The sequence below is a fragment of the Ascidia mentula genome, chromosome 2 (assembly GCF_947561715.1).
Source record: "Ascidia mentula chromosome 2, kaAscMent1.1, whole genome shotgun sequence".
NCBI lineage: Eukaryota > Metazoa > Chordata > Ascidiacea > Phlebobranchia > Ascidiidae > Ascidia > Ascidia mentula.
In genome coordinates, this window is record NC_138567.1 from 17,297,439 (window position 1) to 17,437,677 (window position 140,239).

The window sequence follows — 140,239 nt, forward strand, 5'->3', positions numbered from 1 at the left end:
GCTAAAAGCGAAAATCCGAATTTATAAAAAGAATCAAATCAACATAGTTTACTCAGGCCAAGAGGTTAAAGGCATGCATGGATGTTGCGCAGTACTTTAAGTAACAATTTAACAATGCAGAGAATAAAAGCAAATCAAATGCAAAGACTGTTACAAGAAGAAAAAGCAGTTCTTCAAGATCAAGCATTGACACTTCACAGTCAGGTAACAGTTTTTTTTTCAATTAATGTTAAAAAAATTTTCTCCTTGTTTTTTTTTTATTCAGTTACAATAGTAAACGCCATGGATATAATATTGTTCATAATGTAACTTACATTGTTAGATGGAATTTTATAAACACACTGTTGCGCAGGTTGAAGCTCAAAACCAGGTTGTGAGAAGATTGGAAGAAAAAGAAAGAGCTCTACAAACAAGTTTAGCAACAATTGAAAAAGAAATGATTCTCAGAACGCAGGCCATGGATCTTCACAAGAGAAAGGTTTGTTTTTGTGCTTGGTGGTTAAACATAAAACATCTCCTATCATTTTACTAATTGTTTCATGTTTCCAATAAATGTTGATGACAATTAATAAAAAATAAAATGTTGGTTTGTTCATGTATTTCAATGCAGTAATAAGCCAATGTTAGTTGATTTACCTAAAAGAAAAATCAATTTCTCTCTAAACATAAATGTAGTAAAAACCGAAACAAACAATGTTTCCATTTAATTTTTTATCTTCACTTTATTTAACAACTTCAGGCTGTTGAGATGACACAAATAACAGAAGATGTGAGGAAGGAGATGGAGAAACAGAAGGAACGCATGAATATTCTCGAGGAATCAGTGGACCGGAAAGTGGAAAGTTTGGAGGAGGAACATTTTAAACTGAGTCGATTGCAGGTAAAAATCATTGAACAAATTCCCTACCTTAGGACAGAAAGGGTAAAAGTTATGTGCTTCAATATTAAACTTAAATAGGGATGTTTGTCTTTTAAAATGTACACAGATATCCCACTGACTTATTATATGTGGTCTTAACTACTTTCCTTTTGTTTTATCATTTTAATATGATTTTGTTTAAATATTTACTACAACATGTGTCTCAGATCATAACTTCAATCTGCATTAATTTGGATTATATTCATAAGTTTTAATAACTGCTTGAGTTTTTACCACAAGTTGACAAATCGAAGTGTTTTGTTGATGTTTAAGTTTGTTGTTTATGTAGGAGGATGGAGCTCGTTTAAGAAGAAAACTCGCAAAACATAAGAAAACTGAGGGGTTGTACAGTGCTGACGAAGTGCTGATGGAGGAAATAAAAGAATACAAGGTAAGATTTTTATGGCATTCGCAATTGTTGCATAAACGTAGCCATTGTTATGGACATTGAGTTACTGGGATGATGCAGTAATTCATGTTAGACTCTGGCATAAATTTTGTTTTCTAAAATGATGAGTTTTCGTCAAATCAACAATGTACCATCTAAATAATATGGGGTATTTACACGTTGTCATTCGTAAGCACACCTTCACCTTTTTTATCGCATAAATCGCCAACAGCATTAACACGTTTTTCTGTCTAGACCAAACTGCGCTGTCCGTGTTGCAACGTCAACAATAAAGACGCAGTTTTGACGAAATGCTTCCACGTTTTCTGCATCAAATGCATTAAAACTCGCTACGAGACAAGACAACGAAAATGTCCCAAGTGCAATGCTGGGTTTGGTGGAAACGACTTTCATCGAATTTACATCGAATGATTCACCTCAAAATCATTTGATTTGTTCTGAGTGTTACAAATGCGCCATGGCTTGTGGCAAAAACATGTTGCCTGTGCTTATTTATCAAAAGTACCCAAGAAACGGTAGCAACACACTAAAATATTTCTCCAATGTTGCAGTTTGTGAAATGCGCCCACAAAAATGTCACTTCTGTTTGTACTTCTTGTGCTCAAATTGCCAATTCCGTTATTTTGTGACCATAAAAATGTCATTTTCCGTGTCTTCTTTTTCCCTAAATCGCTGCTGTTTCATGCACTGATTATAAACCAGCATTATAACGTTACAATTTGTTTATTTTCGAGGAACATTCTTATTCTAAAGATGAAACACGGCTATTCGTATTGAATAGAAGCTAGAAATGTGTGAATTTTTACAGTAATGATTTATTTTAGGTATTTTACTCCACTTCCATGCAGGAAACAGTTTTCCAGTTAATTCCACTCTGTCTGTAGAACGGCGAAGTCCATATACATTAGGCGTCGTGCTCTTATTTATTGTACGAATATCAGTTTGTGCGAGGCAAAAAGTAGATTGTGATGTCATGCAACTCGGCAGGAGTCATCGAATGTTGACAGTCATGACGTTTTTCTTGCGTCCATATTTACAAACCTCTCATCACAGCGAGTTTGTAACCAAACTGAAGGATTTTTTGATGTACGTTTAGAGGAGTGGAGGCAGACACGTACCAAGTCAAACACATAGCGTTAATCATTACTGCCAAGGGTCTGTTTGTGTTCAGCTTACAACTCCACTTACACTGAACAGTTATTGGACGTCGATCCGTTCACCAACTTGATAATGCGTGCCAACCAGTTAATTTTTGTTTAAATGCGCACTCACAACTTATGCTCGTTAGTTTGAACAACCTCCACATTGAATCGGATTTTTGTCACGGGCTTCTATTTCAAAATGAAACAAGCAGTGCAATGTGGATGTGTAGTTTACCTACTGCAGAATTTGCTTGCGCCGTTAATAACGTTTTGTTTCTGTGATTGCTTTTACGCGAGGGTACGTTTTTCGAACCAGTTATTCGCAATAAAGAAGATAGTGTGTTGTTTGTGGCAAACACCAAAACAGTTGGAGCTGTTATTAACATTGTCATGTTTAAAAGAAAATGTTTCGGCAAAAACTTATGCCAGTTGTTATTAACTAATTAAAAACAAAGCTGGAACTTAACATTTGACTTGCTTTAAACGTTTATAATTGAAGTGATTTGTTGTGATTCATATGGTCACTATAGCAAATGTATTTAGACAGTGTAGAAGAAGGTGATATATTCTTGGCCTAACCCGTGTGAGCACAAAAAAGATTGACCAGGTAGGCAATAACAAAACTTTGCTGTCATTTGTGACGTATGGGCTATAGTCTGTCAGGATTGTAGTTAAATCTGTTTTTGATGTCCCTGTAGAATGTGTGGATCGACACTTCTATACCTCAATACTGCAAGGGCTTTTTCAAAACGTGCATTAACAAAGGTGTACATTTCCACTTTGTAAAACACGAATTCAATATTATGTGTATAACTATTAATGATCGACTGGCCTGAGAAAACGATTGGTGAACTTATGTGTCTTTGTTGATAAGGTGTTGGCACCAATTGGAAGATACTTTTATACCGGGTCACAAAGTTTTTTTCCAAACTTGATCCACATATAAGTCTACGTGACATGCGAATATTAACGCTACGATTTCGTGTAGAATTCGAAATCAAATATATAATCAAAAATTACAGATAGGGCCCTGTTCACACCTTTTCATTAAAATTCGCACAGATTTCTCTTTTACACAGATTTTTATGTTTGGAAAATACTTGTGACTGTAAGGTTCGAACCTCACCAGCAAACTGTTGAATCCGAATAAACAGTTTATTATCAGGCTGTGGGAATAAATCCCAAGCCGGCGAATAGCTTGTAGAGTCTCAGTAATAATAGCAGTGTAACAGTAATACGACAGAACAAGTAGAATCGAATGGAATCAAATAGAATGAATTTACAGGTACACACTGGGCTTTAAAGCTCTCCATACTGAGAGCTGATTGGTCAATAATGTCACGTGATATCTTGAGGCGCTTGAAGTAATATAATACAAGAACATAGGTGTGATGTGACATAAGCATAGGAGAACATTTTATGTGGTAAACAGGATGTTAAATGAATCACTTTACTCGAAAACATTCGATGGTTAAATCATTTGAGTCACATTATGGGATTATACAATACTTGTGCAAAGCTGGACGCAAAACATTACGCAATACAAGCACTGGTTTCTGTGACGTATGTTACATGACCCAGGGTAGTAGTATTTTCCGTACCAATTGGCATGAAACAGAAAATAGGCTTGAGCTGAGAGGTAACACCCTCCAAATATGTTGAAAGCACACCTAACATGAAAAATTTTATCGTCTGTTAGCTAGTTATCAAACAATCCTTTGAATAGGCGTTAAATTTCCGGTGTCCAGCTAATGCCCTTATCTACGACACAAGTGGGCTGTATGTTTGCTCACAATGGGAAGATGATTTTTCGAACGTGCGCGGTCAGACGTTTTGTCTCATACATTCGCACGTGCCCGATAATCATGTTCGGCTGCCTCTGAACACAAAGTCAATCTATTATTCTGTTTGTATTAGGAGAGATAATATTTCTTGCGGGCATATTTTGTTACAGTCCCTTCCTTTATAGTTAGCTACGCCCAACATCACAAAGGCTATTATTTTGTAGCCTTTTCCTGGCTTATTCAGGTTAATAGAAATTGTAAATTTTATCACAAAATACAAAATGAAATTTTATTTTTAGGTTACGGTTAAATTCCTTTAGTGTAAAATTCTGATTTGACAACTTTTCGAAATGAAATATTTTTGATTTGGTTTTGATATTACTGGCGCAAAATTTTGAACTCTTTGAAGCAATGTAATAAAATTTTAAAACTCGCATTTTAGTTCAATATTAAACAAATTTAAAGGGTAACCATTTCTTTACATTAGGTTCAGTGTATTTAAAGCCACCAAGGTGACCACCTGAATCGAAGAGTCGCCGTTTTAAAACTGCTCATAAGCACTGAAGCGCGAAAGCACTCCGTCAGTTGGTCGCAAGACCATTGTTTCAAAACAAAGGAAAAACCGGGAGTTCGAATACCGCTTAACGTGTTACTTTGTTTAGTGTGGGAATCAAATTTCCCAGTCGGTGGCTAATGATCCTCTTAGGGCAGGCGATCAGTAACATTATAGTTTATAGGCTCCAACCCTCATTCATCCTTTTAAATGTGGGCCAGCGCTGGGAGGTTTCTCTGCCATTATGCGACGCCGCCTTTTGGCCTTACATTAAACCTTACTTGTCAGATTGACATCAGGTTTTTAGGACATTCTTATTTTGTCATATCCAACAAAGGCACTTGTTGCGAGAAAGTCAGACAATCAAAACGGACATTCTGCTGATGTCTGAGTTATGATGCTAGAAAGTAATATTGTCTAGTTTCCTGTACGACAATAAAATAATAATTATTGAAGCGTAAGATTTGTTTGCAAATTTGTAGTTTGTGGAATCATAGAATAGTGGAATTGTTTGATTGTTAATTGGACCTTGTCTAAAATGAGAACAAGACACTTTTGAAAATGAGAAACAGTTCATAAATTTTTTACTTTTGTTTTGACTTTTAACCCAAACAATCTGCGCTTCAGCAATGTTACACCTATCCATGATAATGCGCCCATTGTGAGCAAACAGTATTATTTGTAGTTGTAAGGTTTATTTGAAAAGATGCAGGATTTCACTCTAAAGGTTTTTAATCGTTTGTTTAATTTTGGTAATACGTTGATGATTCAAAGAAGTTTTACGCCGTAATGATGAGTGGTTTGTTACCGAAAGTGAAAATGCTGTGACAGGTATAGAAGCACTGATTTGTGTAGAAGTATTCGGTAAATGACCCGTTTTGTGAGCAGGCGGTTTTCTTTTGGTGCACATTGATCGCGCAGACCATCAAACGTTTTTCGAATATTAATGTATTGTTTATTTTTACTGTGCGGATTGCCGATAAAATTTAAAAATGTGCGGGAGGAAACATACTCTGTGTACCACATTTTTTCCAATCTGGGGTGCGAGCAGGTGCTTATTGATTAAATGTCGGCAGGATTTAGGAACAAAACATAAACCTATTTGCTCATGCTTTTTGCTGTTTGTAAACTTGTTAGATCAAGGTTCAAGGTTGTTGAAATGTTATTTTAAATAAGAATCGTATAAAATTGTATTTCGCATTTTGGTTTCAGAAATTAGCATTGTCGAAATGTTTGAATGAAATTTTATGCAACCTTTGAAACGACGACAGAAACGGAACCATGAATTCCCTGTCGTACAAGAACATGGAGAAAAGGTTTGTAAATGACATGTCGGTGTAGGTGTTGGACCCGGAACCATAACCTAACCATAAAAACCGACACATTTTTATGCGAATTTATATTGTTTTCTCATTTGTATGCCAAAAGTGAATGCCACTTCACCAGTCTTAATTGTCTATCTAGCTTATACCACAACATACATACCGCGGACTGTCATTAAGAGTAGCATGTGTTGCAGGTTGCTATAAACCTAAAAGTTTTATTTTTTCGAGAATATTAGCCGACATTAACTCTACAGGCAAAATTAATCTTAAGCAGTTGTTCTTTAGTTCACTAACTTGTGTTAGTTCGTTTGAGCATGTTTAAAACTCTTGACACATATAGGTAATCATTCATGAGCAAAATTATTTTTATTTTTTTACTTGAATATTAATTCGGCAGCAATCACTCAAACTACAAAAAGTCAGAGCGACACAGACGCGAAAAGAAGAACAACGTATTGCCTGCCCTGATGCCTCTCAAAGACATTGAAAAACATCAGGTTTGTGATCTTCTTTTCGGCGCTATTTCAGTTTTATGATCGCAATCCTTTCTCAAGAAATTTTTATTTTCAATTTATTGGCAGTAGCTATAGAAATTCAAGAGCTGAGCGGACCCTCGAGTTTCATTAACCGTATTGACCTTCTCATTAAACGGCATTTGTCCAACAAAACGGTGTGGTATTCAGGGCAAGACATGACATGTAAAAGCTGTTGTGCAAGCCGCTGCGCAAACAGGTTTAGAAGAGGGTGCAATGTTTGTGCTTCAATAATTCAGCCGCCGACTTGTGTGTACTGACACCCACTTTGTCAAGACTTGATGGAAAAGAGATGTTCTCTCGGTACACTTGAAAAAACATCAATGGTGCATCGCAGAACGGAGAAAATGTATTGTTTGAGTTTTATAAGGGATGAACCATAAGCTTTGCTTCACAATGGCCTTGCTATTGACTTGTACAAGAATGGAGCAATGGCCTTGTTAACGTCGAACCACCAACGGTTCAACAATGCTCTATAAAATGTCTGATTTAGGTCCTTTGTACTGAGCTGGCATTCACACGACTACTCCAATGCAGTATACAACCTTTATTCGCTATTTATTCTCGTAAATGTTTGAGGCAAATTTCTCGGTATCTTCTGTTGTCCACGTGTGAACCAACTTTATTCGCACCTCGTCCCAATCCCCCACCAACCGCGACAAGGTACACATACGCTTTGTGACGCATACAATGACGTCAACAACTCCGCGGTGCGTCGCCGCAAATCGAAGGCAAATGTTAAAAAAGGTTCAAGACTTACTAATATAAGATAATTGATTGTCTTGCAAAACACGACTTCCATTTAGTCTCACAGTTTCATTTAATCTCACTTTTGTTGCTGACGCTGCCAGGTGTGCTTGTGAGTTTACTTAATCTCATCTTTGGCGTTTTCTATTGCTTCAAAAACATACACTAACTCGCCCAGGAATGTTACTCACATAACGACGGTATGTACAAATCCACTATTCATGGCTTGAATTCACCGACAAAGTTGCTAGAATCGCTATTTACATCAACAGGCCGCAGTTATAGAAAGGGTTTCGTGTAAATTAGTCCAAAGCAAATAAACGAGCCGGTTTAAAGACCTCCCCCCTGTTGCGACCGCGCTGTGTTTGCCTCCCCCCGTTTCTCCGAAGGGAGCGCCTGAAAAGCGAAGTGCTTGTCGGGATTCCTTCTGTGCGACGGGCGGAATTCGATGCCGGCAAAGTTCTAGATGGAATTTTTCCAAGCTAAACGACGTGTTTTTGTGGTCGGGAAGTTTTGAAAACGCGATTTTATGACCGTGTAGCGATTATGTTCGACATTCTATTGTTTCGTGTCGAGAGAAAAGTGCTTTCGCAGGAAATTAGGCAACACCTAATTCAGCTTGCAGATAATCCAGACTGAAATAGGAAGTTAGTAATTATGTCTTGCTCGTGTCAAGCGAATGCAATCTAGCTACGGTTTCATGTCGTTTTTGACCCTTAGGTTTAAAGGGTTTATTGCGATGGTATTAAAGTTTTTTTGTGCAGTAAAATGTTTTAATTTCCTATCCGTCGTGTATGTGTGTGTGGACTATTCGTCCAAGGAAAACGACGCGATGCAATTGTTTATTTACTTCTCCTTAGACAAAACAAATAAACTGTTTTCTAGCAATGGTTTTTTAGGCCCTAACAGTGGGTGTAGATATGTGTTTTAATAGGGCAATTTATGCAATCTGTATGGTGAGTTGAAGGTGAAGTCTTTTGCGTTTCATGAAGTTGCCAAATAATTTAGATTTGTAATTTTGGTTGTGAGAAATCGTCTTGTTTTTACCTTATCGCGAAATTAATTTCAGCATTATGACACCACAAGGTAGCGGAAATTTACCTGACATTAATAAAAAAGTCGAATTTCGTTTTCACCCGAAGATGGTTTGTAACGTCAACAGCCGCGCCTGTCACCCAAATGTGGTGAAACCCCCGTTGATCATCGAACCGTGGGTCACCATCTCACCCCCAATCTCACCCATTCGCTCATGGGAAGACGTAAGCCATGGGGGCTCACGATCGAGCCCCACTGTCCCGGCCGGCCCCACTTCACCGAGCCCCGCAGATATACGACGCCCTGATGGCCCGTTATTGTTACGTCACAGTCTCCGTTTGGGAGCGACAAAGAGTTCTAAGAGGGTGTCAAAGCGTAAAAAGGCTGTACTGGCAAGTGTGGCAATGGCTAATGTGTCCCACGCTTTAAAAGAGGGACACAGTAGCGAGGATAGGCAGCTGCCTGCTCTAAGCACGTCTGATAAGATTACATTCCAGGAAATCTTCGGCTTGCGTCCCAACGCCTTCGAGGTAAATGCACTGATAACAAGTTTGTTTCAATTTCATATAACGGACCTTAACCAGGGGTACATGGTACAGTTAGGTCATACGCACCAAAGCAACAATTTAAAGTTATATAAACCTAGAAAACCACTGTGGCCAATCAACTTTTATGTGTGTATAAAAGTCGGCATAATGGATATTTTTTCATCGATCAAATCTGCAAAAAATATGTTTGAGGAATGAAGTTTTTAGATCTCTCTGATATTTAAGCTCGAGTACAACGCAATACTTTACCTCCATTCCCCAATTAATAAGTTTTATTTGACCAGTGATACCTTCATGACTCTTATACAACCTCTTGTATTGTCAGCTGATCGATTGGGCAAACATTTTATTAAACTTCCTTTGTTGGCTTAAACCTAATAAAGCGCCAAGCGTACACCGCAGTTGTGTCTGTGAGTTTCGTTGAATTTATGTCTTCAGGTTGCCGGATGTATTCATAAAGTTGTTTGCGATGACACTGTATAGAATATGTACATTTTCACGTGGATTGTAATTGGTTAATTACTGCTTGCAAAACAACGTTCGTTAAAAAGGTCATCAATATTTCCTCTCGACCTCCTGGACTTGCTTAAAATATAGTTTATTGTCTCGAGCGACCCGTCTAGACTTGTCCTAATAAAAGGTTGTTACCATGGATATGCTCATGGGTCTATAGTAGCCTTATGGGAAGTTTAAACCAAAACCACCTTTCAACAATGCAGCAATGTCACAGACGTGCACGCTCGAATCGGCTTTTCAGAAGGTTAATAAAAATTTACCAAAGGGTTTTGTGCAATGTAGACTCGATCCGCCTGATGATCACTCTCTATTTATCTGTGACCAATCTTTTCCCTATAACTTTTTTATAATAAAATTCTGTATATATTCGTTTAAGATATACCTCATGAGCATTCTTACCTTCCAAATTTTTGCACATTTCTGCTTGAACAGCAAGTGATTTATTATTTTCTTACTGTGTTTTTCAGAGTTCAAACAGCTTCGGAAAACCTCATTATGGTTCGGGAGAAAGCGGACTTCAATCGAACAAAGCTTTCCAGCAGGTGAGCAGAAATCTCTATCTTAAAACAATTCTAACTTTGCGAGCAATGATCGCGAACTTGGGTCACCAAAGGGTCAGGGCCGCAGTAAACAAATCGTTCATCTCATCCACAAACTTACTTGCAAGTCGTAATGTTGTTTACTCGTGGAATCTTAGCACACAATGCGTGTGGCGAGAGATCATAAACCAGTTTTCGATCGCTGCTGTTTTCTTGAAAACGCCCGTTTCGTATTTAATCGCAGATTTATCACCACAAGCACACGTTGATATCACTTTTATGCCGAAATTCGTCCTCCGAAACTCGATCCGAACTCGAGCAACCAGAAAAATGACTTTCTCAAATGCGTAACTGGTGTATGTTTAATGTTAATCCATTCGAAATTCTCGGTACGCCATAAAATTTCTTCCTTCCCCAACTAAACATTGGCATATTTGTCAGTTCGGATTATCTTCGAAGAGGAATATGGGCAAGTCTGGAGCTGTTCATCACCCCCACGAGGTTCGTACGACTTCCTACAGGAAGTTGGTTCACTTTTATCGAATTGGTACATCACGGGTAATGGTATTATCAACTATTATAAAGAATAAAGTAAAAACCAACCAGTCGTTTCAGCGCAAGTTGAACCATATTTTACATGTTATCCTAACGTGGTTTTATTGAAGAAATATGAGCAAGTGGTTCCATTGTCTCCATACTTTTTCTGAAAAATAATTGAATGTCTATCATGATGATAAACCAACAATTGCTCAAAAAAAATTGTCATAAATGGAACTTGGGAATGGAGATTGTTTCGTTTCCAGGGTTTTACATCCGGGGTCGGTCATCTTCCTCACATCATGGATTCCCACCACCATCCAACCTCCCACGGACATACAGGAGGAGGAGGAGGTGGTGGCGGACTTGGGGGAAACCCCGTACAGCTACCTCCAACCAAACTCCCCTCTGCCAAAGCTCTCGGATACAAAACAATCAGTGGAAATGGACAACTTAACTACCATCATTCTTCCAAGCAACAAGGTACAACATACAAGTAGATTCTGTGTTTCTTCAAATCAACCGAAAAGTCACTTCTTAGGCGATAAGATATGTCGTAGTAAATCGTAAAAAGTTGTTGTTGGATTTTTGTCGATTATCTGACTTTAATTTACACAATTTGCTCTCTTGTCACATGTTATCACTTCAACTTTTGTGTCTGAAGATAATTAACAGTTTTACCGTAACAAAATACTTTGTTGTTATTTTGCCAAGGAACATTGTCCAAATTGACCTTTGTGTTTTTCTCACAAAGGTCATCAGAGTTTGTTCAGCAAACCACGTCACAATCGTCATCAGATTGCCCCCCAATCACAAAGTCGCGACACATTGGAATTTTCTGGGGGAGTCGACGGCGTGAATACGCGTGAAAATGCGGTCGGACGAGTGTATGAGGGACACAAACTGCCAATGAGCCCTGAAGGTTGTTGACTAAATCGACGATTAAAAATCATGACATTTTATACTTCACGATCTACTTTATCAGTTTTTACGCAATAACAAAAAAGTTTAAACTTTTCACATTTATATTTTTTTCATCTGCTTGGTACGATAATGTAGACTCTGAATTAAAATTCAAGCCCTATGCAGTTCAACAAGCGCAAATTTTTAACGTCAATTTAACTGAAGTGTCAGAAGATACTCAACGATCTGTCACGAAAAACATTTTAACCAATGATCAAATGTATCTTTTTGGACAGAATGTGTTCGTGCGTTTGGTTCGCGCATGACAACTTTCGAACAAGGCGAAATTCTCGATTATCCTGACGTCTGGTTTCTCGGTTTGGACGGAAAGAAGATACAGGGAGTGCAGGGAGCGTCACAGAACTGCGGATACGATGACGACAACGGCTCTTACATCAAGGTGACTTTGCTCATACACGATGATAAACTACTTCAAACATCCTTTACTGACTTGGAAACCTTGTTTTTTTCCGTGATACTATTACTGTGATTTTTACAGGTGCTTCATGATCACATGATGTACAGATATGAAGTACTTGAAGTTATTGGAAAGGGTTCGTTTGGACAGGTTGTGAAGGCTCTCGATCATAAAACCAACACTCTCGTCGCAGTGAAAATAATTCGCAACAAGAAGCGGTTAGTTAAAAGATAATCACAAGCAAGCTTAATGATTTTGTTTAACAATATTTTTGTCAAGATATTGTAAAATAACCTTCAAATAAAATCACATTTTTGTTTTGTGACCTGTGGTATAATATTTCACTACAACAAATATATATATGTGCAAAAAAAGCCATATTATTGCAAAGCTGCAGACAGGGTGTGTACACGCACTGTTTCGACCTGCAAGGTCTCATCAGTGCAGCTGTTGAGTGGCACTGTGCTAGCTTTTACACTAGCAGGCACACTAGTCTCCACTTTGTGGTACCTTTCGGTCAACGTCGATCTGCAGGGTACCCTATACTAGGTACCGAACAACAGAGACGACGAACAACAGAGACCTGCAAGGTCTGACACACCTCTGTCAACAGCTGCACTGATGAGACCTTACAGGTCGAAACAGTGCGTGTACACACCCTGTCTGCAGCTTTGCAACAAATATATAATTTTTCAAATAATTTGGTTCCAAACTAAATGGTGTCAAACCGGGTGTGCAACATTTTTAAGCAAACTTCGTTCCATTTGACTGTCTTGTGTATAAATTAACCAAAATTTATTTTCGAAAAATATCCTGTGCTACGTAAAATCCACACGAATCTTTACAATGTATAGTTATATATTTCAAACTTCAAATTAGGTTCCCAAAACCTAAGTTTTGAAATAGTTTAAACAAGAGAACGGCTTGAGGCAAATTTCTGATCAGCTGCTATTTGCAAGAACACCATGTCGGTTGTTTCAGCATTTTGTCCCAATCGAATTTACCCATGACGTCGGAGATTATTTGCATTGGAAGAATGAAACCAACTCCAATCCAACAAAAATAATTCTTCTTTGTTGTAAAGTTTGATTAGGTGTTCCGTACATTGGAATGTTCAAACACGACCATTGTTACTTTGCATCATGTCCGAATATTTGAAATTCCAATGCAGAAAAAAAGTTAAAAATTAGATAAAATACCATGCCTTTATCTAAAGCACAGACACTAAATTATTTGCTTTGTAAATAGTAAAGCAAACGCTTTTTTTGTGGTGGGGGTTTCAAATCCGGGGTTATTTTGCGTTGTGATCCCGGATATATGTTGCATGTTGGTCTTGAGCGCCCTACAGCGACGAAAGACACATGTTTAAAAGCTTTTGTGCCTGAGATAGAAGTGATTTGCACAACTGAAGGTCATTAACGGACACAAACAAATGGAAAAGAGTGATCACAATTTTGACATGTCTTTGTTTCCTGTATTGCAGTAAAGTCGAAACCTCTTTTAATGACGTCACATATCTCTGACCAGCAACACTTTATGTTCTTGTAAAACTTACAGTTTCCACCACCAAGCATTGGTTGAAGTTAAAATCCTGGACGCGCTGAGGCGAAAAGACAAGGATGGAAGTTACAACGTCATCCACATGTTGGAATATTTCTACTTCAGAAATCATCTCTGCATTACCTTTGAACTGCTTGGGTGAGATTTAACTTTGAATCAATAAATACTTTTGTCTCAATTTTGCTTTTATATTTTATCACAATTTTCTGTACAGTATGAACCTGTATGAGTTGATCAAGAAACACAACTTCCAAGGTTTCAACCTTTCCTTCATTCGTCGAATTGCTTACCAACTCCTCAAGTGTCTTTGTCTCACTCATAAAGAGAGAATAATTCACTGCGATATGAAACCGGTAAAAAAATAACTGCAAAATTTTGGCAATTTGTTTAATTCCGACTGAGTTTCTAACAAACCAATCAATTGAGGTTTAACTGAAAAAAAGCATGTGATAATAAACGCTCCTTCTTGTGTAAATAATACCACTTCGACATTATCTAAAAAGTCTAATAATTAGTACTTTTCTATACATTTCACTAAACGACCGCTTGTCTATAAATTTCTCGCTAATCATTTTTATTCATTCCAGGAAAACATACTGATACGTCAGAAAGGTCAAAGTGCGATCAAGGTCATTGATTTTGGTTCGAGTTGCTACGAACATCAGAGAGGTAATTATTTTATGTTTGTAAGGCAGCAATTCCACATATAACTTTGCGGCATGCGTAAAGAAACCTTTTTGTTACGTCATAAAATCACGTATAGTATCTCAGCCAAAGGCGTTTTTACCTGATGCAGTCAAGAACGTAGACTTTTAACTTGATACCTGGATACAATAAAACTGACGTTTTTTAACAATATGAATTCCTGTTTAGTTTACACCTACATACAAAGTCGCTTCTACCGATCGCCGGAGGTTATTCTGGGTCACCAGTACAGCATGGCGATCGATATGTGGAGTTTCGGATGCATTCTCGCCGAACTTTACACGGGTTATCCACTTTTCCCTGGAGAAAACGAAGTTGAACAACTTGCTTGTATCATGGAGGTGGGAATCAATAAACTTTGCACTGTGTAACTTGTTGCAGTTTAATCTTATAAGCTTGTAGTGCAATCTTAAAGTTCTATCATTGTTGCTGACAGTTCATGCTATATGTGTCTAATCGAAGAAAGGCTTTTAAAAACGTTTATTGACCGTATTGTGTTTAGGTACTTGGTCTTCCACCCTCTGACTTCATTGAAACCGCTCAAAGGAGAAGACTTTTCTTCGGTAAATCTATTACATTAAAATCCCATCTTTACTTGGTTCAGTAATTCCAAATTGTACAGTCAACAGTTTGAAAAATGTCAACAGTTCAGAACACGAGCAAATTCTCAAAATTTATCTCATAATTTTGCAACCTCCACAACAATGATCTTTTAGCGAGTAATTGAAACCACTGCAAGATATTAAGTTGCCTCCATTACTGACCCTAATAACATTACGAGTTTCAGTTTACTTGTTGGGGTTAGAAGGTCAAAGCACGCGTGTCAACCTCAACAAACCATCGTAATGTTAAAACCATTGTTGCTGAGGTTGTTTAGGTCACTGTGTACGATTTGCTGTAGATAGCTTGGATTGTTCATTTGTCAAAATGTATAATTTTCGCCGTTTTAAAAATTGCTTGTTAATTTTTACAAACAGAGAACTTTATTTCAAGATGTCCAAATACATCTAAGAACATGTTGTTGTTTTTCATCCACTGCAAAGCCCAGTAACATTTGTTTGTTTAGATTCGAAAGGAAGTCCGAGGTGTATCACCAACAGCAAAGGTAGAAAACGTCGACCAAACTCGAAGGATTTGAGCACTGCTGTTCGAACAAGCGATCCTGTCTTCCTAGATTTCCTTCGAAGATGTTTGGAGTAAGACTATATTTATCACGTTACTAACTAACTTCGATCGAATTTTATACATGTTGCACTGGTGGAAAAACTCAAGTTAACTTTAAACGTTGTTTATAACTCTCTGGCGCCATACGGCGGACAAATGGGTTGACAGTTAATAAATATAAGGTGTTGAAATTGCACAAAAATTGTTTACAGCTGGAACCCGAGCGCGAGAATGACTCCTGACGAAGCGATGCATCATGAATGGGTGATGGAAGGAAGATTCGAAAAAACCAGGGGACAGTCACGTCACATGGCTAGAAGGGCGGCACTGTCGCTGGGCAACGCAAACAACAATAGTAGCAACAATAACGCAGGGGTCGTTCAACCTTCGAATGTTGCGAATAATGAAACAGAAGAGGGGTCAACCAAAGCTCACATCACTGCCAAAACCGGTGAGTGCGTGAAGTTGGGAACGATTTGATTCATGGTGCGTTGTCTTGACAATCAAGTGTGGCCGAATTGTTGTACGTTGATGTCACTGGGATTCTCAGGTTTTTCTGCTGACGAATTAGGCTGCTTAAATTTAGCCTTTTGTCTGTGGAATGGCAACCCTGGCTGTACACCTTCACTCCAAAAACTATAAACTTTCATTTTGTCCACAGACAAACAAGCGCCTCCAGGGGGCGAAGCAACCTCCAACAAACGCAAGTCGGGAAAGAACGTGAAGACGGTCGTCAAGGAAATGTCTATAAAAGAAGAATCTTCTGACGTCACAACAGGAAACAAAGCAGAAAAACCTCATCAAGCTGATGAAAACACCAACAGCTCCACAGCGACATTTAGCGGCGACGCTGCGCATGAAAGACTTCAACCAATTGGAGCTTCGAACACGAGCATGTTGGCTGATGAAAGTGATACGAGTACGTTAATGGAAAGTTACTGGGAAATTTAGTTACTTTTAATAAAAAAAATTATTTGTATTTAATTATTATTCGACATATGTTTCCAGTTGTATACGATAAAGTTTCCTTAAGTTTTGAATCATTGTCAAAAATCAGTTTGTACATTAATTGTAAATTATTTCCGTTTTCATGGTAGCTGAAGATAAATCACCAACGAAGGAAGTTTCAAAGTTGGTTGGGAAACAAGACAACGTGGCTGATGGAAAAGAAGACGATCCGACGATCTCAGAAACCAACAAACTTCCTCCGATAGCTTGACGATGTTTGTTAATTCATATGAACTCACTTAACTCACAATAAGTCTTGTGGGTCCAGTTAAAAGATCGCTTCGATGTTCTGCAAACCGCGTCATTTTTGGGTGTTTAACAATCACAAAAAAGTATTACTTTTGTCGAAAGATTGAGAAAGCTTGCATTCCTCCAATTATGGATGGGGTTGATTAAATTTAATCATGCTCAAGTTGTAAAACAAAATTTCATTTTTGTTTCCACATTAAATTTTATTTCTCGCGAGGATTTTCTCGTTATTTGATGATAAATTAATTAAACAAGTTATTTTGACTCAATCACTCATATACTTAAGAAAGAATTTGATTAGCGGTTTTTACTTTATTTATGTCATGATCGGGTACGACAATAACTTTATGTTTTTGTGTTTTATGCGGTTTCAAACCTATGTTTTATAAATTGTTCCAAAAATATATGAAATATTTGTAAAATCATTTATTTTACTGCCTGTAAAGAAAAAAGGATTAATTTCATTTTCTGTTCCCTCACAAATAACTTTTCTGGGTCTGATAAATAGGATGATTTATTTACGTTACTGCAAAATAAGCAACAACATTTTGTACAAAAGTATGTGTGTCTTTGTATCGTTGTTAGTATTATTGTGACGTGACCATGATTAGTATTTTTAAATTACCTTCAAACAAGTTTTTCAAGAGGCCATGTTTAGCATTCTAACGAGCTTTTGTGTGCAATACCAATTATGAGATTAACCGAAAATTGTTTAAAATAATCTCGCCATTTGTTTGAATATGACGAAATTTATGTTCATGTAGCTTAATTATGTTTGCCATGCGTGGTGTGTGTTTGTGTTATACGAAAACTTAATAGACGTTTCCAGATGTACATTTGTACACCTTGCATCGCTTTTTGTCCATTGCTCGATATTTCCAATAAATTTGGTTTCTTATAATGAGCTCGTTGATTTTAACGTTGTTGAAAATAATCCTACGATGAAGATACGCGTGCTGGTGTATAACAAAGGTCTCGTTTGTTCTGGCATTTTTATATCAGATTAGAAATGAAATTAGAGCCACCTGGTTTTCGAATGCTTTCTCGCCGAACTTGACACGGGTTATCCCCTTTTCCCTGGAGAAAACGAAGTTGAACTTGCTTGTATCATGGAGGTGGGAATCAATTCAGCTAAATATAAAAACTCTTGCTAAAGCTGAATTTAATTCTGTGTAACTGCATTTGTGCAGTGTAAACTCAGTGTCGTCCTAAAGTTCTACCACAGTATACGGGGGTTCTACCATTGCTGTCAATGATTTCCCTTGCTTTACGGGCCACGCCCACGATTCAGAGTGGTATTGTGACGTCTTAGCTGATATTACTATACAGATGGCGCTGTAACACCTCAAGTATTTGCGCTTTTATAAGACACCGACTTCATTGTACTTTGTTCTGCCTGCAAATCTAACCCTAACCAGTGCTGGATTAAGGCTCTGCAGTATATGTGTGATGAATCGGTTAAACACTTTCCTTGATGCCCGAAGCACGATTTATTCCAGTCTTGGATTTAAAAAGCAATTAGCCAAGTGTTCTGGAGGCCTTTGGCCATTTCGAGCATATTTGACAGTAGTTTATTTCACACAGAATTAAAATCGAGTCGAATTGCAAAACAACGTTAACAAAACAGACGGAACGGAAATAATGCGACGCAGTATAAGGCGGTCTAGGAACAACATATACTGCGGGGAACATGATAGGCTATATGTCTCGCCCAGACCAAACAAGATTAAAATCAATGCGTTTGAATATTACACAGGTGATTGTGACGTAAAACGCAACCTTTTTGCAATAAATTATAATTACAATTACCGTTGCGGGACATACCAACAAAATAATAATAAAATGCAAATCTAATGCACGTACAGCAAAGAATGCCTTGGAGACTCTACTGTTACGCTTGAATGCGTATGCGACATGGAAACACGACCCGTTTTTGGACCAAAACGTAAAACAAACATTTTGGGCTTCGCCAAATCGCGACATAAGTGAATAGGCCAACGCTTACGTCATTTTGGTAATTATATATATGTAAGTATATATGTAAGCATTTTTTAACATTTTTCTATCAGTTTTTATATGTCAAGGCGACAGCGCAGACGATGACCCACAAAACATTCAACGAATTCTACACAACTCACATCGCAGGACAAGACGATATTTAACATGGGGGAGAAACAAAGGAAGGGGCATGTGAAGCACCACGCATGTTTTTCTGGTCTATTTCTGACCACCACGCATGCTTCCTGATCACAAACACTGCAATACCAGACAGAAAGGATGCAGGCGGTGTTGGGCTTCCTGCATAGCCTAACTACCAGACATTTTTTCTGATATTCCTTGTAAAAAAAACGCCTTCTTTTTACCCAGTCCAATATTTCTTGTCATCGCGCCATTATGCACGCACTTTTGATAACTAGCTCACTACAATCCAGTCACGTGATGCGCTTAAACCATCCTCAGTTTTATCGTCCTGTTCCCGCGACCACTTGTGACAGTCACACATTTCTAAAGTGGTTGTCAATTGAATTCAAGGGACCACTTTTAAATATCCCAAGCCTTATCGTTTTGTAATCAGTGACGATCAAAGAGCTCCGAAACGGTAATAGATTGTTTGTCGACAATCTTTAGCTTACTTTGTATGGGCGAATCAAACGCCCCATGGAAGACTGTTTGCATTCTTGCGACAACGTCCATGCCTTCATGACTCTTAAATTATGGACTGTGTTGCTGCATCGTTTTGTTTGCTATGATGGTGATCCCGTTTGCGATCCGATGAATCTCCCATATGCGGTGTCAACCTTTAATATTATCCTGCCCCGGTGACACCGATACAAGAAATCATCCGCCTTGACCATGTTGCTGAATCCCACGAAGAGATCGTGACCATGAGGCATGGAGAGAGCAGCGAACATTGGATTCAAAGTTTTACGAATAATCTGCGCCGACAACGCCAGGCCCCATCAGTGGTTCCACTCGTGAACGCAAACCTCTTCAATTATTTTTTCATTTATCTTCCTGTGTTGTATGTAAAAATATTGCGGGGGAGATTATGGTGCTGGCGATAAAAGTGCCTAAAATATAAATTAGAGCTCCAAGACAAATCCACGGACGCAAATGGTAGTATGGTGAATAACTGCATGAAGAGATACCAAAAGGCTTTGGTAGTTTTTTTTTACTTGCCTAACATTGAACTAGAGCAATCGGTTGATTAAAGCAAGTCAGTAAAATGTTTTCAACTGATACTTCCAGAAATGTTTTATCAGCTGCAATTTTTTTTTCACAAGTGAAATGTACTTGTCTGAATAGTGGTAAGTACCGGAAACTAGTTTTTTTTTACAAATGTCATTTGTTTTTGTCCGTTTGGTTTGTTGAAGTCATCCTAAATTGTCGAACCATAAAAATCATTGGATAAACAGCTGATTTATTACGTCAAACGTGAAGCGTGTTTTCCAAGTTGATGTTCATTTCTGGTGCTGTGGAAAAGGTGAGTGGGATTTTTAAAGCCGCGTATATCAAACTTAATCTTCCACAATGTACCTTGAAAATATTTCATCAAATTAAATCTTAATTAACCAATCTGTGATAAACGTTTTAAACTTGCCGCCTTTGAGAGAAACAAGTGTCCTCTGTTCCCAATTTAGTTTCGAACTGTACATAGTTGCAAACGCTATAATTGTCTGGTGAGCTTCAACAGTAATTTCGATAAACTTCTGTAATTGAACTTGGATTGTAAATATTATGTTCTTCATATCTGTAACCATATTACTTTGTCAAACTATTAAAAAACCTTGATAAATCCTGCTTAGTTTGTTTCAAAAGAAGTCATGTTGTAACACAAACATCGCTAGGAAAAGCTTATAGCTTTCATTTAGAATTTTTCATTCTTTTTTAATTTTTAGAATAATGTAATTTTATAATGTATATAACTGGAATTAATCGTTAAATTGCTTTGTTTCACCGTTGACTGGTGAGAAGATGTCAAAACTCAACATGTACTTAATATAACTATCCAGTCCCTGTCAATCCTTGGTTCAGTGTCTGTTTGTATTCAATCTACTAATACTCTGTTAACATTACATATATAAACAAGTTTAAATGACAATTATTTTCCCTTTCGTGCATTCCTTTTGACACAACTTTTCTAATAATTTGGACAAATAAATTGATAAGATGTTGCTTTATTAGCTTAAGCTTACCGACACAATCAATATTGTTATAATTTTAACAACAGGTGAAAAAGTAAATTATTTGTAATGGAGCCAGAACAAAGAGCAAGAGGAAGAGCGAGAGGAAGAGCTCGTGGAGTTCCACCAGATGGTAAGATCCAATAGATATAGATCACTGTTAATCACCCAGCAAACTCTTAACACCCTAAATGGATGCCAGTGCTAGTGTTGTTACAGGTTCGACAAAAAGTATTTTCATTCATAATTCTACCTGTTTATCCTAGCTTGGCAACAAATTGCTGTCGAATAAAATATTATGTGTGTAAAAGCAAGTCCTGATGAACCACCGGGAAAATTGTTGAACAAAATATAAGATATACTGTTAGTGTATGACTAATAGCACCACTTACAGTTACCATTGTTAGTTGCATCATGTTGATATTTTTTACTGCTTTAAGAGTGTTTTATTAGGTGACTCGAGAGGTCCTCCACTTCGACCTGGAGGAGCAGCAGATGTGAAGCAACTTGCTCCTCAACCAGGAGCAGGAGGAGAACATGCTCTTTCATCAAGAGGTGTTAAGAGAGGAGCAATGCAAGGAAGGGAAGGAGGTAAGATGTTTCTGTGGCCAGAATGTTCACATGTAAATATTTTCTTTCTTTTGTTAATTGTTGATATATCTGTATGTATTAATTACCCCATCTGCAGTACAAGGCAAAATTTTGGTGGCATGATGGGCAGATGTTTAAAAAATGATGACATAATTTTTTGTCCCATCAGTCACTAGGTTAGCATTTTTGTATACAAATGTAAAGTAGTGAGGATTTAGTTCTGGTGGAGGGATGATATTTTGCAAGTAAAATTTTTAAAGATCTGTTGAATTTTTTAAATTTTTATTCGTGTATAATCTTACACCACTTTCGGTAGCGTCCAAACCAAGGTTTGAATGCATCATGCCAGTTTAAAAATTCAAAAAAAATGAATAAGATTACATACCAACATTTTCATGGTTACAATGTACCACAAATTTCAACAAAACAGACAACACATTGTCGTTAGGATTTATACACAAAAATGGGTATGTAGGAAGCTAACACTGGCAGAAATTTAATGCATAAATAACAAACCTAGAAACAAATTATGTTGCTATACCTCAAATATTGGCTTATGATTTTTACGACCAGGATGTAAATTTATGATAAACATCCGGATTGGGAAAAAAATTTGGGTGCAGGTATTCCCAATTCCTAACCATCGGACGTTCCTATTATTAACTGTTAATTCTTTTTTATGCGCCTCCCTTTTTTGACAGCTCAAAATTGGCCTAGAATCTTAAAATTCTTTTTTCTCATGCATGTTTTTGAACTATGGTAATAGCAGCACACTCGTGTTCATTTTTCATACTAGCGGTAGACCCGCAATAAATAGCAAACCGTGTCTTCTCCCAATCAGGTTTCGTTGCAGCTGGGTTGGCTAACTATAACTTTTCCTTATACGAGCGATCAACTATTTATGCATGTTCGTTAATCACGTGTGGTTTCTTTGTTGCGTCATCCTTAATCGCGATTACGAGACAAACGACGTCTTGCGTATTAAAAAACTATCATGAGCGCACTTTTATCAGAAAAAAAGTCCCAAGAAAGACTACTATGTTGTAGCAGACATGTGAAGGCTGGTTGGTGAGGCGTTACTATTCCTGGTTTTGGAGACTGGGGCTAATGGTATACAACTCATTTTCGATCCAATACTTAAAATGTTGGATTTTGTGCTACTATTCATCCACAAGGTGGCGACAAACGTAAAACTTCATATCAGTAACGTGTTCTTTCAAGCTGTTACGCGACTCCGTCCATCCTCCACATTCGCATATGAACTAGCAAAAGTGCCGATTTTTTGTGTACCGCCTACCAACAGCAAAACCCACGAACAGTTCATTATATGCCACTCGCCTACCAAGTTTCGATGCTGTATTTGTTACATATTATGCCCATATAACTAACAATGCTAATTTGATATAAGCATAAAATACCCAAGCACGGTTCTTTGGAAATAAGCACATATGTGTTTCATAGTGAAATATGCTTCTTTTTATTTGGGCAATGTCGCTAAAAACGTTCACAATCCTATGTGGTTGTTTGTGCCTTTAACTTAACCCAACGTAAATTATTATTTCAACATACACGGTTTTTGTAACTTTATTTTTGTAACTATATTTTGGTAATTTGCCATCCAAACAGCCAGTAGAAGATTTCCTTATAATGTCTACAAGCATAGGCGCCTAGTCCGGGGGGGGGCGGCGCCCCCCCAGGTTTTTCAAAAACAAAACGAGTGGCTATTACGCGCGTCTGTCCATGCCATGTAACTCGTCGCATTCGTAACGTTCGAAGAAAAAGAAAACCTAAAAACAATGTGTTTCTTACACGACGCACACAAAATATGTTGACCTAGTTTCGCTTGCGTAACTGACATCGGTTGTTGCAAAGTCAGTCTCGCAGTATGATACGCCAAAAGGTACATATTGGTTGTGTCGTAGACCGATCTTCTGTGTGTTCATCGATAACGCCGCCCTTTTGTCTAATACGTCACGTGCATGAAATTCAAACACAGTTTTTCGATACTTGATGACGTCATAGTAACAAATTATGACGTCATAATATATCCGCTTCATTGGAAAATTGAAAACTAGGCGCCTATGCCTACAAGAATATATCCGTTGTTGTTTGTAGTGTACATACGTCTAACGCTAATTCTCGGCGTTGTTGCATTTGTGACCGCGCATCCATTATAGTCGCCACATTACGACACTATTTTCTAAAGTGACGTTAAGTCAGACTAAGAATAAGAATGTAAGAGAGAGATATTTTTGCCTCATTTGAACAAACTAAGAATGTTAATTATATCGCATTTTAGTGTTTTATTTTTCAACCACTTATGTAGATTGGCCGTGAGTAATTAGAATCGGGGATTAAGAACGATCAGGTTCAAATGAGGCAAAAAATCCGATCAAAGTTGACCTCAAATTTTCGTGCGACCGAAAACATCGCATTCTAGCAAATTTTTAATAAATTTCTCTCATCACTCTTAATTCAAACTACTATCATTTCCTGTAATCCCATCAAATATGACCATTTTAACCAGAATTGGCAAAAGTTAAAAACATTGAAGTTTTACTGAAGTTGTACGTCACACCAGGTGACGGTAAACCGAAAGCGTTTAAATTGTTTCGCGACAAACACCTTCAGACGGGGGTTATCGCCATCAACTTTGCTGTTTGTTCGAACGAGACAATAGATATCTCCCCTATAGATAAATTGTGAAGATCCAACTGCGCCATCACAACACCGTTTAGTATGTTTGCAAACTTGGCATGTCACCGGTGATCACCTCATTCATATAGAAGTCACGTTGTGCATCCCTCGACAGATGAGTTTCCAATTTCCTCAAGGAACACATTAAATTAGAGACGGATAATCACCGTGGCTTAATCACATCTCGTGACAGTGGTCGCCAATATTTCCGGCTTATTCACTGGGCGGTTATCACGTGACAATGGGCATTATGACGTAGTTCGCATTATTGCGCCTTGCTGCCTTTTTTGACGCTTCGAGTTGGGAGTATATAAATAGCAGTAAGTTGCTTGTAGATATCGATCAGTAACTCACTTGTGAATTAATCAAGAAAGATGGAAACAACTTTGGTATGTTTTGTTTTACTCTGAAATGCTTTTTTGGACTTTCAAAGTCATACTTCTGTAGATGTTATTTTTTGTTTGAAAAATTTAGTAAGATGCGTTGCTTGCCACGTATTGAGCGATTTATTAACGTTATTTCGCTGATTTGTCCGCTAACCCCCCAACAGTTCTGTGAATTTACTAAATTTTCTAAACTTATTGTATTTGTTAAACCACAGGAATGGCAGATGCGGCTCGAGCTGTGGAGAAAATGGGATTGGGAAAAAATCAACCAGTGTTGCTTGCACGTAGAAGTATGTTCGATCCATCTATGTTCGAACCGAAGACGAAACCGTCTCATATTACGAGCAAGAAAGGTTGGTTGCTACCTGTGTGTTGTCGAATCAAACTTGACACATATGCTTACTTACAGGTGCTGGGGGACGACCGATTCATTTGATTTCGAACTTTTTTCCAATGGGATGCTCGCGTAACTGGGCTTTGTACCAATACAGGTACGTATTTAATGTTGAACAAACATAACTATGCTGTAGATGCGATGGATGGTACTTGCGTTTTGCCACAAAATCTTTTTGGATTACTGTATTTTCCATGCAATTTTCTGAATTATAAACTTTACGTTGTTTTTTTTTTAGAGTCGACTTCAATCCCGAGGTCGACCACAAAGGTGCGAGAAAGGGAATGTTAAAAGACCACAAGGAGTTGTTGGGTGACATTTTCATGTTCGATGGAACTATGCTGTTTATGCCCAAACGTCTTCCGAACAAGGTAATTTGTTTCATTCCAAAACTTAAGCCAGTGTTTTAACGACGTTCCTACTGATGTCATTTGTTCTTTGGATTGAGCTCTGAGCTTGTGTCACGTTCTACAAAAACTTCGTTAATGCTGAAGTTGGTTAGTATGTTAGATTAACTGACAAACATTAATTCAATCCTTTTACAAAACTGCAAAAGTCTTTCGGCGTGTGATGAAGTTTGAACATGAAATAATTTTCGTGCAGGAAACCGAGGTTTTCTCGAAACGTCGCAGTGATGACAGCAACGTCCGTCTCACAATCACTCTGACTAACGAACTGCCTCCAAAATCGCCAATATCTGTTCAAATTTACAACCTGGTATTTAGAAGGTAAAACATCCGACACAAATAATGTTTGGCGTTTCGTGACCACTTTTGTTTGCAGGGTTTTGGATAAAATGGGGATGAAGCAAGTTGGACGAAACTTCTACAACCCCAGCATGGCTTTCAACGTTGAATGTGGGAGAGTAACTTTCGAAATTTGGCCGGGATTCGTCACCAGTATTCTCGAATACGAAACACAAGTGTTGCTTTGTGCTGAAGTTTCACACAAGGTAAAATATGTGTAAAATTACGTTTGTAAAGCTGTATATAAATCAAACAACCCAGCCATGGCAATTTTGTTTTCTCTCCTGATACATGGTGTGTTTTTGTGACAAAATTACCCCTAGTGATAATTGATGTTTGTTACATTTTAGTTGATGCGCAAAGACACTGTGTTAGATGTGATGAACCAGATGTACAGAGACTGTCGACAACGTGGTCGCAACTTTCACGAAGAGGTGCAAAAATTCTTGGTCGGACAAATCGTTTTGACGAGGTGGGTACAATAAACGTCCTTCAAACAAATATCTGTTGTCGTAAATCGTTTTAAGTAAATTCAGAGCGTTCTTGGTATGTAAACTTGCACAAACGTTATGATCGGTGATCGCTTTTGCACGGACGGTAACAATATATTATATGAAAAAAACTTTTGGAAACGTTGAAATAAATTACATAAAATTATTTTGGTTAAATATGAAGTTATGTTACAAAAAAAAGCCATTACCTTAACTCGGTCAATCGGTCAAATTTATCTATCACAGATTTTACTAATACGCGAAATCATGCGAACGTTGGATTGTTGCATCCGATAAAACAACCATTTTGTTTTTTAATTCCATCTTGACATAATTTTTCCAATCGCTTGTAACCCCCGATCGGGGATTATGGTTTAAGCTGGGCGAACAAAATGGATTGAACTCCACATGTCGAACAACGGATTAGGAACGAACAGTGAAATGAAACGACGCAAAAATCTAATCGCGTTTTAACGCATGGTTTATCTTTAATGTAAAGTGATCAATAATTTTGAGGGGTTGAACTGATTTCATTGGAATAGAAAGTTTGTCTCAAAAATGCAAAAAAGGAAAAAAATTGAGATTTATTCATCTATAGATACAACAACAACACGTATCGTATTGACGGCATAGAGTGGGATTTGAACGTGAGTATGACGTTTGAACGAAGGGGAGAAGCGATCTCGTATGCAAAGTACTACAAGGAGGTGAGCATTTATATCCCTGGGTTGTTGTTAAATTGTTTGGATGGAAATTGGTCACCTTCCAAGTTAACTTTGAAAGCTTTTTAGACCTTTTATATAGTCGAAATATAACCTACCAATGCATGGAGGGAGATCGCGAGGAATGAAAATTTCCGAAACCATTTCTTTCAAAAGAACTTGCTTGACACTTATGTTAAAATGTGACGAGTTATCGATTAGTTTGCAAGTAATTCTCTTCACTAAAGCAATTACCAAACACATGTGGCCCTTGGTAGATTATCGATTCGAGTTATTACACATACACCTTGTTTCTTACGTAACAAAACAGGCTGTAACTGGTTTGATCTGGTTTTTGTTTCGAACAGCAATACAACATCGACGTGCGTGATTTAAAGCAACCTCTACTTATGTCTCGACCCAAGAAACGCGAAATACGTCGTGGAGGTTTGGAGGTCGTTCATCTGGTGCCTGAACTATGTACAGTAACTGGACTTACTGATGAGGTTAGTAGACAATTCACTTGTTTATTATTCAGGTTTTAGAACTTTATAACAAGGCCTTTATTGCATGTTTGCATGTGCGTTTTGTGCAAAGATGGCGGTTTTAGTTTGATCATGGAGTTTTCGTGAGATATTTGTTAAGCTAAAAATATCTTATTTGAACTTTTAAGTGTCAAAGCCTGGCTTGCCCACTATCATGAAGCAAGTATGTTTCATTCTTTTGTGGATTTATAAATTCTGTTTTTTTTTTTCTGTAGTTGAGATCTGACTTTCAAACGATGAAGAGACTCGCTACTTTCACCAAACAAAATCCACAAAAACGGGCTCAAGTTTTGGAATCTTTCATCAAGAGAATGACTGGGTGGGTTTGGGTTACCCTCTCATAACAATTATAGCTCTGTCTTACTGCTAAACTTGCTAGTTTTGAAAACGGTATCCAAATACAGATATCTGTTTAACGTTTCTTGCAAGGCATGCAGTTATGTGTAGCTACCAGTTTATCTCCGTATACACTTCTGTCAGAACTTAGCCAACCAAGTGTTAAATAATTTTAATTGTTGTATTTTTAGCAACAAAGAAATCCAGAAGAAGTTTTCTGAGTGGGGATTAATGTTTGAAGATCGTTTGTTGGATATTGACGGGAGGCAACTTGATCCAGAAAGTATTATGTTTGCTCAGGTTGGTGTGCTAGTTTTACCAAATATGAAAGTTATCACATTTATTTTGAATTCTGATGCCTGCCTGACTTAGTCAAAAGCATCCATTTTTACAAGTTGTAATATTTTATTATAATTTTTTGCAATTGGAACGTATCAAAGAAAGCAAAACTACAGGCAATCAATACTGACTAGTTAATAGTTTGACTGTTTTAAACAACATTGTTTTCGCACATAGTAAAAATGAACTCTTTATCCAACCGCCTTTTGTGTCCACAAACGATATAAGTAGAACACAGAGTTGTTAAATTTGGTAACGTTGTGTTCAGAACAAAGTGGTGTCAGCTGGACATCAGGCATCGTGGGATCGTGAGTTTCGTAATTGTCAGTTGTTCCGTTGTGTGGAGTTACGTGATTGGTTCCTGGTGCACTGTAGTCGTGACAAACCTTGCGCCAACGATCTCATTCAGAAGATGTGTCAGGTGATTGTAATTGATAAAAAAACGTTTTAAATTAAAAAAGTAAAACGGTCGAAAAATTATTGCTCGTTATTGGTTCTGTAAATAATTCTTTATTTGTTTTCTGAGATAATATAATTGGTTTTTAATATATCTTATTGTACTGAAAATATTCAATTTCTTTCAATTAGGTTTCGAGAGCTATGGGCTTCAACATGGCTCGTCCAACAGTGGTCGAATCCCCCACTGACCGAACTGATCAAATACAGAAGATTATCAAAGACATGATGGCCCAAAACCAAAGAGTTCAACTGGTTAGTGACGGACATTTCACCGTTTTCTTGTCTTTGAAAATGTAAAAATTAATTTATAAAATGCATGATACTGTTTGTAGGTATGCTGCTTGTTGCCAAGCAACCGCAAGGATCGTTATGACGCAATAAAGAAGCTCTGTTGCGTGGATTATCCGATTCCAAGTCAGGTGCGATAACTACCTTTTAATTTCACAAAAGTGTTTGATGTGATTGTAAAATATTAGAATATAATGACGTCATTGGTTTATGAATTTCCTTCGTCGACTTTCAGGTGGTTTTGTCGAGAACTTTATCCAAACCACAGAGAGTGATGAGTATTGCAACCAAGATTGCAATCCAGATAAATTGTAAACTGGGAGGTGAAGCTTGGGCTGTCAGAATACCGGTTAGTTCGTGTCTACGAAAAGTGTTTTTGTTGAACTTGCAGAAGTAATTAATGCAAACAATATCGTATTGCAAAATACGGTGCGCTGCAGTTCGGTAGTCGGCAAAATTTTTTTTTTATTTAGAACGATTAACCAATAGTTAAACGAGTTTGTATCGTGTAGTTCAACTTTCCTTTATCGTGTAGTTGAAGGACTGCATGTTGATCGGTATCGACACTTACCACGATTCTTCACAAAAAGGTCGATCGGTTGGTGGATTTGTTGCAAGCATCAACGCAACTTTTACCAGGTCAAATAGTTTGTAATGCTTTATCGCAACACCGTAGGTTCGTATTGCCCGAGTTAAAAATTCACAATTCAGAGTTAAATTGTTTTTTTGTAACACTTAAAAATAAGATGTAGGGTGCAGTGATAATAATGGCATTATTTATTTTTTAGATGGTATTCGAATGTTACTTTCCAACACACTGGGGTTGAGCTGATAGATGGACTGAAGCGTTGTCTCCACGGTACGTTACCTCCAACATAAGAACCGCAAGTTTACTTTATTATCTAATCAATCTTATGCAGAGATTGTAACTGAATAGGCCTCTGTGCTCTTCTTCAAAATGGATTCCCGCTGTTTTCCTGCATTTTAATACTGACTTATTCCATCAACCGTGCCTTATATACATAACATTAATCGCAACTGCTCTTTTTTTAGGAGCTTTGCAGAAATACAAGCAATGGAATAAAAAACTTCCAGCTCGTGTTATTTTGTACCGTGATGGGGTTGGTGACGGCCAGTTAGAGATGGTGAAGGAATACGAACTTCCTCAACTCATGGAATGCTTCAAGATACCAGATATGCCAGAATACAAGTAATTTGCCGTTTCTGTTTTTGAATTTCAGAAAGGTGCAAACCTGACGTACTTAAACTTTTGACGATGTATGAGAATCTCATATATACAATACACGAGTGTAGATATTGGCTAAAATTGTTAATACGACAGCACAATACGCTTGTACTTAAATAACCTTATCGGTATTTTGTATTTCAGACCCAATCTTTCATTCTTGGTTGTGAAGAAACGAGTAAACGCTCGATTTTTCGCCAGCGGTCGAGGAGATTTGCAAAACCCTCCCCCTGGTACAGTGATCGACGACAAAGTGACGAGACCAGATTGGTAATTCCACTTCTTATCTTTCAAACAAGACAGGAATATTATACGCATAATGTGTTAGTGCAATTTGTTGTAGCTTGGCTTCGTTTGTTTCCAAGCACAACAGATTCACACTTCCACAATGTGGCGTAATTTCTTCAATAACGCGATCGCGAAGTATCATAAAAATATTTCCATTGGTTAGTTGTTAACTTCACAACTATACGCACACTTATTCCACAGTGATCACCCATCTAGAAAACATGTAATTAAAAGTAGTGGTGAACCAAGGTGTTGTTGATGCTGCATATTACTCACGTAAATGATGTTAAATTCCGAAAAAAAATGTTTTGATTTTGCGCTTTCGTGTTTGACAAGTGATAGTTGCACTTGCGTAGAACCCTGAGGAAAACCTTCTGGGTAGCAATCTAAACGGAGATGGTAATAATAGGTTTTTGCGAACCACATTTACGTTAGGTTGTGCAAACCAAACTGCGTATTATTACGAAATGAATAAAGTGTATCGTTTCGTGAAGAGATCGTGCGTAACCATCCAAAACATTTTTAAAAAATCTTTCCATCAATAATGTTGCATTTTTCTTTTCAAGGGATTTATTATATCTTAATGTTTGTTTCGTATTTTCAGGTATGATTTTTATGTGGTGAGTCAGTCGATCAGGGAGGGGACGGTGAGTCCGACCCACTACAATGTTATCTACGACACATCTAACTTGCAACCCGACCACATGCAAAGACTCACTTACAAACTCTGCCATCTTTACTACAACTGGCCTGTGAGTATTCTGTTGCTAATCTGTCTAGTATGGTTTGTTTTCATTAATCGAAACACCATGACTAACATTTGCATTTTATTTACCTAATTCCATTGTAATATTTGGTATTAGCGTCCACTGTCCAATTACAACAATTTTATGATATTTAAACAAAATGGAGCCAATAGTATAAATTCGTTGTGTGTAACCATGCTGTAGTTGTTCATTTACAAATACACACCCTCAAAACCAGATATATTAATTACATGAAACTATTTTTAATACACAGGGAACCATCAGAGTCCCAGCTCCATGTTTGTATGCTCACAAACTTGCTTTCCTGGTTGGGCAAAGTGTTCACAACCCTGTGTCTGCATCGCTCAACGACAAACTCTATTTCCTTTAAACCTCTCAGTTGAAAGATGGAGTGTGGAATTATGTACATTAACCTGATTTCGTTTCTTCACATCATCGTGTTATCCAACCACAATTTCCGAAATATTGTAAATTTTGAAGGAAACGTTTTTGGCAAAATGTGACTAATAGTCCAGTTCAGCTTTCTTTTAATTGTAACTTATATTTTACCAAAAAGTTCAGTTAATCGCTTCACATCCTCATTAAGTTCCAATTTGCTGCTTCCTCATTCTTCATTTCGTTATAAAAGTTCGTTTCTTAATAATCTTTTGTGTTTCGTTTTAGTCGAGTGGTGGCGGTAAAGAGTTCATAAAAATGTAAGAAAACAAACAAAGTATGATTTATTATTTTATCGACAAAACAACTTAATTTCATCAAAACATTTAACCACAAGGGTAAAAAATCAATTGAAGAAAAACAAAAAATATTGGAAGAAAAGTTGGAAAGGCGTGTAATGCATTTGAACTCGGTTTGGCAGATGATGAACTCTATGCCTATTGGAAGTGGGTTTTAGGTGGAAGCCATTCGTTGTTTGAGCGTTTTGTTGCAAAGGGCGATGTTCTTTCGGTAGACCTGCGTTTCTTCTGGAGAAGTTTCGCGAACTGAGACGCAGAGCAGATGTTTTTTTTCGGTTTTGTATTCACCAACACATCTATACATCTTCCCTCGTTGCAGCTGATTTAATTCCCTGTCCTGGGAATGAAATCAACGGTACTAAAGTAAACACATAAGCATTTACGAGATACAGACAGGAATAAAAAAAAACGTAGTGGTACATGATTTTATTGTAAAAATTTTCTGTTAAATACTCGGTGAATCAAATAGCCAGTAAATGGCCTAAAGAAGCCAGAACAAGTTGACGAACGACTCTTGGTAAATACATCATGCTACGGTGTTACACCAGATGTGGACAAACTAAGGCCGTTTGGTCTTTCAATCTGGCACTGTTTTTTATTTCACAACATTATTAACGTTAAATATGCAAATAGGTTAGTGCAGAGGCCCTCAATTTCCAAGGGCGTAAACATTTGAAAATTGATGTTAGGCTTAATTTGGGTAACTGATAAATTTAGTCCTGGATCAAATAAATGTCATCTACTCTATATGCTCACTGTTTCATAAAACACACAGTCAAGTGATTGTCCCTGACCGTCTTTCATCTCAAAACTCTTTATACACTGGCCCAATGTCGTGACTTGCGAGTCCAATCTACCTGCAAAAACACGCCTATTACATCATATACCATCCAAGAATACAAACAATTACCGACCTATAAATTCAAATACTGGAAGTATTTGTGGCTTTAGCTTTGACCACGCGTAAATTCCATAAACATTTGCTGCCACAAAAACTTTGTTTTCTTTCAAAATTCTCTTTATGGCCTTCATTTTGTCAGGACCTTCTTGTTTTGAACTTGATTGTTTTTTTGATGAGCTGCATGTTTGCTTGTTTAAATACTTAGAACAAATTGGTTCATCTCTTTTCTGAAAACTTGGATTCTTTGCCTGAGGAGTTTGCTGCTGGGTTTCTATTTGCTGATGTGCTCGAGACGATGATTCAAAAATTCTGGTTGGTTGTGTTGGTGGTGGATAATTGGGGGCAATTGCTGGTAACTGCCATTGCGGTTCAATGGTCGGATAACGCCATGGCTGCTGTTGGCATGAATTAAATGTTGGCCCTCCCGATGCACCTCGCGTGTAAGAATACTCAGGGCGTGGTGCATGTGAATAGAATCGCGCCATATTGTAATTTTGAAACGAGGCTGCATGATGATTAGGTGGATAATCTAACAAGACATGTGTCATGCATCTTAAAATAATGGAAGTTAAAATTACCTTGCTGATGTGGCATGTTAGGTGGAGCTTGCTGCAGTTCCCAATGTTGGTTCCAATTGTATCCTTGTTTCCATTGATTGCTCTCTTGGGTAAACTGTAACTTTTCGGGCTGTTTATAGTCGCTCCTTTTGTCATTCAGATGACGCTTTAAAGGCGGTCTTAAGCCACCCGACATGTTATTGGGAACATGTTTAAGCATTTGCTGATGATACATCGTAAAAGTTCTACTCTCAGGAATCCAAACGTTGTTTAACCAACAATAAATATTTGTTAACAACACTCTGTTCATAAACTTGTAAACTGCGCTATTGCGTCACAATGCTCCATACCAAGAGTTTTTATTCGCAGGGGTCGAGCGAAGCGAAGTGACTTTTTAGTATGCAAGTTGTATTTTTGTAACAATATTTTGCTACTATAGAACAGCAAAGTTATAATACAATAAATTTTCGTGCTAAGCAGTGCAGGTGTTAGGGCAAAGGCTTTGGGCCAACTCCTTTGCAAAGTTTCGTCCCAATCCTTCGTATCCATTGCTCGTAAGAAACAAGTTTTGGGGCCTTCCTGCAATACTCTGTAGTTGATCAACATCTAATTTTCCTTTGACCGACTGAATTCCAACAACGTACGTCTGTGAAAGTATTGCAAGGTTTTGTCAATGTAAACTTTAATATTTGAACGAACAAAGTTTTACCAAAACATGTTTGTCTCTTAGGGTTTGAGAAGGCTGAACAACATTGTCATTGGATCTTCCATCAGTAAGAATGATCAAAACATTTGCTGAGTGATCTCTGTCGCCATCGTGCGGTGAAAACATGGTTTGACCAGCAAATTCGAGAGCCTTGCCCGTGTTTGTACCTTTTAAAGTGCACATAAAGTATACCTGTTCTAATTGGAGTAAAAGTTAACGTCACACTGGATTTTATACCTGATCCATCGTACGGGATTGTTGCAATTTTGCGCAGAAGAGCTTCTTTTCCATGTATTTTTACGTAATTAAAAGGAATGACGTTCCTTTTATCAATAAACTTGTTGTAGCGAAAAACAGCAACACAAGTTGTGTTTTCGGAAAAATTGTACAAACTATATACATTGAAAACACGTTTGAGTCACAATGTCATAACTTATATTTATAACCAAACATTACCTGACAAGTTCTTGGAGGAATTCGATCATGATTGTCCATCCTCTCTTACCAACAGATGAAGAAGAATCAAGAGCTATCACCAAATCTATGTTAGGCGAGAGTGGACAGATTCCTAGAAAGGTGATAATATTATTGATTTGACCAAGACGTTTAATGGAACACAGAACTATTTGAACGGATAGTAACTTACATTTTTAAAAACAATTAGCAATATATAAATATCAAGCATTACTCAGTTTTATTTAGTCGCGAAAGGTTTTCAATGATTTTTTTTCTGTGTTGTATTTTTATACTGTAGAAAATCCTTAATCATGCAGTCAATATATTTTTTCATGAAATTTTGCAGCATGTAGTGCGCCATGTGCAGTTTTTTTTACATCCGTTTTGATCATTTATAAACATAGCATTTACGAACATCGAAACGTCTGGAACAAGAAAACCTTTATATATTGGCTTTTTGTTTCTGTTAAAACAGCCTAGACAATCCGTGTGTTTTTATTTCAATACTCATTAACAAAGATCCTACGCGATACAAACTGATTGTACTTGAGCAGCATGGTGTTGGATTATTCCATTCCAAGTTTTCTTTTTGACAGATTCTGTGTTTCGAGTGCAAGGGAAGGGCTTTGTAGTGAGTAGAACAAGTAAAGTTACAAGTAGAGCCTACAATATTCCCATCAGTGCAACTCCATGTTCCTTTCGGCACTTGAGGAATTTCCGGACAACGCTGTTCTGCGTGATTAGGGATAACGGTTAAAATACTTTTTAATCAATCATTTCTGAATGCACTTTTATAAACGCTAGTTCTTTTTTTAATAATCTAAGCTCACTTCTACAGTAAGGAACGCCTTGATCCCAAATCGCCTCTCCACTCGGTCCGGCAACGCATGACGTCATAGCAGCTCCAATGAGGTCATACGTTTCGTCACAAATAAAATTACATTGTGTTCCAATGTAACGATTATTGCTGCACATCAACTTTCCGTGCCTTGGCTCTTCCAATGCGGGACAGCGTTCTGCAACCACCAAAATGTTATCACTCTGGCATGGTAAACTAAAGGTTCCCAAACTGTTTTTATTAGTATCCCAAATATAATTTTCACTACAACTTGTGGCCCAACCTTTTGGGCGCCACGTACGAGTTTACAGATTAAGTCATAATATTTTTGACTTTGCATGGAAGCCTCCAGGTTTTAGAGATAAACTTCAACTTTACTGATGTGTTTACTTAAACATGTTGGTTCCACAAAATCCCACTGCTTTTTGCCCGATCCCGATTCTCTGCACGTGATAGACTCTCGACCAATCAGATCGTAGTACTTCCCGCACTTAAACTTGCAAACTGACCCTTGTGAATTTCCATCGCTGCATTTTATGTCAAGATGGTCGCGTTGGCTTAAACCCGGACAAATATCTGGAAAACATATCCCTTGATCATTTTTTTGTTTGTCGCAGCGACCATTTAACGCTTTTAGTTTAATTAGTATGTGACTCAACGTGATATTGAACGTAATGCACATTGCAATAGTTTTGTTATATTAATATTCATGTTTACCTTGACACAACTAAACGTATCCGGAATTTAGGACTGAACGTTCATAGTAAAAACTAAAATTTTTAGTTTTAAATAGGAACGTTATTTTCGTGTTAAAAAATTGCTGTGAATCGCAATAATCAAGTTGGCCACATTGGGTGATAAACAATTTAATTAGTTCATATTTACGATTAAGTGAAGGCAATGTAAAGCAAACGAAAAAAAATTGCAAACAAATTATTGAATTACCTTTGCAACTTGGAGGTGATTCATCCCACGCAAGTTCACCAAACCGATTCTGAACACACGTGACTGAATTGGGACCATTTAGCGTCGAGTCTCCACGACAACTGAAGCGACAAGTTGTACCGACAACAAGTATTTTACTTCCGCATTCAACGTCCAAGTTTTTTCCGATATTGACAGCCTGACATTGGGGAGTTTCTGCAAATTACCACATTTTACCTCAGTTTAGAATGTTTTTTAACAAAAGTTTCCAGATTTTTTTAAAGCAAAAACAAGTACGTGATATTGATTTTATTTAATGTAATCGCGCTTAACCAAAGGCACTTTTCAGCTTTGTCACATAATAATAAAACTTATAAAATTAGACATATAATATTGAAAGTTTGTGTCAAACACAGCTACTTTTCTGTCATTGTACTACTGCTACTGCCGGGCATATTACAATTGAAAATAGACTGATTTTCTAGCGTAAAATTAACGTAGACGTTTTGTCTGAGTCGAGAATACTGTAGGCTACGTTACTATTCAGTCTTTATATAAATTAACTTTTTCACTGTTTTAATAGAAATCTTACTTCGACATTCTGGAGGATTTTCGCTCCACGTGGGAAAAGATCTTGATCCATTATCTTGGCACGTGATTAAGTATGGTCCAATCAGATCGTAGCCGTCGACACAATTGTACTGACACTCTGACCCAGTCTGTGTGTTGTTCGTGCATTCGACGTGAGAGTTGGGAACGGGATGCGTAGCAGGACATGTCCTTTGAACAGCTGTTTAGGAATTAATATGGGACATTTGCGTTAATGAAAGTAAAATGGGATGGGAAACAGACATTTGTCAAACACAAATATTTACGGGTGACGTATGTCAATGAAGCAAAACTTCGGTTGGATTTTAGCAGATTTATTTACTGAACAATTGTAGTATTTTGTTGTGATAAATTTTGGTAGTTATTATTACTTTTTATTTCATGAGATATTTGAACTTTCATTCAGCCATGCAACTGTCGGGAAATCTAAACGCAGCAACTTCACTTTTCACCCGAAGTTGTGTAACATCTAAACACCGACCTTTCAGCTTGTACCGAGTGTATATTTTGTTGTTTAGTTAACTTCACTCTCGCGGCAAGAAATCGTGAGAAAGGAGATTTTGTTGCCACAGACTGTGACATAATGTAAGATAACCTTTACTAAAACGCTTGAAAGTAAAATGTCAACTATAATGATACAAGCAGAAGTGTTATTTCGGGAGTGTGCGACGTCCATGTGCAGTGTGGCGAACAAAAAGACGTTCTACGCATGTGCATGACAGTATTATTTTATATAAATTTCAATTTGGCGATAAAAAATATAACTAAACCTGCCTTTCTAATTGTGGGAGGAACTTTTCCTTAATGCTGCAATGTTCTCGATAACGTTAACATATCCAACATAAATTAAACGAAACTTACCCGTGCATGTTGGTTTTGCATGACTCCATCTACCACGTGACAAATTTTTCCAGTTCGGTAAGCAGATTGAGCGGGTGGTTCCCCGTCGCTGATACCCTGGCTTGCAAACAAATCTGTGCACATCAAAGACACATTGTTGATTCGTTCAAGGTCCCACTTTACCTTGTACTACCATGGTGGTCATGTCATTGGAAACCCTGTCCGCGTTTAAGAGGACGTATAGCTTTGTGTGAACGTGCGCTACTCAAAAATCACTGAGACTGCACACATTAAAGCAAAGATTAAACGCGCGTGCGTTCTTGCATATCGTGCAAAACACATTAATCTCGTGTGAAATGCTCTAAGCTGTTGAGGAAATTTATATAATGACAATCTCCTCGTGTATTTTTCCCAACACTTACAAACATTTGTCAAATCACTTCCTGAAGTAATGGCATGATGCCATGTTATGTCACCGCAATGTGGTAATTGTGCGACAAGTTTTGGATTTGTTTAAATAGAGTAGGAAGCCGACTTTTACTCCATATAAATGTGATTCGCCAAACCCGTGGCTGGCTGCTTCCTGTACTGTTTTATTTTTGATGAATCTGACTGACGTTTTTCTCTTCCCGTTGCTGCCAATATGATGCAGATCATCAAATAACGTGAACTCCTTGCACTCTTATATCAGAGATAACGAAGAAAACCCACAACATTCCGCATTTAAGATTGCACGCAACCGCAGACTTCGCATAACATTTCTTTATGTTGCTTAAGGGCTTTCAACACAAGTTTTTTCGCCTTAAAACCGCATGTACGCACTGCACCTTTCAAGAGCAGAAACACTTGTAATATTCGACATAAAACTATGGTTTCAAACGATTTTGTTCAATTTTACTGCAGGGCATTAAATTTGAGTATTGACTAGTTTTGTTTAAATTGCTGAAAGAAATTTAGGAAAGTATCTTTTTTAGTGATTTGTTTCAAGCTTGTTTGCATTTTACGCACGGTTGCAATTCCGTAACGACTTCTAAATACCAAAAACACATTGTTGGTGTTGATGATAGTTCATTATACTTCATTTAAAAATGGTTCATTATTTTTACTCCAATTACCAACCTGCAAATACTTCCGAATGTGTTTGTTTTCGAACAACGAACAACACCGTTGGGCAACTTCAAGTTATTTGCTGGACATTTGATCGGGGAACACTGGGAGAGAGAATTTCTCCAACGTCCGTTTTTCTCTGTTTAAAAAACACACAATATTCGATGAATTACAAAAAGTGAAAAACAATTATATGGTGTGAAAAAAGAAACATATTTCCATCATAAAGACTATACCTTTTTTTTAATCTTGTGAATTTTTTCATCTAAAAACTGATGAGATTCAAATCTTAGGAATAAGGTAACTCGTCGTAATCGCACGTACGGTGTTTGTACTTACGACAAAAAGCAGTTTTCAATTTCCCATTGACGTATCCTCTACCGCAGACCATCGCACAACGACTGCCCACGTAATTTTGGTTTGTACACCTCACCGATTCGTGTCTTGTACTTTTGAAAGCCGGGAAACACTTACTTGCTACGATAAATGTAATGTGTAAAAAACGTATGTCCATCTTTTATTCAGTTTGATTGGATGAGTAAGCATTATTCTAGTAGTCTTTATTATGGAAAAAGAAGTGTTTTTACCAAGTGATCGCCGAAAAATTTGAACCATACTTGCGTAAAAATGCACATTATGTGGTTGAAGAGATCAGTGAAAACTAGTACATGTTTATTTTGCTTTTCTATACATGGCTTGTTACACGGCCAAGTTGTTCCCCATAGGTTGTTCTTTTGGTAAACTCCTTACAAAAAATGTTAACCATGCATTAATATACCTTGGGGTACATCTCCTATTTTCTTTTCGCTACTTTGTTCATCTGTACAATGCAATCCATCCACGTTACATCTGTCTTCCACACAACAACAGTAACACATCGCGTTTGGACTTCTTGCTTTACATGTTTCCTACAATTTTAACTACATTAAGTAACTAAAATTATGAAAACTTAAGCGGGGTGGCTTAGAAAAGCTCAAGTACATTTAATGGCGTGAGAAGATTACATGACAAAAAACAATGTTGAAAAGTTTTTAATCCACGAAAATATGGAAAAGATTTATTTGATTTTGCTTTCCGCGTCTTTCATTGGGATTGACGAAATTAATGTGGAATATCGGAACAGTATTGGTAAACTATCTAAACGTCATACCACATTCCTGTTGTTGAAGCAAGCTTGAACTTGTTTGCACCGTTTAGTTATTTGCTGCCTCCGACCTGTTGAAATCCATCTGATTTCGGTTGCGCATGAATTCTAAACAAACACAAATACTGATTGCGAATCCTACATGCAATGTGCGTTATCTTAAAGTCAAACAGCGGTGTTTGGAATCGCGCATTGTGATATGTGGATTTATATGTGTTTGTACTAAAGAAGCACTGCCTAATCAGCGTAGGAATATCGATACCAAAGTAGAATGACGTCGCTGTGGCAAAATACAGTCGCAATTTGGTGTGAAACAACCATTGTGACCAAAACTAAACTTTATGACGTCAATAAATATTGCGATTAGACAGAAAATTGACTAATTTTATTTGGATTCGGTCGAATCCAATTTTTTTCTGTGAATGTGGTTGATCCTTTTTTTGTACTGAACCCAAAGTTGCGATAACTATCGGAAAGATATAGTGTCAATACACAATACGCGCAAAACGTTTGAGTGTGTTGATTCATGAGACGTAACATGGAAGCTACACAATTATTGTTGTAAAACATCCAAAGTATTTTTATCAAAACAGTGTTATGGGTAGGCTATATTGCATTATATGTTACATCAGAATGTTTCTAACAAACTTACCTCGTTTGCTTGACAAGTGACAAGTTGGCCTGACACTGTGCATGCATCGTGGGTTGGTGCATTAACACAAGTGTAACACTGAAGACCTACAGCAAACAGAAATGTAAAGTAACATGTATCTAATTCGTTTATATACACATGAGAGTTTAACAAATTAACTTACTGTTAGTCACGTCGAACAATTTCACAAACACAAGCAAAATGCAGCCAAACGGTAACATATCGCAGAATATTTCACTGAAAAGCTAAATCATAAAAAGATGCCTTGCGCTCAACCTTGAAAAACTTTGTATGTCATGGCCTCCGATTAGACTTTTGCTTTTTGCCAAAAATATTATCAACTTAAGAGCACGCTCAAGCGACGAATTTATACTTTAATAATATACCAATATTGCGTTTTCGCGTAATTATACTTACATACCATTTTTATCCTGAATACCTGGCTTATTTGCCGGACAAACTTAGTTTTGTAGAAATCAAGGGATGTTCTAAAAGTGTAACTGTAAACTGTAAACAAACTTTTAACCCGAAATCCTGCTTGCCAGTAACAGTAAACCAGGGGTAATTTATTGTTTCCTCTTTACACAACATTAGCTACAAATAACTTGGCATAACGGCCAAGAATAAATTACCTAGTATTTTTTTTCGACCAGGTGATTGTCAGTGCTGAAAGTAAGCCGGATGGGTCCGGCTGGTTTTTGTCCCAAATAGTTTATTTTGGTAAATTTATTCGCGTATTTAAAAAATTGCACCAAGAAAACAGAACGTTTTATTTTTTCGTGTTTTAATAGTTCTAGTAAGAAATATTTTTTTAGGTGGAGAGTTGCGCAAGACGCCGGTTAGTTGTTAATGGAGCGGAACCTTGTGACGTCATACGCACAAACGTGATTATTTCTCCGTCATAAGCGTGATTGAGAAGTTGCAATGAAGGTCTCGTCATCCTTCAATGGCGCAGTTTAATTCTGGCGTAATAGTAATATATGATGTGATCTGTATGGGCAGTTCCATTAATCGCTGATAGTTGATTTGCGAAAAAGGGCTGCATTATGGAGTTCCTGTGATTTGTGTTAGGTCTGAGGTGATAAACAGATGCAGTCGTGTTATTCCCTTCCTGTAGCGTGCTGCTGCTCATGGTGCAGTTAAAAGCAGAGCTGATCAATATGTGCATTTACAGACAAGATTTTTTTGTAGCTTATTTATGTGTGTGGTAACTGAAACCAGCTTTTTTTATTGCAGATTTGGTATAGTTGAATTTACTTAGTTTTCTAAAATGGATAAACCCCCAGAAGAATCTGCACCATTTATTTCCACACTTGATCTTTTCTTGCTTTCTGCCCTTGCAGGTTTTCTTGTCTACTGGTTCGTTTTCCGAAAAGATGAAACACCAAATGATGAGGAATTTAAGAAATTGACAGTTGTGTAAGTTGGCTGTGATGACTGTAGAAAAGTTTGTAGGCATACTGTTTCTGATATTTTGACTTAGTTTTCTGTTATGTTTCTACAAGGTAAAGTTGTTGTTTTTGCATATTTTTGTAACATTGCATGATTTTGTGCTTACTTGGAATCATTATACTTGTGTTTTCAGTCAGCCCAGTGCCATTCAAAGATCAGAGTCGTTTGATGCAGGATTTTTGGCACGAATGAAAAAATCGGTATGTTTATAATCATATTTTGTTGATTGTAATGTTTGAAGCAGAAAACATCAAGCACACAACCTTGTGGATGTTTAATAGCAATCTCAGGCAAAATATATTTTTCTGGTATTGAACAACTATAGAGCTGCTTGCTTGATCGAAATTTTCTGCTTTGCACAAAAACTCTCAATAAAGATATCCAACGACAGCCTGTCAGGGTAGCTTGGTTCATTGATCCAGTGTCTATAGTTTTTATTACTTTTTTTATTTGCAATATTTAATTGACATTTTGTCACATTCTCTTTTCATCTTCAGCAGAGTCGGCAAAATGTGGTTTCTTTTCGTTAAATCATATAAATGTTTGTCAAAAACATTTTACAGGGAAGAAATATTGCAATTTTGTATGGCTCACAAACCGGTACTGCAGAGGAATTCGCTGGTCGTTTGGCTAAAGATGCACAAAGATATGGAATGAAGGCTTTGGTTTTGGACCCAGAAGGTAAATATGTTGCATGCAATGTTTTTTTAACACAATAAAGATGCATCTTTTCAACCTTCCATTTTTATAGAAATGAACATTGATGATCTTCCACAACTAACTGATATTGAAAATTCCGTGGTAATCTTTTGTATGGCTACTTACGGCGAAGGCGACCCAACTGATAATGCACAAGATTTCTATGATTGGCTTCAGCAGGGAGAAACCAAGTTGAATGGTCTTAGATATGCTGTAAGTGTTTTTTTTTTATTTTTTAAAATAGTTTTGTAATATTTCTTCCATGGTTTGGAATTGTTACAGGTGTTCGGTCTTGGAAACAAAACGTATGAACATTATAACTTCATGGGTGAATATGTGGACAGGAGAATGGCAGAACTCGGTGGTGATCGCATCTATACTCTTGGTCTCGGAGATGACGACTCCAAGTAATCAGAATTAATTGTAATAAACACAATACATATTTTTTAATGGTGTCATTTAAAACAGCATTGAAGAAGATTTTGTGACATGGAAAGAGGGATTTTGGCCAAATGTTTGTCAGAAGTTTGGAATTGAAGCATCTGTCGAGGATGGATCATTCAGAGCTTACAACTACATTAAATACGAACCTTCTGAAATTGATCCCAATACTGTTTACAAGGGAGAAGTAGCCAGACTGCATTCATATGAAAACCAAAGACCGTAAGATACTGTTTATTACATTTTGTTATGTATACTTGGTTTAATCTTAATAATGTTTTTTTTATCTGTTTAAGGCCATACGATGCAAAGAACCCTTACCTTGCAACAGTTATAGTTAACAGAGAATTGCATAAAGGTGGTGGAAGATCTTGTATGCACATCGAGTTTGACATCACTGGTTCAAGGATGAGGTCAGAATCTCAGCTTATGACTGGTGCTTTAAACTTAAATTAGTCATAATTATTAACATTTTGGTGTTTTGGTTAAAAGTTAGCTTTTAACCCAGTTGTGATCAACATATTAGATATGAAGCTGGCGATCATGTTGCCGTTTACCCAACCAATGATGTTGAAATGGTCGACAAACTTGGGAAAAGATTAAACATTGACCTTGACACTCTGTTTACCCTGAACAACGTTGATGGTAAGTAAACACACATTCAGGTCAATCTTTTTGTTATAAATTTATTTTTGCCTGTGCATGCTGCCATCTATATTTTAGGTGGTTAAATATTTTTAATGAATCCCTCACTTTACTCCATTCTGCACAAGAGGAACATTCACATTTGCATAGTTTAGTCTATCTTAAATACTTGGTATAACCCTACAGCAGAGGTAGATATTAAAAGAAGTCCAAATGAGTAAAATGGATTGCAAGCAAATCATGCAGCACAATTGTGCACATTTTATAAAATTGAAAATGTGACATGTGAGAAACTTTTGTGCAGAGGATTCAAGCAAACGACATCCATTTCCATGTCCAACAACTTTCCGAACTGCACTTCTACATTATCTTGACATATCCCATCCTCTACGCACCAACATTCTTCATGAGTTCGCTGAATATTGCACAGAAGAGAAAGACAAGGAATTTTTAAAGTTACTCTCATCTGCTACACCCGAAGGAAAGGTTTGTAAAAACAGATTTGTGAGAATTAATTGACTGTCATTATGTGTTCATTTCCTGTGCATTATGAATGTAGTATTTTCATCATTAAGCCAGTTGTGATATATCAACCATAACTTATGTTAGAATCAATGAACTTAATGTATTACCCCCATATTCAAAAAATGTGCCAACTTTATTGAAATGCAAATACCTGAATCAGAAAAAGTATCAACAATGGGTGATGGACAGTCGACGTCACCTTCTAGCCATCCTTGATGAGGTTCCATCATGCAATCCTCCTATGGATCATATATGTGAACTTCTACCACGCCTACAAGCTCGATATTATTCCATTGCCAGCTCACCAAAGGTTAGTTGTAGTATGAACTCTTCTACAACAAATTTGGTGAAGTGATATAGCCGTTATTAGGCCTTAAATTCCACATTTCTCACTTTATTGTGGTTAAACTGCCGTATCTTAATAAGGTTATCTTATATTTTGTAGTTCTATGAGTGGTCCTAGTTGATAAGAAAACAAAACAGATTTCAATAACTTTTCATATTCCCAATTTGGTTTTTGATATGGTGTTTTGTTGTGACAGACAGACTATTATCATAATGTTGCATCAATGAATGTTTGTGTTTGCAGGCATATGCAACCAGCATTCACATATGTGCTGTTGTTGTGGAATACAAGACCCTCGCTGGACATATGAATTATGGAGTTGCCACAAATTGGCTCAAACATAAAATCCCCACCCCTGGTGAGGGACTTCCGACTCCAACTGTCCCAATCTACGTGAGAAAGTAAGTTTATGGATAAAAAAAAAAAACTTTACATTTTTTTTCATCAGTGTGGTGCGCTTATAGTGCATGTACAATTTTAAACAGAATATAACTTATACTATAATTATTGAACAACTGAATTAGGCTTTTTTTGAAAAACTAACATTTTTAAACCAAAAGTGTCACCGAAAGGGTTTGTAAGATATGGATCAACTTTATTATACATACAGTTGGCAAATATTTAATTAAAAATACATTTCCAGATCTCAATTCCGACTTCCCTTCAAAGTTTCCCATCCAGTTATAATGATCGGGCCGGGCACAGGACTCGCTCCATTCATGGGATTCATACAAGATCGTGCATTTCACAAGAGGAACGGAAAAGATGTTGGAAAAACAATTCTCTACTTTGGTTGCCGCAAGCGATCCGAAGATTTTATATATGAGGAGAATCTGGAAAACTGGTGTGTAATATTCTGACCTTTCAATCATGTTCAGGATATTTTACACTAAATGTTACCCGCTTGTAGATTCTTACCACAGCTTTGTTTTTATATGATGTATGATAAAATGTGATTATAATTTTTTTTTGGAGGTCCAATTCCTTTGACTCCCTTCTGTTTATAAACCAATCAGAAAGTGTGATGTTAACTCTAGGTTTGTTGTAATATTTTTGTAGGAAGAACGAAGGAGTTTTGACCGAACTTAACCTCGCTTTCTCACGTGACTCGGCGGATAAAGTTTACGTTCAAAATCTGATCGCGAACAACAAGCAGTCTGTCTGGGACGTGATAGACAACCATGGTCACATATACGTTTGCGGGTCAGTATAACCTCTTTATTATTTTTACCGAAAATTAGTCAGAGGAAGTATAAGAAATATTGGTTTCGTTCCTTGCCTCGGTTGAAAATTAATGTTTTAGATCGTAAATTATGGTAAAACTATAAAATAAAATGATCAGAAGGTATGGTTTATGGACATAAAAAAATTCAAAATAATATTAGAAATGTTTTGTGATGCTAAAACGCCTGAGGTCAATCCTAGGTGATGAATTTTTCAAACAGTTTGGTGAAATTAATAATGGATTAATTTTATCATCAGCAAAAATATGTGGATGTAAATGTTGTGGTTTTGGGCTGGATGGTTGTGAATGTGCGAGTTTGTTCAACCTGACCAAACAGATGAACATGAAACCATCACATATTTGGTTAAACTTTATTAGTATTAAATAGTTTAAATCAAGAAATTGCAAAAAAAGTGGTGTATTTTTCTTCAGTCCTTTCGGATACATCCCAAATTGTCAGATCCTCTCAGCCTCTTTTAATAATTGAACACTTTCATGAATCAAGTTTTCTAGTAAGCCAACTGTTTCACCTTCGAAACGGACTTTGGCCAAATATTTCATCATCACGTTCACAACCCCATATAAGGCGATATGTTTGCATTGGAGTAGAGGTTACGAGAGATGTACGGAATTATGCTAACACATGCTAGGAACGCTTACCAATGTCTGCATTTGTACATTTAATCTTTAACCTATCCCAGCGTCAGTCAAGTTCCCTAAACAACCTCTGACTTTAAATTTTGCAGTTGAAAACACCGCGTCGAAATAAGTTGTTTTATTGTTTTATGTACATGATTGAACTGGTGAAGTTGTTTGTCTATGAGGTAAATGATGGTTGAGATAATAGATCCGGTCATCTCGTCACTTTTAGGGTCACAATTGGCAAGTCTGTCGTGCTAATGCTAAAGATTAATGTGTGTGATTTAAAAAACGAACCACGTAATTGATAAAAATTACTTCGTCCAGTTTCTCATCGACCTGCATACGTCACAAAACCCGTAAAATGTTGCGATACTCCCAATAACATTTTTGAAAAAAGCGCATTTTAATTTTGTCTTGATTTTGTTTGGATTGTAAGTTCACGGAACACAAGAAGCAGATTGCTGCTCCAACCAAATTCTCCATATAAATCTTGTGGAACTTTTGTTCAGAAAAAAATTTACCAAAAATAATATTTTTTGTTGCTTCACTGCTACCAAACCGCATGTAAATTTTGTCTCGTTTGTATGCAGTGATGCGAGACACATGGCACGTGACGTGCATGACGCAATAGTTGACATCGTGAGTGAATGCGGAGGCAAAACTCACCAACAAGCTGTCGACTTCGTGAGAGCTCTCATGAACAAGGGGAGATATTCTGCCGATGTCTGGAGTTAATTTCCAACCTTGTTCTGACCCAACCACGCCGGTGACTTAGAAGAATACGACAACTTCACAAAACACGTGATGTTGACGTCATAAACCGTTCCATTTTCGTGTATAGAAAGTTTGTTGTGATTTCTGTTGTGCAATTTGAAATTACTGATGATATTATTTGCGACTGTTTGCCCGAAACCAATTCAGCACCAATCACAGGCTAATGTTTAGGTTTATTGGCACTTTAGCACAAATTTTGTGCATATCTGTCTTGTCTTGACTGTTTTTTTTCGGATGACAAGATCTGTGCAAAACACGCTTATAGGAAATTGCCTCTTGGTATGATGTCCCTAGTTAATTTAATTACCGTAAGATAGCATTGCTTGCTTAGATATTTTTTTTTTTTTTTTAATTTTACCAAACCTGTAAAATAAAACCCATAACAAAATGGTTGAAGGAAGTATGAGGAAGAGAAGCGGAAGTCGCCGGTCAACCTGAGGTGTTCGGAAACCGCAAACAAACACACTTCCTTGTATATCCTCGTATTGACAGGGAAACGGTGATGTTTGTGGTGTTGTGTTGCACGGTTTTTTGTACACTGTCTCTGTTTGAATTTAAATTTGCGATCATGCAATCAATATATCACCGACTAATTTGGCGAAAGTTGGCCACTCGAGCAAAGTCAGTTTTTTTTGCTCTAGATGTGTTTACTTACTCTAGAAATACAACTAACTTATTATTCCCTCCCGTCAGTATACAGCGATGTAACGCAATTTTTGTTTCGAATAAATATTCTCGTGTAGTAAAAAAGGGTTTGGCTGCGCTTAATTTTTTTTATACTGAGACATAAAATTTCAAACCTCATTTATTGTTTACCAATTCTCTGTCAATTACTCATAGACTTAAGAGATGTTTGTTATATGAAGATATTTTGCCCGTGCATTTTCGTCAAATTGAAGTTTCAGTTCTCAAATTAAATTTCTAAACTGTAAACAAGTTTTCGACATCCATATTGTTGTGTCGCCTGTTGCTTTTCCCTCAAAATGACGTCAAGCTTTACCAACCTGTGCATTTTTCGGTTTTTCTTATATTGCCAGAAAACACATCATTGTGTATTTGCAAATAGAATGTTAATTAATGTAACCTCTTTTGTGCAGTACTCTGTACTTCGTCAATCGATTTCGTAATGTTGGCGCATAATTTTGTCATGATGAGACGTGTTGTGTGTTTATACAACAGATTGTTGCGTGTTGAAAGAATTTGTCTGGCAGTGATGTGATGGCAACATATTAAGAGTTAGTTGTCGTGGTAAAAGAATTCGCAATTTGGTGACGAAATTTTTACTTCGATCCTTTTGCAACTTCATCCATTTTTGTCATGGTAGTGGCAAGTTGTCGGCCCGGAATTTTTTTTCCATTCCTAATATTCGTATTAACAATACGATAAGAACACAGAGGGGTCAACGATAGACTTTTAAACAAAATTAGCATCCTGGCACATTAATGCAGTTAAAAGAGGTTAAATTTAATTGTTCAATGCTTGAGGCGGCAAATTTTAAAACAAAGTCACTAACTATACTTCGGTGTCCTACTGCTTTATTCGTAATGAAAAATTAGTGATCTAAAAGCCAACGAAAGTTGCACAGAAATGTATTTTCCCCGCCTTGCTTGTGTGACGTATGTTTATCGCCCCAAAAGAGTTTTACGAGGCTGGTGGAACAAATGATGTTTGTTTGACATTCATTCTTTTTCCAACACCTGACACCGCAAGATATTGGACAATCGGAGAGAAATAATCTTTCCAGGAAAGATGCACGTGTAGCACCACACATGTTTCCTCATCTCTGTTTCTTTACACAACTGGAACGCAGACGGGACGAAGGTACTGGCGGAGTTGGCTTTCTTCCAGTACTCGCACAGCTGTCTGGCATCCGGCTTGACGACAGACCTTCTTTATCGCAACTTATTATAAATACCTATTGTGTTAACTTTTCTACATTCTGCCATCCAACTAAACCTGACATTCGCTATAACTTACTGGTACGCGCTTACTTGAACAGACGTAGAAGTTGCATGCTCAGTCACTACCGCTATAAAAAAAAATAAATCTGCTCTCGAAGTCTCGGAGGTTACTGCAAGAACACGCATAACAGACTTAGTTAAGCAGCCAAGTGATCTTATTGGAATGTTGCAAATGTCTGCCGAATAGAAGCTGCTACATTGTAGCACGAAGTATGGAATTGTGAATGGCGTTTGCCGTTGTAAGAAAGCACTGAAATTGTCAACACACTAAGAAGAACAATGTACATAAAAAACAAACAAATACAGTTGTTTGGTATCAGTTCGTCAGCCGATTTCACTTGTTACGTATCACAACGATTAGTGCAACAACTGAATGGGCACTCAATTGACCAACAAACATTTATTAACAAACTAGCGAGCGTCACACTGACCTCCGCCACAGTGGAGTTTTACTAATATTTGAAAACACCGATAACATCATTGCAGAATATTAGAATCTGATACCAAGGGTGGCCTCGTGAGTCAGTGGAAGAGGCGGTGGTGCGTCCTGAGTAACAGCACTTTTTTTTAAAAAAACACTACCAAATCGAGAAAAGTTTCTGATATTTACTTAAATCCAGTAAATTTGATATTTTTGTTGCTAGCCAATGGCAACCCTGACGACATGCATAGTCTATACACATAGCACACATCATAAGCTAGTTGTTGATGTAAAATATAAAATTACGAAAAGCTAAACTACTTTGAAATACTAAAACTTTAGCATTTTTTGAACAACATAATTTATTGGAGCGAAAACTTCTGCAAGGAAAATGTCTATGTTTGCCAGGAAGTATTCTTGCACTGGGTAACAATTATTGGAAACAGCAATATAGAAAATTTTTTTTTTTAAGCTGAGAGCAAGCTGTTTGGTAATATTATACCATCGCGTAACTTAGTAGTTGTCTGTGTGCGTTTTTCTTTTGCAACAAACAGACAAGGGTTTTGATTCTTGATTAGTTAAAACTAAACTTTATCGTTTCTCAACTAACAAATTTAAAGGTTAATTTTAACCTTACAAGGAAAATGTTTGTAAACAAATATATTTTATTTCCCCCGACCCACAGGATACTCAGGATGAAATTTGCTGATGCTGTCAATCAAACTTGTTGGCAATGAAGCATTATTCATGGATGTTTACCCACTATAGTGACGATGGAACGTCTGTTACGCTTCTTAAAATAAACGCTTTCCTTGGTTCTCAGGACGCTGCATTCACGGCTAACCACAAGCCTGTTCCAGCACAACCGTTTAGATAAAATCTTGTTCATAAAACCATAAAAATGGCACAGCCGAAACACAATCTCCCCCAAAAACAGTCCGCCCAACGATTTTTCTTAGCGTCTCGTGTTCGTCCGGTTTTTCTTTTCTCTCGCCAGTCATTGGCCCAACCGTGTCACGTGAGAAGGGAGCTAGCGCTACGATATCAAATCAACGTGCGGTGACTGGTGCGTTCGAGACACTTAAATAATAAATACAAAAATATAAATCAATACAAAACATTTAAGTGAACAGGTGGAAGGTGAAATAACAAAAGGTGAAAAAGAACGTGGCGTAAAAGAATACGTGATTTAACGAAAGCGTGAAACTTGGAAATGAAACGCAAACAAGTGAGCAAATTCTTTTGCGCTACACACTCCCCCCTCTATGTCGAGGCACTCCCGTGCAGACTTATGGGGAATAGCGCTGAGTGGGACGGCGATTTACGCGAAGGCGACTGGCAATTCCGTTGTCATCGCGAGAGTTCGGTGCCTGCGCATTTTCTTCGTTTTCGGTGATATTGGTCCAGGTCACCACCTGTGTCGTGGGGTCTCCCGTAGGTGGCAATGTCCGGACTTCCTCTTCCACGGTTGGTCGCCCCTCCGTCTTGTCCGCCCCTTCACCTTGAATTTGTTTGAGGCGATTATAATGGACGACTTTTCGGTGTCCTTCTTCGTCCTCGATCTCATACGCCACGGCTGACTTGATGTCCACCACTTTGTACGGGCCTTTGAACGGAAGGTGGAATTTCCTTGCCATCCCTGGCTTCACCGCGGGGTCTGTTAAGAGAACAAAATCACCCACATTCAGCGGTTTGCCCCTCTTATGTCGGTCGTACTGCGACGCCATGCGCCGTCTTTGTTTCCGCAACGTTTCACGGGCCACCTCTTCAGCTAACTGGAGCCTAGCGCGTAGCCCTTCCAGTGGTTCCGGGAATGGATCGCGCTGGGCGGGAGCACCGAATAAATCTGCTGGGAGTCGTAGAGCGTGGCCATTTAACAAATAATGTGGTGACACACCTGTACTTTCATGGACACTCGCATTATAGGCGGCGACCACCGCCGACAGCGCCTCATCCCAGCACCGTTCATCGCGCTGTACGTAATTCCGTATCATGGAGAGTATTGTTCGGTTGTTGCGTTCGCACGCACCGTTTCCTTGAGGATGATACGCGGTCGTCCGGGTCTTTCGGCAGCCCATCAACCGTGCTAGCTCTTTAAATAAAATAGATTCAAAGTTTGCACCTTGATCGGAATGGATTACGTCCGGGACGCCGTGTACCGTAAACCAACGATGAAACATTGTCCCGGCTACGTCTTCTGCCCTTTGCGTCCTGAGTGGCCATGCGCGCACGTATTTAGTGAATATGTCGCATGCAACCAATACGTATTGATTACCACTGGAGGTCGCCGGAAGTGGCCCCATTATGTCCACCTCGACCCGCTCCATTGGTTGCATCTCCCCGGAAGGAACCAACGGAGCGCGGGGCCTTGCTGTAAACTTCTTACTTCTTTGGCAGTGGCGACAGGAACGGACATATGCCTCAACATCGGTCCTCCAACCGGGCCAGAAGTGTCTTTCTTCGATCTTCGAACAGGTTTTTGCCATCCCGAGATGGCCACCGCCAAGTGGTGCGTCGTGCAAAACGGACATAATCGTTTCTCTGGTGGTCTGTGGAGTGATAAGGCGGTACACACACGCGCCCGGTTGATGTAAGGAGTCACTCGTTTGATACAACAAGTTGTTTTGAACGATTAACCGCCCGAATTGCCCCCAAAGGTGTTTGGTCATCGTCAAGGCAGACCTAACAGTTCGGTAAGGTGGTCTCTTGCCAAGGTTTAACCACCTAAAAGCCGGGGAAATTTCGGGGTCGTCGTGTTGGGCTTTACTTATTTCCTCGTATGGCAGTCCAATGGAGCGACGCAAGTCTAAGGAATAAACTTCTTCTGTACCGTTGCGACGACTGTTTGTGCCGTAGGAAGTGTTGACCGGAAATGGCATCGCTTCTTCCTCTTCATTGGTCAAGCGGCTTAGTGCATCGGCGTTGCCGTGTTTTTTTCCCGGGCGATGAATCAGTGTGAAGTCGTACTCTGCGAGGCGTTCAAACCAACGCGCACACTGGCCATACATCTCCCGCGACTTCCACAACCACCGGAGTGACGAATGATCAGTCCGCAGGAGAAAGTGCCAGACTTTTTCCGAACCAGAACGACGGGACTTGACCACGGCGATTGCGAAGGGCGCACCAAACCCTGTTGCTCCATCTCCCCGACAATTTCCTCCACTTTCCTTTTGTTTCCTGGGGCCATCCGTCGTGGCGGTTGTCGGACCGGTGCATGATCACCTGTATCTATCGCGTGTTCGGCCAAGTGGGTCCGACCGAGATCCCCTGCCTCTGTGCAAAACGCGGCTTGTTTCCCGCTCCTGAGCGGCCGGCCTTTGGGGTTCGTTGCGCTGTTGTCGTGATCGAAGCAATATATTCACTGTTGATGCATCCTCTGTCTTCGCACTCACAACCTGGCGGTGGAAAGGATTCCACTGCAACACAGTTGTCGTCAGACGAACATGTGACGTTGCCGGAGGTCAGTATCGGAGTCAGGCGAGCAACATGCGAATCTCTGAAAACGGTGGGATCGTCACATCTTCTTTTAGACGTACATCTGTGCGTTTGCAGTGGAAGGGGGAAGAAAGTAGAGCCGCGGAACCCGATCCAACGTAGAACAACATTTTTTTGTAACAGAGTTGGCAACCGTTGCTCTGAATGAAGTCCAGGCCTAAAATGCATTCTTCTTGAATGTAGCGTGTCACGCACATTCTTTGCGATAAGCGTAACCCGCAAATCCTTACGTCAACATCGACAGCGCCGTCCATCAAAATAACTTCTCCGGAAGCGTTGACATACTCTGTTTCCAACGGTAAGGGTTGTAACACCCCATTAGGCGTAGCTTTAAGTGACTTATATACGCGACGGTTTAATACGCTTATTGTCGCGCCGGTGTCTACTAAAGCGCACACGATCCGATCTCCCAACAATATGTTCAGGTAGCGATTTTGTTTGTTCGTCTTGGCTATTCCTTGCACGGTAACCCGCGACTTACTTGGTGTCGGCCTTTGCTGGGCGGTGTTCACCACCTGCGATGGGGATTGTTGACTTGATGGTTTGGGCGCAACCTTGGTGGTCCGGGTCGCTGGAGAACGTCGAAATCACGGCGCATGGCATCGAGCTCGTTACGAAAGCTATCAATAGATCGCTGCACATTCGAATTAAGCTCGACCAAAGTGTTTTTGAGTTCGACCAACTCAGGATTTCGGGTTGAACTTATCGATGTAACGGGAAGAGAGCCGTGTGACACATCGGACTCGACGACCATTTTAGCACAAACACTGAAATCCCGCTGTGGACACTTTTGTCTAACTGAGTCCACTAGTTGGCGGTCCTTGAGACCCCGCAATAAAGCGAGAAGCATCACCTCATTTTTAATGGCGGCGTCGGCTGCCCTCGGGTACGCACGGGCGGCTAAAGCTTCTATGGCATACACGAAAGTTCTACCGTCTTCTTGTGGCCCTTGGATTCGGTTGACCAACTGGCTTCTTAGCGCGCATTGGCCAGTGGCGTTTACTCCGACTGCTTTGGCTTTAGTAACTATCTCTTCAAATTGCATTTCGTACAGATTATCGGCCCCGTTTTGAATATCCCATATAAAGTCTTTGTCAACATTTGTTAAGAAAAGGTGCTTCTTAACCTCTTCGGTAGCCTTTATGCTGGCGCAATAAGAATTAAAAACTTGTAAAAATGAGTTAAAATTGTCTCCGTTTCTAAAATGCGGGGGAGTCATGCCGATGTTAAAAGCCATCTTCCGGATCAAGAAAAAATATGACGAACCTTGGTCCTTTCTCGTGTGACAGGAACTCTTCTTCTGTGGTTGCAGCGTCCTGGCGTGCTCGCCAATTTCGTGTTACGCTTCTTAAAATAAACGCTTTCCTTGGTTCTCAGGACGCTGCATTCACGGCTAACCACAAGCCTGTTCCAGCACAACCGTTTAGATAAAATCTTGTTCATAAAACCATAAAAATGGCACAGCCGAAACACAATCTCCCCCAAAAACAGTCCGCCCAACGATTTTTCTTAGCGTCTCGTGTTCGTCCGGTTTTTCTTTTCTCTCGCCAGTCATTGGCCCAACCGTGTCACGTGAGAAGGGAGCTAGCGCTACGATATCAAATCAACGTGCGGTGACTGGTGCGTTCGAGACACTTAAATAATAAATACAAAAATATAAATCAATACAAAACATTTAAGTGAACAGGTGGAAGGTGAAATAACAAAAGGTGAAAAAGAACGTGGCGTAAAAGAATACGTGATTTAACGAAAGCGTGAAACTTGGAAATGAAACGCAAACAAGTGAGCAAATTCTTTTGCGCTACACGTCCACTAGCGGCGGTATGGAGGTCGCAGAGAAGTAGGGTCCCAACGTTTACTTTCATTCCTACTTCGATGTGAATGGGAGATGGAAAAATATCTTGAACTGAAATTTTCAACCTTCACAACTCGCATTCGTTCAAACTGAAATTTCGTGACGTTTTAGTTGATAGCAATACAGTTGTTTGGTATTGATCAGTTCTTCAGACGATTTCGTTTGTTACGTATCACAACGATCAGTGCAACAACTGAATGGTCACTCAGTTTGTTATGGAAATAAAATTCGCCTCCAAGTAAGTTTGCGAATGACCAACAACATTTATGTAACATTTATGCGGCTAGTTGTTTACGAAAAGCTGTCAGTGGCAAAGGAACTCTCAAGCGATCTTATTGGAACGCTACAATATGTCTGGCGAATTAAAGCTGCAACTATGTAGCATAAAGTATGGAATTGTGAATGGCGTTTGCCGTTGCAAGAAAGCACTGTAGTTGTCAACACACTAAGAAGAACGATGTACATAAAGAAACCTTGTAGACAATAAACATCCTGTAGCTGAATGGGAGATGGAACACTCGCTGGTATCACAGTAAGATTAGATCTATTGATAAAAGCATAAAACATTCCAAAAAGTTTAATTTAATTTATTTGCTAACATGTGCAAAAAACAACGTTTTATAAGACTACAAATTTGTGTTTTAAGGCTAATGTCAGTCATTGTGCACACAATAGGTACTGCAGCCAGGGTTACCATACTGTGTGCTTATTTTGGACTGGCGTGCTTAGTTTTCTTATCTAGAAGTGCCTTCCGTTAAGTGTGTTTGAACGAACCAGACGAATTAATAATCGATTTTCGTCTTCAAAGAAGCTCATCATCGTTAAGACTTAAAAAAAAAAAAAAAAAACACACCCAAATTGAACAAGGTTCTGAAATAAGCTTTAATCCAATATCGACATAATAAACGAACGTGCTTATTTTTAGTCCTGGCCGATGGAAACCCTGACGACAGCCATAGTCTATACATAGCACACATTATAAGACTATAGTTGTTAAACATTACAAGACTATAGTAATAAAATCACGAAAAGCTAAACTACTTAGAAACACGAAAATTTTAGCATGTTTTTAGTCCTTTGGATCGTTGATTTGATTACTGGATGCAACATTTTTCAGCAACATAAGCTATTGGAACGAAAAGTTGTGCAAGGCGTAGTAGATTTTGTCGGAGGTTCTGGGTACAAACAATTTCACATTATGAAACCTTTCGATTTTTCGAGAAATGTTTAATCACCTCCATATATCTATTCATCTCCGTTTGGAATTCTTCGGTCGCAAATGGACGAGAAATGTCAGGGTCAAACACTCCAGTAGCTGCTGGCATCTCAGATGCAAGGGATGATTCCATTGATACCAAACGTCCCCAGTTTCCTTGTTGTCTGATACTATTTTGTCAGAAGTGTTCATGTGGTGATGAAAAAACATATAGGCCTACTTACTTGCTTCCAAATTCCAACATTTTGGTTAAACGATCTGTTTCTACAGACAATTTGTTGCAGAAAGAGTTGTCGCGCCCTAAAGCAAGTTTGGCCTCTGTTTGAATTTGTTGAATTTCTTTTGCCGCATTTCCGAAGTTCCGTTGGAATTCTGTTGTTTCAGGGTTTTCTCTTTTAAAGACCAATATCAATTCAAATGTATGAATTTGATAAATATATAAATTATATAGAAAAATTCAGTATACCGAAGAAGGTCGGTAGATTTGGAGAAATTATTTGTCACAATCATGCGGCATTTTTCATGCAAGACTTTCGTGAAAGAATTTTGAGCGCTTTGCCATGAATCGTCGATTTTGTTATCGCTTATGCTGTAAGCTGCAGTATTTTGGAGAATGTTTTTTCCTTTCTCGCTCAATTCTGCGATCCGTGTATCTCACAAAACAATTAATCCTGTTTAATTAATTTATTTAAAGCCGTCAACAGATCAGTTTTACCAGAAGAGGTGTTGATCATTGGTGTCAGTCTCAATTCCAAATATTCGTGAGATTCTCTTGGGCGCGCATCGGCGTCCATGCACTTTTTGGTAACTGTAAGGACTGTTTTATTTTCCGACTGAGGTGAAAACACACACATAATTATTTTCGACAGGAACTTGGCCAGAAAACAACACTTACCTTCGACAATGAAGGCGAAATTAGACTGAACCAAATGTGCTTTTCCATCGACACTGGAACAATGTGCATGAAGTATGTCAATTCCGTTTCGGAAGATTGAAATTCCCGATCGACATCCGTCTTAAAAGCAGTAAACGGTTTTGAATAAAAACACTTTTTTGAGCTACCACTAGAGTTAGGAACCTGCAAAAATTTTCTTGAAATTCCTGGCAGGAAAAACTTAAATCCCTGGGCACAAGTCAAGGTTACAGATATGTCAGTTACTTTTGCTTTATTTCTAAAAACAAAATGATTGTAATAAACCGGTATCATTGCTTGTACGTCATTTAGTCATCCACAGAAACCATCACCTTAATAACAGTGGGGCGAACAAATCGGCGTCGAAGTCACAATTCTCATTTAACCAATAAAATGCTTCGGATCCAAGTTGCGTCGAGAGCTAAATTTTTTATGCATTTCTTTAATAAGGTTAAAATTTTCGTTGTTCAGAGAAAGATTATTGCAAGGTAGTTTCTCATGTTTTTTCGCAAATTTTGTATTAAGACTGTTTAAAAAAATCACGTAAATAAGCAATCTGGTTTACACGATGGTTAAAATTATAGCTTAAAGCTTCACGGGGAAAGATGTACACCAGTTGTTGTTCATGTTAGTCAGCCTACTTCGTGTAACATCAGCGGTTTGTCACATCCGATCGAGAATGCTGATATCGGCACCCGACTTGGTTTTCCGAGATTCTCTTCCACTTGTTTGTATTCAGTGACAAGTTCATCGGGGTCAGTAATCCCCGTATTTGCTTCCCCGTCCGTAAATAAGATGATGCAGTCTCTCATCTTATCCCGACTTACGAAAACAACCAATGGATTTTACATAGTTTTATTGATAACAATACACAGAGCTTACGCAGTTGTGTCAATCGAATTGTATCTACAAAACCTATACCTGCCAAGCATGAAGTAAAAAATTACCTGTTCGTGGTTCTTAACCCAGTAAGAAGACCTTCACCAATGTTTGTTTTACCGTCCGTCTCCAGACTTTCTATTACTTGTTTTGCGAGTCTCTGCAAAACAACTTTGTTTCTAATAATGTTGCATATCTTGACATGTGAAAATAAATTAAGGTAAATATTGGTTTTCTTACTCGTCCATTTGCGTCCATTGTGACCATTTTTAGACGTGTCGTAGCTTCACATGAAAAAGACACAATAGAAAGTTTTGAACTCCCATCAAGTTTTTCTACAAACTTTTCCGCAAATGCCTGAAATAACGAAATTTAGCAACATGCATATTAAAAATGAAATATAAATACCTTAATTCTCTGCAGCAGGGAGAGTCGCGACCCCTTCACTGATTCTGACATGCTACCACTGACATCAATAACAAGCACATAGTGAAAATCCACAGTTCGTACTCGAGAATCCGAAGTAGTGGAAAGTTGAAGAACCACTTGCAATTCCTGAGGAGGCAATAAAAAGCTGCTAAAATATCACAAAAACCTCTGAATACAAAACAATTACCTCCTGCTTTTCAACTTTACAAAAATATTTGGATTTTACCAAATCATTCGCCATGTAGTTTTCTTTCGTCACGAGAAGTTTTGTTGCTTTAGCCATTATTTTTCAAATATCCGCAACTTAAGGTAAAAACAAGATATCTAAGAGCAAACCTAAGTTTTTAGTCTTTCAGTTGTTTATGATTTATATAATTCGCCTATGATTCGGCATCATCAGTATCACTAAAAACAACGCTGTTTAAAACAAATTAAGTAAAACAATACAAAGAAACTGACATGAATGTAAACGGTCTGCACACCAGTATACATTCTGTCAGTTGCTGCAGACTGGCAGAAACGTGAAAGCACAAACAACTCTGGGAAGATCATATAAAACCAACACGAGCAGCGAGTCAAAAGCAAGAAAACAAAAGAAAAAAATAAAAGCACGAAAACAAAAGAAAAAACACACATAGATCACATAGTGTTGGTTTCAAATAGATCACATTCCTTTTGTTTTCTTGCTTTTGACTCGCTGTTTGAGCTGGTTTCAAATGATCTTGCCAGAGTTGTAAAAATTCGATACCAAGTCTTTGTTGCCATGTAAGACTGTCCTGAGATTCCCATACATGTTTCAAGAGTTCTCAAGGTCAAACATAAGAAATTCCAGTATAAAAACACAAAAAGAGCAAATCTAGGAGAAAAAAAGGAAAAGAAATAGCTTTTTTGGAGGTAAAAATTAGTTTTTTGGCTCGTTTTGAAGTGCTAACAACCTAATTGGATGGTTTACACCACAGAATCTGTAGTGCAGATCCGTATTATTTACAGTCCTGCCAGGCGCAACTCAACTTCCATTTAAGGTTTCCTAATGAAATCCGATAACCACATTATGCATCATCTGTACGTGGGAACTAACTAAACGTGGATCTCACACGAATGTAATTGTTCTACCAGTAAGGCGATAGGTCTACTACAGTTCTTGTTTACGCTGTCAATTTCGATCTCAGCTACTTTGGTTGCGATGCCACTCCGCCTTTTCACTTTGAGGCAGATATTTTGTTTACTATGTACAGAATATAGATCATCTTTCACACTAGGAATTTCAAAACATAATTTTTTTTTCTGCAAAGTTCAGTGCTTTCAACAACTATTTAACCGGAAGCGTATGTGGTTTTAATCAGGGGTGGTAAACACCGGAGTCGATAACATGATACCATTCCTTTGTGGGCATACCCTCGCACATTGCACACCGGAAATCATGTTCGAAAAAAAACAAGGCGGCTCCTACTCCTGTTCTGAATATAAGTATCTGGGATATCAGTGGAGCATAACAAAATTATTAGGGAATATTCTTGTACACTGCCTTTGTAGTATGGTTAGAGTGAATGTCAAGGAGCTTTCCTACATGGACCAAGAACGTTGTTGTCACTGAATTTCACGCCCTGTATGCAAAAGCTTACCTATTCGTATTGCGAGGTTACATAAGATTATTTTTTTATCCGCTCTTAAACAGTGGGTTATCTCCCGGCAGTCTTATGGAAACAAAGACTTAGTGGTATCTGATTTTTTAACGAGTTATATTATAGCGCAAACCTAAATTCTTTTTTCCTTCAGTTGTTTATGATTTATATATTTCGTCTATGTTTCGGCATCAATAGTATCACTAAAAAACAACGCTTTTCAAAACAAAATAAATAAAACAATACAAAGAAACTGACATGAATGTATACGGTCTGCACACTTGTATACATTCATGTCAGTTGCTGCAGACTGGTAGAAACGTGAAATAACAAACAACTCTGGGAAGATCATATGAAACTATCACAAACGGCAAGTCAGGGGCAAGAAAAAGAGAAAAGACGTGCCTGTTAATATAATTTTCGTTTCTTTTATTTGTTACACCGCGTCTGTTCTATATCAGCACGTTGCTGTTGTGCTAGCTGAATAATACAGCAAACGACACGTAACTTGAATGGTGAAGTAAGCAATATTTTATTTATAGGCACTATAAATTTTCATGATGAAACACGGACTATATTTAGAAAAGCAAAAAATAACTAGAAACCAACACCTTTTTATTTTTAGGCAAAATTGTCCGAATAAAATTATCGTATATTGGCAGTAAACTGAGCTCCAAAGGTAAAAAAAACATTTCTTGACCCGCAAAAAAGAAGAGCGTTGAAAAATTCTGTGTGGAACAATACAAACGCCAATAAGTGGCCAACACAAGCTCTGATTCTAGAACACTTGATTAATATTTCCATGCTAATATGCTCCGATGCTGATGTTGCACCGACTTTGACCTCAGTTGTTTGTGAAAAAAAGTCTGTTGAAACTACCTTTTCGTGCTATTGTGTAAGCTGCAGAGAGATGGCCTCTGTTTCGACTCATTAAGGTCTCATCAGTGCAGCTGGTGTGACTTTCAAACGACTATGCTGACCAAACGGCCATCCCCAGTCATGTCCGATGTTACACTGGTACCAGAGTGACTTCAAACATTTGAGACCTGTGCAAAACACGAGCTTACAGGGCTTTTTTAGTGTGCTGAAACTAACCTTCTTTTTTTGTTGGAACTGCTGTACTAAACAAACTTTAGCAACGTTGTGCATAGTTTAAAATAATATAGGCTAAGCTTTTTTTTAAAACCGTCCGAGCTATCCCGGTCTTCCCCAATAGTTCTCTTTAATGGTCGTTTATTTGCATAAAAACTTAATTTTGTTTTCCGGGGCTTTCCAAAGGGGCAATAAAATTGCACAATAAACTTTAGTCGGTCCGTAAAACAACAAGTGTTGAGGAATTCTGGTAATGTCCTCGGAACAGCTACATTTAAGCTATACTGTTCTCTAGCTCCACCACTTGATTTGTTTTGTCTGTTGGGTTTTAATTTTCGACAAACCGCGGGTGATACGAATTTTAAAGAACTGTTGCTTCGTGGTAGTTTTTGTTCTTCGCTGAAATTTTTTGCGGCGTAGGAGCCTTGTTCTGCATGGTTGTGTAGTTGGTTTAACTTTGTTTGGTTAACTAATTGCCGCTTGTGAATGTAAAAATATTCTTTATGCCATTGCCATCCAGGTTGAAAAGTTTGTTAATTGCGCGGACGATCGCAACTTTTTTCGTATGTTAATGCATTAGCTAATTTTTATTGCGCGGATTATCGGTAAGTTTTCGCAAAAGGGAATTTTTCCAATCTGGTTTATGTGCCAAAGCAGTAATGTAGCTTGGATTGTTGGCTCTTTATTTCATAATTACAACTCCAACTAGCATAAAAATATAAATGTAAAAATTTGAACTTGATGGAAGTTTTTATCTCATGTTGCATGCATCAAACATATTGATTTACCTACCGTTTGAATAAGATGAAATGCCAAATGGTTGTGTTTGTTTTTTTAAACAGTTGTGAGAACTGCATGCTTTGAAATACACCATGAGCAAGTCACAACAAACCAAGCCATTGTGTGAGTACTGTGTAAAAAAATTAAATTTTGTAAGAAAGGGTCATTTATAATTTTATTATGTTTATTTTAGTGTGGCAGCATCCATTTGTGAACGTATTTAAGCAGTTTCATATAGAGGATTGGAAGAAGTCGAGCAAAGAAGGCGATGTGACTTCAGTTATGGATAAACAACTGAAGTGTACAGTGTTTAAAATTCAAGGTAAACATATATTGTGCCTCAATATTCAAACAAATCTATGCTTAAATTTCCTTTCTGTAGTTTTTTCAGTTTTTATATTTACATCGTGTATCATGGATGATGACAATATAAACTGAATTAAATTTCAACATGACTTTTCCTGTGCAATGTTTGTATGTTTTTGCGTTTTATGTAATGCATACATAAAAGCTTTTTGATTGTAAAATACAATTATGTCCTGTTGTTACAACTAAAATTGTTTATTATTAAAGATATTGCATAAGACTATAAAAACCATAATTTCTAAAGATATTTTGTGTGAAGGTTCTGTACCTGCTGGAAACTACATACAATTTCCACGAACAAGCACTCAATCACTGGGTCTCACTGGAAGATATCTTTATATTCTATTCAAGGTAAAATTTTCTAAATCATGTGGTCATAGAGTATTGATTTTAAGCTTTTTTTTTAGCCAATACCAACAAAATACTTCGTTGTCCACATTGACACAGTGGCAGAAGATGGTCTAGTTGTCAGGATTTCATTTTCAAATTTGTTTAAAGAGTTTAAATCAACATCAACATGGCTCCAATTTCCATTTGCATGTCAGGCGGCCAAAGGTTACGTGTTTAATTGTTTTGTGTTGCTTGTATATTTGAAAGTTTGTTTATAGTTTTGCTTTATCAATTCCTACATATTTTGTTCACACCAAAATTTTAGACAAATAAAACTTTTTTTACTATGTGACTAATAGGAAGTGTTGAACACTTTGCTTCTGTTGGAGCACGAAGTGATTTTATGGGTCCTGCTCCATTATCTCAAAGATGGACTATGCTTGTGATGGATTTACACTACATACTTTCAATGTATATCAACAGGTAACCATTTACTATCATTACCACTGTTTAAGAGTTTTTTAACTGTTATATCTTTACAGAAAATATTCTCATATGAAGAACATCAGATTGTGTGCGAACCTTCTTGTTAAGAACTGCTTCACATCTGATGTTTCCTATGATCCCCGGCTTTCCGTCAGTCAAGCTCGCATGTTGGGAATAAAATCCGTTGATGAAACTTTTGCTCCAATTCCAAGAGAAATGAGTTACTTTCTACCAAAGAACAAGGTAAACATACTTCTACATTAAAATCTACACATATTAAAATCCCTGCATATTAAACTTCATGCATGTACGCATTAGATAAGGCAGTGAGAGTTTTAGGTTCTCAAATAAAGTTTAATGGTGTTAACCTAATAACTACTTTCAATGAAATGAATAAAGTTAGAAAAATCATCAATTTTATGTGATGGTCACAAGTTTGTCAACAATAACTATTTGGTCATTTTTTATAGGAATGGGATGATTTATACGACATCGTTCGCTTTCCAATAGCAAAGGAAAATACTTCATCTCCAAATCACATCCCAGTTCTTCCGTTTGATTCAATTCAGCGGGATGTTGATGAAAACACAAGTCCAATCTTGAGCAGCCGAGTCCGACCCAAACCTGGTGTTATAACAAGTCCAAGGAGAGGAAAGGTCTGTTAGAGTTAGAACGACATTTGTATGCCAAAGTTAGTAATTGAGGATGTATAGAAACAGATTTAGAATTGTGTTTGTATGTTTGTGAATATGTATGTGTTTGTTACCATTTTAGTTTCTGAGATGTACAAGTTTGCGAATAAACTTAAGAAAAAACATTCAAATTGTTACAGGCACGAACAGTTGATGTGACTGGTAAAAGTGGTTTGTTCTCGACGGCTTCTAACAATGTTGCAGTTGTGACACATGCTCAGAAGAAATCACGAAAACCAAAAATGAAAGTAACTAAAGAGCTTCCACTGGTTGGGGTATCATTGAACAACTCTGTTGCAAGGTGTTGTTGTTGTCAGGTTTCTTCATATATAGTTGTTGGGGAGATTTACCAGATGTAAAATTCCACATATTTTAGATTCTGCACCAGTGTATTTCATTAAATTTGCATAAATTTGTTGTTTTATAGCAAAAAGTGCTTGACAATGCTGTGAAATAAATGTTTTTTTCTGCCAAAATTGCAAACATATTACTTTACTTCAGCCATTTGGGCATTTGAACTTGTATTATTCCACATGAATTCAAATGATTTTACTTTGTCTCGCTAAACTACCATTTCCATTCACTTTAGTTGTTCAGATCCAACTGCTTCTGTCGTAGAATCGAATGGTGGTGATGTACATGTATTTGCATCTTCAAACCCTGAACAAGATATTGTCGTTCATCGACATTTTTCAGGAAAAAAGAAAACAAGTGTGGCATCAACCAACCTAAAAACACAAAGAACAAAAATCACAAATTTAGGTTTGAATTGCATTAGGCTTTGTAAACATTCACCATCTGAGCAGTGCACAGATCGCTTTGTGGAATTTAACATGTAATCTTACCCTTGGGCAATTTTAATACAATGTTTTATTTTTCTCCTGATTTTCTCATATGTTTTAACATGTATTTTGAGTGAAAAATGTCTGGTTTTAAATTTAAAATAGAATTTTGACTGAAGGAATCATATTTCATGTTGTCTATTGTAAAAAAACACTTTGCAACAATGCACCAGCATAAGAAATCGAAGGCTCAATTAATTCATGTAGATAAAGGAAATTATTCTCCACAACGGACAGCATTAATTGGTGAAAAACTTGATCTTTCCTCAAACGATGATGTGGCAACTCTTCAACCCGATCCCATCATTAAATTGAGAAGAATTATTGGACTGGGAAGCGGACTGCAGCCATACACAGAATACAAAGCTTACAGGTTTGCTTAATTCTATTCAGGCCTAATTTGTATTTAAAGATATATTTTTACCTTAATTCTATCACTATGAGCTGTGGAAATATTTATGATTTCAGGCATCTTGCATTGTGGCATCCTTCATCTACTATGAATGGAGGGAATGACATTGCTGTATATGCTGTCCATGCTGTACTGGTTGCCATAGAAACCGCTAATGGACACCAACACTTTTTTGTTGGACACACAGATAAAATCACTTCACTTGCATTCAACAACAACCAAGGTGTGGTATTGTGAATGTGTCAAATCTCAACTATAATTGCACTCACTGGAAAACCATTAATACCATCATCTCTGTGTTTCAATTAAAATTACTATATTGTGTTGTATGCAAGTACAAAGTCAAAGACACAATGTTACTAAACTGTTTATTTTGTTTTTATTTAATTTTTGTCTTCAGCATTATTAGGGCAAATTTGCCATTATTTCTACGTTAGTTACCTTTTGAAAATTACTAGAACTTGTTACAAAGAACTTTTAATGGTAATGTCATTTCAAAGATTGTGAAACAACAGACTATGGATACGATTGTTTGCTTGTTTAAAGGTTCCCCGTGCATTCTCGCATCGGCTCAATCTGGTCCTGGTGGGATTGTAAGAATCTGGAAATTTGAAACACAAAAATGTGCAGCTATTATCAGGAGTCAACATTCAACGGGAATGAATATTCTAGCATTTTCTAGAACTCGTGGAGTTTTGGTTGGGGTTGGAAAGTAAGTTAAACGTGACTGAGATGAAAGCTTTAAATGGAAAAATAATAGCTGTTTCATATCAGGACTCATAAATTACTGCTTTAAATACAAAATTGCTTGAAATGTGTTGAGATGTTTTTTGTTTAACAAATGGGAACCTCAAAGAAACTTCTTGATGTAAAATTATGATGTGTTTAAATAACATTTAAATCTTAATTTTTTTGTAGAGATGGACACGGTAAAACACTGTTTATGGTCTGGAACACGAGTGGTGCCCTGCGTCATGGTTCAGTGAGCATAATTGCTAAAGCCCACACTGATGTAGAGGTGACCAAATTTAAAACCTTTAATATTGATGATTAAAGTAAAGCAGCTTGTTATATGAAAGTTAATTGAGAAACATTTCTTGCAATTAACTCGATCCAATTAGATTATGTGCTTGGGCTGTTGATCACGCATCATCTGACTGCAACTTATTTTTATTTTAGTTTTTTAAATCGGAATAAACGTCTGCAGAGCTATGTGTTATGACCATAGTTTGAATCATTTTACTGTAACAAAGTATATCTTGACTACTAAAATTTTTAAAAGGTGTAAATTAGTTGTGAGACTCAAGTTTTTGCATGTAAACTGTTGTGAAGTAACTTACTTGGTTCTTAGAAAAAACGTTTTGCTTGCAGATTTCAAGGGTGAGGGTGTCACCGACCGATGACACCCGTATGGTGACATGTGGCAGAGACAACATCAGGTTTTGGCGAGTTCGCTCCAGCCAACTTAGATCATGTCCTGTTGCCATGCCAACTGAGCATAAGGTGGATGAAGTGACTGATGTCACATTTGCTCCTTCTGGAACAAGTGAGTTGGATGAAGAAGATTTTTTTCGTGTGGATATAGCATTCCCTAATCTATAGCCAATGTTAAAAAAAACTTTTTTATTTTGACATCAGCTTAAAATCATTTGTTAAAAGTTGGTCTGTTTGTTTTCAGTTTCCCAGAAGAACCGCAATGAAAGTTTGGAAAGTGGCGTCCTGTCAGTGTACGCTTGCACCAAGGCTGGTTTCGTGTTTGAGATTGATTTCCAGAAGGTGGCAGTGACGACCATGCACAGATTATACCCTTCAAATGCTGCTGATGACAATGCAGAGGAAGGCAAAAATAAAGGTTTTACAATAAACTTGATTATAACTTCACAGCATTTCTACCTGAATTAAAATCATTTTATAATGAAAACAGAAACTATAGCTGCAGGCAGGGCCTATTAGGCATCATCAGTAAAAAGTGACAGGTGACAGCCTTGTCCGCTAAATAGTCAGACGAGACCTTCTGATTGCAGTGACTACATAGTCACAACATTTGTTGGGTACCAATTCTGTCACTTTAAACATTACTGGACTCTTTTACTTCTAATATCTGCTCCAAATTGGCAAAGTATGGCTTTAAACAAATGGAGGTAAATTTTTCTGATAGTGGTGGTCCTTATGATTGCTGTCCAATTTTAGGAATATCCTTAAACACATTGAAGTTTACTTCCACATTTGTGGCAAGTGGATCTGATGACGGCATTTTACGATTGTGGCCCCTCGACCTTTCATCTGTGTTTCTGGAAGCGGAACATGAAGGACCTGTGACTGATATTGACATTACTTCAGGTTTGACTTATTTGTAAATTCACTTCAATTTCCAGAAGTACAGGCCTTAGTTATTTTGTTGGGTGTTACAATTCTTAATTTGAAAGCTATAATGTATTTTTTTTAAATACGTTAAATAAACGCAATAATTTTACTTAATTATTTGCTGTTTAGTTTGAATAATGTTTTTAGATTTATCTTTTCAATAAAATTTATTAAAATTTTTTTTTTGTCATGCAAAATGTTTGTTTTTGTAGACGGAGTTAAAGTTCTTGCTGTTACTTCAGCTGCAACTCTTGGATTCCTGGATATTTCAACAAGAAAATACAACACCATTATGAGATCACACACAGATATGTACGATTTGCAAACTTTTGAGATATTTTTCAAGTTGTTTGTGCTGGAAAGTAACTTAATGGCAAAGAAAGGAGAGCACAGATCTGTTTGGTGTTGATTTAGGATAATTTGATGAATAAGATCAAACACCTACATTTCTAATTATTTTGTATGGATTAGTTATTGTGCCGATGGTTAGTTATGGAAGAAAGCACTAAGCTGTTTGAAAGCAAGGTGTAAAAAATGATGTTTAATGTTTAAAACTAACAATTGGTTTGCAGGATTTCAGACAGCTGCATGGATGGTCTTCGCCGAACTATCTGCACGTGTTCAGATGATCGATCAATAAGAGTTTGGGACATTGATACTTTGCGTCAGCTATATGACTTTGCCACACCAGAGGACACTCCTACAGCAATAGCTTGTCATCCAATGTTAGAGGTAAAGGGTTAAGCATAAAGGCTTATACAGATATAAGGTTGATTAAACAATCTTATTCAACTATACTTTTACAAATATGGGTTTTTATGTTTTGTAACATGGAAACTACTTGTCCTGAAAAGGAATAGCTGTGCAAAAAACAAGGAGCATGTTTTTAATTAAGACACAGCTAAATATGTTTGTCTGAAGTAGGAAACTGTGATTTTTAGCCTGCGGAAATATTTCCATGCTACTTGTGATGTAAAGTATAGAAGGTGGAAATCGACACAATGAGTAACAGAATGGGGAACAATTCTCACAATTAATTACAAAAACAACCACTCAAAATTGGTGATACATTTAACAATAACTTAAAAAAATATTCAGATATTTGCTTGTGGATTTGAGAGTGGAGCTGTGCGTGTGTTTCATGTTGGGAGTACAAGCGTCTTATCTGAACATACAAACGTTCATTCTGGGTCAAAAGTCACCAGTATTGTGTTCACACCATCAGCAGAAAGATTAATAACTCGATGTGTCAAAGGTACTGATATCATGTTCATGGGTATCGATTATTTATGTTTATTTCATGTCCTGGTGAAAAATGGTGGAACAACCCGTAGTTTTAAAGTATTTTTTGGCAAAGTTTATGTGAAAAGTTGTGTTTTATATCTGAAAAGACTGGTTCACTACGACGTCTAAAAGGACAAACCCACAAAGGGAAATAAAAATTAAAAAAAAATATATTTTGCAGTGCAAATTTCTTAATTTCTATTTTAGGGATGGTTGCTGTTTTTGATACTTCTGATGTTGAAAATATTGGAGCACCTTTGTTGCGATCTCTACCCAACGTTGCGGCCCGTGGGGAAACTTATGGGCCGAGGGCATTGTGCGTCAGTCAAGATGGTCAACGAGTAGCTTTTATTGGTCCTAATGAATTTACTGTCACAATATCATCAGCATCGACCCTCGATGAACTTGTGCAAGTGAATGTTTCAACCAACACTAAACTAGATCCTGATAATCTTGGCCAGAAGTAAGCTATTTTAAATCTTGTTCAGCGATGTTACTTGTTTTATTGTAGAATTTCGGTGTTTAGAAGATTAAATGGTTGGTAAATCTGCAGTAAAATGATTACCATATACATGTGCCTAAGTCATGAACTTTTGCAATTGTTTTTTTGAAATTAAGGTCTATTTCAAAAAATTATTTGCTGTAGAAAATGTATTTTATCTTTTTCATTATAACAAACTTGATATGAAAAACTTCGTAGACCAAGCACTGATGCCCCACATAGAGTTGTGTTTGGACCAACTTCATCTAAACATCTTCTGGTGGTAACCAAAGCCAACCGTTTACTTAAACTTGATTCCAAGACAGGAAAGATGCTTTCAGTTGTTGAAAATATTAACAGGTATTACCATAATAAAGTGGGGATAGTAACTATTTACAAATTTAACTTCAGAATTAAAACTTCAAAAGTTTGTCCACATAATGTTAATATCATCTGATGTAACTTTGTTGTTTTATGAAACAGTCAAAAGTTTTAATGATTAGTTTGTGTAAATTTTATGCTGTGTTAGAGGAAATACCAACAGTCTGTGTGTTGGCGATGACTGTAGCCACCTAGTAACGGCGGGCGACAAGTTGGTTAAAGTTTGGGATTACAAGATGACAAAGGAGATAAATTGCCAGGTATTGACATTCATTTGATCTTAAAACACTGATGATTTTGATTCTTCTTGTTTCATTACAACTCCAGTCAGTGTAAATGATCATCTATTCAAAATATTTTGTTATTTGCAAATCTAATATTGTATAACTTGTTTGAAGGCGTTCATAGGTCACAGTTCGCCTGTACATCGCGTCATGTTTACTCCTGATCGAATGACTCTGATCACTTCTGGAGGGGATGCTGTATTTCTGTGGGACTTCCTTGGATGTGGATCCTCTGGTCGAGGATCAGATGAAGATGATCATCCCCTGGAAACTTTAGGAAGATCATCCAAAAATATTCGTTTGCCTCCCACATACATAGAAGAAGGTGTGTGGTTTGTGCTTGGTTGCACTTATAGTTTTCATTATTATTAGTTTTCAATTGTGCATAAAATGTATGATTTGTAAAACAAAATTAACTAGAAATATTTTTGCAGTATTTTGCAATTACTGTCATTCTTGATGTAAAATGAATTTGTTCAAACAAATCTGTTCAGATCATGAAGAAAATAATGGGGAGGAAGAAGTTGAGCCGAGATTAACTCCTCCTGCCCCAACTGCTCCTCATCATACTGTGGAGGAAGAATCGGGATGGGTTCCTCCTGCAATGCTCAGGACATCAGATCTGGATGCAAGTGAAGTTTCAGAGTTCACAGTTGATGCTCAAATGATGGAGAATCTCCAGGAAAAAGGATCTGAAGAAGAAGATTCCAACATTGCTGGGAAACTTGATACGAAACCAGAAGACAGTTTGCGACAGATATCAGAAACCAATCTTAAATCACTCAAACTTGGAACGAAATCTCTTTCTGCTTCTCTGGGGGAATCTGTCCCCATATGTGTGACTTGGGGTGAAAAAAACAAACAGAAAACTTTGCAAAGTTTTCCAAGACCACAAACTGATTGCTCCGCGACTTTAAAACCAAACTTACCCAGTGTTGATACCGATACTCCCCTGGTCACATTACAAGAACCTCCAAATGTTCTTTCACATTTCTGCAGTGAAGAAGATGAAAGTGAAGTGGCTTCAAGATACTTTGCAGCTCCAGAAGGACAGGAGGGAATCGAATTGCAAGCTGTTATTGGGTGAGGATACAAGTTGTATTGACAATATAGGGTTGGTTTTGTAATTTTACAATGCAAAAAGTGATGTTGTTGAACTTTCGTGATAGGCTCTAGTTTTGAGTCCTACGATTATAATTTGTACACAAAATCTATGAGACTGTTGTTCATGCTATATTCTGTATTTTCGCCATATAATTGACATTGTTCAGAAAAAATCTGGAAAAAAGAGTTATTGCAACCCCTAACTAAAATTTAAATACTTGGTTGTCAACTAACAAATAAACATAATAACAAGATTTTTTCTCGTGTATTTTAGATACAATGGAAATGGTCGTCGTAACATGACTTGGAATCCTGACACTGGAAGACTCGCTTATTCCTCAGGTTGTCTCGTTGTTTTGGAAAACCTCACTAGTGGAAGCAGAGACATTCTCCATGGACATACTGAGGAAATTTCGTGTCTTGCTATGCAATACGATGGTCTGGTATGTTTGTATTCACTACAATTAATGTCATGTATGTAAAAAAGCAATAGCTTATCGACTTTACTTAAACTGAAGAAATGGATATTTGTGACGACAATTGCTCTTCACATTTAGTGAGATATCAGAAATGGAAATGTTATTTTTAGATTTTGGCTTCGGCGTCTGGCAGCAAAGGAATGACTTCGAGTTGTATATGTTTGTGGGACGTCCAGACCAACAAATGTCGGGTGACGTTAAAACATCATGAACACGATATCGTATCACTTGCTTACGCTAGGGACGACAGGTACTACGATCTCTATTAACAAACAAACTTGTTATTTATTGAAATGAAAATGTGGAGTTCTTGGTTTAGGAAACACCGAAAAGTTTATCTCTGTAATTTTTTGTGATTACTAAATTACAAAAATAGCAAAACATTAAATGCCAACAAAACAATAAACCTATCGCCAACCAAGAGTAATTAAACGTTTATTGGTCACAACCGATCTGTTTTAACCTAAATTGGGCACGAACCCGTGTAAGCTCTGAAGCAACTTGTCGTATTTTATGTCCTGCAGATTTCTTGTCTCCATCGGAGATTTCCGTGAGAATCTTGTTGTTGTGTGGAGTTCATTCAAAGGATTATCTGCACCTGTTATTCTCGCCTCTACCAAAACCATATCTCCAGTGCACCAGGTAACTTTACCACTTTCCTACAACTTTACCACTTTCCTTCGACTATATACAACTTTTTTCTTAATTTTTAACTCCATTAAATACGAAAACCTTACATTAAGTGCGTTGTTAGAGCTGAACTTCGCCTAAAAAATGTTAATAATTTTGGTTTCTTGATTTGGTGAAACGTTGCCTACAAGCTCTTCAGCCCCTAAAGGCAGTCACAATTCTCAATTTATGCGTCACGTGTTGCAGGTTGTGTGGGATCCATTTTCACCGAACGAGTTCGTTTCTGTCGGAAGTGACGCAAGTATTTTGTTTTGGATGTTGGAAGAAAGCGGAAAAGATGTAAGTTGAAGTTTTGCACCAAAAGTTGGAAAAAATAATCTGTATAAAACCGTTTCGTTTATGTTTACATTTTTAATTGGTTTTGTGGATAAAGTGAAGTAGTATATTTATATGAATATAAAAATATATTCTCATTTTTTCCTCAAATCAAAATCATACAATAATATAAACATCATCTATCGTTTATGTTTGCAGGTGAGTTTAAATGTCCACGAAGCCGACATTCCTGAAAAAATACGAATTGATGAAATGCGGGAAAAACCCGTTCATTTCACTGCGGCTTGTTACGGGGAGGAACAAATGCTTTACATCGGTAGGGAGGAGTTACATGTTGCAAAACTAAAGTTGTTTGACGTAAAAACATGAAGACGATCACATTCCCCTTGGAATCTAGTTGTTAGTGACCACTTGTTTTTAAAACTAAATTCCAAGTTGTTGCAACTACAGGTTCGAACAACGGCATTGTATCGGTGTGGGATACCTCCAACAATCGCTGCTTTCTGCACTGGAAAGCTGACTCTGCAGAAATTTGCGTCATGCAGTCACGTGCATGTCGCTTATTGGTCGCCGGCGTGTCACGTGCTGCCCGATTGTGGTCGTTGGCGGGAGTGAAGGAGTTGAAATATGCTGACGAAGATGGAAAACCTGGGAATTTATATTTGGAGGACGAACTTGCTTTACATGCAGAGGTTTTTGTTCGTTCCCCTGTTAAAAAATTAAAAAGTTTGTCACCAATAGAAATGAAATACCTGAAATTTTCAAGTTACTAGTGACGTTTTTGGTAAGCACAGGTTTTCATTTTGACCTTTTGTGGTTTTAGTTTTCGCATTTCTTCATTGAATTTGTGAAAACGTAAAAATGAACAAATCAGCAACGAACTATACTTGATATTTAAATAATAGGTGTAGAAACACAAACTTTCGTTACAAACTGTTATGCCCAGTGTACGACCTGCAGGTAATTTCGGGTTGCTTTGATGACGCACTTGATATGGGAATTGTTGGAACAACGTCCGGGACACTGTGGTACTTGGACTGGAACGAACGATCTACAGTCCGCATGGTATCCGGTCACAACTTAAAAGTGAGATTTGAATTCCTTTTTAAACGATTTTCATTAGATATTTGTTCAATTGTTTTGTGTGTTTTTTTTATGTAAATATAATTTTTTAAATTTGGTTTAAATTGCCACAAATATTCTGGATATCTTTATTGTTTTTAAACCAATTGTTTTTTGTCAGGTGAACTCAATTACTTTTGATGATGGAAATTATTTCGCGACATGCAGCGATGACGGGACGGTGAGACTTTGGTCAGCACAGAGTTTGGAACTTGCTGTGCAATTTCAGGTAAATTTTATTTCGATAATTAGTTGTGGTTTACTATATATCGCCTTTTAAATGTCAGGTGATGAACCAATCCTGCGGTTGTGTCGCATTTAGTCATCCTGCTGAGTCACAAGTAGATGACGGTAGGGTGCCGGTGCAGAAAATGTTGGCTGCTGGTTACGGGGACGGAACTTTAAGAGTGTTTGACGTCGACAAAGTAGGTTTTTAATGTGTGATACAACAAATGCACTTTGTTTTATATATTCGCCACCTTCTAGTAATAAAGAATTCGCAGTCATAAAATATTTTGCGGTGTAGTTTTTGTGAATTCCTTTCACCCAGGCGAAAATAAGGATGTTGTTATTATGTTTTAACGAGTTTTTGTGCGCACATATATAATTCTACCTTTAAACTATTGTCAATATTTCATCAGTTAATTTTAAAACTTCGACTTCAACCTCACGCTCATCCGGTGAACGCCATTCAATTTGCCGCCAAAAACGACACTCTACTCTCCGGCGCCTCGGACGGCACAGTGGCAGTGACGTCACTAGCGACTGGCGTCACACTTCGTGTGTTACGCGATCACAAGGGGGCGCCAATCAACAACATCTCCGTGTCGTTAAGAAGAGTAAGTCAGTTCTTACTTTTGAGGCATTATATTACTGGTAGCTGTCGGATTTTACGTGCAAAGTTATTTTTTGCAATAAATGTGAACCCACTGTAATATGAGCAGTGTTTCTTAACCCGATGTAAGTCCGTAAGCAGTTGTGGGTGCGTCAACGATTAAACTATAAGAGGGTTTGATAAACCAGCAACCATAAGAAGGGCCTGAATATTGTGTGGTGACAAAGATTTATGATTTATTCCCGTTGCCATATGGCCAAAGCTGACTTCCTCAGTAATCTTCTACCATAGGATGTCATCGAACGCCCATCAACAACCATTGTTTTGAACTTCCATGCACTTATTTGTTCCAATGCGTTTAAGTTATTCTGCACTAATTGTTCAAATTCCAAGGATCATCCGGTGGCTGTCACTGAACTCGATAGCGCACCTAGTGACGACGATGGTGGTGGATTGTGTCTGGTTTGTGGCGGAGATCGTCGTGTGAGTGTGTGGAAGACTGATTGGAGACACGATGTGTGTGAAATGATCGACTGGCTCACATTCCCCGCACCATGCTTTGCTCCCGATGGCTCCAAACTTCCCCAAAAAGACAAGGTACCGCCTTCATTCGGAATTGTTTGTGTAATGTAAAATTGTGCAAAAGCGTTAATATTTAAACAACCAGAAACCTTGCTAAATAAAGCTAGCTGATAAAATAGACCGGAAACGACAAAATAAGTGTAGGCTTTCGTAAATATATTGATGCAGGAATCTCAGTTTCCAGCCTAAAAATACACAATTTGTAAATGATTAACCGACAACACAAAGGGAATTCCTTACAATTGTATTACTGTACAGTATCTACTTTGTTTGTCGAGGTTGTTTTTAAACAACTAATTTGCGACAAAAATGTTGACTTGTAAAAATTTCATAAAATATGCATGTTGTTGTTTTGATCTAAAACCTGCATATCTCACTAAACTACCTTGTATTTAAATAAAGCAGAATATCTCTAAGCTGATTACGATGTGATGATAAACTAGATTTTTAAGTTATTGTCACCTGGAGTGTAGTTTGTTGACAAAACTTACATCATGGAAACTTTAATTTTTGGAAACATTAATTTGAACCAAAGACATTTGGAAAATGTGTTCAAATGTTGGTGTTATTAACGAAAACTTCATTTTGCAGAGGTCAACTTCGATTCTTCCACCAAGTTCATGTTATTTCCATCCAACAGAACCAGACATTCTTATTTACTGTGGTTATGGGATGAACAAATGTGTTCAGATGTACAGCCTCACACAGAAAAAGGTGGGTGTAAAATTTCTCTGTTGTGACCCGAAAATATACATTTTACTCAAATGTGTTTGCTTATGTTGGAGGGAAAAAGATGAAAATTATACTACCTTACGTGGGACAGCATATGTGCAATGTTATGACCATTATTGAAGTATTGCTTGTATATTTGTTATAAAAAGTGTTATTTAAATCTTAACATAACAATATATTGCCCAATTACATACTTCGTTTCCCGTAGGAACCAGATGATGTAATTTTGTGCTTTTACATATTAAACAATACAACTATCTTGTATGTACACTTCAGCTTACGGCATATATGTTTTTTCTGTTTGAAACATGGGGCCGTAATATTGCAGGTAATAAAATCACTCCCTCTACCGAACTGGGCGTCATGTATGTCTGTGTCGCCAGTGGGCGCTGTTGTGGCGACAGGAACTTCCTCTCGTTTGTTGGAGTTGATTGACTCAGAGCAAGGAAACTTCCAGGATTTTACCGGTCATTGTGGGCAAATTACGAACGTGATTTTTTCTCCAAAGGGAGATATTTTGGTTTCATCGTCTAAGAAGGAAATCCTTGTGTGGAAAGTCTGTGTGGGAAAAACGGATGATGAAAAATAAACGGTTTTCACTTTGAACTTTGTGTTCGATGAAATGCTTATTCTTCATTTCTGTAAAAAAAAACGCTGCTATCGTCGTTCCTTTTTTGATGATATTTTTTTATTTGTTTGTTCCAACAGATGAGCGTAGGTTTGTAACAAATTTCGCAAATAAACTGTATTTGTCATGTGATGTCTTCTAATTTGGTCTTAAACAAGACTGGTTCAAATACTAACCAGTTTAGTATTAAATACGCTTGTATACCAAACCACGTCATGATAATAGCCACATTTTAAAACATTTGTCATCTTGTCGGTGGCGCAAACAAAAAAAAGCTGTGTTGCTCCGAATGCTTGGAAAATCTGTTTGATAGAACTCGTTCAAGGCACTTTAAAACGCTGTATTCAAAGGTTACTTTATTACACAAGGTTTTTCCACTTATTCAACAACTATGTGACAAACAACACCAAGCACATTAGTTGCTACTAGCGCAAATACGGTTGGGAGAAAGAAATTCTGTGAAATTTAGTTACGGGAAATGAACGCTTTTAGCCTGCTTACATTTATGTGTCTTTTAGTTATTTCATCTGGCTGCTGTTCTTAGCACAGGAAAGAGATATTGCGCGAAATTATAACTCGATATGTTGTTTGGCGTGTGACTCTACAATACAGATGCTCGTATTGTCATATGACCCATTACACACTGGTCTTTACTTTTATTTGTTGTAGAACACCAATGACGTACGTATCAGTCGCTCGTGTTTTACCTTCTCGTTTTGTAAGTGGACGTTCATGTGGTATTTACAAGAAGTCATGTTCTTCGTCTAGTCCAGTGTCAGAATTTGCCAAATTTGTCTTCTAAAAATGCAAAGTTGCTGCTATCCCTCACTGTTAAAGAATCTTTATACAATAATTGTCTTCAATTTCTCTTATATAGCGAACATAAAGCGGTGGTCTATTCGTTACGGTTGCTGAATGGAATGGATTTGTGGGACTATATGCCCATAGTTCTTTCTGTAGTATGCGTTTATTTGCGCAATGACAAGAGCTTTGATTTTCAATTAAACAGCGGTTTATTTTATCAAGCCCACTCTTGTACACTGACTGGCGTTTAAGTAGGTCCAAAAAGGAAGCCTACACATGTAGGCGGCATTTGTATGACTGAGATGTCAACAGTAACTAAATAATTGTGTGACATGCGCATTGGAACAATTACTGCATTCTACTGACTCATTAACGGCATAGTTAAGCGCGATAGAAGGAAGTTGTCTTGTGGCGGCTGGTCGCTCGCTTAATATAGGGTGTATACAAAATTGTGTGTGTGCCACTAGTCAGGGTGAACGAAACTATGTGCAGAATTTGCCCCAGCCGAAGACTACAGTGCTATAACACGCTTGGTTTTTCAAGCGTAACCGTCTTGTTTCGTCACACGGTACATATAATCGAACAGAGCGCGATTGTGAAAATAATGGCTTGAAAAGGTAGAAACGATGAGTTATTACAAGGTAGCTTGTTGTACAGTTCCGGTTGTGTGTCCCTAACATTTAGCATGGTATAGTCATCATAGGTCACTGAAGCGTTTGTTGTCAGTTTCGCTCAGGGCTGGTTATATGTTGTAGATGTTTTGTCTTATTCAGCTTTGTATCCTATTGCTTGTGTCTGAGATAACTAGTGCCCAAGCACAGCATTTGTTAATTGGTGTAAATATTTAATTAGACACTGTGCTGGCTACAGGAAAAACTGAAATTAAAGAAACATATAAAGCCTTGTTATCTTGTGTGTCGTTATTGTTGTTATAATCAGGTACAATGTACTGATTCAGGGAAAAAGTATTGACGTTTTTAAAAATATCTGCGACTACAGCATGACTGAATGGGCCTTGTGGCACATCGAATGGAAAAACATACCAGACTCCGAAATGCTTGGCCAAGCCTACTAAAAGGCCAAAAAAGACTGGTATCTACTCTATGCCTTAAAAGGAAGTCTGTTTTGCATTTTGGAGCCGTTAACACATTGTGGAGGCATGTGCTATGCCATCGCCGTTGTTTTGCCTTCTCAGTCTGCTTCTTGCTGCTGATTCTCCTCAATTCAATTATTTTATCAAGCCAGTATATGCAAAGAACTCGATTAGTTTTTAAATCCAACGAAGCAGAAGGTCTACAATTTGTGCTCCCTCATGAGCAAGAGACTGCACAGATTCAATCAAAAACAAGCTTTCGACTGAAAAATCTAAAAACCATTGTACAAAACTCCAGCAATCCACAAAAAAGTAGGCATGTTCTTTCCAAACTGTCGCCATTCATGACAGGTTTGTGATTATGGTTTTGTGTGGTTCCAAAAGAATTCGATTTCTAGTGGGAAATAAATTTAAGCAGTTGAATGGGTATTTTATGAGTTTTGCCAAAAGTTAAATTTGCGTTTCTTTAGAAGAATTTTACTGGTCTGTTTGATGACTGGCGCTTAGTCAATAGCAATTTGTTTCATGCGTTGACCTTACATTTTGTTCTAATAAAAACGGATCATGTTACCAACATTTCCGATAAATGATTAATGTACTGTGTAGACTTACTGCGTTGGAGCAATTCGTACAGTACCGACCGCTTGTAACAGTTGCATGCCATGGCCCAACTTCCCACCGTTTTGTGATAAAGTGACAACAAATAGGGCGGATGTGCGTGGCCCGATTGGTATTATAGCAGCTGTAGTAATCTATCGAAGCTCGTTACCAAACGGAATAAACTACAGTGGCAAACGATTTAGTTTGTCTGTTTCTCGGCCGCAACATAAAAAACGATTTGAATTAAACTGACGTATACATCCTTTGGCGTGCGAATACCAAGCAGTAATCTTAATTTTTATTCTGTGACTGGCGTTTCCCCCGCGGCTCATGGTTGAAAAGAGCATTTTTGTTGACCGAACAATAGCTGTTAATACAACAAAACAGTTGTCGCGCTTTGTGATGATAAGTACGGTGAAAATGTCAAGTCACAAACCGTTATTAGCGACTCACATGAACAAATGTTTTTTCAAAAAAACTTTCATTGCATCGAGTTCACTGAAATCGTGTTGTTTTAACGACACAGGAGACGAAGTTCGTGACAAACGACCAACTGCCTTGAACTTTATTTTGAAAGACCCTGCAGTAAAAGTTATATTGTCATTTGGATGTGAACCCACAACCACAACCACAACCACAATTATTTGTCTAGAATACATTTAGCGTGCTTGCTAGCGTTTAAACGTTTTTCAATTTTCTGCAGACTTTATAGAGACTACGAAGAAAGACATCAATCGAACCATGCCGACACCACATGTACAACCTAATGGTGCCAATGAACGCAAAACGAAGAGTGAGGTGTTCAAGGCCTTATGTCCGAAACAACCGCCAAATTTAAGTGGGTGAATTCGTTTTGTTGTGGCCCACTGCGCGTTTAATTACCTGATCGGCATAAAACATTTTTTGGGGGTTACTACCTACTATTCAAGCAAGCCTTTGAACTTAGTTGATGAATGTTCAACATTACTGCCAATCAACACAAAACGAACTGTCAACAGAGAACTTAAACATATAATGTTTACCTAGCAAATAATACAATTTTACTTGTACCTTTTGGTCGCACCAAGTCCGGTCTTGCTGTATAACAAATCCTATCTAAAGTCAATATAATTTATGTGCTGTCTAATGTCTGCTGACTCCAAAACACGGTTTCTGACATTTACGGGTTTCTTGTTACGAAAATAGTTTAACTCAATGATAAAACAGAAAGCTGTTTGGTTTTGAAAGGGCATGTGACATAAATGTTTTTGTCCAAATAGTCGGAATGCTGGATTTTCGTTTTAATGCAACCCCCCCAACGCTGAAACAAATACAACAAAACAATCCCAAACTGAAGATTGGGGGATCTTTTCAACCAGAAAATTGTGAATCGAGACATCGTGTGGCCTTTATCATTCCCCACCGGGGAAGAGAAATGCACTTGCGAGCCCTCCTTTGGCACAACAACCCAATATGGCAAAGGCAGCAACTTTACTACAAAGTTTACGTTGTGCATCAGGTTTGTGTGGGATTTAAGTTCGTTGTAGGTTTTATTGACAAAAAAAACTAAGAACAAAACTGTACGTTCGCGTTATAACAGAGCGTAGTATTTTTGGATCATAAGTTTTCTGCGTTGAAGACAATTTTAACACCACTGTAGAAAACTGTACGTATTCAGCGTTTAATTTCCTTTTTTTCCTAAAATTTATCACATGAGTCAATTCAATGTTTTCTATGAAGCTTAAGAATATTTTTGCTTGTTAGGCCGGCGACTTGCCCTTCAATAAAGCGAAGTTGATGAACGTCGGTTTTTTACAAGCAACACAGGAAGATACGTATGATTGTGTTGTGTTTCATGATGTCGATATGCTACCCGAGACCGACCAACTGCTTTATACATGCCAGAATACTCCAAAGCATTTATCCGTTGCCATCGACAAATATAATTACAGGTTTGAAAATTTTATAAACTAAAAGCAATAAAGCAAGTGTCAGAGTTTAAAGAGAGCTTAAGTTTTTTTGATTAATGTTTGCTGAGTTCCAGCATGTAGTGGGGTGGTCATATATCTTGACATGCGAAAGTGTGTGTGATTGTGGCCAACAAAAATAAACGTCAACAAAATACAGTTTAAATTCCTGCAAAGTAAAAACGTAACAAACATACGTTTTCTAACAATTCCTCTTGTGATATGGGTTTATCGAGCTATGTTTCTGAATGCCTGTCTGCTGTGGTCCTGGGAAATGCGAGTCCAGTTAAGAAAATAGAATGCGGATCTTAATATCATCCCAAAAGGATTCGATTAGATTTAATTTTTTATCTTCGTGGTAGATTGTGATAATGTTTCGTATAATAATCATCACACAGGTTACGCGCCCACGACATTGAAGTGATCACTTTAAAGAATGATGAAATTTTCTTCCTCAAAGCTAACTTTTATTCGTGATAAAGGTAGAGTTTGTTATGATAATCCTGGGTATGAAGCAGTATATTAAACTTTACAGTGGTTCACTGTTTTTTTTTGTTCAACTAACAAATCGCTTCGTGACCTGTGTATAACTTCCTCATGACGTAAGCAGCTGGGCGCGTGGGCTATATTTCCGGTAATAACTTCGAACTGAGGTACAACACGCATAGCAACATTTTCAGATTAACCTTATTCTAGTTATCATTGTTACGTACAACGTTGTATTCAAAGAAATATGAACAATGGTCACAACGTCATTATTGTCCGGAATCTCTTTTCATGGGGCTAATGAATTCTTAGGTAGCGTCTTGTCCAGCATCTAATTTCAAAATGTATAGCAACGATAAGCAAAGTGGAACCAATAATATGAATTGTGTAAGTTGCATACAGATGACCACTGTTTCGACCTATGATTTCGACCACATCAGCTGCACTTGTAGGTCGAAACAATGGCCATCTGTATCCAGCTTACACAATGTATAGCAACGGTTGCTTTCTCGCGTGAAACGACTTTGTTTCCAAAAGGTGATTTATTTCCGAGTGTTTTCGACGCAACATCTGTGTTCTCACGTGATTTTTAGAAACCCCCAATTGTTTTTTCCCCTTCAGTTGCGTGTGTTAAAAGTGTATCCAAAACTGGTCTTGATATAATAAATATTGGTGTAGTGTTTGCATCAGGTTTTCAATTAAAGTCAGCTTAGGAAACACAACAATTAGAACTAACGTGTGACTTTATGTCAAATGTACTGATTAATAGGATTTTTCCACCAATCGTAAATAATATTGTTAAGACCCAGCTGTAGGCTAACATTTGTCACATAGGTCCCAACATCTGTGAATTTATTTCTGCCGCAATCGATACAATTTGTTTTCTGGCAGACTCCCTTACTCGTCAATATTTGGCGGCGTCACCATGGTAACCCCCGCGCAGTTTTATGACGTCAACGGATATTCGAACAAGTACTGGGGTTGGGGAGGAGAAGATGACGACATGTACATGCGTTTATTCGGGATGGGATACACAATTAACCGACCTCCCCTGAGCATGGGCAGGTACAAGATGAGTTTCCATGCGAGAGATAAGGGAAATCGTCAAAACTCTTTAAGGTAAGTGTTTCAACACTTAGCCCACACACTTAACACCGCTTGACTGAAACATACCGGGAACTCGTTTGTAGCAATTCTATAAAAGGTTTATCTATAAATAAAAACTCTTTGAAAAAATATGTTGAAAAAGCAGAAATCGGTTTTGTTCGTTCTGGTTTGTGTTGTAGTAGTTTGATGGATTGTTGAGCAAAACAACATGAAAATTACTTTTTGTCTACGTATGGCGAACATATTTAAAACGCTTACAGAGTCGAAACATATCTTGTTTCCTATCAAACGTGTTGTGTGTGGCCCGAGAGTATCGATCTACTGCTTGACGTAAATGTTAAACACGACTTCACTACAAGTGCTTAATTGCAAATATTTAAAATAGATTATGACTACGATGTTGTCATTTGTAAAACTATTTATCCGCTAGACGGTGCTGCTGATCTATTGTAGTTGATTATCGTTCTACCGCCACCCAGCCGTGCACTGGATAGCATGGGTTCGAGTACTTGGCTTGGTTATGGCCGATAAGACATTATTCTCAATGCAAAATTTTATCGTTGTGGAATATAGCATTGCCATGAAATCGTGACGTCAGATATGACAAATTTTAGACAAAATTAAATGAAAGTGAAACTTTAAAAGTATCATCAGTTTCATGCATAATGTTCGATTTGCTAGACTGATGCAATGTCAAAGGAAGGACTTAGTGGTTATAAAGACACCCTCTTCTTGCGTCATTAATACATATTTAATCAGTGTTTCCCACCACCGGTCCGCGTTAATATAAGTTAGTTTTGCATCAATGAATATGTGTTTTTCATTACTTTTCATCTTGGAGTTTACAAAAGTTTTTTGCCGTATAATTTGTATGGAAACTTTACCGGTGAGCAAATGCTACAAGATTGAAAACCACAACTGGTTTAAAGCGCAGACTGCGCAGCTACGAACAGACTGAAATCGATAGTTTCGCTTGATGGATCGATTAAAAAAATAAGTAGTGGAATTGTAGAATACCAGATGATTATTTGTTTCAATACTTGACTTAATTTGTGAATTACTTTTTCATATCTGTGCTGAAATACAGTCAGTTGAATTAAATTGACAATCTGCAAACTTTGTAGATTTGACATGTTGTCTGATTCATCGGTGCGGATGCATGAAGACGGTCTCAACAGTTTGCAATATTCCATCACGAAGGTGACAGAAAGCAAGCTTTATACAAACATTACCGTAGACGTTGGGACAGCTTTGCTGCGATGTAAACCAACCTTGAGCGAATTTTCATGCAACGTTGTTTCGATATTTTGCGAATATTTAAAATTATTCTGCACCAACTTAGAGTTTCTTTCTACTGATGACGGCACGCTTGTCTTGTGATGTCATTGTTTCCGACGTACGCCCGCCGTGACGTCATAAAATAAAAGGTGTTTTGTGTATGTGCGTTTAAAGCCACGTTAAACGATTGCTTTTTTACACTTGCCGAGTTCCCGCAACGCACTTTGCGGATGAAAATGCAAAAGATATAAAATTACCATTGCAAATATGGTTGATTTCGGCACAAGAACAAAATACGAACATCAGAGGATTCTACATCGATTTTGCATGATTCCATGACGCTTGCCTTGTTCTTAATACTGTGATTATACTTGGGAGCTTCAAACTGTTGATAGTGAGATAATAAATTAAAAATCGCCTTAAATTTTGCGTGTTTATGCAAAATAGATCAAATACCAAAGTTTTTGCTCCACTGTACTGTGTTGTCTGCGTTGTATTCATTTACTCTTCTAGTGTTTGCGTTTCTGAACTATTTCCGCAACAAAACGTCACAAAAACTATTGGATAAATTCATAAAAAGGAAATTTCCTTATACAGATGAGATGGCTGACACCAACATAGTATTTCGCTGGTATCGATGGAAATTTGTACAAAATTGTTTGACATTTAATTTTTCATTATATTTCATATGTTGCCTTTCCAACAAATCTTACTGAAGCATCCTATAAAAGGAACAAATTACTTGTTAACATTTTCTAATATCACATAGTTACGTGTTGTTACTGCTTTATATGTTTTATGCAGCTTGTTTTGTTCAACTTACACCCATTTGTTTGCTTGCGATGATGATCGAGAATATTTATGTAAACGGTTTTGGTTTTTCAAAGCTTTGTTTCATGAAAATACAATTCCTGCAAGGTGGGAATTGGTTTAGTATTTCTATTTGGTTCAGTGTGTTTAACTATTTTGTTAATTCATTTTCCTAAAAGGACATTCTATTTGAATAAGACAGAAACTGAGGCCCGCAGTTCCATGGACCAAAAGTCCCCAACCCTTTTTGCACTACGGACCTGTTTAAAGCAGTTAGTACAAAATACAACATTAAAAAATAAGGATTATAAAGTGCACGTGAGTTACCACTCTCTAAAAATCTGTATCAGAGGGTGCTTGGAAAAAGACAGTACCACGTGAAAGTTCCTGGTGGCTGGAGTTAGTTTGCGTTGTTGCTCGCATGTAAAGCTTGTGATAACCTTAAATTATGACCAGTACCAAACGTCTTATGGACCGGCGCGGTGGCTGCAAAGACATCAGGGCAAGTTTGTTTTGATTATTTTCTTTTTTGACAACTTCACAACAGGCAAGTAACTCATGAATCAATCTTGGCGCACGACTTTGATTCATTTCTCTCTTTATTACAAATATTTGTGTATTTTTACTTCAAAGAACCTCAATAAATATCACTAGCAAAATAAAACATAAAAGTGATAAAAAATTGCAATAAAACCGTCAAAACGAAAGAATAAATGTATTACATGTGTTGCAGAGTAGCACTATTCCGATACTATTGTCAAGATAAATTTGATAGTTGGATCAGTTGAGGAAAAGGCCGCCACCTCTCCGGCATTTAATAATCCTGCGTTTCTTGCAACGAACACATCTGTTTGCCAACTTGCGAACTGGAAATTAATGAAAAAATGGTCATCCCTAAATATTTATTTTAAATAAAGTTGTATTTATTCAGTGATCACTGTTGGTGGTTGAGAAGAAAACACTTATTTCATCTTACGTGACTGCAAACAATTAGGAGAATATTTGAATGCCATAGATTTATGATTCATTTTGTTGATGACGGGTGATGAGGATGTTATTCTCAAATTATTCAGCGCATGCGGTTAAATATGGAGAAAATTCTCGTGAAACTCACAATTTAAAAGAATGCATTCAACTTTGCACATCTGGGGAATACATTTAAACTTGGACGGATTCCTCTTCATTTTGTGAGCTTGAAATTCGCTGACAATAAAATTAATTGCGTTTTTCTCTTCCTCATTAAATTCCCGGAAATCAATTTCCTTCACGTGTTCCATGTCGTCCGTTGATATTTTCGGGCAACGTTCCTTGTATTTCTGGAACGAAAGATGATGGTTGGTGTTTTATTTAAATACGTAATATATGCGTATAATTCCTTTAATAATTAGCTTTGGTTCGAATCCGCTCGTAATTACCGGCAAAAATTTAACTATTTGCATAAATATCTCCGGTTTTAAGTGGTTTGTTCCGTTAAATTGCAAGCTCAACATTTTTCATGTTAACCAAATGTCAATTAACTTGTAATTACGTTAATAGGGGAAATTACGTGTTTTTAAACGTTTAAAACCAACTCACCTTATTACATTTTGTGTAGTCGGCTGCAACAAAAAAAGTTTTGTTAAAATTTCTGATTTTGTAAAAAGTTTGAAATTATCGTCTATATACATTAAAAATACAAATCAAAGTACAACCAAAACACCACTTTCTTCAAGTAATTATTAACAACTATTTTATTTTGTCAAAAGAGCACTTACGATAACACACTGGAACAAATGAATCCCATTGGCCGTTTGTGTTGCACGTGACCATGTCTTTTCCAATCATATTTGTCCAAGATTTGCATGAAAACGTGCATACCTCGTCTCCATTTTGCGGATCAGAGCAATGCATTTTACCGAATTTCGGGGTTTTTAATTTCGGACATCCGCCTTAATTTAATTTATGCATGTAAATAACGAAACATTAAAATTATTGCTAAATGAATTCATAAAATAAACTGTGTAGCAAAACAGAAACGTACATAAACAGGCAAAACAAATGTAAAGGATAATACTGGATCTATGCTTAAACCAAGCTGACAGCTCTATTGATGTTTTTTATCAAAATTTCACCTTCAATCATTAATTTCTCCGACTGCTAATTCAAATAGAATCAACATGCAAAAAAAATATAAACTTACCTAAACATACTCCAATGAAAAGAGGAAAAAGAACAGCGGCATAAAGTTTCATTTTCTTTGGCGTTTAATCCTTTTGTTCTTGAATTCATTCAAAATCTCATTTGAGAATGCGGACGAGAGATTACGGCTCTATATTTATACACCAGATACAGAAAAAAAGGCCCGCGTTATCCGATGACGGCTGGGGAGAAAATCACTCTCAGACGCGTCCGCATCGGTCTTGTAATTCACTGTTTGTTCCCACAACACGAGCTTTGCTGGTGGCGTCGCGCGGCTACAGCTGCACAGGCATTGTGACGTCATTGACGCGACGTCGGCGATGCCTGGTATTTCGTTTTGTGTTCCGGTGTCCCTTGCATCAATGCGAGACCATATTTGTAGCAAATATCATTTCTTGACTGCACTCGGCTCAAGCACCAGGCGTCGTATATAGTAAAGGGTTAATTAACCAAGCCCAAGCTTAAAGGTGTGCTACCTGTGATGTGGTCCCGCACCTTCTGGGGCCCCAAGCTACAATTATTACTAAGAACTCATGACATGACAGTTTCACGGTGACTTAAGTTTTTGACGAAATACAATTGACCTTTATGACGTAACACACGGACAGTCGGGTAATTGACTTCTGTAATAGTGGCTACTTGTTGAAAATCGTCTTCTTTTGGTTAGTTTTACACAAATACTTCTAAGTTTGTGTTTTACTGTTGCTTGTTTATACGGAACGGTTTTAAATAATCTCGGTTCAATTTTTTTTAGATACAAAACAAGATCTATTTTGGCAAACATTTTTTAAAAGTTAACTAAACCACTGCATGGAAATCATTTCCATGTAAGATTTGCTAAAGTTGGTTGTGCTGGTGATGGTCTCTGTAAAGTAAGTGTTTTTAGATGTTTGTATGGAGAGTGACATCTCAGTGTGTGGTGACTCCTTGTGTAAATTACCCGGTGGAGTTTATGTTCGATATTATCCACCGCAACCCTACCAAGTACACTTTCTCCACAATATGACGTATCAGCTTTCATGCACAGAACACTCAATACCAGTTGATGATTAAATCGACCAGACAATATTATATAGTGCAGATAATGTCTGGCGTCGCATTTATTTCCCAGTCAACATTAAATTACGAAACCGTGCCAACCGCACATTTTTGTTGTACATACAGGATGTAAACTATACATCTGTTTGCAATTTTTAGTCACACCGTGCTGGTTTAACTTGTCATTAGCTCCATTTTTCAATTTTTAGTCACACGGTGCTGAAACTTAAAATTGTTAACAATTTCATTTTTTAACGTTGATGGATATATTTTTTGTTCGAAGATAAACGAAGCATCGCAATACTTCCACTGATGTGACCGGGCCATATTTCAACACCACTGTGACCTTCTTAAAGTTCAAGTATTGTTTACGTGAGTATTATAAACACATCTCCTTACTCGTTTCTATGATGGGAAACCATGGTAACATTCGAGATACTGAATCATTTTATGTGGCCTTTCTATTTACCCATGGTTGTCGTGGACGGACATGAGTTTACTCACGAAGTATTGGATAACTACGTTCGTTAGCTTCAAGGTCAATTGAAGTTTATTGACTATTTTACCTGCCAAGATTTTGTTGTTGGACAAAACATGTTTGATGAATGAATCTTTACAATGTACTGTGGTATCTTATTTATAAAGTTCGTTTCACATAAAACAAACATATACCGTCATAAAATACCTACCATGAAAAACAAACTGCGTATGTAAATTGGTTGCATTTTAGTAGGTGACCTTTCTTACACGTGTTTTAGTCAGCTTTACCGTTTGTAACCTTTGTAAATTATTGAAATATTTTTCATATATTGTCTGTTTAATCTGCAGGATGTGAATAACACAGGCATTTCCGCTTATACAAGACAGTAAACCAATTCCTGAGCTACCAAGCGTAAAATCTGTCTTTGAGTAACAATTTCCAATTTCGACTCCAACATAATAATTCCATCATTTACATTGATTACTTGTCGTCAAGTGTTTCAAAAATATTTGACTTTAAACACGGTCGTCACCTTAACCACGCGGGGACAACCCCGGTTTAAATGCCGCTTTTTTCTTTGAATTGATCAAATATCGTCTTCAAAGCGAATGTTGTTATCGAAATAAATTTAGAGCGCAAAATAAATTACGATGAGTCAAAAATACATTCGGAACACCACATACAAGTTGATTGTGACGAAACAAGACCCATTTTCTCGGTCTACTGAAGCGTAAAGTTTAAACACAAAACCACATATGAGTAACTTCCTACACTGAAACACATTCACAAACTTCTGTGTCCAATTATAATGTTGTGATTCAAACCATTCGTCGAGCACCTTATTTTGTTCTTTTGTTGCTGAAAAGCAATCCTCTTGTTTAAATATCTGATAAAATTGTTGCACATAAAGTGATTTCCCCAACACAAGTCCATTAAAAGAGTCTGTGTTGTTTAACAATGCCACTGTTTATGCAAAAATATAAATTTGAAGACCAACAAAACAAATCAAAACACGCATTCAAAACATAACATCAGTCGTTGTTGATTTTGTGTTTACTTTTAACTACTGTACTTTTAAATTACTTTTATTTTAAATTACAACTACTGTATAGGGTACAAGGGTTGGCATTAACTGCAAATTCCGCGAGCTTTTGGATTTGTTTGAAGAGAAAACATGGACACGTAATCCTGCAAACAAGTTGAATACATGGTTTGGAATGGTGTTGTGAGCTCGTGACTAATACAGTGTCAAGTTTCCATGGGAATGTTGAACAAGTAACATTAAGCGCTTATATTGCCAACTCAACGAAAACATCTTGTCCTTCTGGAACTTTTTGCTGTACAGTCACAATTTTGTATGATTTACCATCAATTGCTAAATTACTCAATACCTAAAGAATCTGAGTCCCGCCTACTCTTATTTCTACTAAGTCGTAAACAAAAACAACTCTTGGGTATAATATCTTGTTTTACTTTATTTCATCAACAAATCTGACGAAAAAAGCAGAAGTGACGAAAAAAATTATAACATCCATATGTCGTATTTACTCGATTGTAAGCCGCGGCTTATCAACTTTTTAAAACCTACTATTTGTGCGGCTTACAATCGAGGGTTGCCTACAACTTGTAATGTTACGCTGACATTATGTCTATAGTCCTGTGTTTCAATCAAATTCACCATTAACTACCAATAAGTTTTATTGCACATAGTTATCAGCGTATCTGACAGATTAGTTGACAATTATTGTTGTAGGACACCTAAGTTTGCCTTTAACATTTATGTGAGGCTTACAATCGAGGGCAGCTAATTTATTTTTAACACCGTTGCATGCGCGGCGTACAATCGAGTAAATACGATATTTTTGTTACAATTGAATCAATGTTAAAATTGCGACACCATGTACTTGCATGGCCTGCCAAGCTAATCAGTGGGTCAGCGTTCTAATGCTTCAATGACGGTACAATTTTGCCAACGCTCTTCAGTTGATTGATTTTTACCTCTTCAGGATTGCCAACCGTGTGACACATGACAATACAAGCTGTGGTGATTTGGATGTCAGTTACTTTATTTACAGCTCTTGAAAATCTTTTCCTGTGCATTTACAAAAAAACGAAGAGAAATCACCACCAGTTTCCAATTTAACTAGTGTAAATTAAATCAATAAATTTCGCAAACAACTACACATATAGCAAATTAATTTAAACCATTCAATTTTATCAACAAGTAAATAAACATTTTGTTTGTTATATAAATGGTTCAGTGCCCGGTCATGAATACATGCGCTTCGTTTAGAAGACATTCGTTGCCAAGTATTTACTGGTTTGTTTTTACATTTAAAGACAAACGTGTTGAAAAAATAACAATATGAAATAACAGATATGAAATGATGCTTTATATCACAAAACGCTTGTTTTCTGTATTCATCCGAACAGTGTTCCTCCGCGTCCGCACCGAATTCTTTTCTTCTTCTTACATCTGACGCACGTTTTACAGAATTTTCGCGCTGCAATGGAATATATTAAAATTTACATGGAAATACAACGGCTGTGTTGCACACAAACATCATACACACAAAAACACAATCCCACTTATTTCAACAAAAATGTTGTTAAATGTGTCTTCACAAATATGCGATTCGGGCTTTGCATCAACAAATAGTCCTATAACTTTAATTTAACACAATAACATATTGCATATAAAATAATCAATAAATAATCAAGTTTTGTTGCAAGCACTCACGTTGCAGCAATGAGCAGCTTACGTAACACATGGCATCTTGGCATTTGTAAGTAGCGCCTCTTATCATCATAGTAGCATTGTAACTCTTTTCCAAAATCTGTAGTTGAAGTCTAACTTCTTTTGGAACAAACTTTAGATAAATATTCGGATCGTAGTTGTCTCTTGTTATCTTCTCACAACGTGCGCCATCCTGTTTACATATTGTTTTACTGTTGAATTTGATTTGAACTTGAAAATAATTTGAAGTAAATGGTTTGCCCGATATTTTCGTCTCATTTTTTGTGAAAACAATGTTGCAAAAAAAACTTACCAATCGGCACTTTGAGTAGTCAGCTGCAAAACAACACAGTTATATGATAAATTTGTACAATAATATTTTAAACGGAATTTCACATGGTACAAAACATTTTAGTGCCAAATTTAAAAACTCAACAAACGTCACAGTAGATATTCACTTAGTTTTTAATGTTTGTAGTTATATTACCCAAAACAAATCTGACAAAAACACATTCTTTGTCTATTAACTTACTTAAACAAAAAGGTGTCTCATTGCTCCATTCTCCCTCCCTGCACACAATGCTCGAGGGTCCAACAAGATTTGTCCAATTCGAACATTGGAAAGTACAATTGACATCGAGGTCATGGTTGATCGAACACGACATGTTGCCGTTTAGTGGTGCCGTAATTACTGGACAGTTGCCATGACCCGCTGAAAAAACGGTGTTAAGCGGTGAGATTTAACATAGTTGTCAAAATAAAAAGTTTCTAATCTCTTTTATAATCACTTTTGTTATGAGAAATAATTCAATACGTTGTAATTCTAAATTTGGAAAATAAATTCTGTTACCGGATATTGGTGTGCAATCTACCAGGGGTCCAGCCCACCCGCCAATTTCAGGACTGCAAATGGATGTTGGTTCTCCGGCCAATCGTTCATATCCGGGTAAACACGTCATGGTGCACGTTGTGACGTCACCCACTGAAAAGCAGTCCACTGTGGCGTGTGCAGGCTGCGGATGGTGTTCGCATTGTCCTGTTCCATATAAAGACGAGACATTGGTCTGAGTCGCTGCACGACTACCTCGGGCTAAGACAGTTTTGCGAAAACGGTAAAACTGCCAATATCTTACAAAATATTTGCCAACCTTTCTGCCATAATTGAGAAATCTAATTGTTTCTCACATTAAGAGAATCCTCAGTTTACTTCGAATACATTTGAGAAACATGTTTGTTTCACGCAATTGAGGAAATCATATTTTGATTACCCTGACTAATTTTGGAAATGGAAGGCAACGAGTTTGCACATTTGGCAGTGCATTGAATTGTCACCAAACAAAGAGAACAAGCAACTTACCTAGTGCTTTCGCCACAAACACAAGTAGAAACAAATACTTCAGCATTTCCAACCAAAACGTAACCAAATCTGTAGACACATAAATGGGTTTAACGAGACCACTGGAAAAAACGTGTCAGTCAAATAATGCTAACTAATATATTGGAAAATATGTTTTCTGGGTTAAAATCTATTGGCTTTCGTGTGAGCCTAATATATTAGTTTCATGAACAATATCAATGGTTGAAATTTATATGATAGGTAAACTTAATTCTTTTCTCAAAAGAACTTGCGTTTACTTATTTCAACAACACAAAACACACACAAAAAAAAGATTAAACAAACTTTCGGAGTTGTTAAGACACCCCTCAATCTAAAATAATTATTGTTCAAACATATCAGAAAACAAAAGAAAATTCATTGAAAACGCCCACATGATGTGAACAACACCAAGTGGCTAGAAAATGAATTACTTCTTGCCAAATTGCACGCTCTGTCCTGACAACCAGTGAATGTCTACCTTAAGTAGATCCACTTTCGCAATCGAGCGGAAACTAGAAGTTTCCTTTATGACGAAAGAAATGGTCGAAAACAAGTGATGACGCACATACCCTCGACTACCTGACGCCACAGGGGTGACCCTTATTTCTTAATTAGGCAGACAGGATTGTTGTTGTGGTCAGTTTGCCTTTTTATAGAGTTTTCAACAATTGTAAAGTCGGAATAAAAAAATATTTTCCGCGAAATTCAAAAGTAAACAACTTTTCCTAAATAAAGAAATTATCTGATAGAAATGGAGGTATTGTGTCGGTTTAGTCCACGCTTTCTTTTGATGCTTTTTGTGGAATAAAATTACGTCATGCGCACCCCCAGTTAATCCCATTGCGTTCGTGTGTACCTGATTTGTGGCCACATCGCAAAAACTACTCTTATTTGTGACCGACAAAGTTTCCTACTGCTACCAGCTTGCTTGATAACTACAAAATATTTATTATTTGAAGTAGTTCAGATTCAAAACCTGGTTAATGCAGTGCTACCATGCGTCGATCTGAAACTAAAAATATGGTCAACTGGGAAAAATGATTTTTCTACACTCATTTTTTTGCGGCGGACGTATTGTATGCATATACGACAAATGTAAAATAATTTATATGATACAAAATTACCCTCCACAGCTTACTTAACTGTTCTATTGTGACAACAATGCTTTAGAATGTCTTTGCTTTACAAAATATGATTACATTCATTTTATGATGGTAATGAACAGTGAGTTCGTACATGGGTACTCAGGAAATGCAACACCCGATATTCCCACTTGATATTGGCGATAACGTTCAATATATTGACTCATTTTATTTTTAATTTTTACTTTATGCTTGCAATATATATTCCTGGAGATTAAATCAGTATGCCTACCCATCTCGTAGGTTATAAAACTACTAAAATCTGTGGATTGGAACTGCGAGGTGCTCAGTTCCAGCGTCGTGGTGTTTGGATATTGTGTCTATACGATATGCACACAAAAAACCTGCTTGCGAGACCTCAGTCCCTGGCGACCCTTACGTGCTGGTGGAAGGTTTTTTTCTTATTCCGCGTGTTAAAGTAGAGGATATTCAAGCTGTGTTGGCTGAATGGCATGACGCGATATGATTTTCGATTCTACGTACTTGTTGTGTTTGAAACAATAGTGTATGTTGAAGGTTGCAACCAGACTACTTGCCCAAATACTGAAGGGAATACGTGTAAATGCCATGGGAAATAATTGATAATTTTGCATGTAGATGTGAATATACTAATATAACCAATTACGGCAAGATGTTTTCTTTACCACGCCGAGATTTGAACCCAGGTCATCCTGGGCACGAATCCCGATCAGGTTTTCTTCTTGTTATACGGGTCGGGCGCTAGACCATAATGCTGCCGATCACGGCAAGATGTTTTAAAAGAAAGGGTAAAGATTTCTAGAGCAGCACCTCTACTGGCGAGTTAAAACAAAGCTCAAAACATTTACCGAACTGTTGAAGCTAGATTAAATAGAGGACACAAACGATACATTGAACATTGTTGAAACTGAGACAAACTAATAAAGCAACTTTACAAAGTAAGAATTAGGCCTACTGATTAGACATATTCGGTCCAATATAGTACGTGCATTTTAGTATTTTTCCGAATCCAAATATTGGCAGCAATCTGCTGAACCCATTATTTGGCATTTTACGTACACGCACAGCGCTAGCAATCTTGCGTTATCGTTAGCAGCAGCATCGTATTTAGGGCACAAAAATAATATTATCGCTTCAGAGAAAATACAAACGGTGGGTATGGTTTTTGTTTCGATCAATTTGAAATTAACGACGCCAATAAATGTTTTAGGATTCGGAAGGACCCAGAAAAGTGCCACCACATTGTCAAAGCCAACTATTTTACAACTACAAAAAATTCTGAACCCCTTCCACTGAAGCTCAACCAGAAGTTTGTTACGTCACAAAATTGAAGCTGGTTTATTGTTTTCACTTGGGAAGTGAATTGTTTGATCATAGCAACGAACAATTGACAACAAAAATCGTGTGTAAAATTTACAAAACATAAATTTCGACTCTATACTCTTGAGCTTCTGGCTTTTTTAACGATACATTGGAACTTTTTCCACAGTGTCCATGTTTTCATTTCGTAAGCCTAGGTTTGAAAAACTTAAGAACATGAATCCGAGTGGCAATTTGATTAGTCGACTTCCTCCATCTTTGATTGGTCTTCTTCATTTTCATCACCTTCAAGCTCTGGCATGTCCTCCGCCTCATCAGCAGCTTGCATTTCCTCCTCTGTGTCATCGATGCCTGAAACGTGCAAGATGCTGATCAGTTGGATTCAATGTAATAAAAACTAAATTGCATCTGGTTTAATGCAACTAGTATTCAAAGTAGTTTTGAATTGTTTAGAAATGAGACTCTTACCGAGTCCAAGTTTGATCATTCTGTGGATTCTTGAGGCGTGAGTCGAAGGTTCTTCCAGTGAGAAACCAGATGCAAGGAGAGAGGTTTCATAAAGAAGCATCACCAAATCTTTCACAGACCTGAAAAAAACAGTCATTAATAGGATGTACAAAAACACAATTAATAGAGTATTCATCATTTTTGCTATACCTAAGTGGTTGCAACTTAACTAAAACCACACCAATACAGGGTAAATAACATACTTGTCATTTTTGTCCGCTTCAGCCTTCTGTCGGAGCTGTTCCATGATAGAATGGTCAGGGTTGATTTCAAGATGCTTTTTGGCAGCCATGTAGCCCATGGTGGATGTGTCACGAAGTGCTTGTGCCTTCATGATGCGCTCCATGTTTGCTGACCAACCATATTGTGATGTAACAATGCAGCACGGAGATTGAACAAGACGGTTTGAAACCACAACCTGCACAAAAGGTAAACATTTAATATTGTAACAGAAGACCCATTTGCTTTTTCCAAGGAATTTTACAATTAACCTTTTCAATTTTTTTGTCTAGGATATCTTTGATGACTTTGCATAGATTCTCAAACTTGGCCTTTGCTTCTTCAAACTTCTTTTTCTCATCCTCATCTTCAGGGAGTTCAAGTCCTTCCTTTGTGATGGAGACCAAGTTCTTTCCTTCATATTCCTGAAATAGAAAGCATACAATAGCTAATTTTGAAAAACATTCTAGCATCACGAACAGATTATAAGAATCATGTTCAGACATCCAAGGAAGGAATTAAACCATCATAAACATACTCTCGCATAATAATCATCGCAACACATACGGTGATTATTATGGTTGGGTAAAGATCTGGTGGAAACTGCGAATGTTGGGAATAATCATCATCACAATAATTGTACTAATTATCTATCACAATGTTTTAAAATACCTTAAGTTGTTGGATGCAGTATTCGTCAATTGGTTCAACCATGTAAAGTACTTCAAATCCACGCTTGGTGACCCTCTCCACAAATGCAGAGTTGGCTACTTGGTCCTTAGATTCACCAGTGATGTAATAAATATCCTTCTGGTTATCTTTCATACGGGTTACATAATCACCCAAGGAAGTCATTTCTTCACCTGTGCAAGTTATTTACTAGTTTAAAAGGCGAGAAAGGAAAGTTGTTCAATTTTAGGGTGCAATAGCTTTATTAACATAAAATACGGCAAATTGCAGAATAAATTACCAGACTGGGAGGAATGGTAGCGAAGGAAAGAAGCCAGTTTCTTGCGATTCTGTGAATCTTCATGAATTCCAAGTTTAAGGTTTTTGGAAAATTGCTCAAAGAACTTCTTGAACTGTTCCTTATCTTCACAGATCTCTGTGAATAGCTCAACACACTTTTTCACAATGTTCTTGCGGATGACCTTAAGGATCTTGCTCTGTTGCAATGTTTCACGTGAGATGTTTAGGGGCAAATCCTCACTGTCTACAACTCCTTTCACAAAGTCTGCAAATAAAATGAAAGATTTACCTTACAGTGACTGTTATTAAGAGGTCAACTTCAAACCCATCATCATAACACAAGTAAACTCATTTGTAACACACAAGATACATACTCAAGTATTCTGGGATCAGTTCTTCACAGTTGTCCATGATAAAAACTCTGCGGACGTACAGCTTAATGTTGTTCTTAAGTTTCCGGTTCTCGAAAAGGTCAAAAGGTGCCCTCTTGGGGACAAAAAGGAGGGCTCTGAATTCAAGTTGGCCTTCAACGGAGAAGTGCTGCATTGAAATTGGTTTGTTAGTTCAATTGCAAGTACATAAAGTTGGGTTGCTTTATGGATTTTTAATTGTGCTCAGACATCCAAGGAAGGAATTTGCAACCATCATAAGTCGAGCACTTATTTTTAACTTCAATGGCAGCACACAACTGCATATACGCTTATATGCAGTCACTGCCATCTTGTAAAAACAGTAACTCTGGTCTGGTGGAAACTGCGAATGTTGGGAAAAATCATCATTGCAAAATAGTTTTTATAATCAAGTTTCTGTTTAAGAACAAACCTTCACTGCCAAATGATCCTCCCAATCATTCGTCAAACTTTTGTAAAATTCGCCGTACTCGTCTTGGGAAATATCATCAGGATTTCTTGTCCACAAAGGCTTGGTTTTATTAAGCTCCTCAAGATCTATGTACTTTTCCTACAAAAGTTGTAATAAATTTACAAATTTAGCAGAAATTTTTACAATTTGCTTAGTTGGTTTAAGACATACATAAAAATCAGTTAAAAATTGTGTTGACAAATTTACCTTGATCTTCTTGGTTTTCTTTTTGTCAGCCTTGTCTTCCTCCTCTTCATCAAGGTCTTCTACCTTCGGTTTGTCCTCTTCATCCTCTTTCTTCTCTTCAGCTTCTTCCTCTTTCTTTTCTTCTTCCTCTTCATCATCACTGATCTCCTTCTCACGTTCTTTCTCAACATGGAGCGAAATGGGGTAACCGATGAACTGGCTGTGCTTCTTCACAATTTCTTTGATTTTCTTTTCCTCCAAATACTCTTTCTGGTCTTCCTACAGCAAAACAATAGGTTATAACCAGGTCAGAACAAAAAAAGATAGATTCTCGTACTTTCATGTAGAGAACAATCTTTGTTCCTCTTCCAACTACATCAGTGTCATCATTGATGATAGTAAATGAACCTCCAGCAGATGACTCCCAAGCATATTGTTCATCATCGTTATGTTTTGAGACAACACGAACTTTATCAGCTACAAGGAAAGCGGAGTAGAAGCCAACACCAAATTGGCCAATCATAGAAATGTCAGCTCCCGACTACAAAAAAATTCATCTTTTTCCATTTTTCAAGAATCACTAAACAATCCTAACATAAGCTTGTCTAAAATTCATTGCAAGATTGATAACGGTATTATATTTATTGAATGCATTAGCATCAGTAATCTTGTCATTTCTTAAATCATTATCAAAAAGGTGGGAGTTGTGTATTATTTTACAAAAATCTACCTGGAGTGCTTCCATAAAAGCTTTGGTTCCAGACTTTGCAATGGTTCCAAGGTTGTTAATAAGGTCAGATTTAGTCATTCCAACACCAGTGTCAAAGATGGTGAGAGTGCCGTCATCCTTGTTGGGGACGATTTCTATTTTAAGCTCCTTGCCGCTGTCAAGCTTGCCTGGCTCAGTCAGGCTCTCGTATCGAATTTTATCCAAGGCCTTAAAATAACATAAAAGCATAACTTATGCTGCAACACCACCAATGTCAAAGCCAGGTTTAAAAATAAGACACTTCAATTGTATGGTATAATTTTTTATGAAAACTTACATCAGAAGAGTTAGAGATTAACTCCCTGAGGAAGATCTCTTTGTTGCTGTAGAATGTGTTGATAATTAAGCTCATCAACTGAGCAATTTCAGCTTGAAACAAAAAGGTTTCGGGAGCTTCTTCTTGCACTTCATCTGCCATCTTGAGTAAATGGATGTTGTTAAGAAATGTTCAGACATGGCATTTTGTTTAACTCTTACCTTGTACGATTGAAGATTTGCGAATTTGGTTGTTAAAAACAAGTAATTAATATTCTACTCTGCAATGTAAGAAAAATATGTAGTTGGCAGCTACACAGGTATGAGAGAATTTACAGCAATGCAATTAAGTATGATACGATCAAGTGTAACAATTTTACGTTGCATTACGCACGTTAATAAACATAACTTTTCACCGTCACCGAAGCACCAAACTGCATGGTCAAAAAGCACCACCACCTGCCTACTGTACAACTTAGAACTAACTACCACTTCAACCGCCAAGCCAACCTCCCACGTGCTTTAATCACCATGTGCTGTCGGGTTTTCCCTTTTTCAACCGTTGCCGGTCTTTCCAGAAGCTTCAATTCCCTATTCATCCGCCATGACAAATTTTACGTTTTATAACAGCTTATTTGAATTGTTTGAGTGTTGTTTGCTTTTTGCTACCTTAAATAATTTTAAGACAAACTAAACAAGCATTTTCTAAAATATTACTTATTTTTATGTCCAAATCAAATTTCTATTTTCTGGAAGTTACAGAACACTGATATTTTTCGCGAAGATTCGGCCAAAAGCAGTGGAGCATGACCAGTCTGACTTGTTGCGAAACAATGACTATGTACACACTACAATGACCAACAGAAAGAAACATCCAGAAATAATATGTCACAAATGATTTAGTTTAACATGTCGATGTTCGCAGTCAAGTAAACCAGGATAATTAGAGCCACGTAAACACGTGTTGCCATCAACTGCTACTTGAAAATAATTTAAATCGCTTCGTAATACAAGTTTGTGTTGAAAAATGTCGGAACCTAGGTAGCTTGGCCTACACCAAAAAATATTGAAAAAGTATCTTGGCTACCTATACAGTGTGGCACCATAGCACACCACAGGATAGTATAAAATGTTTTAAAACCCATCTTTAAGTGTTCTGCATCCCTAATCTGCACTAGGTAAGACTGAGCATTTGCAAATCACTGTATTTGGTAAAGGCAAAGATTCAGCATGGATAGCTGTTGCGAATACTGTTGTAAACCGGATGCTCTCGCGTTAGGATTATATTTATCCACAACTTGTTAATGAGCGCTTTTCCATCAACGTGGTAAACAGTCCGGCTAACCGGTACACATGTTCTTGTTTCTAAAAAAAAATCTCTTCTATGTTTGTTTGGAAATCACAATATGATTTTAATTCCACGAATTGCGTTGGACTTAAAATGTACTGCGAGTTTATTATTTTACTTCGGCAGCCACTTCGACATGAAGTAGAACATGTGAATTTTTGATTTACTCCATACTAAATTTCTGTTTCCAGTAATGAAAGTGAACAAGAGATCAAGTATTTAGGGATTTATTATGTGATAAAACGAAGCGATCAATAATGAATTTGTATATGTTAGTAAAAAATATAAGAAAAACGAAAGAAATTGGAAACACAAATAAGTAGGTATATTTGTACATTACAGCGGCAGAATTTACTTCACGGAAACGTTACAATTCCAGCACAATGATAATTAACTTGTTTCTGGCACAAAGTTGCTCAACATGATGTAGGCATATGGTATGCATAAACGTACTAACATTATAATATATGAACCGCCACCGACGAAATACTGTTTGGCAATACATAACGTGACATAAAAAGTACAGTTTGTTACAAAATGACACTATGTACAAATCAATACTGTTTCTCCTGAAAATTATAGGACGAATTGCTTTCCAAAAATCGTGACAGTAGCAAAACAATGTTCCTGTTATTAGTAACAGTACTATTTCGGTTGAATCTTTCCAGCGATTATTTAATATTAACGAAAGCAAACTAACCCGTATTGATTTGTTCCAAAGTTACATGTTTTGACCAATAGTGAAAAACTTCCGCAACAAAGTATGAAGAAAAAAGCTCAAAGTTAGTTAGAGAAACATGTACGGGATAATCAATGATTGTCAACAATCATACACTGTTCCATCACAAACGACCAGCTGTTTTCGACAATATAAAGAACATAGAACCATAAATGAAGAGAGTTCTTGACAAATGTATGACAATGAAATTGGTGGATTGACCCTAATTACAACATTAAGGGCACGTACAGATAATAGCAACAGATTGTTACGACACAATGAGATTTAGCAATGGACCTTGGTCAGAATAGCTCCATGACAAATTTTGTGCTCTTGGTTAATATAAACATCCGGAGATACAAAAAAATAAGTGAATGTTTTGATCAAGAAATACAACAGCACGGTTAATGGAGGGCAGAATCTTGCAAACGCAGGACGCAACAGTTACGGATAGGTACAAGTGTGTCACATTGTGTAACATAAAGCACCACTTTCATGATATGCTACATTCAGCTGAATGAACATGAACAAATTTACAATGTCATCAACATCAAGAGATAAACAAGATATTTGAACAACAAAAAAACCCGAACACAATTTTTTTTGTAATGCAATGTTGAACATGTTGTGTTTTGCTATCGGAAATACCGTTTAAACATGCTGTGTTCTCGGCTCCAAACAAATTGTGGCATATACTGCATTTAAAACACTTGCTACAAGATTCTTTCACACTTTGTCGCTTGGAATTTCGCAAGCACAAAACTTAATCAAGCCAAATAGCTGGAACCCATTGTGGTTCGGTGTCAAGCTTGTTGATCAACCTGAGCAGATCAGCGTATGATCGGTTCAAGTCGATATTTCGTATCGTTTCATCGAAGTAGTGAGCGTACCGTCGTTCGATATCGCGCGCATTCTCGATAATCTTCCTCAATTCATCTTCCTGCAAAAAAAATCACCATTACGGTTAATTTTGAATTAAAGCAAAAAACACTGGAAAGGGAATCTGGATTAAAAACCAAATTTTTCTGGTAATGTGATGTTATTATCGAACCCGCATATTGACATCGAATCCGATTCACCAACGAAAGTGGACTACGCGAGACAAAAGAGCGAATTTAGCTCACGAAAAAGGAAACTAAATTAGAATTAAGTCGACAAAGCGAAAATACAAAACTGATACTCGCAGTGGAGTTTTTTTAAACAAATACGTCATTAAATGTTCGGATTCGGCCGATTATTCAATTAAGGCAATCGGGTTCGGCCTAATCCGAATCTGTTGTAAGACACCCTGATTACAACACTTTAAACCAAAAACTATATTCTCTACTTTTGTCATAACTACAACAATAAGAGAAAAGGCAAATGGTACCAGAAACACCAAAACATACACATTCAAATACGCAGCATTTTACAAAATCAACTATCCTAAATATCACCTCGGTTAGTTTGTATCGGGGTCAACAAATAACTCAATAAGCGATTTTCCTACTTTGATTTGTTTTCCTTCTTTTGACATGTTTTGTCGAAGCTTTTCAAGCGGAGGAGGTCCGATGAACACAATGTAAGGCTTCAGACCAGATGTGTAGAGAGCGCGGAGAGACTACAACACACATTGTGAAGTTACATTTTCCTGATAAACCACAAATTACCAAAAGTTTTCTTTTGATACGAGATACGAGTTCTAACAAATTTAAATGAATCGAAATTTGTCCTTTAATAATTAAATCTTAGCCAAACACATTTCGAAAAACTTAAAACTACTTTAAATCAGCAGTTTCAGGGACAACACTACAAGTCAACCTAAAAAGTACGTGGTGACTTTACAAGCAGAAAAATCATCTGCATTTTTTCTCAGATATATATACACAATAATACAACAAATACTGCTCCAACCAAATTATATAATGCGCCCATAATACCTCAGCATGGAGATTGAGAACACAAATCTTTTCTTGTTCGATGACCTTCCTCACAGAATCAACAGTTGTTCCGTACAACGTCTTCTGGTATGATCCATACTCGACAAACCGATCTTGTTCCACCATAGATTCGAACTCACTTACCGACACGAAATTATAATCGAATCCCTCTCGCTCGCCATCAAGTGGTGGGCGTGTGGTGTCTAAAATGAAATTTCGATTGATGTTAATAACAAGCAAATTGGGATTGCTAAGCATAAAAAATAAGCAGTTTATCGTGTTTATTTTTATCACGAAAAAATTATAAAAACACTACAATCTCTTGGAAAACATTTATTTTGCATGCAAAATTACGAAAGTCTTTGTGTCAAACTGTTAATAAATTAGTTTCTTGGGCGCCATAAGGTGATTTGTTAATATTGAGACCTTTACTTTCAAATTACTACGCCAGGAGAGTGTTGAACCAAAATATTAGTCGAAATATATCAGCTAATTTAAATATAAATAAAATGTCAAACTGAAACTGTGCAATCACTCGCGGCAAAACACAGCTACGAAATGAAGTTTTCTAGGTAGAACCAACATATAACAAAACAATCACCATTTTCAGTTAATTTCTTCATACTTTGCGGTCAAATACAAACAAATGTTTTTTCTTACGGGAAACTGCGGAAGCGAATCTTTCTCTGTCATTGTCAATCAACCTCTGACGTAATTCATGACGACCAACGTTAAGCGGACCAATCAGGACAACTGGTCGTTTGCGGCTTTCAGGTTGATGGTAAAGAGCCATCTCCTCGTACGTTTGTATTTGTTCATCTTCTGCAAAAATACGTCATGCGCATTGTTACGTCACACCGAAAAACTCATTTATTGCACAACGTAATGACTAGGTATTGTGCAAAATGTAGTAAACATAAAAACCACAGAGTTTAAATCGAACCTTCTTCATCTTTGTGGACGCTCGTATCTTTCTTCTCTTTCTTCTTCTTCTTTTTTCCGCAGAACAAACTCTTCTTATTTTCCGGCTCCTCATTTTCTTTGTTGAGCGAAATACGCAGAGATTCCCGTCTGCGTTTATATATTTTACGGTTAGCGGAATGATTAAAGATTAATGGAAATATACGTTGGTTTTGGGGCGGTTTCTGTTGAAAGTTGAATAAGACACTAGATGAAAATTTACGGGACGGAAATACTCGATTATTTATGTTGGCTATGCGACTGATCCATTTCATCAGTGCTAAACTGACCTTTAACTTCACCGAGGATGTTTTTAAATTCATAGATAGTTTGAAATGTTATGATAATATTGCTCAGCATTTAAACTTATCCAACAAAATGGTAAAAAAACGCACAAAAATGCTTCAACAAAACTGTTGCTGATTGATTCTGTTGACATACACAGCAAATCATAAATTTAAAGCTTTTATGACTTATTGACTTTTTTAGTATGTTAAATCAGTCGACCAAACTGTCGCACGTGCTTACGATCGTAGCCATTGTCTTTTTAGCGTTCAGGACAAACAATGCTTTTATTACGTCATATTTTTTTGCGAACGTCATATCTGAAAGGTCGTGGCACGTGCAATTCCAACTATCAAAACAGGAAAGAAACCATCTTACTGGTGTTGAAATTGTTGTGAGGGAATTAAGCCGGCCAGTGTGAGGTGTGTGTCATCATCCTCGTCACGGTACGCTTGCCACCAATCAGAATCGTCCATGCACATTATGCGAAGAACGTCACCTTTCTGAAACGACAAGCCCAGTTCCCTGCAGGGGAGATAAGGGTCGTCCAGAGCTTCGTAGTCGAACAACGCGCGAACGTGCTTCTGTTGACACAAGACACGCTTCACTGAACACCAATAACACGACGTCCCCGGTAAAAATGTGGGTAGGAATGTTATGGGCGGTTTAGTCATGGAACTATTCGTTCAATCACACAGGAAGGATCTATGTTATGATTATTTATACACTTTGGATAAGTTCAATAAAGAATTGTTTTCAATAAATGGCAATAAATTCAAAAATACCTACTGTTTAGTACAACGCTACAACACTGAAACAACTAAACCGAAAATCAGGCAATTTCGCTTTAATTTGATCCCATCAATTGAACTGAAACTTTGTAAATATTTAATTACTGATGTGCCATTCAGTGACAAATGCTTTACAACCTAGTTGATTACAGGATATCAATGAAATACTTTATGAGCATTCCCACTGTGTGTAAAACTATGAATATTCTCACCACTGCTGTTAAGTCTCTTCTGTCTGTCAAATTCCCATTTGTTGCAACAGGTTTATTTGGAGTTGCAAGAACAAACACAAGAGTTCCATTCATTGCTCCGATCACATCTCCAACTTCGTTAACATCAAGTCCTCTCATGGACCTTCCGTTTACTTCAATGACCTCATCTCCCTCATGGAGTAGGTTGCTGTTTGCGGCTAAACCTCCGCTGATGATGCGACTGATGGTAACACTGCCATCTTCTTCACTCTTCACTGTTGCACCCTGTAAAGTTTATACAACAACACAAGTTTACGTATTATTAGGGTTGATTAATGGGACAAACAGATTAGAAATAACGAACAAAAACTAACCATGTATTAAACAAAGTATGTTGCTTAATTTAAACAAACATTGTACATAACAGGCCGGTCCAATCGGAGACCCATGCAGTTGTTTTAAGTGACCTGCACTATATTAGGTTTGGGTCAATTATATATGGAATTTGCCATCAAATTATATTCATTTTTTTCTGTTAAAGTCATTGAAATAGCTTGCATGGCAAATGCTTTGAAAACATAAATTTTTCAAATTTGGTATAAACAGTTTGTGCAACTAGTGTCGGATTACAACAAGATATGTACGTATAACATTTCGAGTACAGTGTGAATATTAACAAAACTTTACAGTAATTTATTTCAAATGAGCAGTCTACCAGTCAATATGTCAAATGTTCTCTATCTCAGTGCTGCCTTGCGACAAAAATGTGAAAATGTTTTGTAATGAAACACTATTACACAAAAATTTCCTACCAATGCGTCACTTGTCTTTTCTATCGCCACCACTCGAACTTTTTTGTCGGTGTATTGGGACACTCTGTTCAGAATTTCTTCATGTTCAAGGTTATTAATATTAACTTGCTCATATTCATTGTCTTGAGGAATTGAAGCAAATGTAGCAGAGTCATCATGTGCACTTGTGAGACCCTTTGTTTACATAAAGAAATACTATTTACATGTGACAAAAAGTTATTTAAGTAAGTTTTAATACAAACACTAATGTTAGTGGAAATTAAAGCAATATGTTATATTAAAATTATTTCATAAGTTTTTTTACATGATTTTCATCTATAAAACACAAAAGTTAACTATTTAAAAGTTAAAATTGCTACAATAGAATCAAGTTTGTTAAACAAATATGGCAGATTTAATGATTTTTGATATTGTTAAAATGGTAGTGAAAATGTTTTCTGTTGCAAGTCCAGATTTACCCACCCCAGTTGTTGGCAACTTTATGTGCATCGAACAATTCTGTTATAACATGTTCTGTTACAAAACTCTCCTATATTTTACACCTAACAACCACCAGTGTTGTGCAAAATATGTGTCTAGTCTTAAAGTACTTAAGCTTGTTTGACAAACCACAGTGTCTTGTATAGATTAGTGTCAAAAATATGAAGTTGTTGAAGTGATATGAATGCAATATTAAGTACTAAAAATCTTAAAAACAAACTAACATACTTTAACATCTGGTTTGGACAGAATACGAATTAAATCAGCAGCTTGAGGTAGTTCGTTGTATTGCAATTCATCACATATCTGAAAACAACAACAACATACTAACTAATCCAATATTATTGTATTTCACATAACTATGCTGAACAACAATTAACTGCAAAACACTTTTTGTTTATTGCATGAAATAAACTAACCTCTTCAGATAAACTACACATGTTGGTGGTAAGAGGTGCAGAGATGGAAGAGCTTGAATTTTCTGACATTGTTTTATGAAGATCTAGTGCCTCCTAAACATCAGCAAGTATTATGTATTTGCGTTGCATGTCTCCATTTATTACATATGCAATGCAACAATAATAACCTGAAAAGTTTCTTGCAGCATCATTTCTCTTACAAAGTCCAGGTCATCTAAGAGTGAAGGATCATCAAGTTTATGTGAAATTGAGTTTATTGATGAGAACATTTTGTCAATACCTGTAACACATGAGAAATATCAGTAAAAATATGTTATATTTCTAGGACTGTGACAAAATCACTGTAAATTTTTATACCAATGTTTATTTTAACTTAGCAAAAGGAATTTACACTGACGGCAAATGTATTAAATTCCAAGTAAACAAGCTTTACACAAACCAGAAACTTACTAGATTGTTTTTTTGAGAAGTCATTGTACCTCACAAAATTATAGTTATAAAGTTATACATTTTACCTAATGTAGGTTGAGAAGTAGATGCTTGGTCAAAACCATCAATGTAACTATCACGTTCATAACCAAGGTTTTCAACACCTTTCTTGTTAGCCCTAAGATCTTCTTCAGCAGTTCTGTGCTTCAACCTGAACACATAATATCCATCAGCATATTTTTATTTAAAAAACCTTGAATAACAATCTATGTGACGGTCAAGGTTTTTTTTTGCTAAACCAAGTCCTTATTTTTTGGTGATTTTGTCCAAAAATTTTTATGTTCAAACTTTATTGGTAAAAATCAAGATCTGTAAATCTTTGTTTGATATCAGAAATATTCACCTTTTTGAAACACAAATACAAGACAAGATATAGGTGGTGAAAATGACAACCAAAACAGTTTAATGTTTTAATTTAAACAACCTATCAATTTTTGGTGCACCCGCTCCTGCCATCTGCTGGCGAATTCTTTCGTCGCGCTGGCGTTGCTCTTTCTGTCTTCGAGCTGATTCGCGCATTCTGTGAATTCGCTGAAAGTTCATTTCTGGCTGTGGTAACGTTGATGCAACTTCTGCAGCTGCCTGTAAAAATAATTTGGCATAATCAATTGGCCCAAACATATGTATATACTGAGTTCAAAAATATGAAGTTATATGTAGCACAGCTCAAAGTACATATCTGTAAAATGCAGTGGCGGATCTAGTGGGGTGTTTGGGTGTCAGAACACCCCCCTTGGCATTATGCTATATAATATTTTGAGGGGCGTAAAACTGCGGTTAGCATTACGCAACACAGAAGCGAACACTCCGGACCAGTGTGGTCTGCGCGATTTCTTTGTTTAACAGTCGCGCCCACTGCGTTCGCGTGGCGGTGACCGCTTTCGAGACAATTATTTGTCGTGCCATTGATACTCAAAAAACGTTTTTAAAATAATTATTTCTGCAGCAGTTTCAATACAACAACTACAAAAGTTATGTTGTTTATTGTCACAACGCAAAGAAACATAAATTACATGAAACATGGCTTTAAACAACTACTTTAATTTTCGCCGATTACTTTTTTTCCAATCAAAACATTCACAGAAAGATACTTTTACACCGGGTCACAAAGTTTTTTCCAAACTTGATCCACATATAAGCCTATGTAACATAGAAATCTGTGCGAATATTAACGCTACGATTCCTTGTAGTATTTCAGCTCAAATTTATAAACAAAAATAACAGGCGGTGGCCCTGAGGATCAAGTTTGGCGAAAACTTTGTGACCCGATGTAGTAAAATGCTCTAATCCAGGGCTTCTCAAATGATAGTTTGTTACACTATGGGAGGTCACCAAATGCAATGTTGGGTTTGCAAAACAAAAATACCACATGATTTATGATGAAATGTATATTATTTTATTATCATTATCATGTCTAGACCCATTAAGGGGTTACACAGAAATTCCCCTTTTAAAATTGGTTAAGAACAAAGTTTAAGAACCTCTGCTGTAAACCGTCATTGCCAATTGCTGACACACAATGACAGCATTAAAACTTACTCAAAAATGTAAATAAATACCTCAAGATCTTTTGCAGTTTTATTTTTTGTGCCAGTCCCATTGAGTGGAGTAGGAGGAGGAACTTCGAATGCACTGCGAGGGGTTGATGTTCCACTACGTGGTGGGTGTGCAGCAACATAAGCTGGAGGACAATCCACAGCCATTTCATTTGTTGTTTCATCGGGAGGCAACACTGCCCCCAGTCCACCATTAATACCACGATAGTGGGTTTGGCTTCGCGGCATAGCTGCTGTTGCCATAGTTTCGTTTGGTACAAAGTTATGAGAGAGTTGAGGTCCCTGCAAGATTGTGGTAGTATTGTTGCTGTCTTTGTTTTTTTTCTGTTTTAGTCCTTGTGGTTGCACAATATAGAGTTGTCTATCAGTCAATACATCTCCACTTTCAAGTGGATCTAATTTAGGGTCAAATAGTATCACATGTCCATTGGACTCAAGTCGAGATAACCGACTTTTGCCAACTTCTTCCAATGCAAGCGCAATCACTGGGTTTTCCAACAAGAGAACATCTGTCGATGAATGTGAATAGTTAAAAGTTAGGTAAGTTGTTCCTCACAAGAATTAACTACATGAACATTTTTCAACAACATTTATTAAAAAGGTCACCACAGCTATTAGTATTGAATCAAAAAAATCTATAAGGTTTACTATGAACTGTTCTCAAGGAATTGTTGAAGTGAGGAAATGAAAACTGGCATGAATTCCTAACAATCTACTTGAAACAAAGATTAGAAAGCAAATCCTACCAGAGGGATTGTGACCCCTTCTTACTCGAATGCTAATCTTTGTTGATTGAATGCACTGCAATAAAGTGAACATTTGTAAAAGCAACTCATAAAAAAAAGTATGTGGTTTAAAGCATAAGTGGCATTCAAAAAATTTAAAAAGGGATTCTATCAAAAAAATATGGAACCAATATAGGCAGGGCTTTTATCGCATTATCCCTTAAGTTTTTTCACTACGAGTCACACATCAAGAGTTTTGAGTTCATATGTACATTAATGCCACACTGTCCTGATCTGCACTTACTCATGTGACAACAAACGGTTAGGAGAAAGGTGTTTAATGGTTAAGTTACACAACATTATCTGACATCACATTCAAAATACAATTCTCCACCATTCTTTGATACCGATGAGAAATTTACTGTGTGTCACGTTATCCAAACACATCAATCAAGTCAAAAAAATCGTGAATTCTATTATATTTAGGTTTAACCAAACCTCGTTAATAAAACACACAACTTCTACAAGATTTTCAGTTGTGAAATTACACTCATTAATTTCACTGATGACATCAAAACTAGACAAGGCATCACAACCTTCTTTTAACGGTGAACCTAACAAAACAAAGAATTTATGCAAACAAATACCCAGAAGACTACTTTAAAGGCTTTTTGCTGCATATATGTAACCACAATTAAACCAATTATAAAAATTAGCCTCAAGCACTACACTTAATTAATAGTTAAAACCGCCAGTTGCCTTGGACAGCATAATTAGAAAATTTTTGCCCTTAATACTTAATACAACCCACAAAAATGTGCAGTTAATCAAACAAAATGAACCAGCATACCAAGCAAATTCATTTTTCCAATAGAATCCTTTATCAAAACTATTATATAACCAGCCAAACTTTCCATAACAAGCTATAAACCATAGTTTACAAATAGTATGTATATATATATAAATACAGCAACAATGAACACAAACCAAAAGGGAACAAGAACAAGTGAGGGGCACTTCAAACAACAAGTACCTCTTCACATAAACAAACAAGCATACACTTTCAAATGAAACATATGTGTTACTTAATCTGACTTGTTTACTAACTTTGCTAAAGAACACTTTGCAAGAAAATATTCTTAGCTGACTGCTGTTAAAACATACCTTGTAAACCAGGTGCAAAATATTTAAAAACCTTAAAATTTAACAAAACAAAAAGGAGCTTTCTATGCAATCCAGAAATGAAAAAATGGATTTATCCTACCTGCATTTTTGCGATAATCGACGCAATAAAAGTTAGCTAATGCACTAACATATGAAAAGCGTTGCTCTTATTTTTTCCAAACTAGCATGCAACATATATAAACAATAGAGCCAATTATGTTTTTTAAGGTGAAGTGCAGCTCTCTGTAGATATGTTATATATATTCCTAAAACTTACAGAGCAATGTAGGTCTTCTTTGCAGTAAGCCTTCACGTATCTTAAAAAATACTGCACTCAATATTTCTGCATATATTTAGCACCTAAACAAAAACATTTTTGTTAAACTTACAATGATACATGGTTCATGATAATGTAAATTCCCAACTTGTTTATGCTCCAACAAAATGTTAAAAAATCAAGACAATTTCACTTCGGCTATTTGTATAAAACACATTTGTGACTTAAGGACAACTAAACATTTTATTACAGTTCCTAATTAGCTCAAATTTATTTGTGCATGGATTGCTGATAAAGTTAAAAAATTATCTGTCAATCCATCCTGAAGTAATATCATGCTTTCGCATAGCAAGGCAGGATCGCCCCACTGTGCAGGCCCTTTAAATTTGGTGATCGCAGCTCTAATATTCTGATCATAAGGTTCACAGGCTTTGCAGCCAAGCTGGATCAGCCACTTTTCCTGACAAGTCAGAGCGGCTGCAATGCCTTGGCTGGGAAGCCTGTGAACCTTATGGTTATTCCATCCAAACATGTTATCCTGCACTACAGACTGAGTAATTGCTATTGTTGCAGTGTATTTTATCAAAAACTCGCACGAGTTAGAACACTTTTTTATGAAGGATGTAACAATATAGAAAACATGTAGAAGTTAAAGAAAATGGATACAACTATCACCAATTATCAAATGTTTTGCCTACCTATTAACAAAGCATGTAATATTTTATAAACTAGCTTATTCAAAACGAAACGCTGCCTATGATAAAGTCAATTGAAAAAAAAGTTGAAATTCTAATTGTCAACATTACAGGTCACAAATATTAAAATTTGCCATGCACGTTAGCACGTAGGCTACTTATAAAAAGAAAACAAGAGGAAATTTTAAAACAAAAGCAAATTAAATGACAAGCAGTCTGATTAAAGTATCTCTAAACCATTACCTTGAAAAACAAAACATAAACTTGTGCAGTCGTTATATCACAAATATGCCAACGGTATGGATGTTTTTATTTTTAGATTTTAGACCTGACGTCAATCAAGCGAAAAAGCGGTTGCGATAAATTTCACGCCCTTCTCAATTTTCTATAAAAAGGTACAACAAACATCTTCGAAAAAAAATATTTTTCTGATAAAACAATTTATACAAAAATTCCATAACAGATATAGAACCAAATGTATTTGAATATTCATAACATTGTGTTTTACACAGGTTTGTAATTAAAACTAAAAAAAAGAAAACCCTGTTTCGACATGGACCTTATGCAAATTATTTTACGCTATTTTATTTTTTTGTTTTTAGTTTTTAACAAACCTTCAAACTGTTTTAAATTAGGTTATGATCAATCATATTTAAGCTTACTCATATTTGGGTATAAAAGTAATAATCTGTATGGTCTTATATTTATTCTATCACAGAGAAAAAATATTGGATCATACCATGTTGAATCTTGAATATAGTTTAAATGCGCAAATTATCAAATTTAAATTATAGTTAAATGCGCAAGTATTTTTTTCACATTTATTCTTATCTTTAGTAAATTTACAATCCTGTGGAAATAATTCAAAGTAAATATATTTTTTTAGGTACAATGTATAAATAGGACAAAACATGGGAGGCAGAATTTTTTGGTATAAAACATCGCCAAAATGCAGAAAACGAATAAGCGTCCCTAATGGCGAAGTATTTAGAACAGTTAGGCTATAAAACAGACAATAAAACTATAAATCACAGGGACACCGAGGATACCTCGGACTGTCTTAAACTGTCATGTAGACGGGGTTTAGTGGCAACGCGCATGTTTTCCTGGCCTAGTACTGACTACCACGCATTTTTCCTGAAACTCTACACTGGAACGCCAGACGGAAAGGGCACATACGGAGTTAAGCTTTAGCTCAAACAAGCTTTCTGGCACCCTTAGTATCAACAGCAAGAACACGTAAGCAGGACTTAGCTTCAGCACAGCAGTCGGGAGGAAACATATGGTACGCTGCAACACCTCGTACAAGGAGGTTTACGTTACAACTGAGTACGCTATTATTAAATCTCCTGTACCGTAGATATGTCTCCATTATGCATATTGACAGGTTGTTTAGAAATAAATCGTGTTTGTTGCTGGAAAGCTTAGAATCGAAAAGTAAATTTATTAACGATCGTGATATTTAAATTTGTATGTTTAAGGTTATATATTAGCTGCAGTTAAAAATTAAGTTGTTTTTGGTTGTGGGGTGTAGTCAACATTAAGGTATTCTTAAATGAACCAACATGGTTCTGACCAAAAGGACACCAAGACAAAACACTGCAAGAGGACAGTATTTTTTGAGGTTAGCGCAAAAACGTTAGGTTAGAAATTTCTGCACAAGTAAAAATATCCAAACGGCAAGTGACATTGCTACAAAGAGGTTGTTTCAATATATGCATATGCCCAAATGTTTACATTGCTTATGTTCCAATGGTGTTTTTTAGTAAAAAACTGACAATAAGATTGATGAAACGTGCTGTCGGGGTCCGATGTTAACCGGACGTGACTTCGGGCATTTGAGACCTGTTTAAACTATGAGCCTTTTACTTTGCAGGGAATAAAAAAACTCCTATTGCTTTTTGGGTAAAACTTCATTGCTTGCAACAAAATATAATTTTGGAATATGGTGCGTAATTTAAAAAGATAAAAGCAATTTTCAAGAAACCAGTCTAACCACAAAACTTTGACGTGAAAATTATTTTTAGGGAAAGAGGCACATGGGCCACTAGGGAATCCCTGAGTTTGCTGTCGCATTCATACTGACGTAAAAGCCGAAAAACCTGATCGGGATTCGTGCCCAGGATGTCCTGGTTCAAACCCCGGTGTGGCAAAAAAAAAATATTTAATCATTTGGCATTTGTCTTAATGGTTGTTTACGGTTAGCCTACACGCACGAAGATAAAGGCGTCTGTTTACATTCACACACATCTCATTTGAAAACATGACAAAAAAACACAGTTGTTATTTTAATCAGCAATTTTGCGCTTATTTTGACGATTATACTTTTAAACAAATTAATCACTATACGTTAGGCTCAAAATTTCAAAGAGCAACTCAAGCAGTTCCAAGTATTATCTAGCGCCGTTGAAACATATCGTTTATTTTATTTTTGTTGTGTTTATAAGCCAAAAATTAATTTAGAACATAATCAAATAACACTGTGCTTTAAAAATGACATAACAAACGTAAGTGACAACTTTAATCTTCCGAAGATAAAAATATGTATTGTGACGCAATAGAACAATATATGAGAACATAGTGATCACACATATTTTTGAGGAGGCGACCTTAAATATAAAGGACATACGTTTTTATGACAAATGATTTATTTATAGTGGGGTTATAGAAAATACTAACAAGGAATCCTAATTCAGTTTTGAAAGTGTCAAATTTGTATCATCCTGTGCAAAACGAACAATTAGTGCATTCACAATGTGCAGGATTAACAGAGAAAAGTTACAAACATATGTGAAAGCAAATTGTCAACTTCTAGAGCTGCAGTCATGGAAAATGATACAAACACAATCAGTAATTTTAAGAAAACGTTTTAAGCAAAGACTTGTCTGGTTTTCCAAGACCGATTTTGGGAATATGATCAATAAACTCCAAACCACCAAAGAGTTGCTGATATTCTGCCACTTGGGAGTTGTAGAATGTAAGCAACTCTTGCTTTGTTAGGCTTTCGACCTTTTTAACAACAAAAGCTTTTGCCGCTTCGTTATAATCTGGATGAGCTGTACGAACAACAACTGCTTCCGCCACACCTGGATGAGACAAAAGTACTTCTTCGAGCTGGGCTGGAAAAACAATGCTTCCTTGAGATTTGATCATTTGTTTTATTCTGTCGACCACGTAAACGACTCCTTGCTCGTCGTAATATCCCAAGTCTCCTGTCCTGAGCCAACCACATTCATCTAACACTTCTTCAGTTGCTTCCTTATTGTTTAAATATCCTTTGAAAACACCTGGACTCTTCACACAAAGTTCTCCATGTTTTCCAGGACCAAGTTCTGCTCCGTTTTCAACATCAATCACTTTAAGTTGAACATTGGGACAAAGCATTCCTACACTTTCAAATGGAGTTTGTTTTGTTACAGTGCAAGATATAAACCCACTTTCTGAACAGCCATAAACACCCCCAGCCACTACGTTGAAATTTTGGGCTGCGTTTTGAAGAACTTTCTTAGGAATGGGGGAACCCCCAGCCAACACAAAACTCAAAGAATTATTTTTCTTCAAAGCTCCAAGTTCTGACAACCTTTTGATAATAGTAAGGTCACTTATAATAGCTCCGTTTGGCCTGTGTCTTTCGAGGCAATGTTGAAACAATTCAGACGTAAGGCTTGTTGCGATAATGTGTTTTACACCGCCAACTAGATACATGAAGAAACTCCAGAAGGCGAACATGTGAACCTGTCGGCACACTGTTAGCATACAGTTCCCAGCTTCCAGGTTCACGACTGCTTTCGAAATAGTTAGGCAAGCCACAAAGTTGGAATCTGTCACTGCAATAGCCTTCGGTTCTCCTGTTGAACCGCTTGTAAAAGCAACAAATAAAGGGTCTTGGTTTCTATCAACGTCGTCTGATGCAAGAATTTCATGCAGATAAATTTCGCCACCCGACACAACAATGTTATCAACATCTTCTATCGTATAACGTTGAATCGACCTATCACACGTCACCAGATCTTTATACAATTGATATTTTTCGCAAATACAAAACTTAGCATTCGCTTGTTTCATTTGCATGATCACTTCTTTTGTAGTCGCGTTGATATTGCCAGTAGCCAGTGTAGCCTTGCACAAAATTATCCCGAGCGCCCACGTACAGCAATTTGGATGGAAGTCAACCACCAAGCCAACAACATCGCCCTTCTCTACACCAATGGAACGTAGTTTGAGTGCAAACTCAATTGACTGTTGGCGGAGTTGGCTGAATGTCCACGATTGATCATGGTAAGGATCCACCAAAGCCACAGAGTTGCCGAAGTGTTCCATCTTTTCCAAAGCATATTGAGCTATGGGAACTTGGGGAATTTCAACATCTGGAAGCGAACTCTTTAGAACCATTGTTATCAGCGTGAAACAGTCAAATTGCAGAACGGGTGCAATTTTTGCATGCAATTGTTGGGTCAATAAACAAAGAAATTAAAGATTCAAGTTACAACAACCCTATGACATGCTGTACACAAACTATATCCAAGTATTATAAATTCATTCTATACATTTGAGCAAGAAAAATATACCAGGGCCATTGAGAGGAAAGTGTGCCGGTGTCAAGACATGTTTTTGAAAGTCACGTGTTGGTGGACTACCACACCCAACATTTTTACGCACAATATGGCTATAGAGCAAAGCCAATGACCCAAAGCACCGGAATGCTATAACACACTGATAGATTGTTTGCAAAACAAATAGGGCCTATACTTAACGATAGAGATTTTACAAGACAATATCATGACAAAACTTAACAGTCTTATTTCATCTATGTAGGCCTATAGTTTACCGTCCGTGCCAATGCCGCATTGAATCTCGGTGGTTTACAAAACAGGTATCGGACATTTAAATCTAAAATAATGCAGCCTACAGCTGTTGCTGTATGATTGTGGGAAATTATCAACACTGAAATACTACGTAAAATTTTTATGTCCCTTGTAATTCAAGACCTAAGATTATTATTCGTTGCTAGATGTCAACTTGCACATCGTATCCCATCTTATGATAACTCGATCGGAAACCATTTAATAATTGCAAGCGCGTTAAGTAAGGAAGATATATAAGATCTATTTTAACGTGACCAGCCTAATCTGTAATTTACCGTGTATCCTCTTTGCATAAATAGTCTTGCTACGTCACAAAATGGAGCTATGTAAAAATTGGTAAAACGTCAGGAAATCAATTATTCTTTAAATGTGGCTGACTTCGAAGTAATGCTGCGTGTGACATATAATTCTTATTCTATAACGTGCAGCAAGACAAGGTGTTTGCAAGCCCTTAACCTGGCAGCACAGCACTATTTATTCTGTAAATAGTACATTCCAGGCTGTAAGGGTAGTTTGTCTCATTACTACTCAACCAACCTGAACAGAAATTAATCCTTCTTTTCAAATAATTAATCTTCTAACACATTCTCCCCCCGTGATACTTAACCTTTTTCCTTGTCGCATTCCTCGTCTGATACACTAGGTTTAATCAAGTGTATCTACTCTACACCGAGGCTCGGCAGAAAAAACAAATTACATTTACGTCACTGTTCTGATCGGACTTAGGCGGTTTAGAACGTGACACAAAGCGGAAGTCGAACATTCGTGTGTTTTAATATTCCCTGCAGACAGTGCAACTGTGAATGTATTCCAAATAATAAATCCAATGAAACACTTTCTGCGTTTTGTCCATTAGTGCACAGCAGGTTTATACACCTGCCACTTAGGTTCTGTTTAACCTTGGAATACTAAACATATTCAGTACCATGGTTCAACAAACAAGTTCGTCATAAATTGGCGCACAGCTGTAGTTTGTAACTTGCTTTTTTTAGAATACTATGAGAAAGGGATGGAACTGAAGCAAACTCTTGAAGTTAAATTACGTTATGTCTTGTATTGCAAAATATAAAAGAATTTGGGGAAAATAATTTCAATAAAAACATGTAAATAATGAAAATCCTTGAATGCTGTAAACGTATAGGAATTATTTACTACTCATGAAGAGTTTGCAACTTCAACAGTCCAGTTGCAGTTACAACCTTAAAAATACATCACAAATATATAAACCAAAAATATGACGTAATACATTTGTTATATAGCGTGCGTCTATGTTTAAAAATTTGTACATTTTTCAACTAAAAAGATTCAATTTTGATTGTTGCATTAAGACAAGTCAATTAAAGTTTTGTACAAGTGCTGACTTATTTGTCTTTCCAGGACCAGTCTTAGGAATATGATCAATAAATTCTAAACCACCAAAGAGTTGCTGATATTCTGCCACTTGTGCGTTGTAGAATTTAAGCAACTCTTCCTTTGTCAAAATGTCGTGTTTTTTTACAACAAAAGCTTTTGCCGCCTCATTATAAACTGGATGAGCTGTACGAACAACAACTGCTTCCGCCACACCTGGATGAGACAAAAGTACCTTTTCAAGCTGGGCTGGAAACACTTTTCTTCCTCGAGATTTGATTATATGTTTTAATTTATAGACCACGTAAACGACTCCTTGCTGGTCATAATATCCCAAGTCTCCTGTCCGAAACCAACCACATTCATCTAACACTTCTTCAGTTGCTTCTTTGTTGTTTAAATATCCTTTGAAAACACCTGGACTCTTCACACAAAGTTCTCCATGTTTTCCAGGACCAAGTTCTGCTCGATTTTCAACATCGATAACTTTAAGTTGAACATTGGGCAAAGCATTCCTACACTTTCAAATGGAGTTTGTCTTGTTACAGTGCAAGAAACATTTTGACTTTCCGTGCAACCGTATCCACTGGCAACAACAGCACTGAACTTTTCACTTGCGCTTTGCAAAGCTTCTTTGGGAATAAGAGCTCCCCCAGTTAATATGTAACGCACAGTGTGTTCAGGTTCCAAAATGACATCATTCGTCAGTCTATTTAATGTAACCAAGTCGTTTACGATTACACCGTTTACGCTGTGCTTTTTTACACATTGGGAAAAAAGCTTCGGAGGAAGAGACTTTGTTAGGATGTGCTTCACTCCGGAAACAAGAAACGTAAACAAGCACCAAATTCCAAACATGTTTACGTGTTTGTAATGAGTCATCATACAGTCTTCGGGTTTTAGGTTCAGAACCACTTTTGCAAAAAAAGTGCACGTCATAAAGTTTGCATTTACATTTACAACAGCCTTTGGTAATCCTGTTGATCCGCTTGTAAACGCAACAAAAAGGGGATTTTCTTTCATATCAACTCCGTTTGACGATAATATTTCTTCCAACAGCTTTGTGTCTTCCACACAACGAATGTTGCCGATGTCTTGACGATCATACAACACTAACTTACTTGTTTCTTTGTCAAGATCCTGTTTTAATTTCATATCCTGACAAATACAAAACTTCGCTTTAGTGTGTTTCAACTGCTTAGCTATGATTTTCGGCCTATTGTTGATATTGACAGTAGCCAGTGTAGCCTTGCACAAAATAATTCCAAGTATTAACGGAAAGCATTTTGGATGGAAGTCAACCACCAAGCAAACAACATCACCCTTCTCTACACCAATGGAACGTAGTTTGAGTGCAAACTCAATTGACTGTAGGCGGAGTTGGCTGAATGTCCACGATTGATCATGGTAAGGATCCACCAAAGCCACAGAGTTGCCGAAATGTTCCATCTTTTCCAAAGCATATTGAGCGATGGGAACTTGGGGAATCTCAACATCTGGAAACGAACTTTGAAGAATCATGTTTGCAGGATAAAAATATTTTATAGATTTGTTTCCTGAACTCTGTGGAAGGAGAAAATCGCTTTAACCTTTCGTTTTTTTTTCGCAAAGTTAGACATTTTCGCTTTAATTTTCCCGGGAAAGTAATTCCTTTTGATACTATCAGTGTTGGCCTACTTTGCTTACAATTCTTTTATTTGCCGTAGTCTTGTGGCAATTATAGTTTCAATTTTTATCAGAGTTGCGCATGGACCAGTGGTTCTCAACCTTTTTTTTTCGTTAAATTGCCAACCTGTGTGGACGGTTGAGAGACACTTGTCTAGACTTTTCCCAATCTCTGCCTTTACAATGTGGTAGATTCAAATCCAGAGTATTGTTATTTACTTATTAAAAGGATAATGGTTTACTTCTGGGGCTAAAGTTACAAGTAATTTACTTTTTATTAATCAATACAACCATGCCCATGACCAAGCAGACATAAAAGTTACACCAGGTTATGTAAACAGACTGATGGCTGAACAATAGTTGTCTGTGACTTTCACGAGCACAATACCCTGAAACGTTACATCAACCGGAAGTTTACGTCAGTTTATGTAAACCGTTGTGACGTATCAGGTATTTTGCCAAAAACCCAAGGTATTTACCAGGGGAAATGCGTTAGATAGGAAATAACATGTACTCTTTCCCATTAATTATTGTTGGTGTCTCAAAATAAGGCAACTTGTCTCAACCAATGCAATGGGCGTGTTTAACGTATGGGGTACAACATCTAAATTTACTGGACTGAAAACGACTTTACTTTAATTGTTTGGTATAACGTTGATGCAGTTTAGCATTCTATGTTTCACAACTTTTATCGGAAAAAGGTTGAAGACCACTGACCTATATCCAAATCTATCTTTGTGAACTAAAGTTTATTTTCCACAAAAATGCACAACGCTTCTACGAGCTGGGCTGGACAAACCGCCATTTAGCAGATGGAAGGGTCAGCTGAGTAATATTGCTGTTACTTACCTTTTATGCTTGAGTTATCACCATTACCGGTTTGGGCCTTAATTTTATCAAGATAGACATTTATTGCTGATAACTTTTTTTGAGGTTATACCTTAAATCTGCCTTAACATGTACAGATTAGTTGATAAGCAGGAAAAGGTTGGTGCAAGCAAAGAAATGCTCTCCAAGTTATACGCCAATAACATTAGTGCTGAAAAGTCGTTTTCAGACGTTAAGATTCCTAAGTCTTAGCGTCAAAGAGAACGTTACTTTGGTTCAGTGATCAAGGTCCGCGTTCAAGCGATCAAGATTTTAGCTGAGCAAAATCAACCACACGTAAAAAATGTCTGTTTTGCACAAAGAGTTATTTCTCTGGCGAAGTTTGACATTGTACAAAACGTTCATGAGAAACGCGGTGAATGAAACTTGACATGTTAACAAGTGTGGAACAGTGAAATATAAACGTCAAAAACAATTCATCACAAAGCAAGTGGAGAATGTAACATAAGATGAAATCATTACAATTAGGGATGTTTTGAATCCCAATTGATGTAGTAATTATTTCTTTTCACTCCAGGAGAGTTTGCGTTTTACTGATCAGGCAGTAACTTGAAATATGTTTTACGTCAAAACCTTGTGTTAAAATTGTATAAGACAAGATGTAGTATATAAAACTTTTTACGTGTTACGCCTAAACGCTTATAAAAATGGTGTTAAAAAGGCTGTTTTCAGATGTTGAGACTCCCCAATTCCCATCGCTCCATATGCTTTGGAAAAGATGGAACACTTCGGCAACTCTGTGGCCTTGGTAGATCCTTACCATGATCAATCGTGGACATTCAGCCAACTTCGCCTACAGTCAATTGAGTTTGCACTCCAACTACGTTCCATTGGTGTAGAGAAGGGTGATGTTGTTGGCTTGGTGGTTGACTTCCATCCAAAATGCTTTACTTTAATACTTGGAATTATGTTGTGCAAGGCAACACTGGCTACTGGTAATATCAACGCTGTGCCAAAAGATATTGCTCAAAAAATAAAGAAAGTGAATGCAAAGTTTTGTATTTGCGAAAACCAAAAATTGCAGCCAGCACTTAAAGTGCATATGACACGGCCATGGCAACTTTGCGTAAAACTAAAGGTACATCTACAAAAAACATATATCCAAAGTTTTTCGGTTCTACGTCAACTAAAAAATGTAGAAAACTGCACGAAAAGTAGCGGCGACCAAAAATCGTCAACCTTTTTTGCCGTGACGTAATTGACATCACACAGGGCGCTCGCGTCGAAAAAATGCATTATTTAGATAGGAGAAGGCGCCTTATATTGCAAATATCAAATAGTTTTAAACATAGGAGAGTCCACAGATTACGTTACCTCAAAGGTCAGGACAAGGTTTTACATCACACAAAAATATGTCACTGTGACGTCACAAACCAAAGGATTGTTTGTCCCTACTTATCGGAAGACCGAAAGGGTATGACAGAAACGGCATCACTCTGTACTTCGATAAGTCGGAGATGGTGCGTTTCTTTGCTCAGTGACATTACATGACGTCATTTTGGGTGTGATGTCATAACTTTAACCTCACCTTTGTGTTGACCTTAATTTGATGATTCCAACATTTATAGTTACGAACTATATTGCGAAAAATACATTAGTGGTTGATTGTGGCGAATTAAATGAATCATTCATGACGCGAACTCGTAAGCAACGCTACTATCGGACAAAAAGTGGTATTATGACAGAATAACAGTGTTGTGTTGCATGATCAGCTAATTTGGTCGGTTTTTCTCGGCGGTCTTTGCCAGCCTCAAAATTTATTGAAGCTACTTCCATCTTTTGCTGTGAGTGGACAAAATGACAATGCTAAATTGACGGTTTGTCTCTGTCTTGTTTTCAAAAGTTCATGTATCACGTTAGCGATCATAAATGCTGTAACAACAAGAACAACCTGTCCCAGTAATTGTTTTGTAATTACGCAACTAAATAGGACATAATAGGTCGAAACAGCGGCTATCTGTCTGCAGCTCAAATTAACATCAAAATCTGTTTATTGCACTTGTTCACTAGTTGTCCCCTGTTCAATGCAATACTATAATAAACCAGTTTTACAATGTTTTCCATTCCTGCGCATAAGGCTTGCTGCTAACACTCGCACGACCAAAGTGCCTTCTATGAAGTCACGCAACAATAATCTCGCTTTCGCACGATTTCGTTCGCAGCGGTAAAAATGCGACTTTGATCAGCTGTATCTCAGAAACCAGTCGCCGTATCAAGCTACTTTTTTCGCCAAAAATGTTTTACAGTTATAAACATCTCTTGATTTAATTATTAACATGTTTTATTATTACGTGTCACATGCACTTTAAGCAAGTTGAAATTTATGTTGTTGAGTCTTTCAAAACGATTGATGATCATTGTGAAAAAAGACGACCTTAGTAAGGAAGAGTTGCTTAAATTCTACAACGCCCAAGTGGCAGAATATCAGCAACTTTTTCACGCAATGGTTGAACAACTCTGGTAGAAGATTTGTTGTAATAACATGTTTCAATCCGAAAACAATGTAGACAAGAAAACTCAAGAATCCCATCATATGTAGTTGTTTACAAACAGTTTACGCAAAACGCTTGTTAATGCGATGAGGAAAGGATCTTTACGAATATCAACATCACTCAACAATATTGCTTTCAACATCTCAAGATTATTGGAAACCTTATTTTCAAAACCCACCTGAGACAAAATTACTGCTGCTATATTTGAACAACCCGTAATTGTAAGAGGCTTCAAATACTATTTGTCAAGACAATATGTTTAATCCAATCGTCCTATTTCATCAATTTATTGATAGATGTCAATTACATTTGTAAAAGATTTGTTGTTCATTTTGTTTTTTAGTACATTATTCATGTTTACTTACATTCAAGCTTACTATCTTTATTTAAATATTTTTTCTCTTAATCACGTTTGTCACTTCTGCCACTCACATCTTCAAGTACGTTAACCTTTTTCTTTTTTTTTTTCATGCATTTTTGTATTCGACTGGTCCGATCCTTAGAGAATAATTTGACAAAAATCCAGATTTGGGAAAGGACATGGCCATTTTTGTCGTAATTTCAGTCAGATCTATGCAACATTCAGTATCGTGTTCAAAAAAGGCTGTGGACTGTAGCAATATATTATGTCATAAGGATGTACCTGCTGCCTTTTTCTTGCGACTCTCTCACGCGTCATGTGTCACACCATGCGCTCGTCATTCGATTTACCACGACTAAACATCAAACACGCCACATTTTGGTGACCCCTTATTTACGGCAAATTCACATTTACAATAATCGATCGTTTTACTAGATAGCCTGAGGATATACCTATAGGTATATGCCCGATGCTACCACAGAAACTTGCGCATGCGGTCTTTCTGAGAATTGGATCGCCCGATTTGGCGTTGCATGCAAGTTACCTCCGATAGAGGTTCGCAATTTACATCGCATCTGTGGGCGACTGTTACCCATGTTATTGGCATGAAGCGAAACTGCACAACAGCTTTCCGCCCTCAGACAAATGGTCTTGTGGAATGTTTTCATCGGCAATTAATAAGTTCCTTAATGACCAGACTTACTCTCCAAACTTGTAAGATAGGATGCCATGGGTGTTGCTTGAGTTAGGGCCATGCCGAAAGATGACCTTGTGACAATTGTGACAAATAAGCTCACGTCGGTTAATAGCCTTGGGGCGAACTTGTGTAATGTTATTGTGTAAGGTAAACCCAAATTGTTTATTAACTTGTTGTCACGAATGCTATTTAAAGTTTGTGCTATAGAGGGCGCGTTTGATCGGCTAGGAACTACATAACCTGTAGGGTACTCTTTCAACAAACCGTGCAAAAAATTTACACAAATCACTTTAAGCAGGATATTCATTATTCTGTGTTCTAAGAAAGCGACTACTGCCATTCACAATTAAAGTATTTCACTAAACAATACAAACACACATCAGCCAACAGTCACGCGGTCAAGTTACAAGACGTGGCAGAAATTGAGGCTGCTGGCAATAGCCTTGCAACAAAGTCCATGGAAAACATTGTTGTGAAATTTCTTCACACGAAAATTACTCGCGCAGAAATCTTGCAATTTCGTTATCCTTGTTTTTTCCTCATCAAATTGCCCTAAATCAAACACAACTCAACAAAAATGTTGGATTTTTTCCGGTTTCACACAGTGTTAACCATTTAATAAACTCGAAACATGATGAACAAACCTCACCATTATGTGCATTTTTACATAAAATTATATTTAAACTTAACGTGGTCCGAGGCATGATTAGTAAAAGCGAAAATACGCATTTCGGCTACCAGCTTTGTCTAGAAACTGCATTCGGGGTAACATGTACAGATAAATGCAAAATACTTGCCAACTTAACATTTAATTAGAAATCGGCAAAACTTTAAGAAATCAGCAACTAAAGCGTTCTACGTGTTTAGAGCTTTGTTTACCACCAGTAAACACAACCACCCACATTATGACGCAACACAAACTTGTTATTGTACATTTGTGCATAATTTCCCTGTTGTAAAAGTCAGCACCTTGATGATAATCGAATCGTCTTCCGCCTGGATTGTATTTCTCGGGTTTCTTGACTTTGTGACGTTAACATTGGGGTCCAATCTTTACAGGAATTCGGCGCCAGAACAAACATATAAATTTGTTGTACAAACAAAGTTTTCTCAGAGCAGCAGTGCTTCTTAAACCCTCTTCGGATATGTTGCACCATCTGTGGTGACATTGGAAAAAAGCTTTTATCACAAAAATATTCACAAAAAAACACTTTAAAATAAGGCAGCTGCATGTTTAAAAGAAGGCCCACCGAATACCTATTGGTAAAATAACCGATCCTCGTCAATAGAAATAATTCTTGTCTTTAGAAATAGGTTTTGAAACCGATGGAATCCATTTTAGTAACATTTAATCCTGTCTGCAAGCAACAAACCGATTGATGTGGGGAAATAGACATGTTTTTTTTCTTTCTTTGTGCTTCCCAAGTCATTTCTGTGATAGGCTTCCCTTGGGAGAACTTCTTGGAGGCTGTAGGAGACTTCCAAGACAAGTCTATTTACCTAAATCTACTATCAAAAGACTTGCGCTGAGGTGAATCTCACCCGGTTCAACTTTAGTTTCTATAAAACACAACCTCATATCATCTCGTGCTTGTATTCGATTCTCACGAGAAATTTTATGATACATTGATTACAATAACAAAATAATCAACAGGGTTAAAAAATCAAATCAATCCGCACAAAACTAAACACAATTTGTACAAAATGAACTTATACAAGCACAATAATACTCCCCTATGTAATGTAGTAAAATAAAATGGTCGCATCATATAAATTTGGTGGTAATAATAAATAATTTGTAGACTATAAAGTTTGCATGTTCAGTATTTTTAAGACAGAAGCACAAATCAAGTTAAATGAACTCCAGTGCTGTCTTTTGGGGTTTTCCCAGGCCAGTCTTTGGAATTTGATCAATAAATTCCAAACCACCAAAGAGTTGCTGATATTCTGCCACTTGTGCGTCGTAGAATTTAAGCAACTCTTCCTTTGTCAAAATGTCGTGTTTTTTAACAACAAATGCTTTTGCCGCCTCATTATAAACTGGATGAGCTGTACGAACAACAACTGCTTCCGCCACACCTGGATGAGACAAAAGTACTTCTTCAAGCTGGGTTGGAAAAACCGCCATATTTCCGTGCGATTTGATGACGTTCTTAAGTCTGTCGACCACGTAAACGATTCCTTTTTGGTCATAATACCCCAAGTCTCCTGTCCGAAACCACCCACATTCATCCAACACTGCTACAGTTTCCTTGTTGTTTAAATATCCTTTGAAAACCACAGGGCTCTTCACACAAAGTTCTCCATGATTTCCAGGACCAAGTTCTGCTCCGTTTTCAACATCGATCACTTTAAGTTGAACATTGGGACAAAGCATTCCAACACTTTCAAATGGAGTTTGTTTTGTTATAGAACCTGAAATGGGCCCACATTCAGAACTTCCATAACCACTTGTCACAATCACATTAAACTTATCACTTGCTTTCTGCATTAAAGCTGTGGGTGTAGATGCTCCACCAACTACTAGAAACTGTAGGGTATGTTTAGTTTCCAAAAGTGCTTCGTTTGTAATTCTGCTAAACGTCACAAAGTCACTGATAATAGAACCTTTTATGCCAAAACTTTTCACGCAGTGGCTGAACAACTTTGGTGGAAGATTTGTTGTGACAACATGCTTAACACCCGATACTATGTAGGTAAAAAAACTTCTGATTCCAAACATATGTAGTTGTTTACAAACGTTCAGCATACATTGACCAGGTTTTAGGTTTAACAGTAATTCCCAAATTACAAAACTGGACACGAAATTGGCATTTGTAACAACCAGAGCCTTTGGTTCTCCAGTTGAACCGCTTGTAAATGCGATTAGGAGTGGGTCTCTATGAATGTCAACACCATTCGATGACAGTAATTCGTCAAGCACATTCTTATCAAGATCACCTTTAACATTCTTGAAAGATTCAACATTAACAAGTTTGAGTTCTGAATCCAACTCCTGCTGCAATTCTTGGTTTTCGCAAATACAAAACTTTGCATTCACTTTCTTCATTTGTTTGGTAATATCTTTTGGCACAGCGTTGATATTACCAGTAGCCAGTGCAGCCTTGCACAACATAATTCCAAGTATTAACGGAAAACATTTTGGATGGAAGTCAACCACCAAGCCAACAACATCGCCCTTCTCTACACCAATGGAACGTAGTTTGAGTGCAAACTCAATTGACTGCTGGCGGAGTTGGCTGAATGTCCACGATTGATCATGGTATGGATCTACCAAGGCCACAGAGTTGCCGAAGTGTTCCATCTTTTCCAAAGCATATTGAGCGATGGGAACTTGTGGAATCTCAACATCTGGAAACGAACTTTTCAGAACCATTGTTATACAAAAGGTTTAAGTATTTAAAAAATAAAGCTGTCATTGAACCTCGGTAACGCAGAAATGTCGCCTTAGCTGCTATGAACCTAAACCTCAGTAAACTTTTTTTGTCGTTAGTGAACCGCAAACTGGGTCGATTGCCTTTTTCAGGTTTGTTGATTTTGTGACGTTCATTTTGCAGACGAGTAATTTGAGGAAATCGATGCCAAAATAAACATAGCAGCATTGGTGAATCCGTTACCAATGTCAATTCTCTTGATTAAAACCTATAGAAAAATGCTGCTGTTACAAAGTCACCACAATTTTGTGTTGTTTGGAGTACATTTTCTACTTCAGCAGAACCCATAGTCGCAAGTTTGTTCCTCCAACTATCTTCAAATAAAATAAACAAAAGTTTGGCGCCTACTGAACAATCAGAGCATTTCTCTCACATTGTCATGCAAAATAAATTCGTAAGCATTCAAATTAATGTTAATTATGTTTTAAAAACATGTAATTAGGTCATTTAACGACTGCATAAACATGACATATATATTTGTGGCGTGAGCTATTTTTTTCTTATTTAGTTACTATATGCACCAGTAAACCGTCTTTTTGCCAATTACGCTTTGGTAGTTTGGCCAGTGACCCGGTTAATTATTGGCAGAAACCTGACGCATACAAAAAGTCAGCCGAGTAAAAAAACACACGATTTGCTAAAGACAGTTAAACTCGGTTAATCTGGATTAAGTTTTTTCGGAAATTTGTGTGAAGCTGGGGGTACAAATGATTTGTAAGCATTTTCTTGAGAGAAATATTCGAAATACTGAAATGTAATGTTCGCCTACTTCGGTTGAAAGCTCTTTTGACAACTCGTAATTCGTGCTTGGTTGGATTTTCTTGTTGCAACATTGCATTCGTACACCAAACCACTTTCTGTTACATGTTTATTCGTAATCTACGTTTCCTGAGGCGAGACCTTTCAAATCACATTTCCATCATTTTCCATACAACAAAATAACTTTGCATTAAAACTCTCAAACTAATAATTAAAGTCAAACGAGCTGGTTAACCAAAAAGTGTCTTTGTTGAGACATTAAAAACGGTTTTTCGAACTCAGTTAAATTTCAACATCGATTGACCAACCGCCATCATAGCAAAGTCTGAAACAAATGACTTTTCGGATATTCGCTTAGTCCAGAAAAATTTGTCGCACATATCTCATCTGGATTAACCGATTTTTTTTGTAACATTACCCAACTTAAACATCATGGCACAAAAAGTGTATATTATAAAAAACAAAACTAGTTGGAAACTAAAATAGCATTATGCAGTCACAAAATATGGCAGGGTTTCTTAAACTATTTATGGAACATGATCGACAGCATGTCTGGTCACCTTGGTACTAAAAAAACAGTTTCAACAATATTTTAATATATCATAAATAAAAGAAAACGCTTGGTGTTAGAATTCATTATTTGCCAGTGGTGCTAAGGCTCGTCTCATATATCGACTGTCTGTGCCAACAGGAACTGGATTGGGATGAACCGATGCCGGCAAAGGAGCTTGTCCGAAAGGAGAAGGGGCTGTCGAGCCTTATGGGTCTTCAGAATGTTACCATTGCAAGGAAGAAGAATGACAGTTCACTGATGACGTGCAAATTTGCAAGAGAAACTACTTCTATGGTGTTAAGTTTCAATCGCCTTAATTCCTATGAACGTTTTGTACACTGTCAAACTTCGCCAGCGAAATTATTCTGCGTGCAAGACATCAGGGAAACCCATTCCCTTTGTTTGCAGCGCATAATTTTAAGTGTCAAGGAAGTGGTAAACTTGATTGAGGATCTGACGCACAAAAATAACCACGTTTTTCATTTCAATAAGACGGATAGTTACGATATATTTCTATCTCGACGTTCACAGATACTTGTTTTTATCGCAAAAAGTATGATGTGGGATACGAATTCAACACACATAACGATTGTTAAGAAATTTGAGGTGCACAAATGCAATGCAAGTAAGCGTGATCGTTGCGACGCCCACTTGGAAGCGATATCAATATAGGTTTAGGCAACATCGGTCAAGCTCTCGAACCATATACCTAGAAGAAAACGTGATCGAATTTTTCATTCCTAAAAATTTTGCCGTCATTTCAATCCAAAAGTAAGGACGTTGACTTCAATAAACAAATTTCAACAGGACTAGCTTTGATTTTTGTGCCCCCCTTACTTTTGGAAACCAACGCAGAAGTAATGCCATGCTTTCGCATAGGCTTCGCAGCCTGTGAACCTTATGATCAGAATATTAGAGCTGTAATCGCCAAATATAAAGGGCCTGCGCAGTGGGGCGATCGTGCCTTGCTATGCGAAAGCATGGCATTACTTCTGCGTTGTCTGATTACGGTGGTGGAGATCCTCTATACGCATGTGAAGGTCGCCTGACAAGTTGTGCGCTCGCGCACCAGTGTACCTTGGCCACAATATACCCCGTGAAGCCGTTGGGCCTGGTTAGCCCATGGTCGTGAGTTCAAACCTCACCGCCCAGTCAGAAATTTATGTACGGGCCACAATCGAATTTTCAAAGCATTAGGCTTGGCCCAAGAAATGCTTCCCATTGATTGCCCGTACTTCTATACATGGGGTATGACACGAAAGTGAACATCCGGCCTAACTTCGACCGTCAGTGATGTACCTTGCTTGAATGTTTTACATGTCCCATATATATATCTATGTTTGGTAACAGGAACATCACCACCACAATATGTTTTAACGAATATTTATTGTGTTTACACAAACACATCAGTCACAGGAATTGTGTCACTGCTTGAACTACTGCTGTAACTGAGCTTTCGTCGCCGCTCCCTGCCTCCGTCCCAATCTGCGGCACTGGCCAAACAAATTTGAATTTCCTTTGGCAGCTGATGCCCGAAGTTTTCGTGTTTGGTGTGATGTAGAACATCTAAGTTTAAAAACAATTTTTTGAACAAAATGCAATGCTAAAAATAAAGAACTTATAAGCACAACTTTCTCAAAATAAGCTTTCACAATAATTAGCTAAAAGCAACATGCAGTAGCAATTAATAGTCACATATGAAATACTTACTTAACAGAAACAAGTAGAGCTTGTGCTCCTTGAAAGAAATCTTTAAATTTGGCTTTCTTTTTTCTCCCATGCCCGTCCAAGAAAATTTCATTGCAAGTTCACGGTGCAGAAACAGCTTCAAAAAAAACGTATAGTCCCACGTAAAGAATCTCGTTCAACAATCTCAGCAATTCGACCATGGTTCTATAACACAAAATACCTTGTAGATTTTATAGACAACAAGTAATTCCCAACCAGGGTGCCATTCAAAAGGGTACTGCAAGCTTTTTCCTATGTATTCAGTATGCAAGTTTGTTATATTCATGGTAACATTGTAATGTAAATGCTCCTCGATGTGCCACTGAATGCTAAATGTTTTTTGAAACTTTATTGGCTTACAGCACAACACAAAATATAAAATGTTTTTATTTTGTGTTGTGCTGTAAGCCAATAAAGTTTGGGATGCACTGCCGTGAAGTAACATTTTTTTAACTACCTTGATGCTCTCCATGATAACTTCCAATTCCTGTTCTTCTTTAGCTGATTTGAAATTAATTACCAAGGGTGCAGCTTTTGTTTCCTTGTTTACTAGCTTAACCAGTTGATTTTCCATTGCAATGAGCTTCACTTGAATGGATTGTAACTCATTTGAGTTTTTCATGACCATATGAAAAATGTTGGCTAAATGGTCTTGTTCCACTCTTCTTTTTTTTCGAGGTGACATCTTTTTCGGAATAGCAAATGGGCTGAAACAGAGTTTGTATTAATAGCAGCTTTCGTTTTATTTTTTATTTGGGCATACCTTGGTGGTGAACTGGTAAAGATTTTTGGCACATTTGAAGGAATTGAAAAACTGTCTGTTCTAAGGAGAGGTGCCACCATTTCATTGTCGTCACTCTCTGAAAATGAAGACTCTACCTCTTTTGTAGTGTACGCTTTTGTTGCACAGCGATCGTATGAATCTGAAAAAAATATGGTTAGAGCACCATATGTCCAGAATTTTAGCAAGCAAAAAAAATCATTACTAGATGCACATAAAATGCTGCAGCTGTATGTCTTCCAGTCATCCATACAAGGAGCTTTACTTCTTGCAAGCTCTTCTACTTGACCCTCATTTGGCCACTTGCAAAGGTTGTCGTTCAACATCCAATTTTTATAAACAATATCAGTCTTCCCTCCTTTTGCAAACTGTACACACAAGTACTTTTTCATTGTTAAAATTTGCTTATTCCTGTAAAAAACAATTTTGGTAAGATAAAGGTTGCAGCATAACGTTATGCTTAACAAGTGGTGTGAACCTTTTCTATTGCAACAAACTTCTTCTTGTACGGTAGTAAAACACATTTTGTAACACAACAGTCAAATACAAATGACTCCAATTGTGAGCTTAAGTGATCAACTTCAAAAATTCCAACATGGGTCGAGCAAACAGGTGACGTAAAAAATGGTTGGACACTCTCATATTTTCTCACTATGAAATATTTGCATGAAGATTTGACACAAATATTAACTACATGTGCAATCACACTTCCAACTTTAATGGTGGAATTTCCACAGGATTTTGGCACAATTAAACAATCACTGTACAGTCTTGCCTTTTTATAATAAACAGCATTTTCAAAATAAGGCATCGGTATAGTAGTAATTGTTTTTAAAACAGAACTAACTCCACCCTTTTTTAACTTATTATATTTAGCCTGGGTGAATGTTACAGCATTACTATTTGCATGGTGAGAGTAAGAAGCAACTTGTTGTAATGGCTTAAAGCCAGATTTTACATAGTGTTTTAACACCCCAAGAAAACTCTCAAACATAAAGCTATTTACTAAATCAAGTGAACCATACATTTTATAATCATCAACCAAATGCACAAGACTGTGGACATTATAAGACACAAAACCTTTTCCATACAAAGTTGGACACTCAGTGACAAAACCTTTTAACAACTGTGTGCATAAATTTAAGTTACGATCACTTGTCTGTGAATATACAAGGAATCGTAAAGAAATGCAGAACTTAAGAAAATGATTATATTTTGTAGGTGATATAACATGTTTGTGCCTTAATATTACAAATCCAGTGCACAACAAAAAAAGTCTGAACTCTGATGCCTTCCAGTATGCCACTTCAGATAGTTTTCGCATTTTGCGATTAAATTCTACAGGAATGAAATCTTTGAATTGTTTAATGTGCTGATCCATCTTTTGTACAGCAGTCGCTGACAGCTTTGCTTGGTTTTGTCTGAAGAAGTTTAAAAATTGAGGAATATTCATTGGAAAAGTTACCAATTTATTACACCTTCTGACACCTTTCCACCAATTAAGCAATCGTTTTGTAACTCCAAGACAACATAAGTGCATATAATCTAATACAAAACCATGCACCATATTTACTCCAAATTCAGCTAATATTGATGTTCCACGGTGATGATTTTTATCAAATTGAGAAATGAAATCTTCATTTTTTCTTGGAGTCTTTTCACAACCTAGCAGGCATACATGATGTGAGACTGAGTCATAATGACCAGTGATTTGACACCTCTCACAAGAATTATATCCACTGTGGGCCTTTATTTTCTTGAGTGAAGACCTTGCAGGTGCATCGCAAATGTAAATACCTTTGTTTACCATTTGGAAAACTTGGCTGCCTGTTGAAATGGGGTGAGTAAAGAGAAAATCAATGTCCTTTAAAAATTCCCTGAGAAATACATCGCCTTCAGGCATTTCACGATTGGTAGACTTCTCTGTGCAATAAATCCCAGCACAAAGGGGCCTTGATACAGTCTTGTATATGGAGCATAAAATAGGATATAATTTATAATCTTGTGTGTGCTGAAAAAGAGGAAGGCCATCTATATTAATGAGCAAACAGTAACTAATATTTCCTGACATGCCTTGAAATGAATATTTCAAGAGATCTTTCAAACCAGACATCCAGTTGGTGAGATGTACATAGTTTCCACCATTCATAGGTCTATATGTAAGGTTGGGATTGGGTATGAGAGTTTTGTATGATCGAGGTAGTTCTTTATGAAAATGGTGCAAAGCTTGCAAAAGTCTTGAAATTGAATCTTTAGGGACATTTGTTTCAGAAAGAGCCCATGTGGTCAATGCACTAACAACATCATAATTTTCTGCACAATCAATGGAATTATCTAACATAGCAGGGATGCCGGTGTCACATTCATCATCACTAAAATGATTTTCCAAAAATTCCAACTGTGAGTGGTCATGAAGTGCAGAACTACTAGTAGACGAAGTATTACAAACAGATTTATTGTCATTACTATCTAAGGAAATATCATCAACTTCTTCATTTGAACTGACAGAAGTCATCGATGTCTCACATACATTGTGTGCCACATCGGCAATTTTGCGACGTTTCCATCGCTGTGTTCTTGCAAGTTTATGGTATGGTTTGTAAAACGAACGTTTCGTTTTGGTGCGTAACATAACGACCTCCTAATTAATAAACCTACGTTTATATCACTTACTGTTATTGATTAATGCTTGTCACCTAATACTAGTTGGGTTGCCTTAGATATAAGTCGCCTACAGTCTTCTGCAGGCCACGCATTCGAAAAAGACCGATTTTGCGCATGAATGATCTCCTTGTCGTTTTGGCCGTCGTTCTAATAATCCGTACCTACATGGTGTCCTCCAACATCATTATTATTCTTTCATTATTTCGTAAACGTTGTTTTACGAATTGTGAAAGAAAATGCATGTGTTTTTTTAGACAAAAAAAATATGTGAAATGTATACTTCTTCGGACGTAGAAAGTTTTTTAAAAACTCTTTGCGGCAAAGCAAAAGCAGTTTTGCTAACGCAATTACCTTGAAATTGCAAATACAGTGTAATAAAAGCCGTTCTCAGTTATTTTTCTGTTAAGTCGATCATAGTTTTGCTATGACCAAATTGCGTACCTAGGACGGCATAAATCCACTTACCCGCATTATATTTGGGGTTATCAACCCAATCTATCATACATCATCGATTTATGCAGATACGGCCATTTCTATCATACGCCTCTGGTAACTCAACTGTAGTTGACACGAATTCCAGCGGTGTTTTTGATACACCACAAGCGAATTTTGTTTATCACGCATGTTTCTATGCTAATTTTGACAAATATCTCTGTGTTACGAATGTCAAGGAAAGCCCGGGTATTTGTCGATTAATTCTGGCAAGGCCCGGTAATACGACAACTATAATTTCTGACTGGGCGGGAGCTTGATTTTTCAGGTCTTGCTCAGACTTGTCGGGAAAAGTGGCTGATCCAGCTTGGCTGCAATGCCTTGCTGCGAAGCCTGTGAACCTTATTTTAGAAACCAGATATTTTTTTATTTTTCTATCACGCTGCCGACTAAAGTCAAAACAAATTGAGCCGATTTTACAAACCCATCACTAAATATATTTCTTGAATAAAAAAAGGTTTACCAGAAAGTAACGCTGTTGAGCCCAAGTTATCCCAGGTGCAATTCCGATCGAGGTTTCATGAAATATGAGGCAAGCTCTGACCGAAGTTTTTTTCCCCTTTTTTTTGACCACAACAAGGTTTGAACCCATGATATCCTAGCCAGGAATCCCGAACAGGTTTTTTTTCTTGTTGTTCAGATCGGGCGCTTGACCAATGCTGCCAATCACCCGCCCCTGACCGAAGTTGCTCAATGCGATAATGACTCGCGTATGTCGCAGCACCGTGTGTCGGAATGGAAATTTGCCTACAACCACCAGATGTCGCTTGCGATTCGATTTGTAATATGGCGTTTATTGGCAGCATTGACCAAGCGCCCAACCCGTATTCTCTCAATCTTTTTTTAACAACGTACGCTTTCGATGAACCTGTATAGGTGGTGTATCCTAATATTGTTGTTAATTTTTCTGACAAGAAAAACTTACACGCGTACCCCAGTTTGACAACCCCTGAACTAGTGCAAGTCGGGTGACTGCGTGGGGAGTCTTGTTTTCAGCACACTAAGTTTCTTCCGATTCCTCAATAATCATGGAACATAGAAAATACTCAAACGTCGTTAAATATAAATATTTACAAACTCATACTTAAGCACCCGCCAGACGTTTATATGTCAGGAAAAACTTGCGGTATTAGCAAATATTTAACACGCCTCTTTTACTTCCTTATGTGACTGAACGAACAAAAGCCTTAGGTTTCTACTAGTTGGTGGAGCTCCAACCCCGAAGGCGTTAATGCAGAAAGTAAGTGATAAGTTTAATGTGATTGTGACAAGTGGTTATGGAGGTTCTGAAACCTGAATGATTTCCTTTGGGTTGGTTTCGTGTTCTGCAATTACCCAAACTCCATTTGAAAGTGTAGGAAAGCTTTCTCCCTTGGTCCTGGAAAACATGGAGAATTTTATGTGAAGAGTCCAGGTGTTTTCAAAGGATATTTAAACAACAAAGAAGCAACTGAAGAAGTGTTAGATGAATGTGGTTGGTTTCGGACAGGAGACTTGGGATATCATGACGAGCAAGGATTCATTTACGTGGTCGACAGACTTAAGAACGTCATCAAATCTCACGGAAATATGGCGGATTTTTTCCTGCTCAGCTCGAAGAAGTACTTTTGTCTCATCCAGGTGTGGCGGAAGCAGTTGTTGTTCGTACAGCTCATCCAGTTTGGTATTATAATACCGCTTAATTACCTGAGGAAATGGAAATCCATGTGTAAAATATCATTTTTTGTTTTGTGTTAATCGATTTGTGTTAAAGTAGTTTGCATGGTTTAAAAGTGTTAGCTTTTGCAAATATACCAATTATATATTTTGTTTTTCAAATGGTTAAAAGAGAACTGATTATTGAACTTGCCTTTGTGAGTTTTCATTTAAGGCAGGTACAATGTGGGGAATTACGCAGTATTGAAAGGAGCACGAGAAAGAACGACAACGCAACAGTTTTCAAGCGCAAAGCGTAACACAATAAAAGTTATTTATATGAAAATCTTATAATTATATGAAATATTTAAGTTGGTGTAGATGACAAAAATCAGTGAAACTGATTGTAGACTTCATGCAGATCTCCAAAACAACAATTAATCAGAACCTTGCTTTTTTACCACACCGTGACTTGAACCCGGGATATCCTGGCCACGAATACCGATCAGGTTTTCTGCTCAGTATACGGGTCGGACGCTTGACATTAGTGACGGCTAATACCTGATCTTTCCGGGCTTCAACCACATCGTGAAATGCCATGTTGGCCCAGTTAGTCACGTGAATCTAATATGGGTAATATTTTTTACAATTTTGTTTCGGAGAATTTTGTTTAGTTTTACAACAAAATGTTGCGCCCTAATCTGCACGTCTTTACAAAGTGCATATGCCACGGCCATGGCAACTTTGCGTAAAACTAAAGGTACATCTACAAAAAACATATATCCAAAGTTTTTCGGTTCTACGTCAACTAAAAAATGTAGAAAACTACACGAAAAGTAACTGCGACCAAAAATCGTAAACCTTTTGCGCTGACCAGAAAAGAACATCACGTGACTCGCGTCGAAAAAATGCATTGTTTAGATAGGAGAAGGTGCCTTTTTTTGCAGATATCGGATAGTTAAAAAAAAAAAAAATAGGAGAATCCACAGCAAACGTTACCTTAAAGGTCAGGACAGGGTTAAGCATCACACAAAAATATGTCACTGTGACGTCACAAACCAAAGGTTTATTTATCCCTAATTAACGGAAGACCAAAGGGTGTAGCAGGAACGACATTACTCTGTACTCCGATAAGACGGGAATGGTGGTTTTTTTTGCTGAGTGACATCACATGACGCCATATTGGGTGTGATGTCATAACTTTAACCTCCCCTTTGTGTTGACTTTAATTTGATGATTCCAACATTTCTTGTTTCGAACTAATAAGTAAATCATTTATGACGCGAACTCGTCGGCAACGCTATACTGTCGGGCAAAAAGTGGTATTACGACAGAATAACAGCTAATTTGGTCCGCCAAAGTTCAATTAACCTACTTCTATCTTTTGCTGTGAGTGGACAAAATGACAATGGTAAACTAACGGTTTGTCTCTGTCGTGTTTTCAAAGGCTGATGTATCACGTTAGCTATCATAAATGCTGTAACAACAAGAACACCCTGTCCCAGTAACTGCTTTATTATTACACAACTAAATAAGACATAATAGGTCCAACAGTGGCCATCTGTCTTCAGCTTAAATTAACATAAAAATCCGTTTATTGCACTTGTTCACATTTTGTCCCCTGTTTAATGCAACATTATGTTTAACCAGTTTTACAATGTTTTCCATTCCTACGCATAAGGCTTGCTGCCAGCACTCACGCGCGACCGCAGCGGCTTCTATGATGTCACGCAACAACATCTCGCTTTCGCACGATTTCGTTCGCAGCGGCGTCCATGGTCTGCCCTTATACAGTGCAGCTCCGAAAAAGGTTCTTGCGGCTTTCGAAATTGATGCGGCCGCCATTGTCAATGCAGTAAAAGCAATGTAGAAAAATCGTATTCGGTAAACTGTAAAATGTATAAACTTTTCATGCCGGTTTAACTTATATGGACATATAGCCTGGTCAATATTTTAACCAGCAAATCCTCTGTCAACACAGAAAAAATTTGGATTAGGAATGAGATGGTCTGTTGTAAGTGAAGTGATTAGAATTAAGATGTAAGATAAAAATACACGATACAAAACAATCATGTTGCGATAATTACAGACCTTCACACATCATACTTGTTCTGTGCATTTAGTGTAAGTTCTGCAGGCGTTGCTTAAGTTTTCTACATTTTGACGCGCAGTAGATAAGTATATTTAAACTTTGCACCAGCTACAATTTCATGACCTTATACGTTGCACATGGGCTTTTTTGTGCAAAAATGTTGACGAGTCAAAAAACTGCTGAGCGTTGATTAGTCAGTCAAGCGCGTTGAGAATTTTTGTGCATGTGCCAAAATCCAGTTAAAATATTTCAGCACTCTACATTGTTTGTGATCAGATTCAAGGCATCAAAGGTAGCTGTTGCTACGTTACTGTGGTCATGCCATGTATGTGGCTGATATGATTTGTGTGAATCAGGGTCGACTCTTTGCATCAACGTATTAAACAGATTTTAGCAGACACAATAAACGTGACAGAATTTTATGATGTTATGGCTAAATTCAGTCAACCTCACGTTGTTGTAAGGCAATGTTGAGGCGAAGTTAGAAATGCTACAAATTCGTTGTTTGTGCAGAAATCCCACATCTTTATGATATTTTTCAATTAAATCACAGAAGATCTTGGATCATATTTTAGTTGTTTGCTTTTAATTACACTTTGTGTAAAATGTCATGCTGTGCTCAAAGCAAGGTGGTAAGTATATCAACAAACTTTGAACTTAATTTTGCATGAGTTATGATGCCAATTGTTCGAAAGTGTTCCAGATGTCTGTCCCGTCTCCCTGCAAGATATGTACTCGCTTTCATGGGTTTTATGGGAATGTTCAACGTTTACTCGTTGCGAGTTTCGCTGAGTCCGGTTATAGTTGCCATGGTGAACTATTCGGCAATCGAACTTCAAGCAAATCAACAAAACCTGACATTAGTCAGCGGTTGTGACGACCACCTTTCTACTTTAACCCGTGGTAAGACGTATCTGTGACTAGTAAATTTAGTTCCATTTCCGAAAAAGATCTCATCGGGAACGTTATATCGAGTTTTGGTGTCATAATAAATAGTAACCAGAGGCAATGGTTTTGTCCCGTATAGCGTGGGAAACGTAATCACAGGAAATTAGATGCGATTATTCTGTGACCTACATAACTTTGTCAATTATTCATAGTTTGTAAATGTTTTAGTTTGAAGTGAGATTTGTGTTTCCCATGTATTTGTCAGAACAAAATAATACTTTTGCGTGGTTGTAGGCAACGCAAGCCATATCACTGCCAAGGATGGACCTTTTGCATGGGACAAAACCCTTCAAGGAACGATATTGGCTGCTTATTTTTACGGATACGTGTTTTCTCAGGTAATATCATCAAATCATTGTTGATTCAAATCAAAGAAATCTGTAAATTTCTACTATTTTAAGGTTTCAAGTAATTCCAGGACAACAATTTTAACTCTACAGCAAATATAAGTTTACAGTTACTCGTATCACTCTCTTGTTTCGTCATCTGGTGCATTTACCCATATTTAGTTACGACAGTTGTTACACATGATTGGGTGAGCAGCACTTTAAGAAAGCTCATGATATAAAGGTTTTTGTATATCAGTTCGGTTTACCATGTGCCAACAGACACTATAAGAGAGACGCATGTAAAAAAATATTGAACAACTAATCTGTAACAAAAAAAAATGACTTTTCAACATCTTTCTTTCAGACTCCCGGTGCTTGGTTGGGCAGAAGGTACAGCGCGGTTATGGTGTGGGGGATTTCCCTGTGTGTAGCATCGCTTTTCACTTTGTTGACTCCTGTTTTTGTTTCAACTTGTGGATCGAGTGGACTTATTGCCATGAGGGTGTTGGTTGGATTCTTTTCTGTAGGTCGTTCCTCATTAGTTTGTCATAATCAAGAACCGAATATTGTTCGTTCTGTCTAAAAAATAAAAGGTTTAAAACAGCTACATTCGCTCCGCTTACAAATACCTTTTAGAGTTAGACTTTATGGACAGTATTATTTTGAAGTGCTGCAATATTATAAGAATACTTAAACGATGACTTTGTGTTCATGTATTTTGTGAAGTAAAAACTTCTTTTTTTGCCGTGATAATAATGCCATATTTGTTGTCAGGGAGTCTCTTATCCTGTGATGCATGGAATGTGGGGAAAGTGGGCTCCGCCTAATGAGAGAAGCAGGCTTACTTCTATCTACTTTGCAGGTGAAATATATTGTGGCTTAAAACGCATTGAAATGTGGTCACTGCTAGATACGTGTGAAGGGTTATATCCGATATACTGCTGATTGCAAACCTGTTGTTTTATTTGATTACTTTTGGTTCAGGTGCTGCTCTGGGTTCGTGCCTAATTCTCCCTGTTGCCGGAATTATGACGAGCTCGTATGGATGGCAGTCTGTCTTCTACATGACAGGTTTGTCGGTGTAAAAAAGAAATAAAGTTGCTGAAAAAACTAAAGTATCTGTGAAGGAATTGCGTCATTGGTTTGGTCGTTTCTATGGATGATGATGATGC

The 140,239-nt window shown here is 37.2% G+C and overlaps 17 protein-coding genes across 21 annotated transcripts in view; 7 read left to right on the plus strand and 10 right to left on the minus strand.

Moving 5' to 3' along the window:
* Nucleotides 1–2,056, plus strand: part of LOC145890659 (E3 ubiquitin-protein ligase BRE1B-like) — an 8,923-nt gene extending 6,867 nt beyond the window's left edge. Inside the window, exons 17-21 of the mRNA XM_082981788.1 lie at nt 121–204; nt 353–478; nt 740–880; nt 1,209–1,310; nt 1,563–2,056. Of these exons, the coding sequence (XP_082837914.1) occupies nt 121–204; nt 353–478; nt 740–880; nt 1,209–1,310; nt 1,563–1,739 (630 nt within the window). The 3' untranslated portion in view covers nt 1,740–2,056. The remainder of the gene's footprint in view (nt 1–120; nt 205–352; nt 479–739; nt 881–1,208; nt 1,311–1,562) is intronic.
* A 3,958-nt stretch (nt 2,057–6,014) lies between these two features.
* On the plus strand, nt 6,015–17,520 carry LOC145888337 (dual specificity tyrosine-phosphorylation-regulated kinase 4-like). 4 transcript variants are annotated; one of them, XM_082979062.1, is made up of 17 exons: nt 6,015–6,123; nt 6,530–6,629; nt 9,979–10,053; nt 10,492–10,551; nt 10,854–11,070; nt 11,342–11,509; nt 11,787–11,950; nt 12,050–12,186; nt 13,526–13,666; nt 13,743–13,881; nt 14,116–14,197; nt 14,402–14,574; nt 14,736–14,796; nt 15,300–15,429; nt 15,610–15,848; nt 16,059–16,316; nt 16,495–17,520. In XM_082979062.1, exons 1-17 carry the CDS (start codon nt 6,089–6,091, stop codon nt 16,614–16,616), a joined length of 2,301 nt encoding a protein of 766 aa, XP_082835188.1. In that variant the 5' UTR covers nt 6,015–6,088; the 3' UTR covers nt 16,617–17,520. The 4 variants fall into 4 exon arrangements, with proteins under 4 accessions (XP_082835188.1, XP_082835187.1, XP_082835185.1 ...); XM_082979061.1 differs by having other exon boundaries at nt 6,018–6,144; XM_082979059.1 differs by lacking the exons at nt 6,015–6,123; nt 6,530–6,629 and adding an exon at nt 8,493–8,977.
* A 3,373-nt stretch (nt 17,521–20,893) lies between these two features.
* LOC145888574 (piwi-like protein 1) lies at nt 20,894–31,599 on the plus strand. The gene is made up of 22 exons (XM_082979352.1): nt 20,894–20,971; nt 21,292–21,429; nt 24,728–24,865; nt 24,922–25,003; nt 25,145–25,277; nt 25,510–25,634; nt 25,690–25,858; nt 26,003–26,124; nt 26,742–26,850; nt 27,213–27,350; nt 27,605–27,708; nt 27,917–28,025; nt 28,333–28,485; nt 28,653–28,775; nt 28,856–28,942; nt 29,047–29,160; nt 29,347–29,450; nt 29,600–29,670; nt 29,865–30,021; nt 30,202–30,327; nt 30,950–31,097; nt 31,366–31,599. Exons 1-22 carry the CDS (start codon nt 20,908–20,910, stop codon nt 31,480–31,482), a joined length of 2,631 nt encoding a protein of 876 aa, XP_082835478.1. The 5' UTR covers nt 20,894–20,907; the 3' UTR covers nt 31,483–31,599.
* Nucleotides 31,600–33,652: 2,053 nt separating this feature from the next.
* LOC145889365 (E-selectin-like) lies at nt 33,653–40,876 on the minus strand. Its single transcript, XM_082980312.1, has 16 exons — nt 40,744–40,876; nt 40,581–40,666; nt 39,935–40,036; nt 39,563–39,692; nt 39,124–39,261; nt 38,797–38,923; nt 37,699–37,811; nt 36,821–37,018; nt 36,250–36,444; nt 35,695–35,880; nt 35,297–35,482; nt 35,013–35,198; nt 34,467–34,578; nt 34,248–34,402; nt 34,014–34,177; nt 33,653–33,950 (listed from the first exon to the last, which is right to left on the minus strand). The coding sequence occupies exons 1-16, from the start codon at nt 40,799–40,801 to the stop codon at nt 33,777–33,779; spliced, it is 2,310 nt and encodes a 769-aa protein (XP_082836438.1). The 5' UTR covers nt 40,802–40,876; the 3' UTR covers nt 33,653–33,776.
* A 944-nt stretch (nt 40,877–41,820) lies between these two features.
* On the plus strand, nt 41,821–48,597 carry LOC145890658 (NADPH--cytochrome P450 reductase-like). The gene is made up of 14 exons (XM_082981787.1): nt 41,821–41,999; nt 42,166–42,232; nt 42,596–42,713; nt 42,784–42,944; nt 43,014–43,138; nt 43,200–43,394; nt 43,469–43,585; nt 43,699–43,817; nt 44,122–44,303; nt 44,503–44,652; nt 44,932–45,089; nt 45,332–45,532; nt 45,748–45,891; nt 47,146–48,597. The coding sequence occupies exons 1-14, from the start codon at nt 41,851–41,853 to the stop codon at nt 47,288–47,290; spliced, it is 2,031 nt and encodes a 676-aa protein (XP_082837913.1). The 5' UTR covers nt 41,821–41,850; the 3' UTR covers nt 47,291–48,597.
* A 5,117-nt stretch (nt 48,598–53,714) lies between these two features.
* Nucleotides 53,715–54,443, minus strand: LOC145890274 (uncharacterized). Its single transcript, XM_082981291.1, has one exon. The coding sequence runs from the start codon at nt 54,441–54,443 to the stop codon at nt 53,715–53,717; it is 729 nt and encodes a 242-aa protein (XP_082837417.1).
* Nucleotides 54,444–55,632: 1,189 nt separating this feature from the next.
* On the minus strand, nt 55,633–58,898 carry LOC145889089 (uncharacterized). Of its 2 annotated transcripts, none has more exons than XM_082979972.1 (13): nt 58,686–58,898; nt 58,478–58,624; nt 58,310–58,426; nt 58,138–58,229; nt 57,832–58,012; nt 57,523–57,611; nt 57,356–57,449; nt 57,173–57,292; nt 56,993–57,110; nt 56,744–56,930; nt 56,502–56,669; nt 56,297–56,441; nt 55,633–56,236 (listed from the first exon to the last, which is right to left on the minus strand). In XM_082979972.1, the coding sequence occupies exons 1-13, from the start codon at nt 58,779–58,781 to the stop codon at nt 56,156–56,158; spliced, it is 1,635 nt and encodes a 544-aa protein (XP_082836098.1). In that variant the 5' UTR covers nt 58,782–58,898; the 3' UTR covers nt 55,633–56,155. The 2 variants fall into 2 exon arrangements, with proteins under 2 accessions (XP_082836098.1, XP_082836097.1); XM_082979971.1 differs by having other exon boundaries at nt 56,297–56,447.
* A 2,703-nt stretch (nt 58,899–61,601) lies between these two features.
* Nucleotides 61,602–76,488, plus strand: LOC145890522 (WD repeat-containing protein 90-like). The gene is made up of 37 exons (XM_082981626.1): nt 61,602–62,115; nt 62,186–62,314; nt 62,618–62,709; nt 62,766–62,913; nt 63,048–63,171; nt 63,231–63,417; nt 63,645–63,830; nt 64,007–64,167; nt 64,456–64,628; nt 64,916–65,081; nt 65,177–65,343; nt 65,667–65,832; nt 66,039–66,138; nt 66,492–66,666; nt 66,799–66,972; nt 67,311–67,460; nt 67,697–67,796; nt 68,057–68,216; nt 68,583–68,739; nt 68,976–69,231; nt 69,469–69,609; nt 69,779–69,890; nt 70,029–70,239; nt 70,409–70,997; nt 71,293–71,461; nt 71,608–71,747; nt 72,022–72,139; nt 72,374–72,466; nt 72,662–72,779; nt 72,914–73,155; nt 73,424–73,549; nt 73,707–73,814; nt 73,873–74,010; nt 74,227–74,424; nt 74,814–75,017; nt 75,594–75,716; nt 76,063–76,488. Exons 1-37 carry the CDS (start codon nt 62,085–62,087, stop codon nt 76,321–76,323), a joined length of 6,093 nt encoding a protein of 2,030 aa, XP_082837752.1. The 5' UTR covers nt 61,602–62,084; the 3' UTR covers nt 76,324–76,488.
* A 1,297-nt stretch (nt 76,489–77,785) lies between these two features.
* On the plus strand, nt 77,786–84,617 carry LOC145888595 (beta-1,4-galactosyltransferase 4-like). Its single transcript, XM_082979372.1, has 6 exons — nt 77,786–78,610; nt 79,563–79,697; nt 80,119–80,357; nt 80,603–80,790; nt 82,183–82,410; nt 83,523–84,617. Exons 1-6 carry the CDS (start codon nt 78,175–78,177, stop codon nt 83,776–83,778), a joined length of 1,482 nt encoding a protein of 493 aa, XP_082835498.1. The 5' UTR covers nt 77,786–78,174; the 3' UTR covers nt 83,779–84,617.
* Nucleotides 84,618–85,053: 436 nt separating this feature from the next.
* On the minus strand, nt 85,054–86,763 carry LOC145889457 (uncharacterized). Its single transcript, XM_082980412.1, has 5 exons — nt 86,666–86,763; nt 86,241–86,414; nt 86,062–86,084; nt 85,601–85,802; nt 85,054–85,352 (listed from the first exon to the last, which is right to left on the minus strand). Exons 1-5 carry the CDS (start codon nt 86,715–86,717, stop codon nt 85,267–85,269), a joined length of 537 nt encoding a protein of 178 aa, XP_082836538.1. The 5' UTR covers nt 86,718–86,763; the 3' UTR covers nt 85,054–85,266.
* A 3,465-nt stretch (nt 86,764–90,228) lies between these two features.
* On the minus strand, nt 90,229–92,725 carry LOC145889317 (E-selectin-like). The gene is made up of 6 exons (XM_082980254.1): nt 92,278–92,725; nt 91,771–91,956; nt 91,453–91,632; nt 91,234–91,256; nt 90,924–91,113; nt 90,229–90,687 (listed from the first exon to the last, which is right to left on the minus strand). Exons 1-6 carry the CDS (start codon nt 92,321–92,323, stop codon nt 90,605–90,607), a joined length of 708 nt encoding a protein of 235 aa, XP_082836380.1. The 5' UTR covers nt 92,324–92,725; the 3' UTR covers nt 90,229–90,604.
* Nucleotides 92,726–94,741: 2,016 nt separating this feature from the next.
* On the minus strand, nt 94,742–98,883 carry LOC145889755 (heat shock protein HSP 90-alpha-like). The gene is made up of 13 exons (XM_082980787.1): nt 98,728–98,883; nt 98,528–98,668; nt 98,212–98,418; nt 97,819–98,022; nt 97,503–97,760; nt 97,257–97,394; nt 96,809–96,974; nt 96,436–96,699; nt 96,138–96,328; nt 95,738–95,890; nt 95,450–95,664; nt 95,208–95,326; nt 94,742–95,090 (listed from the first exon to the last, which is right to left on the minus strand). Exons 2-13 carry the CDS (start codon nt 98,666–98,668, stop codon nt 94,978–94,980), a joined length of 2,169 nt encoding a protein of 722 aa, XP_082836913.1. The 5' UTR covers nt 98,728–98,883; the 3' UTR covers nt 94,742–94,977.
* A 1,187-nt stretch (nt 98,884–100,070) lies between these two features.
* Nucleotides 100,071–109,268, minus strand: LOC145889167 (protein PALS1-like). Its single transcript, XM_082980054.1, has 15 exons — nt 109,220–109,268; nt 108,477–108,982; nt 107,342–107,499; nt 106,944–107,068; nt 106,596–106,708; nt 106,429–106,521; nt 106,238–106,315; nt 105,530–105,703; nt 104,739–105,002; nt 104,114–104,319; nt 103,434–103,561; nt 103,151–103,312; nt 102,491–102,693; nt 102,061–102,171; nt 100,071–101,511 (listed from the first exon to the last, which is right to left on the minus strand). The coding sequence occupies exons 2-15, from the start codon at nt 108,714–108,716 to the stop codon at nt 101,335–101,337; spliced, it is 2,232 nt and encodes a 743-aa protein (XP_082836180.1). The 5' UTR covers nt 108,717–108,982; nt 109,220–109,268; the 3' UTR covers nt 100,071–101,334.
* Nucleotides 109,269–114,190: 4,922 nt separating this feature from the next.
* On the minus strand, nt 114,191–115,726 carry LOC145890275 (putative 4-coumarate--CoA ligase 1). The gene has a single exon (XM_082981292.1). The coding sequence runs from the start codon at nt 115,724–115,726 to the stop codon at nt 114,191–114,193; it is 1,536 nt and encodes a 511-aa protein (XP_082837418.1).
* Nucleotides 115,727–117,532: 1,806 nt separating this feature from the next.
* Nucleotides 117,533–119,070, minus strand: LOC145890276 (putative 4-coumarate--CoA ligase 2). The gene is made up of 2 exons (XM_082981293.1): nt 118,071–119,070; nt 117,533–118,011 (listed from the first exon to the last, which is right to left on the minus strand). The coding sequence occupies exons 1-2, from the start codon at nt 119,068–119,070 to the stop codon at nt 117,533–117,535; spliced, it is 1,479 nt and encodes a 492-aa protein (XP_082837419.1).
* A 6,434-nt stretch (nt 119,071–125,504) lies between these two features.
* Nucleotides 125,505–127,028, minus strand: LOC145890277 (putative 4-coumarate--CoA ligase 1). Its single transcript, XM_082981294.1, has one exon. It carries the CDS (start codon nt 127,026–127,028, stop codon nt 125,505–125,507), a length of 1,524 nt encoding a protein of 507 aa, XP_082837420.1.
* Nucleotides 127,029–138,467: 11,439 nt separating this feature from the next.
* The window catches only part of LOC145890279 (sialin-like), a 2,430-nt gene continuing 658 nt past the window's right edge, over nt 138,468–140,239 (plus strand). The window contains exons 1-6 of the mRNA XM_082981295.1: nt 138,468–138,693; nt 138,973–139,076; nt 139,432–139,590; nt 139,842–139,929; nt 140,052–140,138; nt 140,195–140,239. The exon at nt 140,195–140,239 is cut by the window's right edge and continues 83 nt beyond it. Of these exons, the coding sequence (XP_082837421.1) occupies nt 138,468–138,693; nt 138,973–139,076; nt 139,432–139,590; nt 139,842–139,929; nt 140,052–140,138; nt 140,195–140,239 (709 nt within the window). The remainder of the gene's footprint in view (nt 138,694–138,972; nt 139,077–139,431; nt 139,591–139,841; nt 139,930–140,051; nt 140,139–140,194) is intronic.

Coding starts and splice junctions, on each gene's coding strand:
- LOC145888337 (XM_082979059.1), top strand. CDS start 8,555: ATGGTTTGTAACGTCAACAGCCGCGCCTGTCACCCAAATGTGGTGAAA. Junction 13,667..13,742: donor ATTACCTTTGAACTGCTTGG/GTGAGATTTAAC, acceptor TTTTCTGTACAG/TATGAACCTGTATGAGTTGA. Junction 16,317..16,494: donor GGCTGATGAAAGTGATACGA/GTACGTTAATGG, acceptor TTTTCATGGTAG/CTGAAGATAAATCACCAACG.
- LOC145888574 (XM_082979352.1), top strand. CDS start 20,908: ATGGAGCCAGAACAAAGAGCAAGAGGAAGAGCGAGAGGAAGAGCTCGT. Junction 24,866..24,921: donor TCATATTACGAGCAAGAAAG/GTTGGTTGCTAC, acceptor GCTTACTTACAG/GTGCTGGGGGACGACCGATT. Junction 27,351..27,604: donor TAACTGGACTTACTGATGAG/GTTAGTAGACAA, acceptor TTTTTTCTGTAG/TTGAGATCTGACTTTCAAAC.
- LOC145889365 (XM_082980312.1), bottom strand. CDS start 40,801: ATGTTACCGTTTGGCTGCATTTTGCTTGTGTTTGTGAAATTGTTCGAC. Junction 37,019..37,698: donor TGCAAAACCAACATGCACGG/GTAAGTTTCGTT, acceptor ATTCCTAAACAG/CTGTTCAAAGGACATGTCCT. Junction 35,199..35,296: donor AGGCGTTCCTTACTGTAGAA/GTGAGCTTAGAT, acceptor CTAATCACGCAG/AACAGCGTTGTCCGGAAATT.
- LOC145890658 (XM_082981787.1), top strand. CDS start 41,851: ATGGATAAACCCCCAGAAGAATCTGCACCATTTATTTCCACACTTGAT. Junction 42,000..42,165: donor TTTAAGAAATTGACAGTTGT/GTAAGTTGGCTG, acceptor TTGTGTTTTCAG/TCAGCCCAGTGCCATTCAAA. Junction 43,139..43,199: donor CTCGGAGATGACGACTCCAA/GTAATCAGAATT, acceptor CATTTAAAACAG/CATTGAAGAAGATTTTGTGA.
- LOC145890274 (XM_082981291.1), bottom strand. CDS start 54,443: ATGGCTTTTAACATCGGCATGACTCCCCCGCATTTTAGAAACGGAGAC.
- LOC145889089 (XM_082979971.1), bottom strand. CDS start 58,781: ATGGCTAAAGCAACAAAACTTCTCGTGACGAAAGAAAACTACATGGCG. Junction 58,625..58,685: donor GTAAAGTTGAAAAGCAGGAG/GTAATTGTTTTG, acceptor TTGCCTCCTCAG/GAATTGCAAGTGGTTCTTCA. Junction 56,931..56,992: donor AATGATCAACACCTCTTCTG/GTAAAACTGATC, acceptor TTGTTTTGTGAG/ATACACGGATCGCAGAATTG.
- LOC145890522 (XM_082981626.1), top strand. CDS start 62,085: ATGAGCAAGTCACAACAAACCAAGCCATTGT. Junction 70,240..70,408: donor TCCCACATACATAGAAGAAG/GTGTGTGGTTTG, acceptor AAATCTGTTCAG/ATCATGAAGAAAATAATGGG. Junction 72,140..72,373: donor CCATATCTCCAGTGCACCAG/GTAACTTTACCA, acceptor CACGTGTTGCAG/GTTGTGTGGGATCCATTTTC.
- LOC145888595 (XM_082979372.1), top strand. CDS start 78,175: ATGGGCCTTGTGGCACATCGAATGGAAAAACATACCAGACTCCGAAAT. Junction 78,611..79,562: donor ACTGTCGCCATTCATGACAG/GTTTGTGATTAT, acceptor AATTTTCTGCAG/ACTTTATAGAGACTACGAAG. Junction 80,358..80,602: donor AAGTTTACGTTGTGCATCAG/GTTTGTGTGGGA, acceptor TTTGCTTGTTAG/GCCGGCGACTTGCCCTTCAA.
- LOC145889457 (XM_082980412.1), bottom strand. CDS start 86,717: ATGAAACTTTATGCCGCTGTTCTTTTTCCTCTTTTCATTGGAGTATGT. Junction 86,415..86,665: donor TTTCATTGGAGTATGTTTAG/GTAAGTTTATAT, acceptor AATTAAATTAAG/GCGGATGTCCGAAATTAAAA. Junction 85,803..86,061: donor ACTACACAAAATGTAATAAG/GTGAGTTGGTTT, acceptor CTTTCGTTCCAG/AAATACAAGGAACGTTGCCC.
- LOC145889317 (XM_082980254.1), bottom strand. CDS start 92,323: ATGCTGAAGTATTTGTTTCTACTTGTGTTTGTGGCGAAAGCACTAG. Junction 91,633..91,770: donor AGATTGCACACCAATATCCG/GTAACAGAATTT, acceptor CCGTTTTTTCAG/CGGGTCATGGCAACTGTCCA. Junction 91,114..91,233: donor ACTACTCAAAGTGCCGATTG/GTAAGTTTTTTT, acceptor ATATGTAAACAG/GATGGCGCACGTTGTGAGAA.
- LOC145889755 (XM_082980787.1), bottom strand. CDS start 98,668: ATGGCAGATGAAGTGCAAGAAGAAGCTCCCGAAACCTTTTTGTTTCAA. Junction 97,761..97,818: donor AGATTGTTCTCTACATGAAA/GTACGAGAATCT, acceptor GTTTTGCTGTAG/GAAGACCAGAAAGAGTATTT. Junction 97,395..97,502: donor AGAAAACCAAGAAGATCAAG/GTAAATTTGTCA, acceptor CAACTTTTGTAG/GAAAAGTACATAGATCTTGA.
- LOC145889167 (XM_082980054.1), bottom strand. CDS start 108,716: ATGGCAACAGCAGCTATGCCGCGAAGCCAAACCCACTATCGTGGTATT. Junction 106,522..106,595: donor TGCTGCAAGAAACTTTTCAG/GTTATTATTGTT, acceptor GCTGATGTTTAG/GAGGCACTAGATCTTCATAA. Junction 105,003..105,529: donor AAAAGACAAGTGACGCATTG/GTAGGAAATTTT, acceptor TAAACTTTACAG/GGTGCAACAGTGAAGAGTGA.
- LOC145890275 (XM_082981292.1), bottom strand. CDS start 115,726: ATGGTTCTAAAGAGTTCGCTTCCAGATGTTGAAATTCCCCAAGTTCCC.
- LOC145890276 (XM_082981293.1), bottom strand. CDS start 119,070: ATGATTCTTCAAAGTTCGTTTCCAGATGTTGAGATTCCCCAAGTTCCC. Junction 118,012..118,070: donor AAGACAAACTCCATTTGAAA/GTGTAGGAATGC, acceptor AAAATCGAGCAG/AACTTGGTCCTGGAAAACAT.
- LOC145890277 (XM_082981294.1), bottom strand. CDS start 127,028: ATGGTTCTGAAAAGTTCGTTTCCAGATGTTGAGATTCCACAAGTTCCC.